General features: G+C 36.7%; 6 protein-coding genes across 8 annotated transcripts in view; 3 read left to right on the top strand and 3 right to left on the bottom strand.

The window, feature by feature from the left end:
- Positions 1-11,770: 11,770 nt before the first annotated feature.
- On the top strand, positions 11,771-60,919 carry LOC137400102 (dimethylglycine dehydrogenase, mitochondrial-like). The gene is made up of 17 exons (XM_068086410.1): positions 11,771-11,924; positions 17,974-18,127; positions 18,614-18,712; positions 19,921-20,085; positions 23,553-23,757; positions 30,622-30,762; positions 32,232-32,339; positions 35,179-35,377; positions 35,706-35,828; positions 36,702-36,856; positions 40,188-40,405; positions 42,890-43,020; positions 53,109-53,326; positions 55,060-55,217; positions 55,812-55,871; positions 57,120-57,254; positions 60,400-60,919. The coding sequence occupies exons 1-17, from the start codon at positions 11,803-11,805 to the stop codon at positions 60,577-60,579; spliced, it is 2,571 nt and encodes an 856-aa protein (XP_067942511.1). The 5' UTR covers positions 11,771-11,802; the 3' UTR covers positions 60,580-60,919.
- A 6,688-nt stretch (positions 60,920-67,607) lies between these two features.
- On the top strand, positions 67,608-80,715 carry LOC137401150 (AP-3 complex subunit sigma-1-like). 2 transcript variants are annotated; one of them, XM_068087525.1, is made up of 6 exons: positions 67,608-67,773; positions 69,651-69,854; positions 75,932-76,003; positions 76,611-76,718; positions 80,016-80,089; positions 80,415-80,715. In XM_068087525.1, the coding sequence occupies exons 1-6, from the start codon at positions 67,705-67,707 to the stop codon at positions 80,422-80,424; spliced, it is 537 nt and encodes a 178-aa protein (XP_067943626.1). In that variant the 5' UTR covers positions 67,608-67,704; the 3' UTR covers positions 80,425-80,715. The 2 variants fall into 2 exon arrangements, with proteins under 2 accessions (XP_067943626.1, XP_067943625.1); XM_068087524.1 differs by lacking the exon at positions 80,016-80,089.
- Positions 70,823-73,133, bottom strand: LOC137400160 (uncharacterized). The gene is made up of 2 exons (XM_068086476.1): positions 73,003-73,133; positions 70,823-72,794 (listed from the first exon to the last, which is right to left on the bottom strand). The coding sequence occupies exons 1-2, from the start codon at positions 73,119-73,121 to the stop codon at positions 71,273-71,275; spliced, it is 1,641 nt and encodes a 546-aa protein (XP_067942577.1). The 5' UTR covers positions 73,122-73,133; the 3' UTR covers positions 70,823-71,272.
- A 123-nt stretch (positions 80,716-80,838) lies between the features above and the next one.
- On the bottom strand, positions 80,839-107,156 carry LOC137401152 (hydroxyacyl-thioester dehydratase type 2, mitochondrial-like). Of its 2 annotated transcripts, none has more exons than XM_068087526.1 (4): positions 107,025-107,156; positions 87,685-87,885; positions 87,415-87,491; positions 80,839-81,031 (listed from the first exon to the last, which is right to left on the bottom strand). In XM_068087526.1, exons 1-4 carry the CDS (start codon positions 107,078-107,080, stop codon positions 80,847-80,849), a joined length of 519 nt encoding a protein of 172 aa, XP_067943627.1. In that variant the 5' UTR covers positions 107,081-107,156; the 3' UTR covers positions 80,839-80,846. The 2 variants fall into 2 exon arrangements, with proteins under 2 accessions (XP_067943627.1, XP_067943628.1); XM_068087527.1 differs by lacking the exon at positions 80,839-81,031 and adding an exon at positions 82,137-82,515.
- A 65-nt stretch (positions 107,157-107,221) lies between these two features.
- Positions 107,222-118,316, top strand: LOC137401215 (SNW domain-containing protein 1-like). The gene is made up of 11 exons (XM_068087614.1): positions 107,222-107,252; positions 109,389-109,464; positions 109,585-109,656; positions 110,791-111,042; positions 112,094-112,200; positions 112,681-112,855; positions 114,875-115,057; positions 115,381-115,516; positions 116,266-116,492; positions 117,375-117,529; positions 117,836-118,316. Exons 1-11 carry the CDS (start codon positions 107,233-107,235, stop codon positions 118,029-118,031), a joined length of 1,599 nt encoding a protein of 532 aa, XP_067943715.1. The 5' UTR covers positions 107,222-107,232; the 3' UTR covers positions 118,032-118,316.
- Positions 118,317-128,308: 9,992 nt separating this feature from the next.
- Positions 128,309-128,435, bottom strand: part of LOC137400763 (organic cation transporter-like protein) — a 9,091-nt gene continuing 8,964 nt past the window's right edge. The window contains exon 7 of the mRNA XM_068087100.1: positions 128,309-128,435. This exon is cut by the window's right edge and continues 54 nt beyond it. Within this exon, the coding sequence (XP_067943201.1) occupies positions 128,309-128,435 (127 nt within the window).

Below are 128,435 nucleotides of genomic sequence, written 5' to 3'. Positions count from 1 at the left end.
CAAACTTGTCAGAAATGTGCAGCAGCTAACCGTTAAGCTAAAAATATCTCAATTCACTGCACCATTAACAACATACAGTCGATATCTGGCTACATTCATAATTTACTTAGGGCTGAACCAGAGAAGTAAAATCATGAACTAGCTTACAATTTAGGAAAATATTGATTACTTACGTAGTTTTCAAATATCGTAGTGTATCGATAAATTATCGTAGTAGATGTATTGTGAATCGCCAGAATATTGTGGCGAATTGGTTTTTTTTCTTTACGTTATATCGTTTTCGTGTTTCAATCGAATATAATTTCTTATGTTTACTATAAGTAGTTTTTATGCAATGTATACAAAAATGATGCTACCCGATATTAAATTGTCACACTTGAAGAAAATTCATTGAATTGGTGGGGAGACAACTCTGACTTTTGGCGCATCTATGATACATTCTAGAGACCAACTCACTTGTGCTCCGCTGAAACCAACAGAGTGCGCTAAACATAACGCTTGTAAAATACAACCGGCTGGAACCAACAGGAGGGAGCTGAAACAAACTCACTTGTGCTCTGCTAAAACCAATGATATACAGCCCAAAAGGATAGCCGACGGCTATCATATGGGCGGGGTTTAATGATGGAGCTCTATTAGGATTGTGCTAGCCTGGGTTTCAAAGCAAACACAACTCTCGCGGGGCGGTCGCGTTGCCTTGTTAGGTTTTAGAAAACACAAATCGCTGTTATCGTTTCATTAGCTTATTCAGCCAGTAGACCCCGCGGGTCACAATAGCAAACATTGAATTTCTGCAATGTAGGGGTAATACCTAACCAAAATAATGTATCTATTCAAAATAAAACATTTCAAATTACCTACTTTTAGTAATTTTAAAATTAGTAAAGGTAGTATATGCCTAAAGTTGAATATAATTACCCGAACAACGGCATTTTTTTTCTAGTTTTTGATTAATATTTTGCCACCCCTAATATAAAATGACAGTCTTTCATCGGTTTCACATTGTTTTACCTTGCCAATAAGATGGGACAGCAGGCAAAGCTGTGCAGTGTAGTTTTCATACTCAAAATCTAAATGCAAAACCGAATTTGAGCTATTTTACGATTGTGACTATTAATATCACGAATGCTTGTGAATGGCAACTGACTGATCATAACGGTGACAATATTGGGATACTATATTTATTTGACAACAAAATGAATTCAACAGATAAGTAAAATAACCACTATAGTTTATAATATTCGTAAATTTACAAGGTGCTTTATTCAGCATATTTGTTTGTTCGGGTGCCGTGTTCGGGTTAATCCCAACAGAGCTTCATCATTAAACCCCGCCCATATGAGCGCCGTCGGCTATCCTTTGGGGCTGTATATCATTGCTAAAACCAACAGGGTGTGCTGAAACCAACGCTTCCTAAAATAAAACCTGCTGAAACCAACAGGAGGGAGATTAAACCAACTCACGCGTGCTCTGCTGAACCCAACGCCTCCTAAAATACAACCCGCTGTACCCAACAGGAGAGAGCTGAATCCTACCCACTTGTGCTCTACTGAAACAAACAGAATGCGCTGAAGATAATGCTTAAAATACAACCTGCTGAAACCAGAAAAGTGCGCTGAACCCAATGCTTCCTAAAATACAAACTTCTGGAACCAACAAGAGGAAGCTAGAAGCAACTCTCTTGCGCTCTGCTGAAATAAACAGAGTGTGCTGAAACAGAGTGCGCTGAAACCGACGCCTCCTAAAATACAACTTGCTGAAACCAACAGGAGCGAGCTGAAACCAACTCACTTGTGCTCTGCTGAAATCAACGCGTCCTAAAATACAACCTACTGAAAGCAACAGCAACTGAAAGCAACTCATCTCTTTGTAAAAGCAATAATTATTTAGCTATTTATTTATTGTTGCAACCGTCTCAACTTGGTGCTCGTCTTTTATCCAAAAAATAAATGTTTTATTATAGTTATAATATCATGTGTCAAAAGCTAAACACAAGCTGCCTTTCCTACCAATTTACGACAGTATTTGTACTGCATAAGGGGTCGGGCTAGAGCTTAACGTCCCATTTTAGCCGTGTTGCAAAGATATTCCAAATGGCGTTTGGAATATCTTTCCAACACGCTGTTTATCTTGGAATATCTTTCCAACGAATAAGCCATTTCACGGCGTTTTCGTGATGGCTGCGATTAATTATTCGTTTTTGAGCTTATAAAGCTTGTAATCACACTTCCACATATTTTGTACCTACAACAGAGCAGAGTAAGACATAGTGAACCTTTTGATATCAAATAGCTGTAATGTGAATTTTGTTGCCAGTAAGTCTTTAAAGAAACTCTAGCAACTAGTAATGAATCGGAACACATGCTTATGATATTCCGGCAGCCAATCACAAACATTAATTAATTTTACGAACATGCAAATAGAACGAATGAATTTGTTAAAGATTGTCAATTTTGTAAAAACTTATGTAAATTTCGGTGAGAGGTATCTCTAGTCTTTTTTAAGTCAACTGCTGTCCCAGAAGTCCTTAGTTTATATGTAACAGCTTGGTTTCCTCTTTCAGTCTTGCCTCTACGGAGTTGCTCATCCATGGCCCTTTTCATCTTTGGTAATTTTTAAGTTTACTACAAAGTCTTCTCATAGATGCACAATGTTGTCAGATTAATTAACAGATACGTGTAGGTTGAATCTCTTGACATTTATTAAACCCTCACATACTGATTACTCATGCTAACCCTAGGACCCCCATCATAGCTAACTTTGTTAGCTACCTAAACATACCACATTGACAACTAACCAGCAGGAGTAGAGCAAAACATGTCAGAGCCTTGTATATCAACAATTTTGTGGGGCTCTAGATCAAAAGTGGTATCCAGTTTGCCTCTGGCATCCTGTTTGATCAAAACAGAGTCACCTGTTCTGATAAATGACTCTTTTAGCACCTCTGTCTCTGTCAACATATTCCATCATCCTCTGCTTGTACGGAGCGTCAGACTCTCATGCTTCTTCAGTTGTTCCTTTAGCACTACAACTCCGCATAGTTAACTTTGTGATCAACTCTCTTTCAAACATCAAAGCAGAGTGTAACACCTGTCGCAGAGAGGGGTGTAGATTTATTTGCCATGGAAAACTCTAATAAAGCTGTCTCTAAGTTAATACCTTCAGACTGAGCGATATGTAAAGTCTTGAAAATAGTACAATTGGCTCGTTTTACTTCCCTGTTGGGATAAAGGAGTTTTGGACAGCCATCTAGTGCCACATGTCCTTAGGTATTTCTGAAACTCTTCAGAGAGAAATTGTAGCCCATTATTCGACAACGTCTGTGACCATAGGCTACTACTCTAAGAACTCTTTCCGAGTCTGGTAAAGAACACAGCCGAAACCTACCGGAGAAGCATCCGCTACCACTGTGCTAGAAACCTCTTTGTCATAATAAGCTATTGTATGCATTTCCCCTGTGAGCTTCATAACCCTATCAAAAGACTGCCGATAAACCCTAGACCATTGCAACTTGTTAGACTGCATAGTTAAATTTCATAATGGTGCTACAGCAGTTGCACCATTATGAACTCCTTGGTATGACGACCCAAGGATGCCAGGATCCTTAGGTCCTGGCATAACTTGCCATAACATTATGACAAGTTATACCAGGACGTCCTTGACATCCTGGCGTAACGATGTCCTGGATCGTTATGCCAGGATGTCAAGGACATGACTTCCAAGCCAGTGACATCCAAGCCAGGATGTCAAGGACATCCTGGCATAACTATCCAGGATGTCAAGGACATCCTGGATAGTTATGCCAAGACCTTGACTTAACTTCCTTGACATAACGGCCTACAAACTGCTCTAAGTCTGAGAATCAAGTTACTGGCATGACCATACACAAATGTAGCAATGGTAAAAAGGTTATTAACAGTTATCTTGGTTTGAAATTGCCCTAGAAATGGCCATGAAGTTGATTGTCCAAAATCATAGTTTCTTACAGGCAAGTTGTAATTCCAAAGAATTCTCCGACTGACTTTTGCTGCGTTTGTTGTTAACATTGTTGATGGGTCAAGAGTCTTTAAAAAATGGTACAACCTTGCTTTCGATCACACTTAGGTGTTTGTTTTTATTACTGTCAAAGTAGCTGGCTGCAAACTCATTGTTGAGGTTGTTTTTACAGCTGATGATAGCTCAGGTTTCTCGTTGATAGCATTTGTATATGAGGTCGGTTTATGACTACCCCTCTTGCAGCAAAACTGGAAGCCTACATAATGTCCTTCCTTGTTGCAAATACTACACGTTTTACCTAGTGCAGAAAAACTCTCGTCATCAGCTTTATGACCAGATTTTTGCAACAAAAACAAACTGTCTTACTGTTATTGTTTGTATGATTATATCTAGAAGTATTGTTATAGTTACTCTTTCATGAGGAAGCGCCTCTAATGACAGCATCAATACTAACAGGCTTTATAGCAGCTCTCTCCCTTCCCTCTAGTAATAAAACAGTTCCAGTCACTTGCATCATGCCATCCAAAGTTGTTACAATAGTACTTTCTACTAGCTTACATGAGAGAGATTCGTGATTTGTTCCATAAATAAATTGTTCCAAACAAATTTTCCTCTAGCTTGTCAGGGAAACCAGTGTCTAGCCGTATTTTTAACATGTACTTGAAAATCTGTGAATGAATCGTCATCACGTCTCAAGGCGCCAAAATGAACTTCTTTCCAAACGTTCATTTTTTGGTTTGCCATAGTGGTTTGTTAAAACTGCACAAATGAGCAAAAGTCTTGTCCTTCGGTACTATTTGTAACACTAAATCTTTCAAAGTCTGATATTGCCTAGCAGATAGGTTCATCAATAGAACTGGTACCTTTGTAACATTCTGTGTGCCTGCCACGCAAAATAACAGTCAAGCTTCTCAAAATAAGAGTCTACTTCAGTTTGTTCAGAAAAACTAGGAATAGTTAACCCTGCAGCCATCATCGTATACGCAGCTATTTACTTAAATAAGGACCTCCTTGTCCCCAATATCAAGTATGTCACTACTGCTCATGGATGTACAGTGTTGTCAGATTAATTAATAACATATAAGTATGGATTAAATGTTGTGGCATATGTTAAACACTCGCGCTCCAACTCAAACCCCACAGTGGGCATACGTGAATGCATAGCCTCAAACAAATACACATACAATAATCCCTATGCCAACACTACGCTCATGAGTCCACTAATGTAGATATCAATTTGTGCAGAGTTTGCATGAGTAATATGCACAGTTGTCTCACACAAAACTTACAGAAAGAATATACCTAGATGAATATCACGCACCAATCGGTGATACAAAGTTATTCATTTTACTGATAGCTACCATTAGTAAACGATGCTTACAAACGTTCAAAGTAAAGATTCTATCAAAATGACCTAACATGAGCATATACTAATATGTATAGTCCTTATGAATACACACAGAAGTCCAGTTATCGGCTGATGCAAGAAAATGTGATTTGACCTAATAAATAAAAGTGCTACTAAAAAGTATGGGGTGAGTTTTAGTAGTCTAATGAGAACCTCTCAATCTAAAAGATTGGTCAAGAGCACCTTAAATTCCAAGATACTGTTGTTTTCAGGTCTACAATTGCTAAAGGGTTGATTTTGACATACTAGCTACCAAACTATTTTTAAGTAATTGAAGTAAAATTTACCTGGAGTCTATTCTTTGTTTGGCTCTACCTATGACCTCCGTTTATGAATTGATGCTTTGATATTTGGTGAGAATTGACTTTGTTTCTCCACTTTTTTTAAATGGTGAACATGGTTACACAAATGATGCATAGTATAAGAACCTACTTCACCTAAGAGACGACAATATATATTAAAAGGATAAGATAGAAAGTTTTCTGTAGCATTGCTGATTGCCCTCAATGAAAGTTGCAAGACAACACAAATCCATAGAATGTGTCTGGTTGCGTTTACATTCTATGGTTGGTATACAGGTTAACACAAAATCGAATAATGGTTAAATATTAATCAACTGAGAGAACTGCTAATTCAGTATAATGAAAGTAAATTCAGTCACAAGTATTTGGTGGGATAGAATTAATTTTTAAGTATACACGCATTATTTATCGTAGATCGTTTGCTTGTAAAATGATCTTAAATGCAGGCATCTGTTGAAACTTTAAAGTTTTTATATGAAGCAAGACTGGTAGATAAAGTTAATGCTCAAGAGGTATATGGAAGAAAAGAGCATTCCGATAATACTTCAAAGCCAGCAATAAAAATATATTGAATACTAAAATAATATTTACTTTTTCTGTGATGTAATAGGTAGTAAACAAATATGGTATGCTTCAGCATTATGCAAATATGCGATCACAAGTATTTAATATTTTATTGCATGTATATAACATTCTAAATAAGAGAATTATAAAACAGCCACACTACATATTTTTGGTTTGACACTTTATGCTGCAATAAGTGTTAATTTTGCTTATTTTTTGTTACAGAGTTGATTATATTAGTATAAAGTTGAGACGAAGAGACCTATAAGCTTTTAGATTTTCACAAACTCGCTTTTGGTTATTATATAAATCTGAAGCATCACCATAGTTATCCTTGGACAGTTTTATAGCTACCAGTTTTTTTGACACCTACCAACAATCATTTCGCTATTTCCCCAGTGTGATTTGTATGTATATATATACACACACTGCCTGTAATCCCATGCCCACATGTATAATAGTACTTAGGTTCTGGTATTTCTTCTGTAATAGGCGGCAAAAATAATCCTGTGTATTGCTTCACATAAAAGTCAGAGCAAGAATACAAACTAGTTGAATGAAAAAACCTCAAAACCCATCCCGCATTGTGCGTCATGTAAACATGAGAGGTCCATCTGCCTTTAAAACAAGGTTAGGAAAACCATTCACTGGAAATCATTTTATTCGAGATAAGCTGCTTGAAAAAAGCTTATTGTATTAGAATACTATGTGTTAGAATGTATGTGTTAGAATACTGGTACGTGTTAGAATATTGGTATGTCGAGGTATAACTGTATAGTACAAGCAGCGTCTGTTTACATACAGACACAGGACAAAACGGGAACCTATGTGTGTCCGTTTGCCTGAAGCCATGATTAGAGGTTAAGATAACAGATTGCTTTCAACAAGACTCCAACTCGTACACCAATTGACTGCCTTTAGGTATTTTCGAATAAGTGTGCAGCTACTTATTCTGTGTTCTTCATCAGCACACCTGACAATCTCTCACAGCCATTAAACTGTGAGGGTACTAGTATGCATAATATAAATACCCATATAAGTCTTTTTTTCCAAGCGCGGCAGGAAAGAAAACAATATTTTTAATGGTAACCGTGGGACTTTTGATATTCAATTTGTGTTTGAGAACTAGCCTGCTTTGCGTTAAACAGATATTATTACGTAATATGAAGCAAAAACTTAACATAGATTTGTTATGTTAAGCAGAATTTAAATAAAAGATTTGTTTTAGAAGCATTTTCTGCATAGTTGGATGATGTCATTTCTTAGTTTAGTTCACCTGTTCATCAGAAGTATAGGGTAAGGGAAGGCTTTTTCGGAATAATTAACTTAATGGAAACAACTACAAAAACAATTGATAGAAACAAATTTCATGATAGCACTCCATCAAATCAAAATATTAAATAAATCAAAAGTTTTGATATAGCCAAAAGCGCTTTAGTCTATTGCATTATTTTTTATTGATTTAAAATATTTTTACCATTTATTGACATTTGCTGATATAGTCCATGCGTTTACCTGCATTTAATATCAAACCAAATTCTGTGGTAAGTTTTGTTAATTTATCGGTAACTAAATCTGTAACCTAGCACAACAGGTTTTAATACAAACACTACTTATGTCAATTAGTGTATGTTGCTACAGAGAAATTAATTTTTTTAGTTTTATCGGAGTAAAAAAGAAAACCTCACTTTTCATAAATGTTATTGAAAGTTTTCCATTAAGGTTTCTATTTCTCTTTGTTGGTTTATTCTTCTATTTAATAACTCAAGTTGTACTTCTCTGTCTAGAAGTGAATTGTTCCAGTATGAAGTTGATTTTTTACAGCAATTACATCATGAATGTTAGATTGCTAATGTGATATGTTGGTGTTCATGTTATGCATGTATGCACTAAGTATGCATTCAAACTCTCTCTATGTAGAGGATACGCAATTGGGTATAAGAAAGGCATTTGGATTCCAGTTGTGCGCCCTTCACACTTTTAGGAATAATACAGTATTGTTTGCCATGATTGCAGTACATATTAAGTGAATCTGGGAGGGTCATTGACAGTGGATAGCCATGCATAGCGAGGCAACATTTATGGTGTATAGTATAGATTTAGAATATTCTGAGGGTACAAGGACTGAAGGCTTTCCTTGTAAAAACATATTCGGTGTACTTTATGTATGCTGAAAGTGTTATGTTGGATTCATTCCCGGGTCAGTGATACAGTATTTTCAATGCACGTAAAATATGAGCCAGCATGTAAATTGTAGCTGCAAGTTTGTAGATGTGTTTAACCGAATGAATCCTTATTGTGTACCCATTTCATGGTAGGTTTTTCTGCGTACCCGTATGCATACCCGTCTCTGGTATACATCTACCCGAGAATCAATGTTGGAAAAAATCACGGTTTTTATGAAAAAACCAGGTTTTTTTGGTTTAAAATGGTTCTTATGGTTTAAACCGGTTTTTATAACCAAGGTTTTTGCAATTTTAAGTCTAATTAACATCACTTACTATAGCTGCATGATTGAGTATTGAACATACATATGTGGAATCATCTGTTAAAGATGATACTGTAGGAGTTGTTATGGGAAAAAAGAGAGCAAACATGGAAATTTCGGGATGAGTCTTTAATCAACATGATTGATGAAATAATGAGCAGAAATCTTATCACATAAAGTGAATATTTTACATACAGCTCTATGTATAAGTATAAATTTTAATCCAAGTGATTAGTCGTGTGGTAGTGCAGAGCATTATGCAGATGCATTGCTAGTGTTTGGAGCTGTGGCAGATGACTCAACTTCTATCACCTGAATACTAGCATCACTGTCTAAATTGGTGTTGTCAGCTTAACATTTTGCTACGTGAGCTTTAACCCTATCTGTGTGACCTGGCGTTACGACAGCACGCCTGTTATATTTTGCCTTAAAACCTTTGCCTTTTGCAGTTCGAGTGAAAAACTGCTAAACAGGATCCTGTTTGCGAGGCATGTTGGAAACTTGAGACACAACTTTAACTTTTCAAAACACAAAAAACTTGATAAACTGAATTCTAACAATCCAACTACTTTGGCTTGTGCCCAATAAATAAAATATTAGTTTGCAAACTTGAAGCTTTTGCCCAAAAGGATTTTATTGTTTTAATTTCTAATTATAAGTAATCCTTTCTCACTGGCCAGACTTGAGAAAGTATTCATTCATTATTAGAGACGATGATTGGATTAGTATATTTCACATGGTTTTTATATTTCATCATTAAAGAGATCGTTATATCACTTGATAAAAGCAATTAAAAATGAAATTCACTAATTCATTGTTGCGCTAGGATTTCATGTAGTTTCAACTTGAGCTCTGCCATCAATTTACTACTGTGTCCTAAATAAACTTCCATATTTAAATATTATGTTTTTCACAAAAAATAATGAAAAACCCATAAAAACCGGTTTTTTTCTGCTGGTTGTAACCGAGTTTAAACCGCTTGGTTTAAATCGAGATAAACCCTGCCGAAAATCTAGTAATTGCAGTTAATAATTTCATACAATTATACTTGTTTTGTCATTATTTTCTGGCTTTATGAATAAGCAAACTGAATTTATTTTTAAAATGGCCTTAGTGTCCAACTAGTGTTGGGCATGTAAATATAGTTAGTGCAGTTACAATAATTACTGTAAGAATCACTATCAGGTCGACACTAGCCCCAAGCCTACTAGCTGAAATCACTTTCCACAAACTAGGTCAGATTTCTTAAAACTATATTTTTGATACATTAAAGCAACAAGCAAGGTCTTGTTTGCACCGCTATGGATTTGTCCAATGTGCTACTCTAGGCAAACTCTGGATATGCTGGTTTGCGCTGATGGAGTCTACATTTAAAGGTTGACTTGCAACAAAATTCACATTACAGTTATTTGGTATCAAAAGATTCACCATGTCTTACTCTGTTGTGTTGTAAGTGCCAAATATGTGGAAATGTGATTACAAGCTATTGAAAGTTCAAAAACGAAGAGCCGCTGTAGATTGGAATCCGTTTATTTCTCTGACGTAGTCATGATAGTTTGGTTATCGTCTTGTCACGTGATGCTCTTACGTGAATTGAAAGGCCAATAAAAAGCTCAATATAAAACTTATCGTAGCACTAGTTTATGACAAACACTTCGGGTTTTACCGAAGACCCCGTATCAAATATAGATGCTCCGCTACTTTACAGTTTTGTTTCGGCATGGACTAATCGTCAAGTCGTAATGTGATCATGTGACCCAATACTTTGAAAATAATTTTTGCAGCACTTTTCGATTCTCACAGGTAACCAACAGGCTCGTCACGATTATCAGACAATGATATGTACTCCTTCAAGCTAAGGTTAAAAAGTTTAACGATTTTTTACGGTAAGTTATAAGATATCAGTGCTAAAAGTGACAGCATTACAATGACGATAAAATAGACGCGTAAGAACAATAGACATGGTTTTATTGAATGCGTGAAGTATATTTGTGAAAATATTTCTACAAATGAGATTGCATGAAAGTGTAAACAGAAACCATCCTGTAACAACTACGTCCCAATTGAGCCGTTATGGAAAGGGAATCCAAACTACGGCGGTCTCGTGTGGCTGCGATTTTCTGTTCGTTTTTGAGCTACTAAGAGCTTGTCATCACATTCCCATATATTTTGCACCTGCAACACAACAGTGTAAAACATGGTGAATCTTTTCATATCAAATAACGGTAATGTAAATTTTGTTGCAAGTCAACCTTTAAAATTATATTTTAGGCTGTGGCCCAGACTTGTAACTTTTATCTTCTTTTCATTAGTCAAGCTAAACATAATATGAGGTAACCTGAAGCGAAGGTAAACTAGCATTATTTTACTAGCTCATTAATCGTAGCAAGTACCAAACACTTGCTGATTCTACTACCTGACCAGAGAAATATATTGCATTTATTGTATTTTTAAATAAAATTTTTATTATCAATCATGTCCATTTTAATGCAAAAGAGTAACAAAACTGATGTCAAACCAATCTATCTTTTATTAGTTTTGCTTTGAAAAAAATTGCTTGTTTTGAACAGCTCCATATGTTCTCACGATGTGCTCAAATTCTTTATCTTAAATGTTCTCAGCAGTCACCATATCAATGCAAAAATTGTAGCAAAATGATTAGTTACTTTCAATTTTGATTTTACTATCATGCAGTGGAACTTGTAAAAATTAATCACTGGTACCTTGTAATATTTATCCTTAGTTGTATGAGGCACTGGTTCTTAACAATGCCATCATCCCAAAGTTAACAAAAAGTGCCATAAAGATCTGAAAAAACCAAAATTTCTCAGTCACACCAGAACACAATGTCAAGGTCATGCCTAGTCATTTTGTACTGCGACAGTTACATAGTGGCTATGACGACTCAATTAGGAAAATTAGCTTTAAATCTCACTGGAAACTTTGTTTCTAATATGATGTTCAATCGTCATGTATTTCAATTTATGTCAGTTGTTCAGCTCTTGATTGTAGTCGTGGTGGGTTCCTGATAAGCATACAAGAGAATGAAGCGAGCAGTTGTGACCAAGTTAGCTAGAAATCTATTACATGTGAACCGGAGATATGCAACAGAGCTGCCACGTCGTGCTCTTACATCTACCAGCTGTCTGTATGACACAAACCAAAGGTATTGCTTTAATTTGCGAGTTGACGCGCGAGGCTGTTTTCATTAACCTTACGCCAAGTTTTCAATCTTTATATTCTAAAGCTTAGGTTGGTGTTGTCTTGACAAAAATCAATTATCTAAAAAATCCCACGCCCTGCTGTCTCTGTCTGCTATATCAGAATGTACCGTACAGGATTAATTTATTCGCGGAGTTATATTTCGCGAAAATTGTCTTTTCATGCATATTCGCGGATGAATTTATTCGCGGCTGAAAACTGCCACTCTCTAGGAAAAGTTAACTCTATTGCCGCTAATAATAGAGTTATTCCTACGCATGCGCACACTGCGTGTTCCGGTTTATACTTAGCTTACAACTGCGAGGCGATCATGCTAAGCTACGGTAAAAATTTTTTGCTGCGTCCAGAGGTTTTCACGAATATTCATCGTTTTTGAGGCCTTTGATAAGCCAACAACTTGTGGTGAGTAATGGGTTTTTTTAAACCATTTACTAAATTAATAATTGAATTTTACTTCAGTGAAAGGCAATGTTTATTTTTCCATCCTTACCGCTTCGTTATTCATTTTAGTGTGAGAGAGGAGCCCAATAATCTGCACGATCTATTTGCAGTAAAGCTAATAAACGCAGACTGCGCAACGGTTGGTCATCTACCCCGTGAAATAAGTAGAGTAAGCAGCTTTTTTATCATATCCGGAGGTACAAGACTGCAAGGGTGGTGGATGTTATTCCTAGAAGATCACCAATCATTCAGGGATGTCTTGAAATTGAAGTGACCGCAGCTGCTAACGAGGAAAATATATCTGTTTTAAAAAAGGAACAAGAACGCCTTTACGATCACAAACTTTTGGCCAACCAGCAGAACGTTGCAATAGTAAGCCATGAGGAGATTTCTGATGATAACTGACTTACCAGCCACGTAGTAGTGAGAGAATTGCCTTTAACATCTACCCAAGGCAGTGACAGCGATATACCGCTGCTAGCCTGCTATTACCAAAATGACTAGTCAGAGAGCACCATTCCACACCAGTATTTACTTATCAAATGTATCAGTTTAATTTTATTGCAAGACAACCACCATATGGGCGAAACTTTTTATTCACTCCATTCATTGTTTGTAAAATTTTATTTGTATTTGAAATACATTAGTTGTACACTCAAGTTTGTAATTAATTATAATATATTTATACATAAAAATATCTCTAAAAATCCTTGAGAAATATCTATATATATGAATTTATTTCAAGTACATGTATATATATAATATATTTAATGTTCTATAAAATATGTAATTATAGTGAGTGGTCAGGCCTACTGCTAACAGCACTCTACGCTCTAAAAAGTGTGGAGTGTTATAACTAACTAAAGTGTTGGAATAAGTTAATGTTACTTATCTTTCTTCCAAATTGATGTTTTACTCTGGGGTCACGACAGGTCTGCTTCGTGCTAGTGCACTCTTCAGGTGACTTGTGTTAAATTCTGGATTTTAACACGTTTTACCTTAATAGAGCATTAGCGCGAAACAGACCTGTCGTGACCCCAGAGTAAAACATCAATCTGGAAAAAAGATACCCTAGGACACTTATGTATTCGCGGCATCTAACTTTCGCATTTTCGCGGCAACATACTCTCGCGAAAATTTCATGAGCGAAACTAAACTATCATAACGAACGAGCGAAAACGCGAAATTAAATGGCTTTGTTCATTGATATTCACAATAAAATCGTCATATTAAAAATGCAGGCAAGTTTCGTGTGTGGTTGGCTCATTGGGTAATTTTTGCTAAACTCATTATAGCTAATACACCGACTGAGCAGCATGGCAAAACAAATTAAGATAATAAGTTTTTTTGGAAAAGCCTAGACAAATTAGGAAGATGATGATATTAGTTTAGTTATTGAATTTGTAACTGATGAGGATGACAGTCTAATAGGGAAAGTCATAAAATTGAATAATAATTATTGTGGTGATGAATTTTATTACCAGCCAAAAGCAATAACAACCTGGAGCCATGGCCACCGCGTGCTATAAATACTTGAATTCTAATATCGGTACCACATAGGTCACTACGACAGGGACCTTGATGTCATTGATAGTCCAGGAAACAAATGGCAGCAAGCGATCAAATTGTATTATTGATATCGCCTACACATTTCTACCTGTGGTTCACAAATAAAAACTACCGTACTTTTCGGACTATTAGCGGCTAATTTTTTCTGATGATTTGAGCTATGCGGCTTATATAAGGGTGCGGCTAATCTGTGGCTGTTTCTTTAACCGCTAGGGCGCACTAACGGGAATCTCCAATTAGTGGCTTCTAGCGGTGAAAGAAAATACGAAACAATGCCTCACGGTACTGTCCCGTTAGGCACTAAGTTAAAAAGCGTCGGATAATACGAAACGGTGCCGTTCTCCACTGTTCCGTTTTATACAGGAAAGTTGCTGCCACGTTAAAAAGCATAGTCCTTAGTTCTGCGGCCTCTTCAAAGGTGTGGCTTATGTATTGTTTTATTATCGTTTATTGGAAAATAAAGCAGATGCAGCTTATATAGAGGTGCGTTTTATAGTCTGAAAAGTACTGTAGTCCCAAATTGAAAAATATTTCGTACCAGTGACCTGGACCTGAGGAATCTAATGATGTTTGTTCCACTGCATTTATTTTCACATTACTATATTTTCGCACTCATCAGAGCTGCGAAATTAAGTTGCAGCGAAATTTTACTCTGTATGCTACTCACGAAACTAAATACTAGCGAAATATAAGTGTCCTAGGGTAAGTAACATTAACCTATTCCAACACTCTAGTTAGGGTAGTAAAATATGTATTTATACATTTTAACTATCTCTACATTCTACACATTTCTGAATAATGCAATCATGGTTCCAATATCCCTGCCTTGGTGAATCCATTTCGTATGGTCACCCTCTGCGATGGTAATGAAAAGTGCCTGTATGATTCACACAACCATTTGGCATGTATCTCTCTGAACTGGGTTACGTTTTTCATCAGTGATGCAACCTTCTCATACTGATGGCCGACCTCCATGATTTGTTCTGTGTACCTGTGAATCAAAAAATTATGCTTAGATCAAACATTCTGCCATTTTATAGACAGTTACAATTGATGCAAAACAGGTTTTCCAAGCAAATTCTTTTTGCATCCAATGCTTCAACATTGCAAAGAGCGTTTGCAGAGGCTTTAAAATGTCTTCGTTTACACAATTTTTTTATGGCTTCGCAGTCAGGCTCATTTTAAATTTATATGCTTACCATTGGGAGAATTGTGATTTGATGAAGTCTTTAAACGGTTGATTGACTGAGAGGTCTAATGGCTGCAGGATGTCAGTCATGTTTTTCAGTCAATATTTAACTGCATTTTCTATAAAACAAAATGCAGTTAAATATTGATTGGCCTGAACTAAGTTGTATGGCCTAATTTGAACAACATTTCTATTTGTGAAATGAAATTATTGCCAATACAGTACTATATATATACATAACTATGCCTTACAAACAATGAAACGAAGAACAGGATTTGGCTATGTTATAAAACTGATACACAAATTTAAGAAAGTATCAATTTAAAATCTAGGCTTACCTGCACGCAGATCACATTCATGGAGCTGAGTTTGCTTTTGAAATTATCAGTATTGTGTGCTCGAAAAGCGTCATAAAGAAGAAGAGCTGGCGTATCTGGTTTGCCAAGTCGAGTCCTCGTTTCATCTAAGTATGGCCGAATGACATTCTCCACATATTTGATCATTGTCTCCTCGTTGGCCCAGTGGCTAGGGTTTGCTTGTAAATCAAAGCCTGCAGGCATTTTGTGCTGCGGCAAACTTTTGGCAGTTTTACCCAGGTAAATAACCTGATAGGGAAGCATCGTACCGTCCATAGACACTGCTAATACAACAGTAACCCCTCTTTTGTCGCTAAGGCCGTTAATGGTTACCTTTTTCGAGCCCTTGGGGGCCATGGTTTTATCTGAGACTGGCACATACTTGAGTGGTGTTTGGTCCCAATTAAGGATCAGACACAAAGGAATGTTTTTTGCCATCACATGCTGGGATATCTCACTTGTAAAAGTTAGCGACATTTCCTCTATGTAATCTGTAGGGAGCTTAAGTTTTCTAGTAGTGGCCTTCCTTTGTGTGTGTCCCATTCTCTTGAACAGCGACTTCGCCCAGCCCTCAGTCAGCTCAATGCTACCTCCATTTTCCTTAAGAAGACCTGGGTTTCCTTTGCTAATAACTGCTCTTGTCACGCACTGAGCAATCCGCCGATTAACCACGCCACCAGCTGTGCGAATTTGTTCAAGATTTTTGATAACAAGATTGTCCATTTTGTTTCCTAATTTCTTAGGGCGTCCACGCTTATCATCAAACTTGTCATATAAACATGACACCACATGGATTTTGGGATCATATTCTTCCTTGAATTTATTTTTTAATGTGTCAACTTTCTCCTTGTAGATTTTCAGCCACGTTCGTACAGTCGATTCGTTTTTAATATTTGGAAATTTATGTGTAGGTATAGGTACCATAGGTGCCATAGGTACACGCATGTTGGCAAATGGTAAGGCGTTCACTATCGGTGTAGTTGGAATATTTGTCTCTAGTTTTCGTGACAGGAAGAGATGCTGTTTCATTCTTAATCTGCAGTAAACACAAAAAAGAAAAATATTAACAATTGTACAAGAAGTACAAAAACAATAGCTGAAGTATCGAATAAAAGCGATCGGTTTTAAACAAGATAATGAACTAATGCAGTTAGGTAATTATGGAAAAAAACGATTCTAAAAATCAAATACATACCATGATATCCAGATCAGAATCACTAGAGTCATCAACAACAGTTTTAGAAGTTGATGCAGTCGATTTTAATGTAAAAAACTAATATAGATTTTTGCGAAGCCATTCTGCATAACACGTGGCAACATTGAATAATTCTGTAAAGAAGTGTGATGCATTAGCAATGGGGTTAACTCGAAGCCCCGGCGATGCTTTTAAAAAAAATTTGGAACTCGGCTACGTTTAGTACTTCTGCTTAACGGCTATTTTTGCGATGATGCCATTATGCATACGGTAACTTGTAAAAACCTTGAATAATTTTGTAAAGAAGTGTGATGCATTAGCAATGGGGTTATCTCGAAGCTCCGGCGATAATTTTAAAAAAGTTTTAGAACTCGGCTACGTTTAGTACTTCTGCCTAGCGACTAGTTTTTAATTTGAGGCAGTAGTTGTTCTTGTGTTTAAAAATAGAACAAATTATTCACGACATTTAATAATTCGCGGAATTGTCTGCCCGCGAATTCGCAAATTTTTATATCCATCGGATATTTTCATCCTGTACGGTACTAAACTGTAAACACCAGAATAGCCTACTTGCAGACTTCAACATATCTGTTCGTAATTTTTGTGTTTATATACACACTCATATATACACATACATAAGTGTGAACGCAGACACATGTATGCACACCTGCTTGTATATATGTATAAAGAAGAAGTTTTTCCTCATCACTGTTAACCCATATGGGTGGTAATGTCTAGTCAAGCTCGGGTCTCCTACCAGAGACCTGGGAGTTTTGGCACCTGACCAGAGATTGTAGCCGTTCCCAATAGCTAACTTTTCTACGACTCGCTTGCGTTGATTGTTGTGGGTATTTGGGTGAGCTACATCTGATATGCAGATGTTATTATGTCCGATGCTTCAACAAATACTGGTATTACAGTTGTTCTTATGTGTCAGCACTTTTCACTCTAAGTGGTACTCAGATCAGTGGACTTAAATCTGACATTGACAATATCTCTTACTCTCCGAGTGGGAGATAATTCTACACTTTCTGCTTTACTTTGTGGCTACATCTTAGTCATTGGATGCTGTTATATTATAGAATTATCTATTATACTAGCCCTCTTGCTCTCCTTATTCTTCACCACTATATCAGCCTGGTTTGCAAAGATGTACTTGTCAGTCCTGATGTAGAAGTCCCAGAGGAGTTTAGCGCAGTGATTCTCATCAACTTCATTGACCTTGTGAACTGCTCTGTTGTAGAAATGCAGCAGAGTGGAAAGATCAGGCTAAAGTAGTAGTAGCGGGAGGTGGGTGTGTGGGCACCGCACTTGCATATATTTTGGCAAAGAAAGGTGTGAGTGATGTCATACTCCTAGAGAAGAGCGAGCTGACTGCAGGCTCCACATGGCATGCTGTAAGTGAATGTTAGAATTAGCGACCCTTATAGAAAATGGCTATGTATCAGTTTATGGATTGTACAGTTGAGTCTATCAGTATAAGTCATTGTACAGTTGAGACTATCAGTATAAGAGATTGTACAGTGGAGACTATCAGTATGTTTGGGATTGTACAGTTGAAACTATTAGCATAGGTATTGTACAGTTGGGACTATCAGTATGAGGGATTGTACAGTTGAGACTCTCAGTATATTCGGGATTGTACAGTTGAGACTCTCAGTATATTTGGGATTGTACAGTTGAGACTCTCAGTATATTCGGGATTGTACAGTTGAGACTCTCAGTATATTTGGGATTGTACAGTTGAGACTCTCAGTATGTTTGGGATTGTACAGTTGAGACTCTCAGTATGTTTGGGATTGTACAGTTGAACCAGTGCATAAGTTGTTTCACATTTAGAACAGTAGCACGAGTAGATCAGCAAATGGCCGGTTACTTTGCAGGCTGGCCTGGTTACGTACTTCAATGGTGCCATAAACTTAAAGAAGGCTCATTACTTCGCCATCAACACTCTTGATACCATTGAAAAAGAAACTGGCCAGGCAAGTGACAATATTTGAACACTTTCGTAGATGTCTATGGTTTAGCCAACTGCATATTTGAGATTTGGAAAAGGGCGATTAATTTAGGACTAATTTGGCAATGTAAAGATTGACTCGTATGATGTGAATGTGCTCAACTAAAGCCCCAAAATAATGTGTTAATTCATCAGCGGATAAATCTGTTCCAATTTCAGCTAGATGTTCAGTTCTTAAAGTTATAGGAAGGATCTTTGATTATTCTAAAAATACATAATTAGAATTTTAGAATCACTTTATTTTCTGTCTCGTTTCAATGATAGTAATAAATGTTTGTCTTTAATTCTGTCAGAATTTCATAAAATTGTAATGTCATTTTTTAGCCAACTCAATCCACCACACCGCAACTACACCGCTAGTATTCCTTTAACACCAACTTTTGTTAGCATGTGTTCCAAGTAGCCAACTCAATCTACCACACCGCAACTACACCGCTAGTATTCCTTTAAAATATTTTAAAATTTCAGGCATCCTAATGAATCTAGACTCTTTTGTTTGGTTCAATCATAAATCTTTGGCATAAAAAAATTAAGTTTACTTTTGAAGGTCATCGCAAGGCAACCCAGTCATAATCCAAAATGATGGTGTTTATATGTTTATTTTTCGATTTCAATTTCGAAAATTTGTGAAAATATCTGCTTACGGCAAATTCTCTTAATAATTTGCAAAATACACCTATCGAATATAATATGTTCAATGATTCCCTGAAAATCATTCCTCGCGATGTCAACCTTTTATTGGTTTTAATTCCTTTCAATATTTTGAAGCAGACTATGATGTCATTGCTAAGAGTGTATTTGTTATTTGGCAGGCCTTGCAGGTGATCTGCTATGAGATAAGCGATCTACAAATATAGTGAATTTGTTTTATTCATCATTGCTAAAAATCAAGTAAATATTTTATTCGAGTGGTCAGACCTACAGTAAGTACATTATAACCAGCCAATCCTTTTGCTACTGCATATTTTGCTGGCCAGGCTGGCTTTCTCGGCACTACCGGCTCTCTCGGCACTACCGGCTCTCTCGGCCCAGTAGTCTACTGCCATCATACAATCTCAGCCTCTGGAAAGCTTTTTGTTGATAAAAACTTCATAGACTGAATTATGTATTGTTGAATCTATAAATGATATGTACTCTCGAGTTTGTGCCATATGCAATGATGTCTTTTACCAGGCCATTGGCTTTCACAAGCCCGGAAGTTTAAGGCTCGCTGAGACTCCAACACGTATGGATGAGATGAAGTACCAGCTGTCCAGGTCACAGTGGCACCCAGCACCTATTGAACTCATTGGCCCAGAGAGAATTCACGAGCTCCACCCGCTGCTCAACATGGACAAGGTAAAACATTTTTTTGGTTGTTTATAAACTTGAAAAAGGTCTAACATGAGAATTTCGCATACATGTATGTTATGCAGTAATAACTTGTTCACATATTGGTGTGTCAAAACCAACTTTAAGTTTACTCCCTTGGTCTGCTGAAAATGGGCTCATATTCACTACTGCTGACTGTACATTCTTATTGCTGCTCGCATCACTTTATGTAAGCATTAATAATTTATTATTTATTGTTTTTTGCTAGCAACTGTTATTCATGTATTACTGTTTGCCGCATGCTTGTGGCTAGATATTAGTATTTGCTTGAAGGTTGACTTGCAACAAAATTCACATTACAGTTATTTCGTATCAAAAGATTCACCATGTCTTACTCTTCTGTGTTGCAGGTGCAAAATATGTGGAAATGTGATTACAAGCTCTTAATAGCTAAAAAATGAACAGTTAATAAACAGTTGTTTTAAGTGATGTGACTGACGAGACGCTTTTAAATTAAAATAGGCAAAACATGACCGCAGTTAAAACGCTCAAAAGAAAAAGACATCTTTTTCTTTTGAGCGTTTTAACAAAGATCAATTTTGCGGATTTTATTTTAAGTTCATTCGGAGGCTTTTACGCTTTCGATGGGACATGACCAAGTGGGTGTTTGATAAAACTTAATCTTCTGCAAATCTTTATAAAAGTCGTTAACAAAAATATTTTGCCTCTGATGATGATAATAATGATGCCTAAGAACTACTAGAAGTTGATGTTTGTCTCTATGGCTTGGAATGAAGTGATATTCTACAGCGATAAAAACCGTGTCCATGGCTGTTGGGCAAATAACTTTTCGAATAAATGATGTTGAGGTCGAGTTATCTGAAGGAATTTATCATTGCGTTGGAACTGACCAAACAAATCCGTTTGAGTTAACCTTGTGTTTGAGATGAAATGTTACATTTTATCTGAGGGCGAGTTATCCGAGTTGGACTGTACTTACCGTAAAAAATTCCCAAAAAGTTGGGCGGCTCAGCCGGCCAGCTGCCCCAGTGAAAACGGGCCTGTTGATAGTCCAAGAAACAAATGGCAGCAAGCGATCAAATTGCATTATCGACCTTGCCCACACCATTCTACCTGCGGTTCACAATTACAAACTAGTCGCAAATTGAAATTTTTTTTTATCGGTGAACTGAACCTGAAGAATCTAATTATGTTTGTTCCACTGCATTTATTTTCACATCACTATATTTTCGCACTCATCAGAGCTGCGAAATTAAGTTGCTTCGAAATTTTACTCTGTGAGCTACTCACGAAACTAAATACTAGCGAAATATAAGTGTCCTGGGATACTTCACAGTTTCGTTTCAGCCTGGTCTAATCATCTAGTCATAACCTGATTATGTGGCCTATGCTTCCTGCCTTATGGCTCAAATGATTTCTGCAGCATTTTTCAACCATCACAGGTGACCAACAGGCTCCTCATGTTTATCAGAGGATGATATGCACTCTTTCAATCTAAGGGTAGAAAATTAAACGAATTTTTAGGCTAGGTTTTGAGATATCACTGCTCAAAGTGACAGTGTTACAATGATGATGAAACAGACGTGTAAGGACAATAGAGGACATAGTCGAAATAGACGACAAATATCTCGACGGATCAGGTTTTATGAAAGTGTAAACAGAAGCACATCGTGTTCAATTACATCCCATTTGAACATTTTTGGAGAGGGATTCCAATCTATGGCGGTTTCCTGATGGCTTGATTAACTGTTCGTTTTTTAGCTTTAAGAGCTGTAATCACATTTCCACATATTTTGCACTTACAACACAGCAGAGTAAGACATGGTGAATCTTTTGATTATAAATAACTGTAACAGGAACTTTGTTGCAAGTCAACCTTTAATGCCGGTCTTTTACCGTTTGCTTATTGCTCGCCTTTTGTCATTGTCATTCCTAGTATTCTGTAATTTCCTTATTCCTAGTTTTTTGTCATTTGCGTAGTATTAAGCATTTTTCTTTTTCATATTACTAGTCATACGTTATGAGCATTCTGTTATTGCCAGGTAGTTTTTGGTTGTTGCTAAACAAACGGCTACTCCCCACTTACCACAGTGGTTTAGCAGCCAAAACAGATACAGGACAGAAATGGCTTGCAGCATCTTTTACCAAGTACTATAAAAATGCCCCGCATTGCCACGGTAATAAAAACGTTTTTGCATAGAAGACGTATTTTTTTATTTAACATGTACCAACATATAATATTTAACATAATAACAACATTCTCACTTTCAAACTTCATATCACGAGAAAAGTGTTTGTGCAGTAAACCCTGTGAAGGTTTCAAACTTTCTAACATCTGTAGCTTTTAAATTTTATATTATGAAAAAAGTTTTTTGCCGAAATACATTAAGAGAAAAAATAAAACAAATGTAAAGGTGTTTAAATGTAAATGTGAAATAATTAGCAAGTAATGGCTAAATAAAGTTTGTTTTGCTATGACTTCAATGAAAAATTATTTGTTTTACAAATATATGATTTCAATTAGTTTCAATGTTGCAGCGAAAATATCGTATAGAGGGGTATATATAGAAACCAATAGTAACTATCTAATGCAAACACCACCTGATAAAAATCATTTGGTTTTATCAAAGTTTTATATACAAACAGTACATATTAAAAATTAGTAACAAAACAATATGTTAGCCTTAGTAACTATAGTTACCTACAGTAACTTTAGTGTATTTAGTTGTTATGATCTGTAATAAAAATGTAACAATGTACTACGTGCAGTATGTACCATGGGGAGTTCTTACCTTTGATACAGACTAAACTAACTTTACTAAACTTCAACTTTGTCATAGGCTAAAATTTTATAAATTATCTGTTGTCGAATTCATTTTTATTATAACTTTTAACAAATGGCGCTAAACTGAGATAGCGAGCATCGTATATCTCTTTCAGGCGTTGTGGGAGGGATTTCGGCGACTAGCATATCGAAATTTTGGTTATTTCTTTGTAATCGGAATACCGACTGCCAAGTTTTAATTTCGAGAAAACCTTTTGTTGATCTTGTCTGGCAGAAAAAAAGTAAAATAAAATTTGTCCTCGTCTTAGCCTCATGGGAAAAAATGGGTCAAACGAAACATTGTAATCCATATAGCAAAGCAAAAAAAATTTTATAACAGGGTCATCGTGTCCCGATAGTACACTGTTTTAATTAATATTAAAAAGTACACATTCAGTGTGTGCAATCGTGAAAAAGGATATACAGTACATGTATATGATAAGAGTGATGCATGTGATAAGAACAGATTTGCCTTGTGGTTGCACGCGCTTGTTATTAGACTTGCGATATAAATGTCGTGAGTTCTAATCCAGGACGAAGGTGGTTTTCCGAAGGTAATTTACCACTGCTAAACCTTTACCAACTGTAGCTGGACAGAGGAACGACAGACCAACTTTGAGATTTCTGTATATAGATTAGACATTTTTAGATACTCGGTGGCCTCTGGAACCCAGATGATGGACATGTAGACCCTTATTCTTTGACTATGGCGTACGCTGCTGGAGCTAAGGCTAAGGGTGCCCGTATTTTACAACACTGTGAAGTGACTGCGACCAACTTGAAGGAGGATGGTAGGTGGGAGGTGGAGACGAATCATGGCAGAATCATGACAGATCACTTTGTCAATGCTGGAGGTGAGTTTATTAGTTTTGAGGCCGTAACAGTTACCTTTGTCTATTTGTCTTCCATTCAGAGCTCGCTATTGTTATAGAGCAGGTTTTAACATTGAGAGCTAAATATGATCTGTATCATTGATACTGGTATGCTTGGCAGTGCCGTGTACTGTGAGAGATCGTAATGAATAATCAGTATGTGCATAATTATATCGTGAATTGGCAAGATGGCTGAGAGGTGTAATGTAAGGGTTAGTGCGCCGGTCAGTAGACTGGAGTATATGAGTTCAATTATGATAATATGAGTTCCCAACGCTCTTAGCATAACTTAAGACAGATGGATGGATGCTGCTCTCATTATAGTCAAGACAAAATGAATGCCCGGTGTTGCACGGGTATTGGAAACAGCATATAAAAAGTGGCAGGTAATGCGGTTGCCATTGGCTAAATTGAGTTAGCTACTATCCGTACGGCTAAACGTACTAATAAGAACTGAAGAAGGAGCAAGCTTTAGTGACGTTGCGCGTAACCCAAAGTCGTTATGCGTATTTTAACCAGGAAAATGACTCATCGCCTCATAAAACCGTTGTATCCCTTGTATCGTAATGGGTTAGCCTGTTGCCTTGTGAATGGGAGGTACTGAGATCAAATCTTCTGCGATTTGGATTTTCCATTGCTAGATTTTGTATGTATACTAGCTGCATTACTCGCCTATGGGAACAGATTCACATACAGCATAAGGTTTATTGAGAGTTGTCTTTCATACTGTAAAACAACTCCAAATAACAGCATACGGTTTATTGAGAGTTTTCTTTCATACTGTAAAATAATGTAAGATAGAGGTCAAATACAATTTAATAGCACTTTATTTTCTCTATCTTACGACATTCATATCGTTCACATAAACTACATATTTGACTCATTAGACTCATTTCGAAAATCCTGTTAGTTATTACCACACAATGGATATGTTAGAAACATCTCATTAGACTGTCACCACCAAAATGTTGCAATGAAGACAATGACCAACAGGTAACGCAATGTTTATGAAATAATCGCCAGAAGTCAACAAAGGATTTCCTCTCCATAATCTTTACGATCGAATCTGTTATATTAATATGTTAATTATAGTCTGGCATGGTCATCCTTCCAATCCGTTCAAGTGTCTTTGTATCTTGCTTCCTGTATGAACAAAGGTTTTCTAATTAATTGATATCGTAACCATTCGGTTCTGGGACTCTATTGTTATTGTGAATAGTATATAAGGCTGTGTATGAGAATCATTAGCGTGCGTAAATTAGTAAGCGAGCTGTGAGAGCAATATATAATAAAGTTTGATAATAACCCACAAGCACATATCTTATTCGATACGAAGATAGTTGGTAGTCTAACAACTACACATCGCACCCAACTATTACACTGGTGTCAGAAGAAAAAAACGAAGGAATAAAATACAAACATTAAACTATGTCGAGCAACCGATCAAGTGTTAACGGAGCAGGAGTAGAGCCAGATGTGGATGCAGGATATATAGAGATGTCGGAGGTAGTCCAGGCAACAAACCAAAGAATGGCTCGCCTGGAGATGATGATGGAGCGGATGATGGAGCATAATGACAGCAGAGCGAACAGGAGGGATCGCGACGACGAAAGGGTAAGTGGTGACATAATGCCTGGTAGGGACAATTTTGTGCAGAGTAGTAGAGGCTCACAAAAGGATTGGGTACGATTTGGCCTTTCCTTTGAAGGTAAATCAGGAGAAGATTTTGAATCTTTCATATCAAAATTTCAGACATGCTGTTTGCTAAATGAAGTGCCAGAGACTTCATGGGTGCTAGTGTTAGGTTTGTACCTAAAGGGGCTAGCAGCAGCATATTTAAGAGAAGCTAGGGAGACGCTTGGAAATGAGGCGTCATTTTATTCAGTCAGGCGCTTGTTACGCGAAAAATTAACAGCAGTGAAGGGAGAGGAGCAAATTGCCATGGAAATCTCCTCTATTAGGCAAAAACAGGGGGAGTCAGTAAAAGAATATTATGAGCGATTTAGGATGATTGTGGCAAATAGCAGTAGTGGGGAAGAAAACCCTTTCATCCTTTTGCACTTTAGAATGGGATTCAAACCCAAGATTAGGGAAAGCATAATGGCTTTGCAAGGAAAAACGCTTGCCGAATTATTGAAAGCAGCTGTTAGCGTAGAAACAGGCTTGCAAGCAGAGCAAGCAGTGGTGCCTGCTAAAGTAGTAGCAGCTAGTTGCGTGGGAGGTAAAAACCCACCACAAAATAAACGTTTTGAGGTTAGAGAGAAGAAATGCTTTAGGTGTGGTAGCAATTTGCATTTAATAGGCCAGTGCAATAAAAGACAATTTGAGAGTTTTAGGGGTGGATACAATAGCTCAAACAGGGGTGGATTTGGTAGTGGTCGTGAGAGCCGACCAAATCGTGATGAGTATAGCACCAATAGAAGGGATTTGAACCAGAATTACCGGCCAGTGCAAAATGAGAGTAGGTTCCAAAGAAACAATTATAGGAGAGATAATTATATGCCCAGACAAACATTTGAGGAGGAAATGCCTCAATGGTTTAAACAATTTTTGGCATCAGCACCCGTTGCTAATCCGGCCTGGGGAAATAGGATGGCCAGTAACCGCCCTGTAGCATCAAATGCTATTTCTGCGCAGCTACCCCCACCTGCGTCAAATATGAGGGAAGGAGATAGCAATGTAATTGAAAATAGTATGCCTTTTGATATCATTGCTAGTGAAGCAGTAGATACTGAACCTAGTTTGGCAGGCATAGACTTTGTTGACTTTGTTTTTGTAAATGAAGAGGAGCAGGCAACTGTAGCTAGGGAAGCAGCTGCAGTTCCTAGCGCAGCTATGCATTCCAAAGAGGAAAATGTTGTGATTAATTATGCAGTTGAGGCTGATAGGGAAGCTGTAGCCGCAGTAGAGCTTGAGATGGCTAAGCCAGAAGGATTTTCTATAGGGTGTACTACAAAAGCTTGTGACAATGAGCTCATTAGCGAGCAGGACTTTATTGGTATGACAACTGACTTGGACTGTACGGATGACTGCACACTTGTAGCACGCCATGATTTACCGTTGATGGAAAATAACTATAGCAGACTGACAAAGAAATTAAACATTACCATTTGGCCTGTTTTGCTGATATTGCTTGTACTCTGCTCTACGGCTAGAGCGCAAGCACCGATGCTTTGTAAGACAGTTCATGCTATGGCACAATTTAAAATCCCAGACTTGCCACCTTGCATTTTACCTGACACTGAGACTGCGCATGAACCAATTCCTTTACTATTGACGATTTTCAAGCCAAATTTTATTCAATATCGCAGCACTGCATACCATTGCAAAATAGTGAGAACACTGACTACTACACAAGCTGGCTTCTTTGGTGAAAACAAAAAACGGACAGACGATTACATTGACCAGACAGTGACTAAAGACTCATGCTATAGTATGGTGACATGGAACACGAGTCCTCATGGTGACCTAGTGAAAGTGGGGACTATTTATCAGACTGACAATTTAGTTGAACCGACTTACCATACTGGCTTCAAGTGCTGCACTGACTATCAATTTGAAGTGACGAATTCATACATGTACGAGACGACCATATTTAAAAGACACGGAAAATCGGAGCAGATAGAAAGTCCTGTAGGCGTAGTTAGTCATTGCGAATACTTGTCAGGTTTCTGCGCATTGCGTGATGGTTCAGCGATCCTGTGGCAGCCGGAAGGGCGAGAGGAGTGTCAGTATCTCCCTCATCGCACCTTTCCCGGTAAAGTGCAAGATAGCACTTGGTTAAGTGATAGTGGGGAGCTTGTACTAACTTTTACAAAGTGTAGGGTAGTACGGCAAGATACAATATGTGGTGGGACAGTAGAGCTTTCAGATCAGGGTATGGCATGTAGCCGCGCAAATGTTTCTACAAGTAGAGAAAAGCGAGAGTTAGATGGCAGGGTCACTGATTCAGAAGTAAATGCTAAATTGCAAGCTTTAGAACTGCGTATCCAAACAAATTACAATCATCTTTTTCAAAGCTCAGTTAAAATCAATTGTCAGGCAATGCAATCATTAGTTCAATTAGTAGTTACAGCGCTTGAACGCCAGCCCACCTTAGCAGCCCGACATTTACTAAATCACACATACCTTTATGCTAAATTGACGCATAACATAATATCTGTCTACCCTTGTGAAGAAATACGGCAATATAGTATAGCTACAAGTGAAACTTGTTCAACGCGCATTCCTTTGAAGGCAATGATAGCTGGCAACTATGAATCCGTTTGGTTAGACACACACACTAATATCATTACGCATATGCCTAGTGTAGATGAATGCTCAGTGAACCAAGAAGTCCCAGTGTCATTGAATGGCAAGTTTTACTATTATCATCATTCCAGTGGTAACATGACTCTAATTACTGGTTTGCATGACATCAATTTGATTTATTTGAACTACTCAGCTAGCATACTGACAAATGACACAGTAATTCATGAACTTTTGCTTTACGGATGGAACGAGTTTCGTGATAAATTTTCATTGAATGACATGACTGGAACTTTAAGCCACCAGACCAAGATCCTTGAGCATTTAGGAGTGACATCAGGTTTCAGTTCTGATCCTTTAAAACAAGCAGGAACTTTAGCAAATAAACGTTTAATAAATCAAAATTAACCATAGCAGTTAGATTTCTATTAGAACAGTCAATCTTAAAAATTATTGGTAAGCACAAACAGAAGGCTATGACACAGGCCATTGTAGATGTTGTGGATATAAGCGCGACAGTTTAACCTGTGAATTATTTCTGCTAAAAGACGACTTTGGGAAGGCACCAAAATATATATTGCGAACTCATCATTTTATTTTTAAATTTTGGCATATTACAAAAAGAAAAGTAAATGAATAAATAAATCAATAACTGTTAGAAAAATTCAATTAAACTCATTTAGCTAGTTGTGAGTTGTGAGGGGCATATAGATGCAAAGACAGCCAGGTCTCGGCGTTCTCAGTTTTCTTGTAGTTCATCAGGAGTTGTCTTATATGAGCTGAAATACCTATTTTAACGTCCCCATGGCGACGGATGCTCAATATGCTGAATGCCGTGCCACACAATGCCACGAATGCCTTCTGCCTGCATCACACAACAGATCCACTGATCAAGAAGCCAACCAACCAAACATTCTATTAGTTAAGTTATCCTTCATTAATACTATAAAAAAAAAAAGGATTGTGCCTCTTTCTTACACGAGCGCAATCGTAATTCAGTGATCCCAACAACCTTTGCAAATTTGTATAATAGTAAATTGGGCTTGTATTAGACGCAGGGTTTTCCCAATTTTTTTTTATGGGGAAAGGTATATGGCAGGAAAGCTAAAACAAAACAAAAAAAAAAAAGAACTAGTTTAGGTTTTAACTTCTGTAGTTTTTCTTTTTGCTTTCTGTAATTAGTTTGAGACCTGATCAGTAGTTAGGGTCTCTGTTTTTTAGTTTTCATTTTATACTTTTTGTCTTTTATTTTATGTATTATTTCCTTGTTAGTTATATCAGATTACCAAGCATTATTATTTTAATTTCAGATAATGAAGCCTCTCAATTATCAACCTAATGCTGTTCAACAAGTCCCAGAAACGAATTGCTACACAGTACAATAAATGAAATTATGCGCGAGTTTAGACATTGTGCGAAGCAAGACACAAAGGCACGAATTATCGATACAAAACATGGCAGAACATTACTTCATCCAAGATGACCAAAGATCAAATTCACCACCGCCAGACATCTCGTTTCCTTACAGAATTAACATCACTTCAAGCAATCACACGATTTTACCTGGAAACCTTCTTAATCGGGGAGGTGTAAGATAGAGGTCAAATACAATTTAATAGCACTTTATTTTCTCTATCTTACGACATTCATATCGTTCACATAAACTACATATTTGACTCATTAGACTCATTTCGAAAATCCTGTTAGTTATTACCACACAATGGATATGTTAGAAACATCTCATTAGACTGTCACCACCAAAATGTTGCAATGAAGACAATGACCAACAGGTAACGCAATGTTTATGAAATAATCGCCAGAAGTCAACAAAGGATTTCCTCTCCATAATCTTTACGATCGAATCTGTTATATTAATATGTTAATTATAGTCTGGCATGGTCATCCTTCCAATCCGTTCAAGTGTCTTTGTATCTTGCTTCCTGTATGAACAAAGGTTTTCTAATTAATTGATATCGTAACCATTCGGTTCTGGGACTCTATTGTTATTGTGAATAGTATATAAGGCTGTGTATGAGAATCATTAGCGTGCGTAAATTAGTAAGCGAGCTGTGAGAGCAATATATAATAAAGTTTGATAATAACCCACAAGCACATATCTTATTCGATACGAAGATAGTTGGTAGTCTAACAACTACACATCGCACCCAACTATTACAATAACTCCAAATATGCAGTCTACTGAAGTTGTTGCCCTGATCAGAGTATGCATACACATATATATGTCAATAATGTTGGGGAGAACAATGGAAATCTGCAATGTGTTTTACAGCTAGATGCGTGTAAAATCTAGTAAATATTCTAGATTCATCCGTCTAGATTCATGCATCCATTCATACCCGTCCATATTTTAGTCAGTGTATAGCCCATAATTTTATGCTTATTTTATCGTTTTGTCGTTTTTCAAATACCTATTAGAAATGAGGAAGTCAGCTTTGGCTATATTAGAACCCCTTCCTTTTCATTCTGATAAAGAACTATTAATTTGGTTAAATCACTCGGGCAGAGTATTGGATCTCACCTCTGAATGGTGTTTAGCACTGAAAATTGAGTTGCTCTGAAAGATTCTTTGTATTGCAGGTCTTTGGGCAAGGGAGCTCGGAAAACTAGCTGGACTCACATTGCCCATAATTCCTGCTCACCACCAGTTTGTCATTACAACGAGTCTGCCTGAAGTACAGGCCTTGGATAAGGAAGTGCCAGTTGTAAGAGATTTAGATGGTAAGTTGCTGAGAGCTAGTGTTTTCCTAACCACTCGTGGAAGTCTCCTAGATAGTGTACAAAGTGTACTGAATTGTATACAAAGCTGTGTAATAAGATTGTAGAAATGCTGCAACTTCTGGTATAAACAACTATAAGTATAGTTTTTTATACCAGAAGTTGCAACTTATATATTCCTGGCATAAATATATGAGTTGCAACCTTATTGCAACTCAGCAATAAGGTTGCAAGTTTTTACAGCCTTATTGCTGAGCAATATGGCTGTAGAAACGTTGAGTATTTCTTCTCCATACAGACTTGACACAAGAGTGTCTAGTCAATACAGACCTGACACAAGAGTGTCTAGTCAATACAGACCTGACACAAGAGTGTCTAGTCAATACAGACCTGACACAAGAGTGTCTAGTCAATACAGACCTGACACAAGAGTGTCTAGTCAATACAGACCTGACACAAGAGTGTCTAGTCAGCTAGTTTCCTTGCACGTTATTCGCAATAGATGTGCATTTCTATGGTGTTCCTTTGCTATTGTGGATCCACACCCTGTCACATCTAATAACTGTGTGAATGTAATATTCAACAATTTTCAAAAATTTGTAAATTTAAAAAAAATGTAATTTGTAAAAAAATAGTTGTAAATTTTAATATATTTAAAAATAATCTTCATTAGCCTTAGATCCTATGCACTCATTTTAGAAAACTCATCTTGCAATCACTTGTATAGATAAACTTTCTGTTCAGGGCTCCTTACCCTACTCTTTGCTTCATCAATACTTTATGATCACAAAAACAGTCATTTGTACGAGTCCAGCATAATAAGCTTAAAGCAAGGAAACTAATATAATGTTCCGACGATTGCCTGATGCAGGCTATGGAGTCAGCGTGCGGGTTGTCTCACATGATCTGTATGAAGTGCTGCCAAACTGTGAGGTAGTTTTAAACAGTTTTAAAGATCAACTTACACAAATTTTTAGTAGATTTTTTCGAAAATTATTGGTATTTTTTATCACATCATGTGCAATTGTTTTTGATGTTTGAGGTGATCTGACTACTGGGATGTTTCAAAATTAAAATTGATAGAACTTGATCACCGTTAAAACGTTCAGAAGAAAAATACTTGCAAAATGATGTCACTAGTTAATATCTGCTATTGCATTCAAGTTGCCCCATTACCCATCTCTGTTCTGCCAGTCTCTGTGCAACTGTAGGCATCATAATCACAACTTCGCTGGATCAGCGCGTTTTGACCTCGATCAAGTTTTGTCAATTTTAATGTTGAAACATCCTGGCAGTCAGACCACCTTAAACTTGGAGAACAATCGCAAATGCTAGAAAAACACTGATATCTTACGGTTAAAATGAACTAATTTTGTGTGAATTCATCTTCAACTCTGTTCGCTGCCAGAATTGCTCAGATCAAAGGCATCAAATCTGTCCTGTTCATAAGTGCAGCGGCTATTCTTCTGCAGGCTCTTATTATCTGCGTCAAGAGCGGGATGGTCTTCTCTATGGACCATATGAACCTCCAGAAAAAATGCAGCTCTGTGATGACTGGTACGACAATGGACCACCAGAAGGTATGTTATGTTGTCTATTGCATAGCTGACACCCAGATACATTGGCCTGCCTGTGGTTTACATGTTATAAATGGCGCTGGTTCCTTGTTGTCTGTCGGTGTAATATACAGTACTGTAATCCCTTGCTACTTTGTGGTTCACCTTTCATGGTTTCAGTACTTGGCGGTTAAAAATTGTTCGTTAAACAATTGAAAATTAAAAAAAATTGAAAAATGAAAAAAAAATTAAAATGTATAAATATACATACATAAAATACATTTACAAACATATGACTTCCTTTTCACAACGAATCCAGTTAATCACAAGTACAAATATTCAGACCAGATGAAGTCCAAACTACGCTTGTACTATGTAAGTGCGTTGTCCGGCTTACAATACTGAGACTCAAGTTGAAATGTAAACAAAGAATTAATCAAGATATTTTCAATTTATTTACCTATTTTATAGTAAATGAATAAAATATGTTTAGAAAGCGGTTTAAGTGTTCTGGTGTTAAAACTTGGTTCATACGTATACTTCCAAAAATTAGTTTCCATTTTGAGGATTTTCATGTATCATAGGGGACACCTGGTCCTCATTAACTTCGAAAAGTTGCTTCAGTTGTTGTACAGTCATGGATCCACCAAGCAGGTCTACTATTCTATAGATTGGTATTTACATTGTGTATGCAGTATAGTGTGAACTTCTGAAAGCACATTGAGATAATATAATACATGGTGTGAAATACATGGTGTGAAAGCCATCATGCTGATAACTTGGCAGTTGGGTACCTTAGAGCATAGTCAGATTCATGCCTGACCTTAAGGGACAAGCTGAAGCCCCTGCTTGCCATTTTATTCTTGTAAATTTAGCTATCACGCATATTGGGGTCATGTTGCAGGCTTCTTGTTGTAGCGGTATGCGCTAATATGGGATTTAGAAATCGATAAAGGTTGACTTGCAACAAAATTCACATTACAGTTATTTGGTATAAAAAGGTTCACCATATTTTACTCTGCTGGGTTGTAGGTGCAAAATATGTGGAAATGTGATTACAAGCTCTTAAAAGCTCATAAACGAACAGTTAATTGCAGCAATCACGAAAGCGTCGTAGGTTAGAATCCCTCTCCAAAACAGCTCAAATGGGACGTAGTTGAACACGACGTGCTTCTGTTTACACTTTTATGCAACCTCATTTGTTGAAATATTTTCACAAATATACCTCACGCATTCAATAAAACAATGTCTATTGTTCTTGCGTGTCTATTTCATCATCATTGTAACGCTGTCACTTTGAGCACTGATATCTCAAAGCCTAGCCTAAAAATTTGTTTAATTTTTTACTTTAGTCCGAAGGAGTGCATACTATCATCTGATAAACATGAGGAGCATGTTGGTCACTTGTGATAATCAACAAATGCTGCGGAATTTGTTCGTGCTATTCCGCAGGAAGTATGGGTCACATAATCAGATTATGACTAGAGGATTAGACCAAGCTGAAACGAAACTGTAAAGTAGCGAGCATCTATTATTAGTTGATAAGGGCTTTCTGGTAAAACCCTAAGTGTTTGTCATAGACTAGTGCTACGAGACGTTTTATATCGAGCCTTTTATTGGCTTTTCAGTTCCTCTGATAACATCATGTGCCAAAATAATAACCACGCCGAGTTGAGTACGCAATGGAAATAAATGGATTCTAACCTACGGCGCTTTTGTGATGGTTGCAATTAACTGTTCGCATTTAAAGGTTGACTTGCAACAAAATTCACATTACAGTTGTTTGATATCAAAAGATGCACTATGTCTTACTTTGCTGTGTTGTAGGTGCAGAATATGTGGAAATGTGCTTACAAGCTTTTAAAAGCTAAAAACGAACAGTTAATCGCAGCCACACAAGACCGTCGTAGTTTGGAATCTCTTTCCAAAACGGCTCAAATGGGAAGTAGTTGTACAAGATGGCTTCTGTTTCATTTTCACGCAACCTCATTCGTCAAAATATTTTCACAAATATACTTCACGCATTCAATAAAACCATGTCTATTGTTCTTACACGTCTATTTTATCGTCATCGTAATGCTGTCACTTTCAGCACTGATATACTATAACCTACCGTAAAAATTCGTTTAAATTTGCAACCTTAGCTCGAAGGAGTACATATCATTGTCTGATAAACATGACGAGCCTGTTGGTCACCTGTGATAATCGAAAAATGCTGCAGAAATTAATCAGAAAGTATGGGTCACATGATCTGATTACGTCTAGACGATTAGACCAAGCCGAAACAAAACTGTAAAGTAGCAGATATCAATACATGATATGGGCTTTTCGGTAAAACCAGAAGTGCTTGTCGTAAACTAGTGCTACGAGAAGTTTTATATTGAGCCATTTATTGGCCTTTCAATTCACGTGAGAACATAAGGTGACAAAACAATAACCAAATGTAATGACTACGTCAGAGAAATTAACAGATTCCAATGTACGACGGCTTTTCGTTTTTGAGCTTTTAAGAGCTTGTCATCACATTTCCACATATTTTGCACATACAACACAGCAGAGTAAGACATGGTGAATCTTTTGATACCAAATAACTGTAATGTGAATTTTGTTGCAAGTCAACCTTTAAGTTTAAACTAAGAGAGATATGCCCATCTTACACATGATATGTCTTGTGAATCTACATACATAGTGATTTCTCATGTATTTGAGACCAAATTGTACGATGTACTTCTGCTGTAGCTGTGAAGATGGTATGGAAAATAGGCCATGTTTTGTGTGGGATTAAATTTGTACAAGTATATCTGATTGTACAGTTGGATATGACAGATGGGGGCGTGGACTCCTCAGTAAAAGTTTACTGCAGGTTTTGGCAGAGAGCTTTTCCAACCTGACCTGGATAGAATATCAGCGAGTTCGGAGAAGGCCATGGAATTGACACCTTGTCTCGAGACTGCCAATATTCAGACAGTCGTATCTGGTCCCATCACCTATGGACCTGATGTACTGCCACAAGTTGGACCCTACCCAGGACTGCGCAATTACTGGGTTTCAGTTGCACACACGTTAGTAGACTTACTTTTCTCATCTGATTAGTAGTTGTCTTCCTTGTCTCGGTTGGTTAGTAGTTGTCTTCCCTGTGTCCTTTGGTTAGTCGTTGTTTTAATTACTAATAAGGAATCCAAAGGTTCTGTTTTGGGTTATCCATTGCTTGTAGTTACTAAAAATGTTGTCATTTTCATGTTCTCGCATTTGACCGGGAGTGTTTGTAACCGGACTGTTTTTTTAGGCTCGTTGTAAGTTCTATTGTTATCAACTCTTGTTTACACACAAGAGAAAAGTTTGGGTATGGATATGAGTACTTAGCTTAAGCTGTGATTTTTGTACTTATAGGTATGGAATTGTCCACTCTTCCGGGCTGGCAGATTATCTTTCAGACTGGATGCTGACTGGAGAACCTCCTTATGAGTGCATAGACACTGACCCTGCTAGGTTTTGTCAGTCATGGGTGACGGAGTGAGTCTATGATACATTGAGTCTTTTATAGGCATCAATATTCTATTCAAATGATTTTACGATGATAGCTGATGTTCAATTACATGGTCGCTTTCCATTAGAATTTGCAGTGTTTTCTTTTGCCCAGCTCTTGCTGATAAGCAAGTTGGCTACCTTACATTTCTGTAAATCTGTGTTTGGTTAGGCCATTTCTCTATACATATATCTAAGGTTTGTCTCACCATGCATACGCAACTCGGTGTACATTTTTAAATGCGCGTTATTTAGTAGTTTGAAGGAATGAGGGTTTACTACCAGTCACTCATAGCCTTGTTCATATTAAACCCATTGTTGATGTGTTAATTTACAAGTACGATGAGTTCATCTGCCTCCTTTGCGCTCTGTTATCTTGACTAAGTTTCCATGCAGTGGTAGCGTAGTGACACCTGGTTGCGTCACTGCTGAAGTGCTACGCTGGCCGATGAGCAGATAATGTTCGAGTGGGATGTTGTGGTAGAGCGATGGTTGGGCGACGCCTTGTGCCAAGGTTGTATGTATCTTTAACCTATGCGTATGCACAAGTGCGATTTCATTGGTAGCTAAATTCGTTTTCATAGCACAAATTGGCGCATCGCTCGGATATTTCGCTTTCAAACAGCAACACTTAATCCTGGCAGAACGAGAGCGCAGGCACGGCTAATACCATGATGGAATTGCAGCTCTAAATGGGGCTGTGTCGCTAGGATATCATTGCATGGAAACTTAATACTTGCCTAATTTGTAAACTTGGTGCATGCTGAGCAATATCTTTCAAACTGGCAGCATTATCTTTAACTAACTGTAAACTCTCGTGGTTTAAGCTGTTAATTATTTTGTCTAATTGATGCTCTGTAGAAAGTTTCACCTAGCCAAGGCCAGAGAAACATATGGTATGAATAACCAGCCACCATTCCCAAAGGAGGTGAGATTTGCTGGTCGGCCAACCAGTCGGGTCACTCCCATATATGAGAGACAGAAGGCTGCTGGTGCCCAGTTCTCAATATCGGCAGGCAAGTTGATAAAAGCTTGTTTCCTTCTTGGTTCTGCTAGGGTCTTTATAGGTGTTTTGCTAAAAGTTTGTTTTATGCCTCTCATAGAAATGTATATGATGCATTTATATCATGCGAGGAGTCAATTGTTCAGAGAGCAATTAGGCATTAGAACAAGCAGCAGCCAGTCAGCATTACAAATGTCTGTTAATACTGTTCTATTGGCAGTGATAAAGTATTATCTGGAAAGAGCACCTGTTAACTGCACGTCTGTCAAAACCATGTTCAGATGAAACAATCTGTTAACACCGTGTTCAGATGAAACAATCTGTTAACACAATGTTCATGTAGAACAAGCTGTTAACACCATGTTCATGTAGAACAAGCTGTTAACACCGTGTTCAGATGAAACAATCTGTTAACACAATGTTCATGTAGAACAATCTGTTAACACCGTGTTCAGATGAAACAATATGTTAACACCATGCTCAGATGAAACAATATGTTAACACAATGTTCATGTAGAACAATCTGTTAACACCATGTTCAGATGAAACAATATGTTAACACCATGTTCAGATAAAACAACCTGTTAATACCATGTTTAGGTAAAAAAATCTGTTAAGACCATGTTGTTAAACACAGTCTTTCATGAAGCACCAATATTCTTGTACACGCGTATCTGGCCATTAGGCCTACTTGAAAAACAACTACAATCTGGAGCAGTCATTTGATGATATGAAAACGGCTAGTCTCGACCAGCTATTTGATGACATATAACAAGAATTGTGTGTTATTGTTTAGAGTAATTGACCAATGAACTGTTGGCTGTCAAACCTTCCATAAGCAAAGATCACCTGAAAGCTATGTCTCAATTATCCATTTGAATAAAGCTATCTCAATATTTAGGCAGAAAAAGTACTGCCTTCACTTGCATCTCCGTTGATCATTGCTAATGATATCACTCCAACAGTGAATTTTTAGGCTTCTAAAAATGACAATATTCTGTTGTTTGGGTGGAGGTTGTTGTACAATATCAAATCTCTAAATTTCATTTTATTGCTGCCTGCACGAATGTACCACTGAGATTAGAGATGCCCCGATTCTAATTTCACTAGCCGATTCAGATACCGATTTGATATACCCATTCTTATTGAAAAATAATCCGATTCAGATTCTTTTGTGTTGCATATATTATTGGTAATTTTATTATGCAAATATAAATATAATGCAAAAAAATATAAATATTGATGTATTTATTTGTTTGTATTTATGAAAAAAGATATACATGTATATATATTCACATACTGACATACCGTGCATCTAATAACAAAACAGTCCATGTTTCTTGAAATATGTTATTAATAATGGTAATTACTGTTATTGGTACAGCTTTCTCTGTGATAATAAAGTCTCTCTTCTACTGCTGAACGAACTGCTGCGCCTGTACAAGTCTAGAGCAAATAAATGCGTCTTTTAATTACCGTTAGTGATTCAATTATCTCAGTGAGACGTCTATATCTTCTATCACTATCGATGTAGCCAGTCGTACTGAAGAAGGACTCGCTTGCCACAGATGATGGAGGACAGGCTAAACACCGATAAGCCACTGAGGTTATTTTATGCAATACAAACGATACATCATATCGTCAGGATCAAGAGAGAGATAGATAACTTTATGCATCGACTGCTCAAATTACCTTCACAATGCTAGTAAATGGAAACATTACACCGCATTCTTGTTTCTCATTTCTCTGCTGTAATTGGGAAATACCGCACTTTGTGATTACGTCCTGACTAAAACCAAAATATTGCTCAGCTGTTTGGATGTTTATTAGGCTATAGACATGAAATAGATTGTGTGACATTCCCAGAATTCATTAGGTAAAAGCAAGGAACTTGCAGCTGATGGTTTTCTATTAAATTAGCAGGCTAAAATACAGGTTTCTGCTAAATAGTTGATATGTAAAAAGTATCTCAAGTTTCCGATTTTTTACGAAAAGATCGGCCGACACCGATTCAGATACTTAACACCTATATCGGCACCGATACCGATTCCGACATCAAAATCGGGGCAACTCTAACTGAGATGTTCCGCACATCCTGTTAGCAAAAGATCTTTTCTCCAGAAATAGATCATGATTGGTTGAATTATTGAAGAACTCGGACTAGCATTTTGTAAACAATAGCGGGCAGTCCTTTGTATACATCTTCAAATGGCTGGCCATGACATTTTAGGCAGTTAGAAAAAACTGATGCTTCAGTGACTTGAAGTTTGCTGATTCTACGTGATTGGTCGTGTTTACTAACATGGTGTTAACAAATTGTTTCACATGAACATGGTGCATCGAAGCCTTTAAATCTGAACATGGTGCAATAAGGCCTTTAATCCTGAACATGGTGCAATAAGGCCTTTAAACCTGAACATGGTGCAATAAGGCCTTTAAATCTGAACATGATGCAATAAGGTCTTCAAACCTGAACATGGTGCAATAAGGCCTTTAATCCTGAACATGGTGCATTGAAGCCTTTAAACCTGAACATGGTGCAATAAGACCTTTAATCCTGAACATGGTGCAATAAGGCCTTCAAACCTGAACATGGTGAAATAAGGCCCTTAAACCTGAACATGATGCAATAAGACCTTGAAAAGAAAATTTTGGTAGTCGACTTGTGATTGCTGCTCAGTTTAAACCCTGACAGAGCTTTATCCTTCTCACCTTTGCCCTCTGAGGCAGCCCCATAGAGTTGTTAGTTTTCTCTCACAACCAGCTGAACAAAAGTGCTGTCACATTGGTTTTTTAATTGGTGCTGATAGCAAGCTCACACCAACCTCATACAGCAGTACAAACTGCTATGAGGAAGAAAATCAAGAACAAGCAGTCATTGGAAATAGTGCACACGTTTCCTTTTGATAGCGATTAACAAATCTAATTTTGGTGTTCATTAAAGGTAAGATTGTTTTATAGTTGGACATGGTTTCAAGACTCCCACAACCTTATGTTGTCTCCAAATACTTTAGATTTTTTATCAACAATACTTGTTATTTCAAGCATGATTATTAGTTCAGCACAGTTTTTAAATAAATGACCACAACAAAACGAATCAATTGATGTTTCTGACTGCAGTTTCCTTTCATACGCTTTGTTCTTTTTTTGCTTGGCAGTTATTAAAGATTTTTTGACTGAAACTCCTTGTGAACGTGAAAGAGCATCTCTTGTTTTCTGCTTGTTGATTGGAAGTTGTGGCTTGTCAACGAATGAACGCAACCAAAATAACTCACAAAGTTTTCTGAATTCTTGTAAATGTCTACCCACAATTCTGTTTAATTGAGTGTTGGTTCTTCTTGCAGGCTGGGAGACAGCTGACTGGTATGCTCTGTCAGGAGATGAAGCTGGGTACAAGCCAAGTTTCAGGCGCACCAACTGGTTTGAGCCGGTTGGGCGGGAGTGCAGGGGTGTCATAGAGAACTGTGGAGTGATCGACCTGACATCGTTTGGCAAGTTTGAGGTGTCAGGGCCAGACAGTGAAAGATTTATAGATCATATCTACGCTAATGATGTTCCCAAGGTATGTGTTTAAGAGTGAGAATTATGAGTTGTTCGCTCTTGGTTATAATATGTTGGGTTTTTATCATTGTCATGAAATCTGGATTAATTAAGTCATTATGGTAGTATTTGTAGTTGATTTATTGTTATTACAGTGTCTGTAATTGCCCTTTCATCAGTTTCCAGATTTGTTTCATGCACATATTTGTATGTATATTTGGACCTGTATATTGGTAGTTCAAGTTGCCTGTCCATGGACAGCATGACAGTACAGTACAGTCATACTTCAACTTACGAGCTTAATGCGTTCCGAGACTGAGCTCGTATGTCAATTTACTCGCATGTTGGTGCAATTCATTTATATATAGAACAATTAAATATATATTGATTGGTTTCCATACTCTAAAAAAAGCAAATAAAACACTCAAAACAAGATATTGTAACAGAAAGAACATGTTGGTTATTGTCCTTACGTACTACATACTTTCAAAAAGCAACAAATAAAAAATAATGCAAGGAAATGTGATTAATTAAAATGTAAAATTAAATACACACAATAGCAGTTAACACTCGCATTTGCCAGGGAGGGATATATAAGTTATCCTTCGTTACAACAGTTGTCCTTGATAAGTTTGGATTTTGTCAAAGTGTTAAAAGACAAACTTAGAAGCAAACCTAAAAGCAAACTTTCATTTTCAACTAAACGTAATTAAAATTTCTTCGGCGTTCATAGTTTGAAATTTCTCGCCTAGTTAGCGAGAAATTTTTCCTTTTTTTTCGCTTTCACGACTAGCCGGCCGTTTTAAGATAAACCTATCTAAGGACGTTTGCCTTTGTCGCCCTTGCAACATGTTGTGATTAGGACGAACACAGGTGTCGTCACAAATGGTTAACGCACGACCACTAGCCAACTTGTCCGAATGTCTATTAAACAGTTTGGATAGATAGCGCCGGCCTTTTCACATAACATCGTTTCAGTTACGCTGTCACCGGCCAATTGTTTGTCCAATGCCATCAGCAGTCGTGAAGATCGCTGCACCATTTAGAAACTATGGTTAGTCCTTTTGCGAACTAAATGCCCTGAATATAATCCTTCTGTTTGATAATTATGAATGTATTTCTGTCATATTGCCGAGCTAGCTAAATCACGCATACACATTTCGCATATTTTTCAATATTTTTCCGTTTAATATCGACTGTTATCATTTGCTTTTTCTTTGTATTATCTTTCATTTTACTAGCAAACTTTCGGTCTACGCACAGTACTTTTAATTCACATAATTCTTCACAGAAAATCGTGCACAAAAAATACGGTACAACAGTATAACCTGAGCAGTTGAAAAATACAGAGTGATGCTGTTCTCATAAAACACCTCCGGCATACTTGGCAACTGACTCAAGTGCTCGTATCTCAAACATGGCTCGTATGTTAGTGCTAAAACTTGCTTGAAAGCTGGCTCGTATCTCAAGTTTCTCGTACGTTGGAGCACTCGTAAGTTGAAGTATTACTGTATGTACAGACAGACAGTACAGTATGACTTTTTGCAAACTCAATTGCAGTTTAAAGATATTTTAATGTTAACGCTTTTATCTTATTTTTTTCTACATGAATTTTGGGACTAAATCCGTTATGATTACCAATGGAGCGACCGACATAACATCGCAGCCAAGCCGCATAGACAGAAGAGAACAACTCCCTTTCAGGGCAGCTGATGCATCAGGTGCAGTGCGTATTGTGGCAAGGTGTTGTTTTGCTCGCTCCGCTCGATGGGGGACAACTCCGCAACAACAACAGTTTGTCAAGACCGGTTACTTTTACTGTAACAACTGCTGTTTTGTGAGACTTTCACTAAACAAGTGCTTTTGGGAGACTTTCACTGTAACGAGAGCTGTATGTAAGACTTTCATTGTAACAAACCCTTTTTGTGAGACTTTCATTGTAACAAGTGCTGCCTGCGAGACTTCCACTGTAACAAGTGCTGTCCGTGAGACCTTCACTGTAAGAAATGCTTTTTGTGAGACTTCACTGTAACAAAAGCTGTTCATACGACTCTCACTCTAACAAGTACTGTCTGTGAGACTTTCACTGTAACAAGTACTGTCTGTGAGATTTTCACTAACAAGTACTGTCTGCGAGACTTTCATTGTAACAAGTGCTGTCTGTGAGACTCACTGTAACAAATGTTGTTTGTAAGGCGTTCCCTTTGTCAAATTTTTGCCACATCTGGCTGATTGGCTAGAAAAGAAACTGAATTTTTAGAACAACTGTCTAGCAGTCCATTGTAATGACTAAACTTGTAGAATGGGTACCTTGGGTATGTTGAGAGACACAATAGCGGGTTTCTTGTTAACCCGTACTAGTGTTTGCACTTTGGTAACAGATCAAATGCTGCTAGAATATTGCATCTAACACGTGTTAGGTTTTTTCGCATGCACCATTTGCAGTAATTGTCGAAAATTATGTTGCGAGTTTTAGACGTTTAAACGAACCAATGTGTTTCTATAGCTAGGGGAGACGAAGGTGTCGCACATGCTGACTTCTCGTGGGACGATACACGCTGAGCACACCGTTACTCGTATGCCTTCTGGTAACTTCTGGTGCATCACTGGTGGCGGCTCTGAAATACATGACTTGAGGTAGGATGAGTTTAACTTTGATTCTATTGGTCAACTCCACCATATTTGCTCTAAGGAATACAACCATATTAGCCTGTATCGTTAACTCTACTGTATTTGCTCTACGGAATACAACCATATTAGCCTGTATCGTTAACTCTACTGTATTTGCTCCAAGGAATACAACCATGTTAGCCTGTATCGTTAACTCTGCTGTATTTGCTCTACGGAATACAACCATATTAGCCTGTATCGTTAACTCTACTGTATTTGCTCTAAGGAATACAACCATGTTAGTCTGCATCCTTAACTCTGCTGTATTTGCTCTAAGGAATACAACCATGTTAGCCTGTATCGTTAACTCTACTGTATTTGCTCTAAGGAATACAACCATGTTAGTCTGCATCCTTAACTCTGCTGTATTTGCTCTAAGGAATACAACCATATTAGCCTGCATCATTAACTCTACTGTATTTGCTCCAAGGAATACAACCATGTTAGTCTGCATCCTTAACTCTGCTGTATTTGCTCCAAGGAATACAACCATATTAGCCTGTATCATTAACTCTACTGTATTTGCTCCAAGGAATACAACCATGTTAGCCTGCATCATTACAGTTGGGAACAGATCTACCTATCTGCATGAATTAAAAGGAAATATCATGATCATTAAGGTCTCTACCAAATTTAGTTTTTGATGCAGGAGATGTAAGAATTGTTTTTCATCAGATGGTTTTTGTAATGGGATATCACATAATTTTAAGTATTACGGCTATATACTCATGGTATAGCTTGCATAAAATACATTTAGGGTGTGGGTGTCAGGGTGGCCTAGTGGGTAGCGTCTTTGACTGTCAACCATGGGGTTGGTAGTTGGAGGCCTGACAAAAAAGTCTAACTGACAAAAAGCTCTCAGCAAGCTTTCAACCCTAAATTGCTGGGTCTTTCGGCTCTAGACTGTAACTTAGAGGCCCTGTGTACCACACTGACAATGTGGGCACGTTAAAGATCCACCTCTGTCCTTCACACATTGGGCAAGTGAAATGGCTACCTGGCTCTGTGAGACTGGACGTGTTGGAAAATGCATCCATTCGGGTTAATCTGTCAGTTCCGGAAGAAGCCCTTGATAAGTGTTAGGACCACCCAAGGTAGCTTATAAAAAACTAGTCCTGGTGTGTGTTTCTCTGCTAGAGAACATGAGAACACTACCAAACATTGTCATATAGGCACTTATAAATTGTGCCTGGTAATCAAAAGATGTTCATGTACAGTGGAACCTCGGTTCTCGAACACAATCCGTTCCAGAAGTTGGTTCGAAAACTGAGTTGATCGAGATCCGAAACAATTTTTCCCATTAGAATTAATGTATGTAAGTTTTAATCCGTTCCAAGTCGATTTAAAAACTTGGGTAGTTTTTTTTAACAGTGAATTTTTTAACATTTTACACCGTAAACTGTACTGTATACTGCATACTATAAACAAAGCGGGTAAATGTAGATCGTGTTTAATTTTAATAAAAGATTTTCTATCTATGATGATGAAAAAAAGAAATCAAAAAGTCAAAATTTTGTATGCTTTGCTCTTAAAACATCAAAAACATTAAAGGTTATGATACAATACCGAAAATCGCAGAAATTGATAATGAAACAGCAAAAAAATGCCACGGATCGGTTACTTAAAAAATCATGTGAAAAAAAATAGAAACAGCGATGGCATGTTTACTTTACATCTTTGAAGAAGACTCCTCCTCCAAAAACTATTTAGGGTAACTCGACTGAAGGAGTTGTCTCCCTAGCAAATCTCTTCAGTAGAGGGACGTCATCCCAGATGGCTCCTTTTTGTAAAAAATTTATGACGTGAAACTTCTCCTTTTGTTTGAGAACCTCTTGAAAGTGGCTCATAACAACGTCGTTAAACGTATAAACATGTTGTTTCCGAAGCTGTTCCGAACGTTTAATTCAAATGCGCATGCTCCAGTTTGGTCGAGATCCGAGACGAGTGAATATCAATTTTTTTGATCGAAAACTGAGTTAGTTGAGCGCTCGAGAACCAAAGTTCCACTGTATAGGTAATAGTGTGCTTTAATTTCGCTGTAGTTCAGAGTTGTTCTGAGGGCTATATTTTATATGCATTACTATTCGTGTCTATCTGTTCTGAAGTGTCAATCAGAATCAGGTCATTTCATATATGCATTACTATTCCTGTCTACTTGTTCTGAGGTGTCAATCAGAATCAGGTCATTTCATGCGCACTATTATTCCTGTCTACCTGTTCTAAGGTGGTGATAAGAGTCTAGCAATTCATCTAGCATGCAGCAGTTCCTCGGTAAAATTATCAATTTCAGTATAATGATGTATTAATTCTCTATTTCAGCTGAATCCACGTATGTATTTGACGGTGTTTTTGGTTCTGAATGTTTGTTTTCCATCTGCACCTTATATTTTCAGCTTTCAGCATAATGCAGCAGACGCTTGTGACTAACATATATTACATAGTAACTGGCCATGGGTCAGTCTATCCGTTATGAGTAGGCATGTTATATGCCAGGGTTTCTGTCCGTGAATGGGCACATATTGTATGGTGTCTGCTATGAATTGTTATATACAACAGGTTTCCTTTGTGAATTCGTGTATATATTAGAGAAGATTTGTCCTATCATGGCAGGGTATTATTCAGTCAAGTATGCCTTGTATATATATACAGTCAAACATGGATAACTCGTCCACGGATAGCTCGAAAAAATGGTTAATTCGAACATTTCCTTTGGTCCGTTCCCACGTAATGATAAATTGCTATAGATAACTCGAATTCAACACTGTTAATTCGAACTGTTTTTTTGCCCAACAGCTACCGAAACGGTTGTTTTCGCTTTAGAAAATCACTTTATTCAAAGCCATAGAGGTAAACTTCATCTTTTCGTAATTCATAAGCGTCGTTATTACCACCATCGGCAAAATATTTTTGTCAACGACTTTTCTAAAAGTTTGGTGAAATTTGATTTATACAGCGATACGATGAATAGCATGGGCTAACCGGGTCACGCGCGCAAGAATTTTCGCCACGCACATACAAAACAAAAATCGCATGTTGTTTTGTATGTGCGTGGCGAAAATCCTTGAGTGCATGACTTGGCTAGCCCGTGATGAATAGTTTTCCGACGTTGATTACGTGTTGAATCAACGTCGGAATGTTGAATGTTTAAAACGTCTTAAAAAATGTTGTAATTAAACGTATACGTTGTCTGAGCTACAAAAAACTATTCATCGTTTGACCTAAACACAGAATACGTGTGTACATTCAATAAGTATCTATTAAAAAAGCGTGAGTAATATAGAATGTACCGTAAAACCTCGTAAAACTTCTAATTGAACTGCCTCGGAGTGTTGCTCTTAACGAATCCCAAGTAAAGTAAAGTAATCTGCATAAACTTCAAGAAAAAACGGCAAAATTGATCGTGGGTAAAACCCCAAAAGAAAAAAATGTCTTTTCTTTTGAGCATTTCAACAACGATCAAGTTTTGCCAATGTCAATCTGAAAAACGTCCTGGCAATAACATCACCTCAAACAACAAACCAATCTCAAGTGATAGAAAAATCTCTATACTTTTTCATGAAAACGTTTTAAACTTTACATTAGAAGCATTTAATTTGAAACAAGCCATTTGTGCTTTTGATTTATATTATAGTTTGTATATGTACATGTATCTACTAATAAATAAGTAAATATATGGACTTGTGACAGTGCTCTGATAACTTGAATGCTCTGATAATTCGAACACTTGCTCGGTCCCTTGAAGTTCGAGTTATCCATGTTTGACTGTATATATATATGTATATATATACATATATATATGCATATATATATATGTATATATATATGCATATATATATGTATATATATATGCATATATATATATGCATATATATATGCATATATATGCATATATATTAGAGCTGCACAACGATTAAAAAAATTAATCGCGATTAATAACTGGTCTAAACCAGTTAATCTTCGATTAATCTTAGAATTAATCTCGCAAAAACCTGCATATTCGAAAACAAATAATACAGCTACATACAAGTTAATTATATTTGAGACAATTATTGTTAACAGAAGTACATGTTATGTACAATGTATATAAGTTACAATGTGTTAGTTATGAATATGAAAATAGTCCATGAAAGTCTATAATTAAGCCAGCCAAAATTTAAGGCAGCATAGTTTATTTACATTATCAAAATGAAGAAATGCCCTCTGCCTACATACAATATTGCCAGCTTTAAAGAATAGCCGCTCACAGGGGACAGTAGTGGCTGTAGTCAATAGTAGTAGTTATTGTCTGCGACAGCCGGTGATAAATTCTGAGCGGTATGATTAAAGTTAGTTAACCATTTCAGTCATACAAGCCTCTGTGGAGGCTTGGAGTTGTCTGCACACAGTCCTCCTAGCCTCTGTAGAGGCTTTAGTGTAACTCTATTTGGCATAGACTAATTTCAGCCTTTGTCTAATCCAAATGAAGTCTTAGAGTAGCCAACCAATAAGAAGAGATGCTAAGCTTCCCTTATTGGCTAATATTGAACCATGTTACAATGAAAGTTTTCTGAGTAAAGGCCAATGAAAATATACGGAAGAAAACTCACAACTACGCGGCCATTTTTGATTGTTGAAAGTTGTAACATTTTGAAGTGCTGGCTTATTTATGGATTTTTCTAGTGATTTTGAGTATGATTCAGATAATTTTGTGGACAATGCTACTGGAGCTCATCCTAGAACAAGGGACATTGTTTTTGATGCTGATACTGGTGATGATGACTCACAATTAGGTGCTGATTTCGACTGGGATTCAGATTTTGATCAGCTGGACTCAAATTCTACTAGTACTGCTACTACTAGTAGACCTACTAGTACAACTGATACTGGAGCTGCTAGTACTAGTACTGCTACCAACATTCCTACTGGAGCCTCTGGTGATGACGGTAGTTCAGGAAATCTGGCAGCACCAGGTTATCTGGGATTCATCCTGTCTGACTTGGATAATACCCCAACACCCACGTTCGACTGGCAGCCTACTGAGAAAGTAATGTGCAGCCCTAACTTTGACCCAGCTGCACCACATGGACCAACAAGAGTAATGCCTGCTGATTCAAAGCCAGCTGACTTCTTCATGCTGTTCTACGATGAGAAACTTTTACAATCAGTATGTGATTTCACGAACGAGAATGCTGCCAGACGAAAGATAAGCGAGAGTACCATCCACAGCGGTTATGGAAAGTGGACTAAACTCGAGACAGACGAACTCTGAGCGTTCTACACGCTCCGAGCATTTATAGAAATGTTCTGCAAGGATAGGCAGCGAAGTATCTGGAGACCGCAGTACGAGCTTCTCCAGATGCCTAAAGCTTCAACTGTCATGTCATTACGACGGCATGACCAGATAAAACGTTACCTGCATTACTGTAATGAAGAGACGTCAATTCAGGATCGTAGCCATCCTGAATACGACAGACTTTACAATATCAGGTTCCTCATCAACCACATGAAAGAGCGATTCACAGCAGAGTACTCTCCCTCCCAGGATCTGTCAGTAGACGAGTGCATGATTCCTTTTCGGGGTCGCTGGAGTGGGAAATGTTACGACTCCTCAAAGCCAATCAAATGGGGAGTGAAAGTCTGGATGGCGTGTTGTGCTTGCAGCGGATATGCGCTAAACCTAGATGTCTATTCTGGGAAGGACAGAGACTTTGAGGACTTGACCACAGTGAAAAGCTCTGCCGCAGTAGTACTGAAACTAGTTCAAAGTTACTGGGGTCGAGGCTACCATGTAGTTACTGATCGCTACTACACGTCACCTTATCTTCTCCACTGGCTACGTGAGCTTCAGATGTCTGGTACTGGTACATGTATGACCAACCGAAAGGAGTACCCGAAACAGCTAATAGCCACCAAAGCGGAAGCTCGGAGGTTGGAGCAAGGGGATTCTAAGTGGCTCCAGTGTGCGAAAACAGGAATTGTAGCAACCCGCTGGAATGACAAGAAACCGATCTACTTCTTGTCAAACTATGTCAGAGCTGAGCTGTCTGAGCAACCAACTGTAATCCGTAGAAATAAGAAAGGTGAGAAGCTGACAGTGAAGGCCACACCATCCGTCATCGTATACAATCAGATGATGGGTGGTGTGGACCTCAATGATAAAATGGCAAGACTCGATCGCTCTCGAAAGTCATATAAGTGGTACGCGCGAATCGACCGCAAATGCTTTCACTGGTCCCTGTACTACGCTTATGTGCTCTATAAGCATGGCCAGGAAAAGCCGATGGAATTCAGAGACTTTGTCCTGCAGATACTGACGACATGGATAGGTGAAAAGTCATTCTCTCGACAGTCAACTAGGACAAACACACCAGCTGCCACTCCCAACAATCCGGAGATACGTCTAGACATGAGCAAACTACACTGTCCCGAGTGGCCTACTGATGGGTCAAAAGATCACCGCTGTGCAGTCTGCCAGAAAAAGTACCTGATAGAATCGCAGCAAAATCCAGAGAAGGCTTACAAAGACTTACAACACAAATCAGTCAAGAGTTCAATTCGGTGTGAAACCTGCAACGTGTACTTGTGCATCAAACGCGGTTCAGACTGCTGGAAAGCGTACCATACCAGAGTTCAGTATTGGAAGTAAAAATAGCGAACATTTCCTCTTTTTTTGCAACTTCGTCAATCCTCTGTTATGTTTTCAGTCATGTCATAATAATAAAAATAATGTCTTTGAAATCATGTACCATTGTGTTTTTGTCAAATTTTTATATTCACCAAGTTTGACATTCTATACATTCTTCAGTAAATGAGCTACAATTTTGCTATTTATACCATTAGAAAGCCCAAAGATTTCTTATTTGAATGAATATAGGTGTTCTTATAAGAAAAGTTACTCCCAGATGGTCTAAATGACAATATTGTAAAATGAGACATAAACCTTCACTCTAACAACGAGAATGGAGAATAATTAGATAATTGCTTAATGGCTTGGGGACTGAAATGGTTAAATGATATTTAATGATGATATGCTGTGGTGGTAGGCAAATTCTTCTTGGCATATATTGCACTTCACATTCTTGTTTATGCTTCCAACATCGTCTGAAAATGCGTCAGCTAGTACGGAGGAAATTTTTCTGCTTTTATGTTCCAATAAAGTGTCGATCTTATACTACTATTATTCTTAAGCTGAAATATGATTGTGATTTTTAAAAAAATCAAATTACTTGTATAGTTTACATAGAAATGTTTTTAAAATATAAACAAAAAGTAGACTGTAAAATATTAAATAATACTAAAATCGCTTTTGCTGCTATTATCTAGAAACATGTTCAAATAACTAGCGACACGGCTGCTTACAACTAGATAGCTAGATCGACACCGCGCTTATTTTGTTGCATAAACAAGTTTTATGTTAGTGACTCACTTAGTGTTTTTATAGTTGAGTGCAAAATAATTGTGGTTGTATTTAATTGGTGAGAAAGTGTTGCTTGTCATAAATTAAATGGTAGTAACCTGCTATGCTAATGTTATATTTTGGCGGACGCTAGGCCACCAATTTATTTCTGATGAATTTGTGGCCATACGAATTTATCAGAAATAAATTCTAATAAATTTGTATAGTTCATACTCGCATATAATTACTCTTATATATATTCTGAATATTGTGTCTGTTTTTATTATGTGTTTTATTTGCATATAATTACTCTATATATTTTACATATTGTGCCTGTCTTTATTATGTGTATTATCGCTAATACTTCGGCTAATACTTCGTTAGTTTGGCCGTAATTAAGCCAACGTGTTAGTGAATCTATCAATCATTTACTCTTATACGGTTTCCTACCTGGTTCCATTAAACGGTCCAGGGAAAATATATGTACTGTATATGGGAGCGCTCTCCCTAAGAGAGCAGAGTAGTCGCAGTTCCACAACTAATTTCCTTCGGAATAAAACAAACGAAAAACCATACTCATTTCTCTTACAATTTATGCAACATTTATTACTATCTAGATCGTGCCTGAGGAAAGACCTGCAAAATCCTTTACAATATATTAAACAATACCAAAGAACCACATTATGATCATCACCTCGGTTGCATTTTATCGGAAGATTAATTGGCTCAACGCAGTTAATCGTGTATTTGTAGTGTATTTGTATTGATTGCGTTAATCGTTTAATTAACGCGATCATTGTGCAGCTCTATTATATATATATATATATATATGCATATATATATGCATATATATATACATGTACATGTATATATGCATACATATATATATATATGCATACATATATATATATATATGCATACATATATATATGCATATATATATATATATATATATATATATATATATATATATATATATATATATGCATATATATATATGCATATATATATATGCATATATATATATGCATATATATATATATATGCATATATATATATGCATATATATATATATATATGCATATATATATATGCATATATATATATATATGCATATATATATATATATACAGTCAAACATGGATAACTCAAACTTCAAGGGACCGAGCAAAAGTGTTCGAATTATCAGAGCATTCAAGTTATCAGAGCACTGTCACAAGTCCATATATTTACTTATTTATTAGTAAATACATGTACATATACAAACTATAATATAAATCAAAAGCACAAATGGCTTGTTTCAAATTAAATGCTTCTAATGTAAAGTTTAAAACGTTTTCATGAAAAAGTATAGAGATTTTTCTATCACTTGAGATTGGTTTGTTGTTTGAGGTGATGTTATTGCCAGGACGTTTTTCAGATTGACATTGGCAAAACTTGATCGTTGTTGAAATGCTCAAAAGAAAAGACATTTTTTTCTTTTGGGGTTTTACCCACGATCAATTTTGCCGTTTTTTCTTGAAGTTTATGCAGATTACCTTACTTTACCTGGGATTCGTTAAGAGCAACACTCCGAGGCAGTTCAATTAGAAGTTTTACGAGGTTTTACGGTACATTCTATATCACTCACGCTTTTTTAATAGATACTTATTGAATGTACACACGTATTCTGTGTTTAGGTCAAACGATGAATAGTTTTTTGTAGCTCAGACAACGTATACGTTTAATTACAACATTTTTAAGACGTTTTAAACATTCAACATTCCGACGTTGATTCAACACGTAATCAACGTCGGAAAACTATTCATCACGGGCTAGCCGAGTCACGCACTCAAGGATTTTCGCCACGCACATACAAAACAACATGCGATTTTTGTTTTGTATGTGCGTGGCGAAAATTCTTGCGCGCGTGACCCGGCTAGCCCGTGCTATTCATCGTATCGCAGTATAAATCAAATTTCACCAAACTTTTAGAAAAGTCGTTGACAAAAATATTTTGCCGATGGTGGTAATAACGACGCTTATGAATTACGAAAAGATGAAGTTTACCTCTATGGCTTTGAATAAAGTGATTTTCTAAAGCGAAAACAACCGTTTCGGTAGCTGTTGGGCAAAAAACAGTTCGAATTAACAGTGTTGAGTTCGAGTTATCTATAGCAACTTATCATTACGTGGGAACGGACCAAATGATATGTTCGAATTAACCATGTGTTCGAGCTATCCGTGGACGAGTTATCCATGTTTGACTGTATATGCATATATATATATATGCATATATATATATATATATATATATATATATATATGCATATATATATATATATGCATATATATATATATATATGCATATATATATATATATATATGCATATATATATATATGCATATATATATATATATGCATATATATATATATATATGCATATATATATATATATGCATATATATATATATGCATATACATGTATATGCATATATATATATATGCATATATATATATATATGCATATACATGTATATGCATATATGGCAGTCAAGTTTTAGTACCTCAAGTTGGTTCGCTTTATTTCGTTGTCATGTTGTTTGTTTTTTATATGTTCTTGGAATTTGGTGTTGTTGTTCCTTCACGTTGTCTCAATCACCAGCTACTAAGGTAGTCATTTGAAAAAGACTCTTGTAGATGGATGCAGACTGTGGCGGATAAAGAAGGAATGAATGTGTCTTTTACGAACATGTCAGATGACTATGGGGTGGTGAGCGTCGCTGGGCCCAAGGCTAGGGATGTGTTGAGTCGACTGACGAATGAAGATGTAAGCGCTCAAGGTTGGCCATTCATGACGGAGAAGGATATAGAACTAGGTGGAGTGAAAACTCATGCCTTTAGACTCTCTTATACAGGTAAGTCGTGTTCATAGCTGTTTATCCCATCTATTCGTAAGACTTCCCCATGCAGGTGCTTGTTGCTCCCCATACGGGTGCTTGTTGCTCTCCATACGGGTGCTTGTTGCTCCCCATACAAGTGCTTGTTGCTTCCCATACGGGTGCTTGTTGCTCCCCATACAGGTGCTTGTTGCTCCCCATACAGGTGCTTGTTGCTCCCCATACGGGTGCTTGGTGCTCCCCATACAGGTGCTTGTTGCTCCCCATACAGGTGCTTGTTGCTCTCCATACAGGTGCTTGTTGCTCCCCATACAGGTGCTTGTTGCTCCCCATACAGGTGCTTGTTGCCTGTACAAGTGGCTGTGCTGCGCAGCATCATAGGCTGCAGAGGAATGTCAGGTGCAAATAGCATGTCAGACTTCCATCGGTAGATGAATTCTTAACACTCTGTACAACATGAAATGCCTCCCAAAGTTGTCTGATTCTGAGTAAGGATTAAATATTGATTGCTGAGGTGAAGAGTAAAAACTTACAGCGATAGGTGTCTTGTTGATCCGTGATAGAGAGTTAATGAGTGCAGTGCTAGTGAATCATCTCCCACTTATCTAGGATGCTTTTGGGTTTTTGGCACGATGGGGACAAGCAGGGCATTCAGAATCCTATCGCGTATCCTTCAAAATTATAGGAGAATCGGGTAGTTTTCATTCGGAATGGGTCATCGGAGGATAACCGAGTCCGGTAAGGTTTATTGATAGTGGTTACAGACACGCGTCTCAATGCATCATTGAAGGCTTTAGTCAGATCCTTATAACATATGTCTAGGTCACCATAATCATAAGCTTATGACAGACCATATAATAACAGCATTTAATGTATACTAAAATGCTTTTACTTTGTTTACTCACCGAGTAATTACAATGTAGGTTGTAGATCACTAAAAGTGGCATGAAGGAGGTAACTCCAAACTTATGGATACTGGTAGGGCTAAATAAATGCTCACCTCATCTCCATTCAATTATAAATATGTATAGTTTTATATTAATGATGTGTAGGCAATCCAATCATGATACAATCCTATAGCGTACAGATCCTAATGTTAAGTAGGTGGAAGCAACTTGCTTCATGTGATTTAGTCATTAATACCGTTTTATGTGCAACTCTCTCAACTTATGTCCATCTACATGTGAGTCATGGTAATGTACAACCATCAGAATATCACATAGGAACATGGTGGGTACAATTATATCTGTAGTAGCAATGGCAAGCGTGTCAGTTTTGTGAATGCTGATTCATGCAGGAAAGGAAGACTCCTCAAGTTTGTCACGTGTGTTTTTCACACAAAGTTTGCCATTTGTGCGACCGTCTAACTTGTATGCAGTGAAGAGCCTTTTCAGAAACTTAAAGACAAAATTGATACGATTCATTTATGTTCCAGGAAATGGGTTTTCATTCATCACTTAGTAATAGAAATAGTACTGGGCAGATGACAATAACAAAGTGCTTCTCAGCGCGTTCAATGAAATGGTTTATTTAAAAACCGGAAATGTTTCAACAGAAAGTTTATTTGGTAATAGTATTGTTTTACTAACTTTCTTTCCAACATTCTGTGTAAAGAGAACATCTTCTATATAGTCTTTCAGTTTCCTAAACATCATTGGTGGTCTGTCTACCCGGACTAAATGCTTAATAGATCCACGCCGCAGTCTGATGCGTGTCTCGTCAGCCTCTCTCATGAGTAGTTCTATTAACAGGAGAACTAGGCTGGGAACTGTTTGTCAAACGTGATGAGATGGCAACTTTATATGATGCTGTTGTGGAGGCTGGCAAGGGTTCTAACATGGTCAAGTTTGGGAAATTTGCGCTTGACTCTCTAAGACAAGAGAAAGGCATGCGAGGATGGGGTGGTGAGGTAAGTTTTACATGAGGAAACCACATGCAAAACCTAGCCTATCTATTTCAGTTCGATCTTATGAGGATGCATCTATCACGTGCACTGGTAAAACTATCAAGTGAGTAATGAGTGAACCAACATTGGTCTTTATGTCATAATATAAAGACACCAACATAACATATACTAATAACATAAAGTCCAGCACTAATAACATTAGTGCTGGACTTTATATTACATACTGATAATTCATAATTTATGGATTCGTAAGTTCATGCCAGTCTGCACAGTGCAAACCGCAACTTGAGAAGTTCTTAAATGGTGCTTTGCGCTGTTCCGGCAGCCTGCCCAGCATTGTAGGGCTCCCAAATTTTTTATCGTTAAATCGACTCCTGGTCCATCTCAAGTGCGGCTTGTACTCCTTGTCTAGAGCTGTATTCACTCCTTGTCTAGAGCTGTATTCACTCCTTGTCTAGAGCTGTATTCACTTCTCCATGTCTAGAGCTGTATTCACTCATACTCCAGGTTAAAGCTGTATTCCTCGCTGCTGTGTGTCTAATGCTGTGTTCTCTCCTACTACATGTCAAGTTCTGTATTCACTGTTATTCTTCGCAGATGACGCGAGACTTGAATGCTCTTGAAGCTGGACTAGGCATGTTTCTAAAGATGAACAAGGTACGAGCTTGTTTCCTTTTCCAACAGTCGCAACAAAGGAGAAGGCAAATGATTTTTCAATTCTTTCGTTATCTTTGTTGTTAGAGCTGATCTAATCAGAGTGTAATAACGAGCTTGCTTTTTACTCGCTGGACCAATACTCTGTAATCAATCTATGGTCAATAATCTATAGTCAATATTCTACAGTCAATGAGCTATACCGATTTCCAGTCTCATATCAAATCTATCATGTGGTACAATATACTACCTTCGGTATCTTTGTGGTACAATTTGCTCATTAAATATAGAAATCTACGATTAAAGCTTTGAGGTAACATCGTTTATGTATTTCAATAATGAACATAAACTAACAGCTTTTAGCATAAATATTTCTAGTTAAATGGATTTGGGGGCATCTTTACAATAAAATTCAATATGAGTTTCCACTAGTATCTTTTCAAGAGTCAGTTAGTGTCATGGGAGAATTAACAGCATAACTCCAAATTACAGTGTTGTTTAGTAGGTTAGTTACATATCTTTGAGTTTGAAAATTAATTACATGACTCTATGAGTGTCTATTCTTATGTAATACGGTCTCCCGAGTGTCATCCTTTAATCTGTAAAGAGGGTTAAACTGCCACATAACTGGAACCCCTATGAGTAGTTGTTAATCTGGAATTTGCTTCACTATCTTTTCATTTTTGGAATCTTCTCCTTGACAACATGGGATTACTTGTAATCACAATCAGACGAGCATGTGTTCTCAACAAAAGATCTTGCCATTTTGAGCCAAGTTTTGATTTTTCAACTTCCGTACTTTTCGGACTATTAGTCGCTACTTTTTTCGATGTTTTGAGTCATGCTGCTTATTTAGAGGCTGCGGATATTCTGTAGTTTTTTCTTTCACCGCTAGGGCGCATTAACCAAATTCTTCGGTTAGTGCACCTTTAGCGGTGAATGAAAAAACGAAACAATGCCTAACGGTATTGTTCCGTTAGTCACTGGGTTAAAAAGCGTCGGTTAATACCTTGCCGTTCCGTTTTAACCAGCAAAGTTGTTGCTGTGTTAAAAAGCACCGTCAGGAGTTCCGCAGCCTATTTATTATCATTTTTTTGAAAATAAAGCAGATGCAGCTTATATAGGGGGCAGCTTATAGTCTGAAAAGTACTGTAGTTGTTGTCTATAACTAAACTAGCTGTTTCTAGGTACAAAGTACTTTATATCTAGTTTTGTTTTGTTTACTGGTCAAAGCTTTTGTCTCATCTTCAGTCTGCAGACTTCGTTGGAAAAGCCGCATTACACAAACTGAAGGCGGAAGGTTTGAAAAGGAAGCTAGTCTTTATGACGGTGGATACAACAGATGTTGATCCAGAGGGAAATGAGACAATCTGGTCTGATGGAAAGGTACATTCAACTGACATCAAGCGTTGTATTGCACTACATAAGAGGCAGTTTTTACTGCTGAATGTTGCTTTAGTTATACAAAAGGCAATCGAAAGATCTGTAAAGTATACACAGTATAGTATGTGTTGGTGGGTCCAACAATTTTGGGGCAAGCCACGTGATATAAAACACCTCTTTTGTCTCACAAGTTATATTGTGTTGAATTAGCAGATAATTTTCTTGAAGAAAGGTTCAGCAAAGCTCTTAGCTAAAAGTTCGCAGATGTGTAGATAGGTTTATAGGGGCATGATGAGCCGCAAAAATGTCATTTTTGGTCCAAATTAAGATGTCAGTACGCTGAGGTTGGCTTTCTGGAAACCTAAAGGTGCAAACACACTAAATGATTTTATCACGTGCATCTTGAGAAGCACAGAGATATTGCTGGCGTGTGCCTAAACACACACTTGAGCAATTCACCAGCAGACCACGCTCACAAACTGCCACTAAAATTCCGTATCATCAGTTTCTTCGGAGTTGTTAACCCTTTTGCAGGCATTGCGACGATATTGTCGTTTAGCGATAAAGATGATTAATGGGCAGAGCGACTGTTATGTCGCCACACGAACATTTTATAGAAAGTGATTTTTTGCCTGCTTATTGCCATTCTTTTTTGTGTAGTTTTTTACCAATAGTAAACTACAGTAAAATATTTTCTGTTAGCAACAAAAATAAACCATTTTGTGAAAAAACGATCGTTTTTACAATACTAAATGGACGAAAAATCTGAAAAAAAATTATGAATAAATTTTGGAATTTTGTTTGTAGCTTGTTTCTGCTTTTGTTTCTGCTTTCTGAATGTTTTCCCGCAGTGCAACAATTTTTTTTACTGTCATGGCAACCTCCAAACGAAATTACCATCATTTCTTTAATGCTGCAAGTAGTAGTACTAGCGTTGTAGTGCTACTACTAGTAGTAGTTAATACTAGCGTTAGTACTGCAGTACATTGTATTGAAGTACCATAGTTAGGGAAACAGTTATTTGAAGCATTGATTTGAAACATGTTTATTTTTATTTGCCTGTATCATAAAAATATAATACAAGTAAACAATATCATAAGTAAGAGTGTATCAATGATTTTTTTTAAATCGATTTGTGGAATATTAATTCGCCCAGAGGGCCTGAAAGAGCCCCAAAAATTTACCTGTGAAAGGGTTAATAAATTTATGTCAGTATGGCACCTAGACAACAACGTAAACAGCTTCTCTTTTTGTTATTAGGCCTATCTCATGAATTGTACTCTACAAGAAGACATAAGAAAAAAGACTATTGTATTTTTAGCAGTAATATTTTATGAATTTATATATAGTTTACTTTATAGTATTTTTTTATTTTTAATATAACAAATTTTTACAATTCTCAAGATAGTTAGCTTTTGAAATGATTACTTCCCAAATATTTATTTTAAACTGGGTTTCTTGGTAATTTTTGTGTATAGAGTCTTATAGGACTGGGCTCTTATTTAATCTATGAACAATTCAGTGTTGATTTTGATGATGTTTTAATCGTAACAAAATAGCAAAATGTTGCTGCTGTATGTTAGTGAATATTGACACGAAAAAATTCACAGCCTGAGCTTTGCATTCTGGGGAAAACCAACCAATCGAAATGCATCTTTTGCGCGATAAAGTTCCGATAGAGAAAGTCTAGCGTTATCGCTCAGCATCAACTTGCTGGGCGATTTCTAGCGCAGATTGGCGCCACGCGGTATCACGCTACATATCGCCTAGTGTGTTTGAGTCTTTGGTATATCGAATTGAGCTTCGCTGAACCCTTATTGTAGCCTGACTGGTGATTATCATTATTAGTACAAGCAGATCATCGTTGATACGAACAGCTAACTTATAATGTTCAGCTGTTTCCTTTGCATTTATTTGTACCAGTCTTGCACAGGTAGCACAATTTCTGCTTTTTTGCTCTTGCATTTTGCGTAGACAAGGATAATGAACACATCATTGTAGTTATTCTGATTCATGTTGCAGTGCTGCCCGGTCTATCGAATGTATCTCATCTAGTTATAAGTTGTGTCATCCCATTCTAAGTCCATTTTTGTGTTCCAAGATGTAATGACGGTCCTGCAGAAAATGTGTAGTCCCTACACTGCAGGCCGCTGGGTTATAATATCGCATTGGACAGGACAAATAGCTACAGTCAAAACTGTAGCTATTTGTTGGTCTGAAAGGTCTTATTTGGCACATTGAGTTGAATACAAAAATAACTCAACAATATATTAGGAGAGTTATTTTAGCTATTATTCCTGCTCGCTCACTTTCTTATTGTCAGTAAAATAGTTTTATCTTAGTTAATTTCAATTGTGACTCAAAGTAGTCTGCCTGTCCCAGTGATAAGCTATGATGAGCAGTATGAAGAATGATATACATCCCTAAATAGAGCATGATCTCAGAAGCATCAATATTGCTCTCTCAATACCGGAAAACATGTTGTTGACAAAAGTATGTAAAGCAAATGGTGGCTATCATTGTTACAATATAATTATGTTAACATGCGCGTTAATAGGCAAACACAAATATACTGGTGTGTTAATAATCAATCTGATGTAGAGGAAGGGCATTTTTATATACATAAATTTTACGTAGGCACCATGACCTGGAAGGCTGTGCATACTAGCATGCTCTGCTATTCATAGTTTACATATAGAAGATGTTATATTGATAATTGCTAAGCACCGAGTTACCTCACTCGGTGGTACCATTTTACCTCACCTGAGGGAGTACTGCGTTACCTCACCTCAGGGTGTACTGCGTTACCTCACCAGTGCGAGTACTGCGTTACCTTACCTCAGGGTGTACTGCGTTACCTCACCAGTGGAAGTACTGCGTTACCTCACCAGTGGGAGTACCACTATAAAGAATAATGGTTGTGTATTTACAATACAATGTGTGTTTACAATACACAGCTTTTGCTGATACATAATGTATATAAACATAATAAATATGCTAACAGTTTTACAGGCAAGTCCGTTGTCAGAAACATAAAAAGATGTCTTCGAAAAGCTCGATGGTACCAAATATTGCAGATTAGACGGTCATGGAAAGCTTGTGGATGTGAGTCTATTTCACTGGTTTGAGTATTTTGTTATCTGTTCAGGTGGTTGGATTCACGACATCTGGCTCATACGGCTGGCAAGTTGGGGCAAGTGTCTGCATGGGGTACTTACCCGTCGATTTGGTCAATAGTAAGGATAAGGTGCAAGTGGAGCTACTCGGCAAAAGATGTGAGGCTAAGGTCTACCACCAACCCCTCATCAAGCATGAGACTCGTCGCTAACTCAAGATGGGCGTGCTCCGCTACAATCATTTTTTTCGTTGTCATGTAACAGTTTTATTCATATAACAATTTTATGTTGCTTTTTGTTAGCTATCTTGCTATTGCACGACTACAATGGCTGCCGTATTTCATCTCAGCTTTGCTACTTAATACCTATCATACTTATTCATGTCTTTAGATATTTACTTTGAAAGTTCAAGGCAACTACTTCAAGGCAGCTACTTTCGTAACTACAATGGTTGATATCTGATTTAGTTGTGATGTATTATTTTCAGCTTGTCTGTTATCAATGGCAATCCATACTGACCAATATAATACAAATATAACAGTGCAATAAAGTCACCATAGCCTGTTGCATGGGTATGTTGCATAAAAAGATAAAGGAACACACAATATAAGCAGCAGCAGGAGATTTATGCTGATAACATACTGTAAGTAGCAGTTAATTGCCCTTTGACTTTCTCTTCTAATCTGGACGTAATGCCCTTCTGATAGATATTTCAAAAATTAGAATGAGAAGTCATTGCAAGCGCACACCTTGTTTAGCTTTATTGCTTACCACATTATTGAGGACCTTTCTTAGGTAACTCCAACCTTTCTTATGTAATAGTGTAGTAACACTTATAATGTGAGAGGCAGCAATGTAGTAACACTTATATGGTAGCGTAATAATATTATAGTGTGCGCGCGTGTTTGTGTAAAAAGGTTACTATTGCAGTAAAATGTTTCATTAAAACTTTGAATACAACGATACTGGTACCTTTTGATACTGGTATCTCCCGATATTGGTGCAAACGTTTAGCGATGAAACGCATGAGGGTGCTTTGTCTGACTGAATTGAGAGGGAATGTAGAGGCAATTCCCACTAGAGATAGTAGAACACAAATCTGTTCACATGAAAAGTTATTAGCTTTTACAGTTTTAGCGAATGCTTTAGAAAGAACCAGAAAGTGATGACGTTGTGAAATTTAAAATTGGAAAACACATTTCAAAATTAAAAAAACAATAGATTCTAAAACGGCTTCTTAAATACTTTCAAACAAACGCAAAAGGTAATACAATGTATTAATCAATGATAAAGAGTACATATTTAGCCTGTATAACCGTTAAAAAGATAGAAAGGATAGTTGAGAATGAAAAGAACGGTGGTTGATTGCGCTTGTTTGTAAACTTGTAGCGAGTTCAAGTCCAGTGTCATGCAGATTTTTCATTGGAATGGACAAATAAATCGACAGACCGACAAAAGATAAGCATTGAGATTTATATATATATAGATGGATGACAATACTATTTGCTCAATGCAGGATATGAAAAGGTACAAGCTCGTGCGACTGCAATATCAATATTTTCTCTCTAGTACCTGGGCCATAAACTCATTTAGTTGTATTTGAAAATTCGTTGTTCATTGCTAAAATTTTGGAATGAGGAATCCGTATCGTGAGTGATTTGATCTCGGAACCCTCCATTCTACAGGCAGTATGCTAAACCACTGAGCTATTGGGATGAAAATACACTACCGTTCTCTGTTATGGCACAATGTCATTCTATGTATTGTAAGAGCTGCAGATAACTACCTTACTTAAATTAGCCATTGGCAATGTGCCAGGCTAATGGCAAGTGGTATTGTTTATAAGTTGAGTTTATACGTGTGGCATTGCTATCGTTGCTTATAAGCTGAGGATGTACTGATCAAAGACATCATCATATACCATATAGCCTATGCACAATTTAAATGACGTATTATTAGAAACTCTATGAATTTTATTAACTCTATGAAACACTATGATTTTTTGTGAACTTCCATTTCCAGTTGTTCGTAAGGCTCAATTGCTAAATTGTGGTAAAGGTCAATACTTTTGATGCGGACCATTGTATTATTTTGAGTAAGAATGGCCTCTGCCGTTTTCACACCCAAATGAAATAATTATTTCTTGAAAGTCGATTAAATTTATAAAACTCGATGATTTTTCGCGGTTTTTTATGTCATAGCGCTTATATATGTTCTTCTACTCTACTTTGTAGAACATCCGTTAATCGGGTGGAAATGATTACAGTCAGTAGAAAGCTACATGGACGCTACAGTCAGTAGGAAGCTAAATGATGAAGTGTTATTGAACGTACAAATGCTACCATTTCAAGATGTACCATTGACATGATGGTGCTAATATATGATGAATGAAAAAGATGAACAAATCAATCTGTACTGGATGTTTGTATTTTTTTGCAAAATAAATCTCAAAACTAGTAATATATTTGCCAATTCAATTGATGAAGTAGGAAAACTTCAGTAAGTGGAAACACTACAAGAATGTGTATTTAGCATATGAATTGTAGTGAGTATAAAATTAGTGTAACTCCTTTAAATTATACATCGAAAATCTACGCTAAAACAGTTGGCTTATGATATATCCTTATTACAGTTCTCTGCTTCTGGCGCTTTTTCTCCTTGTGGACTCAAATCTATCAATGTTTTTGTCAGCATCTTGGTAAATGACCAAATAATATATTCATTAGCATACTTAAGTTGGCTTACTGCAATAAAACTGATATATTTGAGGTATGAACTGCAGTTGAAAGCTTTTTATCTTTTTACACATTTAATTTACCAGGTTTTGGCTATTGATGAAACAACTCTGCAAAATTAGTCACCAAAACTCTTTTACATATTACTTGTGAGTGTAAATGGTAAACAATTCATCATAATTAGGTATATTTGGCTCTATATTAAAAAATATGTATAGAAACATAGCATATAATTGAGCAAACCATCCTTTTTAGAAACAATTTAGTTGCCAAACAGCACAACTCATAGCCTGAGAACCAGGGCTTACTGTGGCAGAGACTTATTAAAAAGTAAAGGTCTCTCCAACTTTGGCCTCCTATTGGCAACATGCGCACACACTAGCCACAGGCCTAATATAACTTGATCACATGAGAGTTGTTTTAATAACGAGTTGACAACTCCTTAATACGAACAACAAATTGTTCTATTCAGTTATGATAAGTTACATGTATGTTATATAACTTTGTAGTGAATTTATGATGTAGAAACATTCAAGGGCTTTCCCTGAAAATGTATGAACAATGATATCAGCCAGTTGCGACGGAGGCTCCGTGTAAAAGTGGGACATAATGATAGGCAATAGAAGATATGGCAAAAACTTCCAAAGTTATGCCATGATATCTTGACTGACAATTGAGTATCACTTTTTGCGATAGGCTGTTCATAGTACATAGAAATACTCAACTATCAACATGTGTCTGTATGCATGAGACTAAAAACTTCAAAAATCCATGCACCTATTTTTTTGCTTTATGACTCAGTAAAATATGATTTTAACTTTAGAAAACAGTTTCTGCTCTGTTGCAAATGAGCAGCTGTTAAAATTACCATGATCTCCAATAATCTACTTAAAGTAATTTTGGATATTTTGCTTGATGGTCATAAAAATGAGAACACTGCTTTGCATCCTCATCATTAGATGTACATGTAATGCAATTTCATAATTTTTTGGCATTATTGATATGTGTGTTTTATTTCTTAGTTAAAAGCGTGCGTGCATCTGTAAACATATATACATATACCTATAGCATATATATATACATTATATGGTGTATAATAAGTATATATGTATATATACACTGTATATATACTGTATACATACTTATAAACCAAACATGTACATTTATATATAATTTTATATATACACTTTGTAGCTGTACTGTACTTTACTTATTGCTGTATTGTACTTATTGAAGTATCTTCGTGTAGAAGGGATAACAGGATCTGATCTAAGGATTCTTTATTTACATGTACAATATCTTCAGACACATGCAAACATACATTTATTGTGTCGTTCCTTATTTTATACATCACAGAGTTAGTGTTGGCCTAATATCTTAGATTGTAGGCATAATCTCTCAGCTTGTAGGCTGTTATGTGTAGTTGTGGAAAAATTATGTTATGCATAACTAATCCGAATTCACACACAACATGAGTGTTGAATTGCTTGTCCAATTAATCTATTTTGACTATGTTCAGTTTGTGCACTTTTGCTTAGCTTGTGGGAACTAATTTGATTATTACTGGTTCAGGTACAAGTGAAGGTGTTAAGCTATTGTAAGCATTACTAATATCTACCAGTCAAACTTACTTCTTTACTCTATAAGTCAAACAATGAAATACACAGCTAACAAAATTCTAAAACAATAATATCAATGACAAACAATTAGAAAAGCTAATAAAAATTACATCCTTACTCGAACGGTCGTCTATGCTTGTTGATCACTCTTGTACATCTGTGAGTTTCGACAGACTAACGAGAGTCGTGAGAGGCCATATGTAGAGAGTGTCAGCAGTTGAGATAGTGGTGTAGAAGAGGCTCAGCTGATGAAGGAGAAGGAGGCTCCATCGGTAGAGAAGAGAGAGAGAGAGAGGCTCCTCAGCAAGCAGATGGGAAAGCGTTCAAGGAGGCCTTCGAGAAGAGAGAGAGAGCCAGAGCTTAAGCTAGAGCCGCTGAGTCATTGGAGCTGTTCCCTTTTATAGATGTCTGGCATGTAAGATGGCTAGCCTGTGGATGTAGGTTGAGTGTTAAGGTTCAATGTTTTATGTCAGGCGTGTGAAGATATCTTGCCTGCGTAAGTCTTCAGCTGGTGCGCTTGATGTAGATATGGAGGGTGGAGCTCGTGATTTACTCCTGGTATCTAGATCATGTTTGACAGGAGTGGCAGATCTGTATGTGACTTATTTGATTTGTCTCTAATGTTTCTCTGGTGGCTTTTTGATGATGGTGGTTGATAGGTTTAATTGCTTCAACTTCCCTTTGGCATGTTCTCTATCTGGTGTTGACGCAGTTTCTATGATTGATTTCTTCCAATTCTGAAGTTTCTATTTTTTTTTTGACGTTGCCAATTGTCGAATCATTTTATTTCTTTTAGGCGTCTTGCTGCTTGTACATGTAGGTATTATATGCTTATTCTGTGGTCTGGCACTCTGGCTACATTCCCTGTTGGTATCTTGTTTTCACAGTATCTCCATACAACAAAGCGTAATCTCCTGTAAGCAAAATCACTTGTAGACGTGATATCTAGTAGGAAAAATCACTTGTAGGCGTAACCTCTCATAGGCGCAATGTTTTGTAGGTGTAATCTCTGAACACATTTATTATATATACATATTATGTATTTATATAAAACGTTACTATATATACATTCGTTTTAAAATCAAAATCTATACACGTATAATAGTTTTATGTATAGTCATTTTATTAAATATCAAGTTAAAATATCAAATAAAAAAAATAAAAAAATCAATTAAAAACATAATTAACCCACTGCAGATATACCATAAAAGTAAACATTGATGATACTCACATAGACATATGATACAGACCATGTTATAGTCATCCAGTTATTAATTAAAAATCGATCTTGCCACAATCAATACTCATGGAGAATCTAGTTTTCAGACATTAACACTTGTATGCAGGGCTGTATTGTGCAAAGAAAAAGTGGTCAGGAGACTGTCAATTAGTAGTTGCCAGAGGGCCGAAGGCCCGACTCGCCCGTGTGGGGAGGGTCTGGAAGTGGAACTGAAACGCCCTCCCAGAGAAGGAGGGTTCGGGGGCCCTCAACCGAGAAAATTTTGAGAATTAAGAGCAAAATTAGAGCATTTTAAAGTGTATTTTATATTATTTAAGGTGGATATTCAGGTTCTGCCAAGGTAAGTCATTTTGAGTCTTGCAAAGAGAGCTAGCTACAGAGTTACATGGGTTTGAATTGTAACCATATATATATATGTATATTTACATTTATAGTCATAAATATACATGCATGTACATGTGTACATAGAAGATTGATTGTTATAGCTTGACATTTGTCTTTTAAAAACTAAATTTAAGAGCACCTGTTTCAGTTACAAAAATAAGTTTAAATAATATATTACATGCACCAGGAAAAGACAACAAATAGATTACTTGGCCTGCTTAAAACTTACTATGTTTACATTATGGCCACCTAGGAATACAATGAGCAACAAAATTGGCCTGCAAACACAAATATACATGTACATGTGTACATAGAAGATTGATTGTTATAGCTTGACACTTGTCTTTTAAAAAGCTCTTCTTCTGCCAATGTGTCCATGGCAGAAATCTTTCACAACTGATTTTGTATCTATTTCAACATCTTTATATATGTGTAATATTAGAAGATTATTTAGACAACCTGCCCCATAGTGTTCCTCATCGATGTTTGGATTGTTTGAAAAGTATCTCTCGCCCACTGCATTGGTGGCAGACAAAACCAATACTAGATAATTATTGAGCCTCTCCACTTCATCGCTCGTAGCGCTAGAGCGCTAGGTAATTAATTAGTTGTTGGAAATTCCAAGTGAATGAGCTTAGACTGAAATTCTTTCTAATTAGCCGCCGAAGATCACTAAAAAGCTGGGGCGACTCAACTGCCCAGCCGCCTCAGAGAATACGGGTCTGTGAATTTTAGTGCCACGTAATGACTTCCACTATGTACACTGCCGATTTCGCAATTTCCGAGACTTTGACAGAAGAAAAGTGCTCCGGATGGTTTCGGAGTCTCTCAATAGGGCAATACAGTACTGCTTGTATGTAGTATCATTATTATGTAGTATTATTATGTAGTATATTATTATTATTATTATGTAGTATTATTTATTTCTGTATAAGTTATCCGTATAACGTGTTTGAAGTCATCCTCTCACGTGAATTTTCTTTAGGTGTTTAGCAAGTAATCTCAAACTGAACATAAATTGCTCACTGCTATCTTGTATGCAGAATACTTTTACAAGTCTTATTTTATTTAATAATATGTTTGCAAACAAAATTTTTTGTTATTTTGTTACCAACAAAATAAAAAAATGCTAACTAACTAAATATCAAGTTTTAAGGGTCGTTAAAGCTCTCAAGAGCAGCGAGGGTAAATTCCATGTACGTCCCGCATCGCTATATTTGATAAAAACGCTAGGTCAATGCAAATTTGAGTTTAAATTTCCGGTTTAATACGTCTGTTCTCATTAGCTTGTACATGTACTAGCGTTTTGCCTTTCTCAACTTTCTGTAATTGCATGTCTCTTACCCGTTCAATGCAAAGATGATAAAAGCTATACTTGTTTTTAATAATCATGGAAAGCCAAGATTGTCGAAATTCTATCAACATTATGTAAGTTTGTGTCTATTAAATGCTAACTAATAAATACTGTTGACATACCTGCCAACTCTCACGCATTGGGCGTGAGACTCACGCAATCACCCCAAAGAAAAAATGACAATGCGTGAGATTTTTGCCCCAATTTCCACAATTTTATATATGCTATCATTGATACATCAATTGCCTCAAAACCAAATCTCACGCATTGCCCCACTCTTGGGTTGGCAGGCCTGACTGCTGACGACTCACTTCACACATTTATATTGCTTGTGCATTATCAATATTTATTCCAGGATTGGAAAAAAACATGGTTTTTATAAAAAAAAAACGAATAAACCAGGTTTTTGGTATAAACTGGTTTTTTATGGTTTATATAATTTGACCAAGGTTTTTCCAATTAACATCACTTACTATAGTTGCATGATTGAGTATTGAACATGTATATGTGAAATTATCTGTTTAAGATGGCACTGTGGGAGTTATAAGAAAAAGGAGAGCAAACATGGAAATTTCAGAATAAACCTTTAATAAAACGTGAATGAAGAAATACAGAGCAAAAATCTTATCACTTAAAGTGAATATATACTGTATATATTACAACATTACAACTGTATTATATTAAACTGTATATATTACATACATTTCTATGTACTAGTAGGAATTTTAATCCCAGTGATTAATTGTGTGGTAGTGAAGAGCAGAGCACAATGATCTACTATTGCTAAAATTAAAGCAAAAATTTTGTAAATCCGGAAGGGTAGTAGTAGTGACTGAATATGTACTTAGGTATTGGTCATATGATAAATAGATACAAGTTTTCTAGCTTTTACTGGACCCAGTCTATTTCTGAATTTTGAATGGACAAACCCAAATGGTCACAATATCTGCTCAATGCTAGCATTTTGATTTTTCGAAACATGAAAAACTTTATAAACTGAATTCTAACAATCCAAATACTTTGGCTTGCACCCACCGAAAGAAATTTATTAGTTTTCAAACCTGAAGCTTTTGTCTAAAAGGATTTTATTGTTTTAATTTCTAATTATAAGCAATATTCTCTCACTGGCCAGACTTGAGAAAGTTTTCATTCATTATTAGAGAGGATGATTTCACATGGTTTTCATATTTTACTAGTTAGTAAAGGGATCATCATATGACTTGATAAAAACAATTGAGAATGAAATTCACTAATTCATTGTTGTGCTAGGAGTTGCTGTAGTTGCCATTTGAGGTCTACCACCACCTTACTACTATGTCCTAAATGAACTTCCATAGCTGACAATTACATAGAATTGCTATTTCTAACACACAGCAACCCCTAGGAGCTTAAAATATTAGTTTTCACAAAAAAAAATGAAAAAACCAAAAACATAATTTTTCCCGGCTGGTTTAAACCGATTGGTGTAAACCCTGGGTTTAAACTGAGCCAACTCTGATAGATTCATTATTTATTTATTTTTTGGCTGTTTTAAGATTTTGTCAAGTGAATGAAACTCTTGATATCTGAATTATCTGATAGCAAATATTTGGTTTTAATAGCATTCACATTCCTATTCATCAGTGGTTATTTGAGTGATATTTAACAAACAATGTCTGTAGACTGAGGTTGTGACCGCAAACATTGTTTATTAAATGTTGAGAACATACATGGTCATTATTGTGTATAAGTGTGATGTTTGTCATAGCTCCTCGTTTGTTTATAAACATAATATAAGTTTGTAAATATGGGGGCTAGATAGCAATAGCGATAATAGTGTTGTTCACAACAAACTTACTAAAGATGCAATAGAGAATAGTTAAAACAATAGTTAAGACGCGAAGTGAAAGGATTATCAGATAAGTAATTTGATTTTTATTCTGTAATAACACTGTTGATCTCATATTTTTAGCCTGAAGATGAGCAACAAAGTATCGTAACAGAGACATTTCAGCTTGTTAGTAGACGAGATGACAACATCTGTAACTTCCTTGAAGGCGGGTCACTAATCGGCGGTTCAGACTTTAAACTTATATATAGGCATTACGCGACACTCTATTTTGTCTTCTGCGTCGACTCGTCAGAAAGTGAACTTGGAATTCTCGACCTTATCCAGGTAACATATGCGCCTTTACTGCTGTTTTAAATTCAATCATTTTTATTTTCAGTGTAATAATGCCGTTTATAAGAACAAATTTTTTTCTCATTGTAATTGTTAGTTTTTGGTATTGCAAACTGGGTTGTCTTCATATGCTACTGTATACGCTATTTTAAATGCTACTGGTTATGCTACTGTATATGCTACTTTATATGCTACTGTATATGGGTCTATCCATAATCACCATTGTTACAATTACAGCAGAAATTTATTTATAAAATATTGGTATTGCATTTAAAATGATTTTAAAACAGATATTCTTATAGAGCTCAACAAGCTCTTTTGAATGATGTATAATATGTCACACTAAAGTTAATTTTTACTGAGAAATCTTTTAGTTAGTGTGTCACTCGCGTTACATCAGAGAAATATGCATTTTGAAGAGCTAGTTGCTTATCTTTAAAACTCTCTGATTTGGTGGGAAGCACAATTATAAAAACTTATTTGCCTTATTTTAAAGAAGCTTGCTGACATATGCACTAAAATTTATCCAGATGTTAGATGGTAGTTGTGAACTACATGCTTGTAAACATGTCACCGCTGTTACATTCGATTGTCACCATCATTACGCTTCTTATATTCTGTAAACTTAAAAGTATTTAAGTTCACTGCAATGAGATCAATAATGGTATTAAAGCTAATGATTACAATATATATAGACAAGCCTTAACTTGAAATGTTTTTTATTGGTTTCAAAGCATAAAATGTAATAATACAATAGTAATAATACATGACAAACATGGTTAAGCTTAAATAACGTAAGATGAAAAAATGAATATTGATCATGTAATTGGGAGAATGTACTAACAAAATGTTTTAGATCATTCTGCCTGCTCTAAATCTTCTGTAAAACAGTAGGGGAGAGCGGGGTAGGTTGGACCCCTTTTTAGGTTTCTTGCTATTGCTGCTGTGTTTTTTATCACATTTTCATGGAATTTTGTGTGACACTACATTCACTTGTTGACACCACTGTGGTCCTTTGTTAAATTTCTGGGAATTTTTTTGAAAGAGTTATTCTTGCTCTTGCACAACAAGTTCAAAAGTCCAACCTGCCCCGCATGCGGGGTAGGTTGGACCCCATAGTGGGGCAGGTTGGACTATCCATTATTAAGCTCAGGTTATGCGCAAAATAAGATGTGATATGAAAGTTTTATTTAACACAGCCAAGGTGAATAAGATAAAGTTGAATTATGGTAGAAGACAGAATTATTAAAACAGTGAAATAAAATGTTCTATACCATAAAGTTGGTACCAGAACCAGAAAAAGTCCCAGCAAAGAAGTGCTTTTAAAACAGAAATACATAAAATCTTGCTCAATCTTTGTATCCAATACAGAGAAATAAAATTTTACTCAAAATTGGTATCTAATAATCAAGTCATCTCAGATCGTCATAGAACTTGCTCAAATCTACGTTGAACATGATGCGTCTTATTGCTCTTAAAGTTCCCCCTGTAGATACTGGGTCGCCCAAATTTAACACAATATCATCTTTAGGTATGCAGTCACGGTCCTCCTTATCTGGATACTGAAAGGCACATTGTCTACTGCTGCTGACCTTGTGTAGAAAGTTAACTTCAAATCTGTCATCCTCTTTAACATCTAATACAGACCCGGCATAAAATATTGTCTTCCTGCCAGCAGGATATTTTACTAGCACATAGCAGCCTTTGGTAATTTCCCCCAGATCTTCCTGTTGCTGTTCAGGATCGAACGGATCTTCTCCAGACTCCGAGTCCGTTAATGCTATTGGCAAGATATCATCGTCATCTGAGGATTCAGGAATGGGTGCCGTTTTTCTCCTCTTTGCAGGTTGTTTGGATACTTTTGCTGCAGCATGCTCTGCAATTCTGTTTTTTTCCGGTGTATCAGTTAGAATAGCAGATGCTACTTTCCTTCTTTTGGTGTTCTTTTTTTGGCGAATGCCAGCTTTAGGCAATGGCATAAGCTGCTCTGGAGTTATATGCGAGGTTGATACTCGCCTCTGCTCTATTGGTGTTTGTGCAGATGTTGATGGTATTGGTTCACCTACATGTATATTACTGGAAGAAGGTGAGGGATGAGTAGATGTAGAAGCCTGTGGCTCTACATGTGGCTCTGGATCAGACTGTGGCTCATTATCTGGTTGATGTCTAGCATCCGGTTGTGGCTCTGCATCCGGTTGTGGTTGATGTCTTTCAGGATCTGGTTGGTCGGTCACATCAGCAGGGAGAAACTCACTGTCATCGAATATGTCTGCATTGTAGGGATATATGCCTGTTGCGCGAAACCCAGCTATAATGTTAGCATTTGTGACACTCTTTGTAAAAGCTACACCTGATAGCTGTGCCATTTCATATATGGTTATAGCACGCCCAGGATTACTTCGCTGCCATTCATCCATAGTTGAGTTAAGGTAACGCTTCAGAGGACCATATACACTACGATCTAGGGGCTGAAGTCTGTGGGAAGTGTGAGGAGGGAGAGTTAATAAGATGATATGCTTCTCTTTGCATAATTCGATTGACTGAAGAGATATGTGTGAACTGTGATTGTCAAGAATTAGCAGAGTTGGTTCGCTGCTGCATGGCTTTGCATGACTAATGAAGAATGGTAAGTATTCATTTGTAAATATATCGCTGTTCATATACCCAGTTTTACAAGCCACTCCCTTTGCACTTGCAGGAGCCCCATTTAGAAAGTGTTGTTTCATATTCACCCTTGGGAAAATGTAGAACGGTGGTAGAGAATTACCGATAGCGTTTACAGCACAACACATTGTAACCAGTTCACCACGCTCCTGAGATGCAGTAGCTCCTACTTGCTTTTTTCCCATCACACTTATCACTTTTCCAGGGTTCTGAACCGTGGTCACACCAGTCTCGTCTAGGTTGTAGATATTCTGTGGTAATATTTGGAATCTGAAACAAATAGTTCTTATTTGAAAACCAGAAACATCATAATTTAATTCACTAAATGTTAGGCTACTTATAATTTGTAGTAGAAGTCTACAAGATCTATAGCTGGCCTGCAGTATTATAATGTGAGTATTTAGTATTGATGAACTTGCCGCGGCTAAAAACTAATTATATGCTGTAGGCTCATAATAATTTGTTACATTTTGCTTACCTAGCAGTTACTTCTTTGAGCTTGTCGAAGAACAGGTTAACTGCTGGCCTATTAAATGCTGACTGTCTGGCTAACGAAGTGGCCTCTGGTGTTCTTATTGATAACTTGTGTCTCTTCATAAAAGCAGCAAGCCAATCTTTGCCAGCTGACTTATTTGTGTGCCAGCTCTCAGGTACTTTTACTTCGGTTCTGTTGTTGATAGCATATTCATATGCTAACTCACGACACTTAACAGGTGTTAAGCCATGGAATCGCGAGTCTAGGTCTTTAAGATGTGTAGCTAATGTTTGTTCCATGGCTTTGCTAAACACCATCTTCACTGTTTTACAACGGACATAGCCCTCACCAGCATTCTTTCGATGTCTTTTAAGTGTGGTAGGTGAAATTTTATAAGTATCTACTGTTTGGTCTAAAGTAGCCCCTTCACTCCAAAACTTGAGCGCAGCATCAATGTTCTCTTTGCTGGCCCCTCTCTCTGTCTTGCGTTTATAATTCCTAACCATGGTTGCCTACAATGGTATTAGTATGCATATATTAATTGTACTAATTGTCACTAAACTGAAGTAGGAGTCAAACAGGCAAAGATTATTATCATTTTCCATTATAACATTGTTGAAGGGGCAGGTTGGCCTACAGGCCAACTTGCCCCTTTCTCAAAAGGCCAACCTGCCCCTTCTGACCTTTGCTAGCAAGATTGTATTTTTTTTTAATTCAATATTGTTTAGCTGTAAAATTTTATCTGAATTTTGCTGAATACATGGTAAACATCCCTCAAACAGAGTTTGGGGGCAAAATAACAATTCAATCTAGAATAAATTGCTAAAAGTTTTTATTTCTTATAGTTACTTTTTAGGCAGAAAATATAGATTTGAAACTTATTTACTTACAATTGCACATGTCTTGTTCAGTCATTGACAGGAAGTGATGAATTGACCTTGACCTACATATAATGTGGAAAGATAACTCTGAAAATGCACATATTGCTCAAAATTTACAAAGTCCAACCTGCCCCAGGGGTCCAACCTACCCCGCTCTCCCCTACTGACCTCTTTTAGAGAGAGTAGGACGAGACAGTGACTTGGCTATGTGATGAAATTCTACCCATGCTATATTTTTGTATTAACAACAAAAGTGTTTTTTGGCTTCACTCTTTTAAAAAAAACCTGCACTTCAGCTTCGAGGGCATCTACACTTTTTACCACTCCTACATAATGCCTAGAAGTTTTTTTCCAGGCAGCAATGTTAGCACAAAATCACCTTCTTTCAATGTGCTTGCTAGTTGTTTGATGGGTTCGGAAGTGCACTCTTTTTCTGGATCACTAATTGCATGGTCATCATGATCAAAAGTAAAAAGTTGAAACTTTTCAATGGAATACTTTTACTTTTCTATTTCTTTGCTTTATTTTATCTTTTCTCATCTCTAATGCCATCTTCCGACAATGATAGTCCAACTGTCATTGCCAGTTTATGGACAGTCTGGCGACCTTTGCTTGAGCTGTTTAGAAGTGCTCGATCAATCTTTTTACAGCTTTATTTTCAGATTGTGGGCTGCCAAATCTGGAAGTGGTTGCTACAAAAAATGTATTTAAACTTTAATATTTTTTTTTTACAAAATACATGAAACATTAACTTGAAACATCCATAATGTACGCATATGTAGTAAAGCATTAAGTTTTTTGAAGAAAAAAAAATGAATGTACATACCTGGTAATTTTACGTTCAAAAGTTTTTCCCGATCTCTGTATTGCTAAACTCTAATTCTTGCTTTTTCTTGAGTTTCTTCCAATTGATCTTCTGTAAGTTGAGCTCTTCTTTTTGTTTTACTCTTTTGATTCTGACTAGCTTGGGCAGTCAAATATTGAGTCTATTGTTTTGAACATTGACGTATTTTGTTACGGTATTTACGCATCTGCTCTGCTGATGTTGTCTTACCCATGTTGAAAGCAGAAATGACCTGCAGACTTTCCACCTAACAATATTCTGTTTCAAGCACTTGTTACAAGTTACTCCCATGAGTAGATTTGATTAAATGTTGAACCATTTTCAGTATCGGAGTCGCAAGTCTTAGTAATACATTTGTAAGGTAGCAACCGTTTGCTAACTTGCTAGAAGCTTGTTAAGTTCCCACAATGGCTTAAATTTATAATATAATGAGTAACTCATACATGAGAACATCAACAACTCCACAAATTACTGTTAAATGTGAAATTCACTCAAATTAATCCTATAATTATATGAGTTGATGGGTGTAACAATGGTGACAGCGTAACAGCGGTGACGCAAATTTCGGAAATATGTGCAACTTTGAGCAAAACTGAAATTGGTTAAAGGTACAGCGTATAAAGTTAGCGTTGAAAACAAATTAGTACTAATTTTGAACTAATAATACAAGTCTAGCAGAAACTTATTGATGTTTCCTGTCACCATTGTTACTCAAAACAGGCCAACTGATAAAAGAGCCCCACACCAATAGATCAGTGCACACAATATTAATTTATGCATTAACGGGCAGCAAAGCCATTGTGAACTCCATTACAATTAGATATTTGTGTTCAGAGTAATATGTATGCCATGTACAAGCATCTCTATCTTGCCATTATGACTATAAAGTATTTTGTGCATATACACTAACTTTAGCAAACTATTCAAACACGATAGAGGAGCACTACCCCCACAATTATTTTCTATTTTAGGGTTTGGTATGTATACTTCATATGTGAAGCATTATTTTAATGAAATTACTGTTTTGAAATTTTGCCAAAAAATCCATTTTTTTATGGATAGACCCATATGCTACTTTATATGCTACTGTATATGTGCTACTTTATATGCTACTTTATATGTTATTTCATATGCTACTTCATATGCTAATGTATATGCTACTTTATATGCTACTGTATATACTACTTTATATGCTTTGTTATTTCAGGTATTTGTGGAAACTCTAGACAAATGTTTTGAAAATGTCTGTGAGTTGGACATCATCTTCCATGTTGATAAGGTACCATTTTATTATTACCATCATCATTATTGTTATTACTAGCTCATTACTACTCTTAATATTATCATTTAAACATTCTGGCTTTGGTCCTTTTATACTACAAAGAGGAAAATTATATACAACATGTAGATATAAACTTACTTACTTAAAGAGGAAAGTTATATACAACATGTAGATATAAACTTACTTCAAAAATTCAAAGACATTACGCTGTCTGACATTCTCAACTTCATATTTGAGGTTATTCAATCTTTTTTGCAGATGCTACAGAAAAAATTTACAATTACTTGAAATTGTTCCAAAGCTTTCGTTGTAGCACATCTTGGTTTGCAATTTCACTTAAGTATTGTGACAATCACTGAGTGCAATAGAATTGGTTATGTTTGACCACCTTAACCTCTACATAGAGCATTGAGATGTTCAGGTTTATTTAGACTATGGCTAAATAACACGATTCCCTTGAATGCAGCCCTGCAGCATATTGAAATGTTACTAAAATGCAACATGCTTCCTTATGTGGTCATCTATCCTATTCCTTGTACCAACATTGCAATCATTACACTGACCAGGGATTTTGTTCTCTGAATACGCCTAATAATGTTGTTAGGTTCACCACATTCTTAATGAGATAGTCATGGGTGGCATGGTGCTTGAGACAAACACCTCTGAGATCATGACTAGAATAGAAGAACAGACCAAATTGGAGAAATCAGAAGTGAGTATGTCCTGTATGGGTATCATTCTAGCCTCAAGGTCTAAGGGCGTTCATATATAAATACATAAACCTCTGAATTGTATCCAATCCAAGTACATAAAGATTGCTCCAATATATGTGCGGTTGACCTATCAGGCAGATCAGTTATAATTACATACAACCTTTAAGGCTCCAATATAATTGGACTAGTTTCTAAGGGGGACGAGATATATATATATATAGATATATATATATATATGTACATCTGCCTCTTAAGTTGTTTAGAATTATATATGCGTCAACCTCTGGTAGATAAGCTCTACAGTCGGCCAGGTACATCCAGCATAAATTAAGCAAATGTTTAAAGTAGATGAAATATAAAGAAACATTAAAGATGGGTCCGATATAAATACTATAACCCCAAGGCAGGTCAGCCATAAAATGCAACCAATTTTCATTCAGTAATGCGCAGAACAAACTTCGACTCACGATGACCTCAACATACTAATTGTTCGATATACCTATAGGTCGTAAAATTTGAGCTAATATTTGCCTCAACAAAGGGTCTAATTTTCAACATTTACAATTTCTAAATCCCGGATACCAAGAAAACTATACAGCCTGGTATTATTGGTGAAAAAGTTAATGTTATTTCTTAGAATTGAAGCAAGACCTTGTATTATATATTTCTCAAAATTGGTTGTATGCGTATTCGACATTTTGATTGTCCAGCTATAGCTATTATTTTAGCATTACGCCTACACGTTACGATGCCCCTGTTAGGAAATTTCGATCCAAAGCGTTATTATATTCGATATATCGTAACCACACGCTAATTATTTTAGCAATGCGCCCACATGTTACAATGGCCCTGCTAAGAAATTTTTTTCGTAAGGTTCCATTACTATATATGGGGTCAAGGCCAGTTCTTCTTACACGACGTGAAAATTTGTGGGAAGCGCTTCGACATTTTCTCTCCGTTCAGTCCGACAAAGACAGTACGATATCTCATTTTTACATTTGCGCCAGTATCGATTGTGTAGTTGTTTTTGTAGTGTTTTGTGTAGTTGAAATAAATTGAGAGAAAAAATAAAAACAACTGTGAAGGTTTTCAAACTTTGTCAAACAACTGTAACTTTCAAACTTCATATCATGAGGAAAATGTTTTAGCAGGTCAAATTAGTTAAAAAAAATCAAACAACTATAAAAGGGTTTAGATATAAATGTGAAATAATTAGCAAGTAATAGCTAAATTAAGTCGGTTTCACTACGATTACAATGAAAGATAATTCGGTAATGATACAATTAATACAAACTGAGAAAATGAAATAAAAGTCCTGAATATGTTGAATTAATAATAACAATTCTTGCATAGAAATGTGTGTATAAAAAATGTTACTGTTCCATCAGAAGCTATCCATCAAAACTTTTTTCATGATATGCAGTTTGAAACTTAGAATGGCAAATGTTGTTAAATGTTAAATACATATCAATTTTCTGACCAAAGGCTTTTTTATTACCTGGGCAACGCCGGGTAGCACAGCTAGTAAAGCTACAAAACTGGCTGGTGAAAAGAGTGCAAATCAAAATGCTTGAAATAGGGGAATTGTGAGGCTGGCCAGGATAGTTCAGGGTTGGAAAAAACCACGGTTTTTATAATTTTACCAAGGTTTTTGCAATTTTAAGTCTAATTAACATCACTTACTATAGCTGCATGATTGAGTATTGAAGATACATATGTGGAATCATCTGTTAAAGATGGTACTGTGGGAGTTGTTATGGGAAAAAAGAGAGAAAACATAAGGAAATTTCAGAATGAGTCTTAAATCAAACATGATCGTTGAAATACAGAGCAGAAATCTTATCACATAAAATGAATATTTTACATACAGCTCTATGTATAAGTAGGAACTTTAATCCCAGTGATTAGTCATGTGGTAGTGTAGAGCAGAGCAATAATGCAGATGCATTGCTAGTGTTTGGAGCAGTGGCAGATGACTCAACTTCTGTCACCTGAATACTAGCATCACTGTCTAAATTGGTGTTTTCAGCTTGACATTTTGCTACGTGAGCTTTAACCCTATCTGCGTGACCTCGCGTTACGACAGCACACCTATTACGTTTTGCCTTAAAACCTTTGCCTTTCAAAACACAAAAAACTTGATGAACTGAATTCTAACAATCCAACGACTTTGGCTTGTGCCCAATAAATGATATATTAGTTTGCAAACTTAAAGCTTTTGCCCAAAAGGATTTTATTGTTTTAATTTCTAATGATAAGTATTCCTTTCTCACTGACTAGACTTGAGAAAGTATTCATTCATTATTAGAGACGATGATTGGATTAGTATATTTCACATGGTCTTTATATTTCATCAGTAAAGAGATCATCATATCACTTGATAAAACCAATTAAAAATGAAATTCACTAATTCATTGTTGTGCTAGGATTTCATGTAGTTTCAAATTGAGCTCTGCCATCAATTTACTACTGTGTCCTAAACAAACTTCCACAGCTGATAATTACATTTAATTGCATTTCTACCGCACATGAACCACTAGGAGCTTAAAATATTATATTTTTCACAAAAATTAATGAAAAAACCGGTTTTTTCGGGCTGGTTTAAACCAAGCCAACCCTGGGATAGTTAGAAACAAAATGTTCCAAATCTCAAATATAAAAACAAAAATAGAACGATGATATGTTAATTTAAAGTTGACATGGTCTATGTTAGACTAGCTCAATATCTTTATTACTACCTCTATCTTCACAGTCAGTCTCCGAGATCACTAAGGCTACATCTCCATTCACGTCTTCAATTTAAAGGAGTGACAATAAAAAATTTTCTATTGGTTAATATGTTACTAGTTTATTTTTTTTACATATAATTCAGTTGTTTTTGCATTTACCAGTAGTTTTTTACATAGTTCTATTTGATGTGTTCATTGTAATGCTATATATGATCACCTGAAATATTTATCATTATGATTTGGAGCTTTGGAACCAATTAAACAAAAGACAATAAGGAAATTTGGCTGTTTGTGGCATTGGCTTGGTCTCATAACTTTTGCAAGCACGTGTTCCTTGCACATCACCAATTACACCTGCTGTCTCTCATTTTTCATAGTGCTAGGTTTGCCAAATTCCACCACAAAAAATTGATAAAACCAAAGGACTTCATATTTTATAAGTTTATTTGAAATATATCATATATAAAAAACTCGTACGCATTATTTCTTGTGTCTCCCAATGATTAACATGTCGGTGTTAACATTCATTCTATCCACTGACCATCAACCTTCATTGTCTTTCTTTAGAAATTGGTGGATCCTGGCCTGTTTTTCCAACGTTATAACACCCTCGATCATATGGATGATATAGAATCTAACAGGTCATACTTCCTGCTGCTTGCCAACGCTTGATTGATCTTTTTAAAAACTAAAACATGTTTTACGATCCCTCGATTCACTTGATCATTCAGGTTTGGGGTTGTAATGCCAGCTTTCAGTAATAACCCGTCATTACCCACATCTCTATGCCTTAACTCCCACCACTCTGTATAACACTATTGAATGAGCTAATTCTCATGTAGGGTATGAGAAGAGGGTGAAACTGATTTGCTTCCAGTTCTTCCTGAAGGCATTGCACTTATTTTATTACCAGCTATTATCGTCCAATTACGGTTGCCTGTTTATCCTACTGTATTCCATTTGTAGGCTGGTATAGGAGCAGCTCCGCAGAGAGCCGCTGCCGCGATTAAAGATATGAACTTACCTCAGAAATTCAAAGACATTAAGTTGCCTGACATTCCTAACTTCAAGTTTTAAGTTATTCCATATTTTTTACTGATGTCATGGAAATTTTTGAGATTGCACACATACAGCAATGTCATGTCGTCAAGCAGTGACTGAAATAATAGCAATGTTTTTTTCCATCCCACTTAGTTTTTTATATTACAGATAGTCATGTTAACTATAATAAACTTACCACATCTGTAATAAATAGTATCAAACTGGGTTTGGCCAAGGTATTTCTGGCAGCTAAGATCAGGCCTATCGGAACAGCCCATTATATTCACTCAGCCAAAACGGAATGGGATTTGTGTGCAGAACTAAAGCAAGCCAAAACAAAAAATGTTTCAGATGGGATTAAACTTTTAGCAGCTCAGGATTTTCCAGTTTCAGCTTTTTGAGCAAACTTTTGGTGAGTCCAATATCAACACTTCCACTAAATATGTCTTTTTCATTAGCAACTCCTTTAATATCCATATGTAGTGTCGCTTGGGCAATCTTTACTGGTGACACTGCGATGACTAGCTCTTCGTTTACACATACTAAAACATGAACAGACAACCTTGATTAGCGCATGGTAACTAATCACATGAAGTAACTTGTATTGGTAGACAAGAGTGAAGCATTATGCAGGGCCGTAGTAGTGGCTGACCCAGTAGAAGTTGAAGGTGATATTTTACTAGACTGGGGGTTGCTGGAAATGATGAGAATAACGTTGAATTTTCCTATAGAGTTGGGATACAGCGCATGGGTTCACCATATAGATTATAGAATAATCATTAAATGCAAAGTTGTCCATGCTATAGCAATAACGTGAGTTTGGAGTAAAAGGCAAATACAATATCAGAAAATGCAACATCCATAGAAGAGTCATTAAATTATAGCAGACTGTGATTATGTAAACTATAACCTGTAGGAAACAGGTTATTTAGCCTGCAGTCCTTGGCTTGCCATAATAATGGGTCAAAACTAATTCATGTTCAAAACTGGGCTTCTGGTGTAATTCATATGACATCTAATGTTTTAATGTTTCAGCTGTGTGTGCGTGTGTGTGTGTTCGTTTGTGTGTGTGTTCGTGTGCCCATGTGTGTTCGTTTGTGTGTTTGTGTGTTCGTGTGCGCATGTGTGTGGTGTGTGTATACCGGAGTGCTAGGTGTACTGTAGACTTGAAAATTGTGCTGAATATTGGGGTTTGTTCGAAGTTATTCCAGTTGTCTTATGACCCCATGGTTTACAGTGTTAAAGAGCTTACTTGCTACGCCTCCAATAACCTAAGAAGCCTAGCGACCTGGATAAACCAACTATTACCTTGTTAATAAGTAAAAATCATATTTCCAGCTGAGTAGAAAGAGGTTCTCATACACATGCAATGATCCATAGATTACTCAGCAATGCATTCAAGTAGAGCAAAGGGGTGACTACACACACTGAAGAAATGCAGTGTTGCTGTAGCAAACACGTTGTTAACAAATTGTGCACAAATGAGTACATACATCTTTAATAATTAACATAAAACCGATGCGTCTGAGATCGGTTGAGATACTTGATTTCAACGAACATAATTTCAATTCCGATTTATTTGTTTGTCGCACAAACTAATTTCACTTGATATTCATTTTCAAACAATAAGAATGGCAGGACTTTACACAAACAACTAGTTGTATTTGAACAATTATATTCTCGTGTATAACAGTTAAATGAAAGCCACTAATATCAATTGTAACTGCTCGTGAAAACTTAGAAGTAACTTGTTACGTAATTAGATGTGTTAAAATCGAAAGTTGTGTTTATTGACTCTATTTTTTGTGTATGTAAAGCAAACCAAAAAGCTGCACAAATGTTATTGTTATCACAAATTGTCAACAATCCGTTTTAGATATTAGGTATGCTGTGAATAACTAAACAGTAATGGAAAATCTAGCAAGGACATCATGGTCTTTGGAGGAATAAGGCCAATTCTTATTGGTCAGTCTAATTGGTGACATGGAGCATCATTTAGCAGTATCAGTGTGGCAGCAACATATCCCTACAATACCATCAAACTGATAGTATGTCACCTACACACCATCACATTCATAGTTTGTCCCCTACACTACACATCACATTCATAATGTGTCCCCTACACTACGCATCACATTCATAGTGTGTCCCCTTTGTAATGGAGCAATCCTCAAAGGCGTAGGGAAATTTCACCTCTGGAAACATTCAGATTGATACCAACGTATTTTGACATGATATCAAAAGACCCACGGCTAACAAACCACTAAAATTGTATGTTTATCAAGGGCGGTTTACTTCCTTCCGTCGCTACTAGTAATCACTCCTAATAATATCCTGGTCATATTTTTAATAATTTATTGATTAAATTATTTAGTAATCGCTCAAATATCACAATTAATATTTAAGCGATTAATATATTTAATATAATACGCTCTGCTTGCCCATTCGGCTGAAGACATGCAACTGCTTATAGATTGATTTGTTAGAGCAGCATCAAAATTCAACCTAAAGATGAATGTAAAGAAAAGATAATGTCAATATCAACTTGTACAGTCATGTGCAAATTTATAGAACAGCTTACTATAATCTGATATTTCTAAAATATATATACCCTATAGGATGAAAATATTCGATGGATATAATAATTCGCGATTTTGCAAACAGTCAATTCTGCAAATTATTAAATTCCGCGAATAATTAGTTTTATTTTTAAACACAAGGGAGAATAACTACTGCCTCAAATTAAAAACTAGCCGCTAGGCAGAAGTACTAATCGTAGCCGAGTTCCAAAACTTTTTAAAATCATTGCCGGGGCTTCGAGTTAACCCCATTGCTAATGCATCACACTTCTTTACAAAATTATTCAAGGTTCTCACAAGTTATTCGGCATGGCGTCGTCATCGCAAAAATCTCTCCTGCAGTCTTTTTACATTGAAATCAACTCCATCAACCGCTAATACCGAAGTTGATGACGATAATGTTTCTGATCTGGACATTATGGTATGTATTTGATTTGCAGATACGTTTTTCCATAATTAACCACGTTAGTTCATTATCTTGTTTAAAAACTGATCGCTTTCATTCAATACTTCAGCTATTGTTTTTGTACTTGCTTTACACTTATTAATATTTTTCTTTTTTGTGTCCACTGCAGATTGAGAATGAAACAGAATCTATTCCGATTACGAAAACTAGAGACAAGTAGTAATATTCACCAAGGCAGGAATTTTGGCAGAGAAGCAACCAGTCATCCTAGACCCTTCATCAACAACAACTCCTTGATATCGATGCAACAAACATGATTATATTATATATATTCTGTTTCATGTATAGATATATTATAACTTATTACAAACTTGAGTGTACAAATAAAATATTTTAAATACAAATAAAATTTTACAAACGATGAATAGAGTAAATAAAAACAGTTTAGCCCATATGGTGGATGTCTGGCAATAAAATTAAACTGATACTCTTTATAAGTAAATACTAGCATTTAATGGTGCTCTCTGGCTAGTTATTTTGGTAATAGCAGCTCTATATCACTGTCACTGCCTTGGGTAGATGTTAAAGGCGATTCTCTCGCTACTACATGGCTAGTAAGGGAGTTATCATCAGAGCTCCCCTCGTGGCTTACTATTGCAAAGTTCTGCCAGTTGGCCAAAAATTTGTGCTCGTTAAAGCATTCTTGTTCCTTTTTTAAAACAGATATATTCTCCTCATTAGCAATGGCGGTCACTTCTACCTCAATTTCAAGACCTCTCTGAATGATTGGTGATCTTCTAGGAATGACATCTACCACCCTTGCAGTCATTGTGCCTCCGTGTATGATGAAAGAGTTGCTTACTCTACTTATTTCACGGGGTAGATGACCAACCGTTGCGCAGTCTGCGTTTATTAGCTCTAGTGCAAATAGGTCGTGCAGATTATTGGGCTCACTCTCACATTAAAACAAATAATGAAGCGGTAGGGATGGAAAAAATAAATATTGTGTTTTACAAAAGAACCAAAGTAAAATTCAAGTATTAATTTTAGAGATGCCCCGATTCTAAATTCACCAGCCGATTCAGATACCGATCCGATATACCGATCCTAATTGAAAAATAATCCGATTCAGATCTTTTGTGTTGCATAGATAGTAGCTCATTTTATTATGCAAATACAAACATAATGCAAAGAAAACATGAATATTATTGTATTTATTTGTTTGCATTTATAGAAAAAATATATACATATTCACATACCGACATACCGTGCATGTAGTAACAAAACTGTTCATGTTTCTTGTAATTTGTAAATAAAGGTAATTACTGTTAGTGGTACAATTCTATCTGTGATAACGAAGTCCCTCTTCTATTGTTGAATGAACTGCTGTGTCTGTACAAGTTTAGAGCAAATCAATGTTTCTTTTAAAAACCGTTAGTGATTCGATTATCTCAGTAAGACGTCTCTTTTCTTCCATCATTATCAATGTAGCCGAGCGTACTGAAGGGGGATTCCCTTGCAACAGATGTTGGAGGACAGGCTACATACCGATACGCCACTGGGGTTACCGTTTTTTGTACAATACAAACGATCCATTGTATCGTCAGGATCAAGAGAGTGATGGATAACTTTATGCGTCGACTGTTTAAATTACTTTCGTAATGCTAGTAAATAGAAATATTACACTGCGTTCTTGTTTCCCACTTTTGTTATCTTGTTCGTGATTGTTTACGTTCTGGCTAAAAAGTTTCCTTCGCTGTGTTGATCAGGCTATAGACATGAAATAAACTGTGTGGCAGGCCTGAAGTTCATTAAGTAAAAGTAAGAAGCTTACAGCTGATGATTTTTTATTAGTATAGCAGGCTAAAATACAGTTTTCTGTTAAATGGTTGATCTGTAAAAAGTATCGGAAGGTTCAGATTTTTTAAGAAAAGATCGGCCGATACCGATTCAGATACTTGACACTCATATCGGCACCGATACCGATTCCGATACCAAAATCGGGGCAACTCTAATTAATTTAGTAAATGGTTATGAAAAAACTCATTACCAACCACAAGTTGTTGGTTCATTAAATGCCTCCAAATCGATGAATATTCATGAAAACCTCTGGACGCAGCAAGAAATTTATAGCTTAGCATGATCGACTCGTAGTTGTCAGCTAAATAGACACCTAAACGCGTGGTGTACGCATGTGCGGCTAGCAACACACATTGCTTTATTGCTAGCGGCAATAGAGTTAACTCTTAATAAAGAGTGATTGTGTTCATCCGCGAATAAATTGTTCGCGAATATGCATAAAAGAGGAAATTTGCGCGAAACTAAACTCCGCGAATATTTTCATCCTGTAGGGCAATAGTTGTAATTTGTCTTAAAAAGGACAAGAATATAGAAACTTTGTATCATTTTAATGCTCAGAATCTCCTCAATCAGTTTTTCTCATTTGCTAGTCTTTAAAACCAGTACACTGGATGTTACAATGCTAAGCAGTGTTAAATGTAAATATTTTATTTACTAAATGATATTTTGAGAAACAAGTGGTTAAACTGTCAAGAATGACTGAATCTATAATTTTAGTCAAATAGAATGGAAAACCTTTGAGAAAACTTCAAAAAATTTAACGCAATGGCCTGGAAGAATTACAACCTATTAACTTCGCTAACGTTTCATAAGAAGCGGATCTCATCACGTGGCAGTGTTATGTTATTAGGAGTAAAAAACTTCAATTTGCAAACAATACAATGACATCACAGAATAGTGCACTTTTTTAAGATTAAAATGGTAAATAAATTCCTTTTATTTATGTTGACTATAATGGGCTTATTAAGCCCTACAGTTCAAATCTATGAAAATTATTGGGTGGTCTTATACTGTTACACATGACTGTAAAGCTTCGGCACCGACCACCTGATGTGCTGTGGGATGTCTGTGGTATCTAGTCTATAGGATCCCACAGACATCCTAATAAACAACTAGCCACTCCACTCTGTACAGATGCCACAGACCTGGGTAGTACCATATCCAGTAATGTCAAAATTGTTAACGAACTTAGTCACAAAAGTGCAACTGCCAGTGCCTCCTTTGGAAAACTTCAGAATTGTTTGTGGATGAACAAGCATGTAATCATCCGGGTAAGTGTAAGGTATACAGAGCTGTAATACTAACAGCCCTATTATAAAGAGCTGAGACCTGTGTCACAGTATTTCTAGATGTGACAGGGTTGTTATTCACTGCTGTTGCAGTCAAAGCAAAGCCAATGCTATTACTGCTGTTTATTTAGTATTTTGCAATATTATTACATACTCATTATATACGCATTATGTGGCTCTCAGCATGAAGAGCCAGGCTTGTAAGCAGAGCTAGCTAGAGAGTGGTAGAATACACATGTGAATAATAAAACTTGCTCTGAAGCACTTACTAGAACCAACATCTACATACAAACATAAAACAACCTGAACAGTGTAACAAACGCGAGTAAAGAGAGTGCACGCTGTCATGATGAGACAACTACACAATATAATGAATCTCATCTAGAAAGTTAAAGCCAAGAACACGGAAATCCTAAAACAGGCTGACCTCCCATCTATGGCAGAAATTTTGATAAAAAAAGGCCTAAAATGGCTAAGCAACGTGCACGGGATAGGTCACGAGCGATTTTCAAAACGATTATTATATTTACAACTTTAAATAGGAAAGAGGAAACAGGGCAGACCCTGGTTGAAATAAAAAGATGCAGCTAAGCATAACATGAACTTGAACATATTGAACCATAAAAGATGCCGGGAAAGCAGAGCTGCATGAAAGTCTGTGATGAAGCCTAAACCATGAGAAAGCCATTGTCGAAACAACTGACTGCAAGAAAAAGAGAGAATGTGACAAATCAAGCTGTAGATTATTCGTTTCTTACGAGTGCGCAGAGCATCAAGGAAGGAATACTTACGATGATGGTGAAAAGATGTCTCTATATGAAGAAGCAAGGCTCCTGGAAGAGTTGATGCTACCATCCCCGATACATGGCTAAAAGGAGAGAATTGATGACTCTGGAGTCAGCAATAAAATATGTCAAGGTAGTAAATTGTCTCAAGACAGTTATCATTGCACAACCATGGGTTTGTGCTCACCATAAAGGCATGTCCGTTAGACGATGGAAAAAATAAGTATTTAATGATAACAAGTGCACCAGCCACAGCTAATGAGATCATAAGCTCACCCTAACATCAGTGTGCCATGTACAATTGGACCACCATATTTCTCACTTGCTTTTTCATTGATGTGTATTATGTTTTTGTCTCCCGAAAGTTCCGCGAACAAATTGACTTCATTCTGACTGAATATGCGGTGAGAAGAGAGGGTTGTGAGGGAGCGGAATGAAACTGGTATTTTACCGATAGAGCAGAGGAGCGTTAACATCCTGCAATGAATAAGGTGATAGAAAGGAACACATCGAGTACTGTCACTCAGATTTTTATCAACTCTTTGAAGAAAGCATCAACATACAAAGATGTGCAAGAATTATGTGGCCATAGCGTATGACTCGTATCATGCGGATTTGGAGTTGTGTTACCGTGCGATTTAATTGTTTCTTTGGACATTCGCATGATGTAGATTGACTCCAGCGTCTTTTTGAAAAAAGGTAAGGAATTGTACGCTATAAGTTAGTAATTAGCAACGCATATTTCAGCGACACAAACGCGGGAAACTCGATTGAGAAAGGACAACGAATGTATTGAAAATGTTTAAAATTGAATAGCTAGCGCAGCATTTTAATGCGCATCAATCGCAAGTGCTGTTTCCACTATTCACAAGCATGATGGATTCGATAAAGTTTTGTGAATCGCAAAACTCACTTAGCTTGCCGATTTATGCCGTTTCCATGATGCGATTACCTTGCGGATTGGCTACAATTTGTGAATCATGCGCTTCATAGAAACACAGTGATATACAGAATTACAACAATCCATCGTTTTTTTTTACTTCATCACCCTATTTGCACATGCACTCGTCTACGAAAAAGCCGCCATCTTTGTAGAAAACGATCGCCATTCTCTCGATTGATAGTATTTTTCGGTGTTGTTCCGATACTAAAATAAAAAATTTGCTAAAAAAAGCATTGTTTGCAATGCTTTTTTGATTTGCAGAAGCTTGTTTTGATTGCAGAAGCTTCGTGTTTTTAACGATAAAAGTTGTCCATAAAGATGGCAGACAACGATAGAATGACGTCACGAAAAAACAAAGGATTCTCAAGTTTGGTTGAGATTCAGGAGAGCGTAGCAGATCGGCTTTTCTTCAATCACCAGGTGAAGTAGAATCTCCTAGCTCTAAATCGTCTGTACACCACTTCTAGCAAAATGTATTGCAAATGCAATTTGTTCTTATAAAAATTAAACGTGCAATGCCAAACTATCGACAAATTACATGTACACAATATTTGTCTTTACTATGGCAGCTGATATAAAAAAGAGAGTACTGCATGTTGCACAGAGCATCATTATATTCAAATATAGTTGTGACTACTCCATAATCGACGCAACTTTAGTACACAATACTGTAAGCCAAATTACGCGTGTCTTGAGAAAGTTAATTGTATTAACTCCGTGGTACTCAGACTGAAAAGTAATTGGGATATTTAATATTTCAATTCAACTTACCTCAATTTGCACCTATATTTATAATATAAAAACAATACTTGTATTTCTTCTTTAGTACATTAGTTTACATTATAGCATCATTAAACTACCTATTATGATGTTTCTAGCTTGATAGTTCTGATGTGCTTTACAAGTTACTTCAAATTGGGAGCCAACTAGATAAAAAAATGGCCTCAGGTAACATTACTTGTTGTGAACCAATTTTTATATCATTGCGTAGCTAAAAGATTACTATTTTTGGTTCCAGTGAACTTATTCTACTTACAAGCATATTTGTGGCAGAGCAACTCTACAAAACTGTTGCAACCATTTTTTGTCACTCAGGGTCTTTGTACTAGTTTGGATTGCCATGGTCTTACAGATCATACAACTGTCAGGTGACTGCCTAGCCATGTACCTTGCTTTACTATCCTTGTTTTTTTGTGGCGTCATTTTATCGTTGTCAGCCATCTTTATAGACAACTTTTATCGTTAAAAAACGAAGCTTTTGCAATGAATTTTAGAAAACGGTGCTTTTGATTGCAATTTTTTTATTATAGTATTAAAACAACACCAAAAATACTATTAAATAAAGGAATGACAAACGTTTTCTACAAATATGGCGGCTTTTTCGTTAACGAGCGCATGTGCAAACGGCTTGATGACGTGAAAAAAACACCGATGGATTGGCATGTTTGTGGAATATTCATCCTATAAATGTCAAGAACAAATGCATAAGTATTGAAAACTCGCATTAAAGTTAATTATCTTTTCCACCCAATGCCAGTAGAGATTAACCATGTGTTCTCTGCATGCTCCCGAAAGGTCTCTTTTCATACAAACTAAAAAGTATTAGATGATAGAACCTGACAGTGATAACAGTCCGCTCACCATAAGTTCACAAAACTTGCTACTGTCATCAGCCTGATGATAACAACTGCCAATGTTGTTTGTTATAATAGTGACTTGGCCTAACGGTACCAAAATACAGGTAGGAAATGTGCAACAATTCAGGTTCGGCTATTCTGGCCAATGTAATTCAAGTTTAGGCTGCAGGATTTTTCACAAGAACTATTTGTACATCTTGGACATATTACGAACTAGCCCAATGCCCAGCATTGCAAGGGTTTTATAAACCAGCTTATAAATAGCGATAGGTAATTTAGTTGACTGCCACTTGCCATTAGCCTGGCACATTGCCAATGGCTAATTTGAGTAAGCTAGTAAACTTACTAATAATAAAAACCGTGAAAGCAAGCTTTTGTGGCGTTGCGCAACAAAAAGTGCTACGCGTATTTTAACCCAGATAACAATTCGTATCACCCAATAAATCCGTTGCATCTCCCATAGCTTAATTGATTAGTTTATTGCCTGGTGAACAGGAGGCTACGAGATCAAATCGAGCAGGAAGTTGATCTTACATTCCTAGATTGTATTAGCTATAGCTAAAAAGACTGAACGACGGACTTAGAGATTTATATAGATTCTAATAAACTATGACTATAAACAGGCTTCAACCCATTCAGGACTGTTCCCGGTTACTACGGGAAGAGTTGTGCTCTCCAGGGCCCGTTCCCGGAGTCTCCGGGTTAAACTTTGATTTGCTCTATTGCTTAGCTGTTTAGGTACATCGGTTTTATTCATTCACCAAACGAAGTTTAAGAGTCTGGGCATCATTTTGATACCAAATATGTGATTGGACAAGAGAGTTTTAACTAACAAATTACGTGATAGATATCAATTGTTTTGAAAATTTGTTGATCGCCATTTTGGAAAAAGTTTATCCGAACGATGGCAAAATCTTAAAGTGAATTAGATGTGGTAATCAGCTCAGGGGAAGAAAATAGCAACGAAAGTAATGTTCAAGAAGAAAATGAGAATTTTCTGATGGAAGAAGGTAAGTTTTATGTGGCTATTTATAGAATTTTACCGAAAAAAAAACGATAAAAGGCCGAAATTTTTCTTGTGAATTTCTAACAAACTTTATTCTAGCAGTGTAAGATATGGATTTATTCATGATACACATGATTATAACATTTTCAATCTAACAAAATTTAGATCTTTTTGCAGCATGTACTCATCACTCTATTACCCCATAATAAATAATAATTTTATGATTTCCTTGTAGAACTACAAGATAATAAAAACTTCTTATTTCATTTATATCCAATTGTTCAACCCACAGTTAGTCAAGCATATAGTTCTCAACCTCAATATCTACTATAAACTAGCCCCAACTACTTGGCCCTAATATTGGTTGATAGGGGACACTTACCACAGTAATCATCTTCATGACTTTCTGTGTTTATATCTACAGTATCAAAAAATATTTGCAATTTGTATTACCAATTGTTAGCTGCAGCAGACTACTTATTTTCAATTTTTTATCAGGTATTTACCCTGAAAAGCTACTAGAGCACAATTTTTTCTAGGCTGTACGAGAAGTTTGAAAGCAAATATGTTGCTTACTACCGATCATATTTGCTACATGTAGGTGAAGACAGTCAAGGGCTTGTGAGTGATGATGCCATTGATGATGAGCCTAGGGCTTCAACACCAATATCTGATGAATACTGCATCAACTAACTTATAATGGGAGCAAATATGCATGTGTAGTTGGCATCAAATAACTCTCACTGTGTCATCATTTTTTTTATGAACACACCCATATTATACATGTATATATTGTTTGGTTTTCATGCATATTCATTTTTACTGTATTTTTTACAATATATTTTACTGTATTTTTACACATATTTTCTTTGCTGGTGATTGATTGTCTGTTAGCTGTTAACTTGAGTATCTTTTTTTATGCATAATATATTCATAATAACCTCTGCAATGCATTTCAATATAAATTAACAAATTGTTTGATTATATAATTGATAAAACTGTCAGTGACGTATTGTTGGTTAGAAGCTAGTAACACCTGTTCTATTGCTTGGAATTGAGAAATCTTTTTTTATTTGCTGCTGATAAAGTTTGCTATCAATCTAACATAGGTCCAACAATGTCAGTACCAAAAAACTGTTTGTGAGCTGCTATTAAACATAAAAAATAATTTTGATAAAAAAAAGTTCACAGAAGTATTAGCAATTGTGGTTAGTAGAATTTGTAAAGGTGCACAGAAATTTATAACAAATTGTAGCCTGGAATGTCTTTGTTAAGCTGCAAAAAACAAATCAAGATTATTTTGAAAAGAACTCTAGTTATACTCAATTTTGTGTAGCTCTATTTTAATTGTCAGGCTACTGAAAAATTAATTAGGCTGGGGGAGCAGTCAACCAATAACTAATTAGTTCTGAATGGGTTAAGCGCTATTTGCTATTTTATCATTTTCTGTTTTCAATGCTAAAAGATCTACACACAAATTTAAAAACTAATAATCTTCAACAGAATGCACATTTACCAAAACAAAAGGAACTCAAACTAAAGTGGAACGCTCAAAGCAAATGGAACACTTTTGACGTGACGGAATTGACCTTGGGTGTTGAAAATATAAAAGACAACCTAGTTGTTTTAATCACAACGCAGTACTATTTTTTATCAATAAAAAACGTCTGTTTACAAGACTAACATAAACAGAACAGGAAGACATACTGATAATTTACTAAAGCATTGCTAGTGTTATGATGTACTAATAGCCTGGCAGTCTCGTGTGCCATAAGAGATCATCATGTGTAATAACTATGTGCACAATTATTCCACAATGCAGCGAGGTGGTCTAGTGGTGCAGTTGGTAGTGTGCTTGGCTGCAAAGCCGAATATCTGAGTTCGATTTGCATGTGATGCTGTTATATGTGTACTAAGTATGTGTGACCTTGAAGCAATGTTATGGGTGGTCTAGCTGATGTTATCTTTATGACTCATCAGTACTGATCACGCAGCCTAGCTAAGCAGTCGTCTTGAATTATCCTTGTCAACATTCATACAATAAAACCACCTTGAGGAAACTCCACATTATAATATGGTGTCAGGACGTCTATAGACTATAGTGTGGATTATCGCTTCTGGATAGTAATGGCAGAGGGTGGTTTGCGAGCTCCAGGTTGCTTTATATCTAATGCTGGCAACCCCAGTGAGACTAGCAGAAGCTGGCACAAATGGCTTGAACAATTTAACTTTTATATGCTAGCAACAGAAAAGTCAACAAAAGGGGGAGAAATCCAAGTAGCCATACTGTTAACCCTACTTGGACCACAGGGTCAGGAGATATTCCGAACTTTCAATCTTCCTGAAGAAGACCGCAAGGATATTGAAAAGGTTAAGGAGGCATTCACCCGGCACTTTACACCACAAGTGAAAATTATCTATGAACGGTACAAGTTTCATAACAGAACACAGCTTCCAGGTGAATCATTCGACAATTTTTTAACTGCACTACGCGGACTCTTGTCTACTTGCAATATACATGCTGATGAACAAAATAGTGCTCTGATAGACAGAATTGTATGTGGCATTAACTCGCCAGAAGTCAGAGAGGACATATTCAATTTAGATGGCAATCCGGATTTGAACAAAATTATACAGCTGTGTCGTCGGGCGGAAGCCACCAAACATTATCTTACAGATATGAAGATCGACAAAGAGAATGCTAATATTAATACAGTACAACAACCGAACCATCTAGCTCACAAGAATAAGAACGGCGCCAGAGTAAATAACTGTAAATACTGTAAGTCGAGTCACCCTAAAGGAGCATGCCCTGCATACGGCAAAGGGTGCCGAAATTGCCACAAGATGAATCATTTCAGCATAGCTTGTATGGCACCACAGCGTAAGTCTGCTGCCAAAGCTGCATATGAGCTAGTAGAGACCAGTGGAGAACAGAATGACATAACTTTTACTGTGAACAACGACAAGAGCCGAAGAGAATGGTGCATCACCACAAGGTGCAATGAAAAGCCGCTACATCTCAAAGTTGACACTGGAGCTTCATGCAATGTCATGCCTAAAGGGATATTTGACTCTTTATCGGTGCATACACCTCTACAAAAGTATGGCAAGTCATTAGTTTCATTTAGCAACCATGAACTAGATGTACTAGGTAAAGTAACATTGTTGGTGGATGTTAGCGCTCGTTTTGTACCACTAGATTTTGTAATAGTGTCATCAAGTGCAGGTCAGAAGACCTTGTTAGGATTACCAAGTGCAATGGAATTGGGTTTGGTCAATGTCTCAAATACAGTCAGCGATGACCTTGCTAAAGCTTACCCAGATGTGTTCAGTGGTTTGGGGTGCCTCCCATGCAAACATGCTCTGCAACTGAAAGAAAATGCTAAACCAGTAATTCAAAGTGCCAGAAGGGTTCCCTTTAGATTGCGCAATAAGTTGAAGGACACTCTTCAAAAAATGGAATCTCAGGGCACTATAGCCAAAGTGAAACAGGCCACAGATTGGGTTCACCCTATTGTAAATGTATTAAAACCAAATGGCTCACTTAGAATTTGTCTAGATCCTACTCAGTTGAATAAATGTTTACGGCGTGAACATTTTGCACTACCCACGGCATCAGAAATATTTGCTAAACTATCTAAATCGCGGGTATTCACAACGTTAGACGCTACATCTGGCTTCTTACAGTTGGAGCTAGACGAAGATAGTAGCCTACTCACCACATTTGCCACTCCCTTCGGTAGATACAGGTTTTTAAGGTTGCCATATGGTATTTCTTCAAGCCCAGAGATATTTTGTCGCACAGTTTCTGAACTATTTGAGGATATAAAAGGCGTTGAGTGCTATGTCGATGACCTCTTGATTCATGCACCCACAATGGCTGAACATGACGCAATCCTCAAATCAGTGCTAGAGAGGTGCCGAGAAAAGAACCTCCGGTTAAATGAGTCAAAGTGTACATTCAGACAAAAGCACATCAAATATCTAGGTCACATAATTGGGGATGGGGTCATCAAGCCTGATCCAGCTAAGATCAAAGCAGTCATTGACATGCCTCAACCACAAAATGTGGAAGATGTTCGTAGATTGCTTGGAATGGCAACTTATCTCTCAAAGTTTTGCCCTAATTTGTCAGACATAACCACCCCGCTGAGAGAACTAACAAAAAAAAATGCGACTTGGTCGTGGTCAGGCACACATGATGAGTCCTTGGCACAACTGAAGGCTGTGGTGACATCCACTCCAGCATTGCGAATGTTTGATCCAGACCTGCCTATTGTATTATCTGTGGACTCCAGTCAGTTTGGCATGGGTGCAGTGATAATGCATAACGGGCAGCCAATTGAGTTTGCTAGCTGCACACTGACAGACACTCAAAAAAAGTATGCTCAAATCGAAAAAGAATATCTAGCAGTTCAGTTTGGCTTACGAAGATTCCATCAATATATATATGGTCAACATGTAGTGGTAGAAACGGATCATCTTCCACTCATAGGAATCATGAATAAGGGTCTTAATGATATCAGTCCCAGGCTATTGAGAATGAGACTATGCAACCAATTATATGATTACACACTTGTGCATAAACCAGGTAAAGCTCTAGTTCTTGCAGACACACTATCGCGTGCCTTTTTGGCAGATTTATGTGAAGATGCAGAAGCTCTAAGCTCACTAGATACAGAACAAATCCATTCAGTCACTAGCGGTGTCCTTAGAAACCCAACCTTCAAAGACCGGCTCCTTAGCACAGTGCAATCAGACAGCACTCTACAAATCCTTAGCAGCTACATACGAAATGGCTGGCCAGCTAAGAGGAGAATGTGCACTGAACCACTGAAACCATTTTGGGCAGCGAGATATGATTTGACGACACACGATGGTCTGATACTTAAAAACAGTCAAATAGTTATCCCAGTGTCTATGCGCAAGCAGGTAATAGATATCATTCACATAGGACATTTAGGGGTTAGTAAGTGCATAGAGAAAGCCAAAAATTCCGTGTACTGGCCAGGTTATCAGGGGCAGATACAGGATGTGGTGTTGAGTTGTGCAACATGCCAGGAGAATGTGAGGGCAAATGCACAATGTGCTTACGAACCATATGACATACCGCAGTATTCAATGCAATCAGTAAGCATAGATGTTTTTCACTTAGCTGGCAAGGAGTATCTAGTCACGGTAGACAGATATTCCAAATGGCCTACCTGCTGTGAGCTGAAGAATGCAAACTCAAGTAGCATTGTCGAGATACTGCTTAGGCAGTTCCTTGACTTTGGTAGACCTGAGATTCTAGTTTCTGATAATGCTTCGTATTTCACATCATTTGAATTTGAACAGTTTCTAAAAGAACTTGAGATACAGCATATCACATCTAGTCCGTACTATTCTCGTTCTAACGGCCTTGCTGAAAGGATGAATCAAACTATCAAAAGCAGCCTGAAAAAGGCCCATGAGTCAAATCAAACATTGTTTGATGTCTTAGCCTCCCTTCGATCTACACCACTGGGGGGTAAATTACCATCACCTTCAGTTCTATTACAGTCAAGAAATCTAAGAAACAATCTTCAGCTCATGCCTCAACAGCTCAAACTTCAAAAAGTAGACATTAACCTGATTGAGAAAGCTTTCAGAGAGCGCCAGTCGCAAGATATGTTCAACACAAGCCCAGCTAGGCGACCTATTGAGATGTGTGTGGGCATGAGAGTTTGGTGCCAACTAGGCCATCGGCGTTGGGTAGATGGTGTGATCATCCGGAGAGCAGAGACACCCAGGAGTTTTTATGTGAATATCGGCAAGGGTAGAGTTTTTAGAAGGAACATAAAATTCTTGAGGCCATACAAGGAAGCCCCAACAACCCTGCAATCTTTGCAATTAGAGAATATAACCATGCGTAATTTTATGGCAGTGGAACATAGACCGGCACAAGGTGTAGACCACAATGACACAAGGTCAGAGGCCACACAGCCTTTAACCTCATCAGATACCTCACAGTCTTCACACACCACCCACCAGCCTAGTAGTAATTATCAGTCACTTCCATCTGCGCAAACGCACACAACTAGGTCAGGGCGCATATCCAAACCACCAGTGAGGTACCCCCAGCCAGAAAACTAATTTTAAAAATTGAGCATGTAACATTAACCTCGCTTAGTAAGCTGCATCCACCGACATACATTTTAGTTAACTCAGCTCCAAACTCTATTATAAACATTTTCTATTTTTATGCTTTTGTATTCACTGACATTTTAAGTTTTGTTTTACTGTCCTCCCAAAAAGGAGCGTGTTGTATGTGTACTAAGTATGTGTGACCTTGAAGCAATGTTATGGGTGGTCTAGCTGATGTTATCTTTATGACTCATCAGTACTGATCAAGCAGCCTAGCTAAGCAGTCGTCTTGAATTATCCTTGTCAACATTCATACAATAAAACCACCTTGAGGAAACTCCACATTATAATAGATGCACAGGACAGACCTGGCTCTTATTATAGTAAAAATAGCCATGTTTTCGAACTAACTATTGACTCAGCTGTATAGTACTGTCTGAAGCTGAATAACGTCTGAAATCAGTTGCAAAATGATCTGTCTACTGCTAGAAAGATATTACATCATGTGTAGAGCTAAAACTAGCAATATGATTATTAGACCAACCATACGAGCTAACGGTATAAAGTAATTAAACTTTACTGGCCATATTTGAATCAGCAAAACTTGATGCTTAGTGTAAGCTATGCAGAAAGACGGTTAACAAAAATAAAAATGCCTCTATCAATAATTCCATCAGCAAAAACTCAGAGTCGGGACAAACCTCGATTTAAATTCAGTTCCAGTAAGAGAGGTAATTCAATTGCAATGAAGAAAATGAACAAATGCGGCGAGCAAAATGGCTCAACTAAAACAAAAAATGTTGCAAACCTTCTTAAATAATTATTCTCCATTTAACTTCTAACATTATTTAACCTTTTTTATTATTGATAATGGGATCAGGTTATCAAATCGTCAGCCTAACTTTCTTCATAATGATATTGTTATAATACCTCTTGGTATAATTAACTAGCTGAAAGGATTGAACCCGAGTAAGAGCATCAATTCTGACAAACTTCCTGTTGGATTGTTAAAACTCCTTGTACCGCATGAGTACTATACCTTCTCAAATGTATTCCAATACTTGCCAGACACAGGCGCTGTTACTGATGCCTGCTGTCAGACACATATAGTACAACTTTTTCAAGATAGAAAGTCAAACTACCCTTCAATTACGAATATATCTCACTTAAATGAAGTTTCTAAGGTCATACAACACACATGTCTCAACAGTGGAAGAATTATTCTACAATGGAAGGATTCATCTTCAACCAGTTTGCACCTAGTCAGCTTCAGACCCTGAATGTTTTCATTACCAGCAGACGGGTGTGTGAATTCATTAGCATCAGGATCCAACCTCAATCAGCCAAGCTGAGTCAGCTCGCACCATTAAGGAGACCTTCAACTCACCATGCAACCCTGCATGAATATGACTTAAGTCATAAAATGTCCTGACACAGATGTAGCAGTGATCACTCAGAGCTGGTCAAATGAAATACCTGTCTAGCTTGGCTCAGCAATTGGAGTAGGGTCAAAGGCGTGTTGGATAGTTGATATCAACGAGATGGCTGCACATTTTGTCTGTGAATTCAACAGTGCCTCACCATATCTATACGCAATAATAAGTTTTGACAGTGTCAGTAGTTTCAATGGCGAAAGCCAGAAAAATGTACCAGCTCCGTTCAAACCACAGGTTAGCTGACTCACAAAATATCTGGTGATCATTTTAATATTTCTAAAGAGAAACTTGCTGAGACGCAGATGTTTTTGCAAACCTTAGGAAGCCTCCACAGCATTGGTCAATGATACACGATAGGATCCCGTCAATGGAGGGGCTGCATAGAATGCTATTCCACCAAACAACGACTGCTTAATGAAGCATTGTATGATACAAATATATCAGGCTTTACCTGGAGGCGACACCTGACATTCCAGCCCAAATGATCGTAAATGGAACCAAAACCAGGAGAAGATGAAGTTTGTGTGGTGGACTAACTGTTTTATCTAGGACAATTTTAAGGTAAAGTCAGAGATTTGGCTTACATTCTTTCTTCATTCACTTGTACAGTACTGAACCAAATGCATCTGATGAGGTAGAAAAACTTGATATTGGATTATACTTTACAGATGACACTTTACTTCCATAAAGCTGTAATCTGAACATTGATTCACATTACTGCAAGTTCCATCTCCATTTCTGTTTTAAATTGTATATCGCAAATGTACTAAGCCAGACTGTCTAAAAGGAATGTGTTCTTACAGCTCAAAAAAGCTCTCACATGCACATCTCACATGTCTGTACTCATTCCCCGAATGGGTACAGATCTGAATGGGTACTAAGATCCGGCTGGTTATAATGAAGATTGAGAAAATGATTAGAGTTAAGTGCAGTTAATCTCCTTTTGTAAATCTTGACATGAAAACCAAAAGAAAGTGTAAACTCTGCTTAATATATGCAAGGTCATTCATTTACCCTAATGACAATCTTTTCTAATTGATAATTTAGAAACGATCCTTACAGTATGGGTGTGTAATGTTAGGTTCCTGTGCATACAGTAAGAAATTTCTTACAGTATTTTCTATTATTTTAGAAATTTACACTGTATTTGTACATCGATGCAGTTGCAGCAGTGCTTAATTGGAGTTTTGTATCTAATAGTAGCCTCCCCTCTCTGTGGCGCAAATATGATATCACCAACTTTGTTTAATTACATTATCTAAAAAAACCAAATTTAGTAGTCTCTGAGTTTCAAATAATGTCATTGCCATACTTTTAGTCTTGAAATTCTCCACACAACAGGCGATAACTACAGCCAAATCTGTGTGCTGAGCTGTGCACCAAAGTGTTGCCGGCTGTTGGAAATGAAAAAAGTTGTCAGCATACATATTTGACCATACAGTTGACCCAGAGCTGTCAACTCTCCCGGATTTTGCGGGACCCTCCCGGAATTGAGATTACCCTCCCACAAAAATAAAACCTCCCGTTAAACTCCCGGATTTATGTTTTGTGCTCTAGAACAAAATACCAAGCCATTTATTTACCAGTCGCTATAGCATTAACGCGATGCGCGTAATCTAATGATAACGAAAGACTCGCTGTATCGCCAAAGACACATTTTTATGGCTTCGTGCATAGAATTATCGTTCGGTAATTTTATGGCCTTTGAACTAGACTACAGGTGTCAAACACATGGCACGCGGGTCACATGTGGCCCGGCACGTCTAACTACTCGGAGTTAACTCCCATATTTATGACGTTGCTAGGCACCCAACATGAGTTATCTTGCCTCTGAAATTTATCTATTCCTTGCATCGTTATTTTTAAATTACATAAAAATAATTTTGACTAGTCAGAAATCAAATTTTCTGGCTAATCAAACAAACGCACAAATATGCCTCTATGATTTCTCTGGCAAAAGCTATATCTAAAATACGACACCCGTTGCGGCATCTAGCTAAACTGAAAATCATCGCAGTCACTTTAAAATGTATCGTTCGCGATGAACTTTTTTCAACTCCAGAAGTGAATATGCAGATTCAGATGGGATAAGACAGTGAAAGACTGCATAAATCAAATCGAAGCATTATTTTTAATGTTTCAAAGTTCTTACTAACTTTTAATTTTGTCAATTTGAATCGTTATGCTCGAATAAAAATGCTCTTTTTAGGCTGTCAGCCGTAGTCAGACTAAAATTATCATTCAATCTCGATAGGATCATATTGATTCTTAGAGCTGCCCCTGAAGTCTGAAAAGTCAAGAACAGAGTTACTCAACATATTTTTATTATTTGAAACATGTTTATGACAGTTTGAGTTATATTGGGATGTAGATTTGCTATGCTTTGAAGGATAATACTCGCGAGGAAAAATTCGAAATAACAGTTTCGTGATTTTCATGTTCATGACTAACTGTACATGTATAAATAATATTCATAACTTTGTATTGTATGCAATAAATACCGGTAAGTAATTTTAGTCAAAATTTTAGTATATTTTGCAATTTCCTTGGTGCAAATCTAACTTTGTTTCAGCAAATAACAAATAATTTTTTGTTTTTTGCTGCTTACATATTGATTTTGTGTTGCTGCTATTGCAATCATTTAGTGTTTGCAAGTTTAATGTGTGTATGCAAACAAATTCATGTTCTTAGCAGCTCATAATTTTTTGATTTTACTGAAAGTATGACCATGTTAATGGGTATTGTCTAATTTTTCTGATTTTTATTCGAAAACAAGTGTTCTGCATGTTTTGCTGTGCAACTGTTCTGTTTGCAACTTTATGTAATAAAGTGAGAGTTATTTAATATCAAAGACTAGTTAAAGTTATTTTGCATTATTCGATTACATTTCGTTACAATCATAAGTCACATCTGGCCCTTTGAGGACAGCCATTACACTGATGTGGCCCTCGGTGAAAATGACTTTGACACCCCTGAACTAGACACTCGACCATTTCAAAACATTTGTTTGTCGTAGGCTTCCACGCCACCAAGGTCCAAGCAGATTTATATATATAGCCCTTTGGGTGAGCATTTCATATGGCCCTAACAATTTCTTGTTTTTAAGTTGCGAGATTCTATCCACCATTCAGTCATGTCCAAAAAAGTCAAGTGCGCATAAGAATTAAAACCCGAATGGACCAAAGAATGGCCCTTCATAATCAGGGCCGTATCCTCTTATATTGCAGCTATTGCCATGGCAGTACCATTTTTTGAGGCTCAAAATCCCGGAATTCACGCCCTTTTTGCTTGATTTTAACCCTTTGGCTGGCAAAACGACCAAAATGTCGTTTATCGGTTGCGTGGAGAAACGACATTTATGTCGCTTTCGGTAGACGTTTATAAAGCTGTCGTCTAGTAACGTTAAACAAAAGATATGAATGCTAGAAAGTTTTAAATATCATCAACGAGATATTAGTCGATGAATTACAATATGAAACGATTATCTGAGAGGTGTTGCTTTGTGCTAAAAGCTAAAGAAATCGCGCCTCCTTGGAAAGGAATAAAAGTTAGAAAACCCAGTCAAAATCGGCTTGACTTTCAAAACGGTAAAATAAAAAATTATTTGATCCTGCGATCGTTAGGGATTTTTTGTCTGGTCAGAATAAAAATAATTCAGATGATAGAAGTGATGTCAACTTTTTAGACTTTTAGTATACTTGGAATATACAGAGAAAAATGATCGTTATGGTAGCTCGCACAGTAACGTTATAGCGTTGGACTCTACCGAAAGAAATGCTTCCAAGCATTTCATACAGAGACAATTGTGCATGGTTGAATTTTTTTAGTAGTAGAAGATATGCAAATTAATGCTTATGTACTAAAAATTTTGTTCATAGAAATGAATTTAAGTTTGAGCTATGCATGTAACATGCATAGCTCAAACTTAAATCTACTACTTGCTCAATATTAAAGAATATAGTATAAGGAAATTATTTTTAACATGGTGCTCTATTAATTTTACTTTTTAATTTCACAATATTATTTAATTAAATTATTTCATAGTAGACTATTGGTCTCCTACACCATTCAGCATTGTACCTGGTGATAATTCTACCTCATGCTAGCTGTGGCCAACCCCTTTAGCAGCTTTTATTCACATTATATTTTGGATAAGCGTTGTTAAAGACAATTTCAATAAACAGTTTTATATTTAGAAAAGATGTTTATAATGTCAAATTTGCTGTTAGAACATGTGCCCCATCAGGAGCCAAGTGTGCTAGATTTGCACCATTTTGACTAGTTACACTAAAAAATTTCCCGAGGAAGAATCCCCGAATTTTGCAGTCATAACACAAAACTAGTATCAATTTAAATATGTATGGCGCCTTACAGTGCCTCGCGTTGCGTGTTCGCAACTCGAGTTGTACAACTAGAGTTGCTGTTTAAAGAACTCGGCCTGGGCGTTTGATGAACTCGAGTTGTGTTACGCAAAACTAACACGGTTTGTAAAAAAAGCAAAGTGAGTAATTGGGGTGTCTCATTTACAGAACATTTGCAGAAATTTAATAATAATATTTTAAATATATATACATATTTAAATTATATATATTGGCGATACTTGCGCATATTTATTTCTATAAATATAAAGAGACAAAAACAATTGTAGAATGTAAAAAGCAATCTAAAAAACGATCCAAGAGGGAGCTGGGCCACTTCTTTTTCAAATGAAAAAAAGAGTTATCTTTCTAGAACATGACAAGAAACTAAATGAACACCAAAAATGAACAAACATAAAAATTATATCAACGGTGTTTAATGATGCACAAAAAAAAATTCCGTATAGAAATTATAGCTAGAGAAAATGAAATGATGAATTGTTTAGTACAATGCCCCCAAAGTGCTTCGCGTTCCATGTTTTCAAACCGAGTTGTTAAACTCGAGTTGCTGTTGAGAGAACTGGGCTTGGATTTTTGATGAACTCGAGTTGTGTAACTCGAGTTGTACAACTCGAGTTGCAAACTTGTGACACTATAATTTGCCATTGGCTCTGGTTTTACAGTACATCCATACATAGTTTAATTTCTATTAGCTAACGGGTGCCTATTGATATACCATTGTTAATATAACCAGATCTACGGTTATGCTACCGTAATGTCAATATATTGCACCTTACTTTTACAAACTCGCGTTGCATGTTCACAACTCGAGTTGTGCAGCTCGAATTGTACAACTCAAGTTGTGAACACAGAACGCAAGGCACTGTAAGGCGCCATAGATATGCAAATTTTGTCAAACATACCTGCGCCTAGTACCAATGAATTTTTAAGACATGGCATGAAAATCAATCTAAAAACTTTTCAAGTTGCAATTGTGTTCCCAACATTTTATTAACGCGCAATGCGCGTTGAAAAATCTAATCTTGATGTATGGCAGCGTACACGATGTGATGAATAGCCTAGGAGTGTTTTGGCAGGCGCATTAACTCTGAAGCCCAAAACTCCTTTAAGCACCGTGTTCAAGAGTGCTTAGTTTAACCAAATAATGATCCTAGTCAATCAGGTTCTAGTTCTACACTACTGGTGCTAGAATAATACCAATGATATACAGCCACCACCAGGGCCGCATTGTTCTATGAGGCAGCCTCTGCTGTGCAGAGGCAAAATTTCAGCACCCAGAACGGCCAAATGGTGATTTTCTTGTTGTTTAGTGTCGACAATGTTCGGACGAAAGGTGCGAACGTATCGTGCAGAGCCCGTTTTCAGAATATTACTAGTGGTTGCAAATCCAACGAATCCAATTTTTACTGCTGAGAAGGAAACGGAAAACAGACGTTTCGGTTTTGTCTGTTCTTGATTCACATATTTAATAATAACGATTAAGTTTAAATATGCTATACGCTGTTGAACTGACGAAGAGTTTTGATTTTGACCATACATTCTGGTCTTCAAAGCATTTACTTCCACTTAAGATGAATATTTTGATAGTTATGGGAAGCCAATTACTTACGGGATCATGTAGAGTAATTCTTGGTTGGCTTTACTAGCCTTATTGCAGTTTTACGAAATATTCTGACTATAGTGGATAGTCACTGGACTGATTACAATTTGCAAATGATATTTGAAATGTTTTCTTTATTATTATTGTTATATCGACGCTGCGTGAAGCAGACGTATTTAGAACTGTCTTGAAACTTTCAAGAAAAAAATGAATTTGCCGCGAGCTTTCTTCTTATTGCTCATATATCGAGTATGCTCGCTAATTCTTTTTACACTATCTTTACGTGAAAACATCTACTTCATTGCAAAGAAATCTATTCAGGATTTTCTGAGACTGCATACACGTAACAGCTGATTTAAACTTTTCGTAATTTTGTGTTTTTTTAATATCTGCTTGACAAGCTCTAGTCACGTATTATATGTCTATAATTTGTTTGTTTAGTGAGCTATGTTATTATCTATATTTGCATGGAAATATTTATTGCATAGTTTTTATTTTATGCCCACTCGTTGAACATGTTTATCCATGGGTTAGGGTAGTACCATCAGCACCAAACCTGATCACCCAGGGCGTGAGAAGAATCTCTAACTTTGTTAAATTCCAAGTCTACCGTCTTCAAATTTAAATATTCTTTAGGAAAGAACTCTGATATCACATTGAACTTTGAGTCACTCAGTGACTGGTGCTCTTATTATAGATCTAGATAGCTTAAAGGTTGACTTGCAACAAAATTCACATTACAGTTATTTGGTATCAAAATATTCACCATGTCTTACTCTGTTGTGTTGTAGGTGCCAAATACGTAGAAATGTGATTACAAGCTCTTAAAAGCTCAAAAACGAAAAGCCGCTGTACATTGGAATTTCTTTATTTATCTGACGTATTCATTACAGTTTGGTTATCGTCTTGTCACGCATGTTCTCACGTGAATTGAAAGGCCAATAAAAAGTTCAATATAAACTTATCGTAGCACTAGTTTATGACAAACACTTCGGGTTTTACCGAAGACCCCGTATCAAATATAAATGCTCACTACTTTACAGTTTCGTTTCGGCTTGGACTAATCATGAAGTTGTAATGTGATCATGTGACCCACTACTTCGAAAATAATTTTTGCAGCACTTTTCGATTATCACAGGTAACCAACAGGCCCGTCATGATTATCAGACAATGATATGTACTTCTTCAAGCTAAGGTTAAAAAGTTTAACGATTTTTTACGGTAAGTTATAAGATATCAGTGCTAAAAGTGACCGCATTACAATGACGATAAAAGAGACGCGTAAGAACAATAGACATGGTTTTATTGAATGCGTGAAGTATATTTGTGAAAATATTTCGACGAATGAAATTGCATGAAAGTGTAAACGGAAACCATCCTGTAACAACTACGTCCCATTTGAGCCGTTTTGGAAAGCGAATCCAAACTATGGCGGTCTCGTGTGGCTGCGATTAACTGTTCGTTTTTTAGCTTTTAACAGCTTTTAACCACATTCCCATATATTGTGCACTTACAACACAACAGAGTAAGACATGGTGAATCTTTTGATACCAAACAACTGTAATGTGAATTTTGTTGCAAGTCAACCTTTAAGTTAGTTTCATTGTTCTACCATTATTTCTTCTCAGCAGAATCACAAACCTTCTAATATTCAATTTTAAATAATCTTTAGTATTTTATTTATAGATTTGCTGTTTAGAGTTTATTATCAAATCTTAATCAATAGTCATAATATTTTTCTTTTTTTACCCCTGGCACCAGTTTACATACCACATGACATGTATTCAACAATTCGTATGGAAGGCGATACACAGCAATCTTCATGATTTTTGAGAAATCTTTTTAGTATTATGCTTGCTTGTATAAGTTGCAATAATACAATTAAAACTGCTTTCAAGTAGGGTTTCTGTGTGTGTTCTGTAAAATTTGTTCGATATTCGGGAGGGCGTTGCACACCTCTCAAACCCACCCCGCCAGCCGCTCGGGCCTACAGCCCTCACAAGTTGCCTAAGGGGCTACTCAAGATATTGGCAGAGGCACCCTAAAAATGAACAATACAGCCCTGGCCCCCACATGGGGGCTGTATATCATTAGTAATACATAGTTATATATTTAACAGAGACTTTGTTACTAATTATAAATTCAACCAATTCTATACTTTACTACAGCTTTTATACATCACCTACGACGCTTGACATCATGTCACCAATGATATACAGCCTGGGGGCTGTATATCATTGATGTCACGGTAATGACGGTTCATGTAATATACCTATAATGCAATTTAAAAATGAAAAAGTAAACTAAGAATAATTGTTAGTAAAACCAATGATATACAGCCCCCTGTATATCATTGGCATATCAGCCCCCACCCTGGGGGCTGTATATCATTGGTAAAACCGTAGACAACGCTAGAAGGGCTTTATACCGGTGCTTCGCTCTACAATATCTCGGTTGAGTTTTTGAAGCTCTTATGCCCTTTAAAACTAAGTAGAGTTTTAGCGTACTTGTTGCAAAGAATAGAATTATGTTGCAGCTGGTAGCGCTGGTTATTCACTCTCATACGCTTACATCAGATCTACGCTGAATAGAGGGCCGCATATCGAACGTTACAAAGCGCCGTAGACAAGCGTGTGCAATAAAGCACTGTAGCGAAACGCCTCCACGATGTTTCCTGTAACATGCGCGCATGCGTGATCTGAGATCCGTTCAAATATGTCTATCTCGTTATCCAGGTAAACTAAAACACAGCTTAAACATTATATTTTTTTGTTTGTTATTGAAAACAAATTTTAAGTGTTTATTATTTAAATATATGCTTTGCTAGTTGAGTGTTTGAATAAAACTTTCTCATAAGTTTAGATGGTCACTAGCAGTCATCATCCAGTCACAGCCACTGGCATGTTCATCCATTTAGCTAATACCTACAGCATAGCTAAATGTATCGTAAATAGTAGCTTGTATGGTAAGATAAACCTCGTGTTCTTATTTTGCATTGTTAAAACAAGACAACAATGGCATTTAAAGCTAAGCCATCGATATAATAGTCAAACTGTTTAGCTGGTGAATTAGTGAAGCCTGTTTAGCCCAGACTGTTTTTTCAATCGAATATTTTGGGTAACTTTTAAACTTGTTTTCAACGTTTAAACACTTTACCTTGCTCCAAATTCATTATTGTTATAGTCATAAACTATTCAGCCATGGCTTGTTGCTAGCTAATTTGACAGGTTTGAACACTTGAATGGAGCCCCTAAACTTTACTACAAAAATAACTGCCAAATATACGTCAGCGGTTTTAGTTAGCGTGAATTTTAAAATTTGACAACGTGAGTGTACAGCAAATGTTTCGCTCAGATCTGCATTACTTTTCTTCTGGTTACTGCTTGATTATCTACTTTCTCCCAACTCATTTATCTAAACATCAATTTTATGAATGTACGTTACAAGAGTATCTTATCACTGTGATCAATAATATACAGCCCCCAAGGATAGCTGACGGCTCTCATATGGGCTGGGTTTAATGATGGAGCTCTGTTGGGATGAACCCAAACACGGCACCCGAACAAACAAATATGCTGAATAAAGCCCCTTGTAAATTTACAAATATTATGAACTATAGTGGTTATTTTACTTATATGTTAAATTCATTTTGTTGTCAAATAAATATAGTATCCCAATATTGTCACCATTATAATCAGACAGTTGCCATTCGCAAGCATTCGGGATATTAATAGCCACAATCATAAAATAGCCCAAATTCGGTTTTGTATTTAAATTTTGAGTATAAAAACTACACTGCACAGCTTTGCCTGTTGTTCCATCCTATTAGCCAGGTAAAACAATGTGACAACGATGAAAGACTTTGTCATTTTATATTAGGGGTGGCAAAATATTAATCAAAAACTAGAAAAATAAGGCCGTTCTTCGGGTAATTTCGGGTAAATTATATTCAACTTAAAGCATATGCTACGACCTTTACCAATTTTAAAATTAGTAAAAGTAAGTAATTTGAAATGTTTTATTTTGCATGGATCCATTATTTTGGTTAGGTATCACCTCTACATTGTAGAAATTCAAGGTTTGCTATTGTGAACCACGGGGTCTACTGACTGAATGAGCTAATGAAACGATAACAGCGAGTCGTGTTTTCCAAAACCTAACAAGGCAACGTGACCGCCCCACGAGAGTTGTGTTTGCTCCGAAACTCAGGCTAGCACAATCCTAACAGAGCTCCATCATTAAACCCCGCCCATATATTAGCCGTCGGCTATCCTTGGGGGGGGGGGGCTGTATATCATTGCTGTGCAGTTCTGGCACAACAATTCTGGCACAAACATTTTGATTTGTTTCAAATCCCAAAAATTACAAGAAATACTTCAAGTAGCCTAGTTACCCATTGCATTAAAATAAATTCATTTTTAAATTTGAACATAGGTTCTGCGCAAAAACTTGTAAATGTGTATTAAAAAAAAGATACGAAATTGTAACAGTTTAGTTCAATATTTAATAATAGTAATTCCAAAAACTGATCCTATTATCAAAACCCAACAATGATATCAGTACCATGATTATCTCCTTGGTGTACTATACTATTGTTTGCTGCCATTCAATCAAGCCTTTGAGCTTGATGTATTCATATATAGTAACACTGTCATCTAGCCTCCTACCTGCTGAAGTCTATTCTCATAAGACTCTTCTTATGTGGGTTTCACATATTTCTGTATGTGTGCTCTCTAGTTTCATGCTACCATGCATCCTTTAATTTTTACATTTCAGTCTGTCTTAAAGTTTATTAATTCTTACCTGATTAGTAGTAGCTAGCTTTCAATGGAATCTAAAACATACTAATATGTTATGTTATTTTTTGGCAGTTTTCTGCCAGCACCCACCCAGTATGTTTACGATCGCGAGGAGGAAGAGAAAGCCGCCAATAAGACCTCTACACAGGTTAGTGTCACGATTGAGCTCAATTCATATGAGTCAGCATAACGAGATCCATGTCGCTTGCAAACATTTTAGAACAATATTTCTTCGTTGATTTGTTTTCAACTAGTCATCTTGTTACAGGTAGCACTCACACAAGCGTCCTCAGCTCCGCCATATGGCCATAGGAGGGGCTGGGTTCCTCGCACCCAACAGGTAAACATTGTTAGATTTCTTACACATGATTTTACCAAATTATTCTTCAACACCCCAGTTCAGTTTCATCGGTTGATGTCATCATCTTCTATGTTAATTATTATATTAATCAGCCTCTTTATCAATACAATTATCACGAGTCTTCGTGGATAAGGCGACCTTAGAAAAACAGCCGTAAAATCAAGGGGTTTATAAGAATATATGTATAAATGCCAACCCTATAAATCGTAACACGCCGAATGTATCTATCAAAGCAAAGGGCTGCGGCAATGGAGTGGCTTTTGTAGGCTTAGTATAAAACGTTTCTGATTGGTGTTGTGTCTCCTCTTATTTGAAAAGAGGTGATCATCTGTTTGCATTAAGCCAATGGAAAGCGTGTTTGCGTCTCACGCTGACCTTACTTTCTCTTTGCAAAAACACTTTTTATAGCTATTTCTTCTTAGTGTCCATTGCATTACAGCTGTGTAGGTTTCACAAACTGTAGATCAATGGACTTCTGATGATTATCTATTGGGCAATAGTAGTAGTGACAGCATTTATTATTAAACTAGATGAATACCCGGTGACATTGCAAGTGTGTTGCACAGTGAGTTGCAAGTGACATTGTGATTGACCAACCACAGACCGCTATTGCTGTCATAATGTACTATTATCGAGTGAGAGCTGCTTTGTGTGGATGTGCACGCTCTTACTGTGAGAACCAAAACTGGACAGAAAAAGCTTGAATGCACCGTTTCCATTGCAGTTTTTTTAAATGAATCGTTACACGTGGCTTTTCTTCAAGTGCAAGCCATGGCTCTGTATAAAACAAACTGGGTAAAATGATACCTGCTCCATGAGTTGTAGCTGTTAAAATTAAGTTAGAATGATGTCCTTTCGTTTACTTTCAATCAGAGTTACTCTCGTATTAGACAGACCCCTTAGTTTGGTCACTTTTTTTGCGCATGCTCAATTCCGCTAATATGCCGGAATATACTGTATATTTATTTGTTGAATATATACCAATTGTAAATTATTTCAGCGGTGTATATAAATTGAGTGTCCCATTTTGTTCCAAGTCGTGTTCACTTTTGGAGTGGCTTTTTGAAAAGTATGACAATAAAGGGCAATATGTATGGTTTTGTCTGCGCTTAGGATTACGGTGATGGAGGGGCGTATCCTGAAATACATGTGGCCCAGTATCCACTCATGATGGGAAAAGCCAAGGCAACATCCAATGCACTTGCCAAGTCTCTTGATGCTGATGGAAAGGTTCGCTACGACCTTATTGCGAAGCAAGGTCATTCGAAAGACAAGGTGGTGCACAGCAAGTTTCAAGATCTTGTAGCAAAACCGATGGAAGATGAGGAAAAGCTTCAACGACCCGATGAGGACAACATTGCCGAGGTACAGCTTATCAGTTTTATCTCTGTTCTGCCTGTTGAGTTGCCATGGTATTGCTTATCAGTTTCATCTCTGTTCTGCCTGTTGATTTGCCATGGTATTGCAGAAATGCATCTCTTATTTCCTAGTCATAGAACTGATGGAACTGATATGGTATCGCAGAGGTACAACTCTGCTCTTCATTGGTTTTAAACCTTAAATGGCTTGTAAAATACTTCCTCAAAATTGATTGTTGTCTATTAGCCCCTGGCTTGCCACATGCAACCTTCCTTAAAATTCAGATTTATCTGCCTTTTGTTACATGCGGCTATACTCAAGTATAGGTAAATACACATTAATTAGTTCAGTTATCTACTCCAACTATGCAGTGTAGTTTTGGCTTTGCGGACTTACAATCTACATGTAGATACTCTAACCTTTTGGAAATTGATGATACATTTGAATTCTATTGACAAAACTTACATGTTAAACTTCTTCTTGAAACAACCATGGAGCGGCCGTATTAGTTACAATCAATCATATAGGTGCGTTTAAATGATTGGTTAGTTTAAAATAGAATTGTATTGCGATATATATAATATATATTTATATATATATATATATATGATTAAAAAGGTAAGAAGCACTTCTGTATTGTAGTCATTTTTACACAACCTTTCGTAAGGTGAAATACATTCTTTTATTGGGTTTTTTGTGTGTTCTTTGATTTCCTTGATGAAAAATTATAATTTACATGTACATGAATATAATCTAGAAATATTTTATGAAGTTACAAAATACATTTCAATTAGTTTGAAGGAGTAAATTGTTTGATAATCAGAATAGCAACATTTGATGTGTGAGCAACTACCAACAACTACCCGTAGCAAAAGGGCTGAGCAATGATGGATGATACTTGCATTCAGCAGGGAGATTGTACTTGTCCTCCATCACAGTCCATCACTAAGCATTCTTAAACAGTTACTCCGCCACATGTAATACTTCACAGTAGCTCTTTGTAAATTTCAGAAAGAGTTTGATAGACGAAGCATCCATGTTGACATTCTTTTTATAGACGACAGAAAAGACAAGATTAGCTCTGGAGAAATTAGTGCAAGGTAAAATATCTGCGGCCATGCCTGTCAAAGCAGCGGAGAAGAAAGCACCCGCTCAATATATCAGGTTTGTTTACATCATTTCAGTGTTATTTATTAAACCAAGTTTCTATTTTGTAGTGAAGTTCCTAGTGTCTAGGTTGTATCTGCAACAGGGGCCAAAAAATCGAATGGTTTAATTTCTGCTTTTAATCTTCAAAAAAAATCAGGATTAAAATGTTTAAATTAAGATTATTTTTGGGGAAAAATCATGGCATTTTAGGTTTTTTCACGATTCTCCGAAAATCAATGTTTCTTGAAAAACAATCTTGTTTTGACTCGTGTGTAACAAATCTGTAAACACTCCTGTTTCATGACTTAGCAAGTGTTATGAAGATAATTGACTGTATGTGTAGTGCAATGTTACAGAAGGACCTTTGATGTTAGAACCTGTGAGTTTATTTAGTAAACCTCCAATCAGGATTACTTGCGAGGTAGCAACTGTAGCTGGTACAGTTTATATAGTGGTATGGTGGTGTTAAATTCTTGAGGTATGTTGCTATTACAGATACACCCCTTCACAGCAAGGCCAGGCCTTCAACTCGGGGGCTAAGCAGAGGATTATTAGAATGGTCGATGTACAAAAGGATCCAATGGAACCTCCCAAGTTTAAGACAAATAAAAAAATACCACGGGGCCCGCCTTCACCCCCCGCACCAGTGATGCATTCTCCTAACAGAAAGGTATAGGATTTGCTTTTGCTGATTTTATGCAGCAGGGACTCCCTTGAGGTGTCTATTGCAATATCTGAGGCAACTCAATGTATTTCTTTGCGGACTCGTTGGACCTTTAGTGGTTGGCATCTTTATGGGTAATAAAATATGAGAGTGTTCAGAATTGCTCATGAATGCATCACATTCGCTTCAAATGACCGGTTGAGATAGTAATGTTTGCAAGTAGCGACCAAATACATAGGTACACTTTAGCTGGCCACAGGGAAGACTAATGCTTCGAATGGCGTGAAATTTTGTGATTATATACAGGAGATGTTGCTACATAACATGTTGAATGTCACTTATGTCCACATGGGAGCAATTGGGGCTGAGAGTCAAATAATAACAAAACATTTGCAGCAAATTAGCTAACGTCTAGCATTAAAATTTTGCTATATTCTTTCACATTCAATATCTGTCTAGCCCAGTTGGTAGAAATATACTATTAGAAAGCATTAGCTATCCAATAATCATAGTCGAATAAATGTTGTTGAACACAGATTCGCAGTCGCATGCTCATTTTATTATCATAATTAATAATTGGCTCAGAATATTGGCGTTTGATAAAATTTCAACAAGCTCAACAGAATATAGTCAAACTTTGACTTACGGTCCCCTCATCAACTGAGTTTTTCAACCAGTGATGCGAAAATTAAAATTTGAGCAAATATTTGACAATAACATCAGAAGTAGTTTACAACATACAATATTCCAAGTTTTTCGAAACATCACAGTTTGTATAAGTCTGGTAATTGAAGTCTGGTGAAATTAAAAATAAACCATCGAAAAATATAAAAATTAAAAATCATCCGTTAAATGGCTTTAGGCTTCACCCAGTCTTAGCCACAGCAAGAATCTACAATACTACCTCTACCTGTGACCATATGCATTGCTAAGTCTACACTGCTGTTCGTATGTATCCGAGACACAATAACGATAGAAACCTCTTTTTATTGCCTATTACTAAATCATTGTGCTCCTTTACATCTAGTTTTGTGCATGATTTTATATAATATATCTATTTTTTTTGCCAAGTATTTCTTCTGCAGCATTTGTTAAGAGGCTATCGTAGGTTTTGTGGATGTGGGACGAATTGAACAAGTTATTGTGTAGATTTCTATTATACTTTGCTCCATTATTAAACAAGTTTGACTAAGGAAGCATATCTCAGAATTAACTAACTTCCAATAAACAGGCCTGATTTTTTAGGGAACCGTTTTAATATCTTTTATGGAAGATTTGCAGGAAATATCTTGAACGTTTTCGACATACGAGCTTAATGGGTTAGGGAACTGAGCTTGTCAATTTTCCCATATCTCAAAGCATTATGTTCTATATAAAATAACTAAATACAAATTAATCCTTTCTCAACTTCTGAAAACCTTCTAAAACAAAATACTCCGATGGACAAACCCTTTTTAATTGCTCTAATTCACTTACACTTGCAAAATAACAAATACATATCTAGTGGCTATGATCTGCAATAAGATGTAACATTATTATGTACAGTTTGGAGTTCTTACCTCCGAGACAGATGTAGTGAGATGGTGTGAGAAAGACTCGATTGCAGCACGTTGCAATCAAGTCGGTTGAAATCCAATTAGAAAGGCTGAGCGATCCTGTTCTTGAAAGCAGCCTCTCGTGCTCTTGACCACCTAGCAGCCGCATCGAGAACTGTCTTGTATGCTCGTATCTCAAATTTTCAGGCAAAGGCAAAAGCTTTCTTGGAATTTTGCTCATATCTCGAATTTCTTGCGCGTTGGAGCACTCGTATCTTCAACAGTTTTGGGAAGATTAGATGGAATGCATGGAACGGAAAATATATCATTGTGTAATCAATGCCAAGTGTTTCTGAAGTCTGCCAGCAAGCATTGTGCGATATAAGCATTTCTTTTATGTACATGTTTTTGGGGAACATTAGACAATTGTTAGTGCATTTTAATGCCATTTTGCCCTTGTTTAACTTCTCAATTGTGACCTACTTGGCAGGTAACAGTCAAAGAACAAGCCGAGTGGAAAATCCCTCCTAGCATATCAAATTGGAAAAACGCCAAGGGCTTCACAATACCATTGGACAAGCGACTGGCAGCTGATGGGCGTGGCCTTCAGGGAGTTCACATCAATGAAAACTTTGCAAAGCTAGCCAGCGCTCTCTATATAGCAGATAGAAAGGTGTGCAGTTGCCTACCCTGACATCTCACTGCATTAATGTAGATAGTAATAATAGATGTATTTTCTGTATCATTGCTTTTGAGGCAGTTTTTTCATCCTTGATCTTTTGTTGGTTTAGATGTCATAGTGTAAAGATAAACCATAATGATGACAGTTTGTCTGGCGCAAAAACATGCAAACTATTTGTAACTCTGTAATTATCTTGTGATCCTATGAGTACGGCTTGCTGAAGTGTCTTAGCATTGAGGAGCTACATGTAGGCTGCTTCCTGGTGCTGCTCAACTATGCGTAGGCATTCATGCTATTTCACCTTTGTTGCTCAGGCTCGTGAAGCTGTGGAGACTCGGGCTAAAGTAGAAAAGCAGTTAGCTTCTAAGAAAAAAGAGGAAAAGGAAGAGAAGTTGCGAGAACTTGCGCAAAAGGCAAGAGATGAAAGAGCTGGAATACGGACTGTTGCTGGTGAGCAGCATCTCTCCTTTATTTAGTCTCCTTCTTTTGCTTAGCTTCGAACTCTGGATGATGTGTTCAGTGACTCATCTCAAACTGTCACCCGTCCTATATAAAAGGACTGTTCATTTTTGAACTTTTAAGAGCTTGTAATCACCTTTCCACATATTTTGCACCTACAACACAGCAGAGTAAGACATGGTGAATCTTTTGATACCAAATAACAGTAATGTGAATTTTGTTGCAAGTCGACCTTTAAAGGATGGTTTACATTATATCGCAGTATGTCCGTGTTAATCACCCAATACTTCGGTGATCGTCTGTAATAACATTGTTCACACCATCACAAACCCATCTGATTTTACATCAGCGAGTAGTCTATGACAGCATTCTCATTATACAATGTAGTCATAGAAACAATGGAATACTAGTCCCGCAGCAACTGTAATAGAATAAAATATAGATCAAGCAATCCGCTATGGCCAATCATCATAGCCAGTGGTGCACATTGCACAGGCTGTCATGGATGCTCGGCGAACTGTCTAGAAAGTTTGACGGCTTCAACCTTTTAACCGCATTGCCTCGACGATTCCATCAGTTTACGGTGTACACATAGTCGACGAATAATTGCAAAAAGAACAACCCTGACACACGACTAGATAGTGTGAACCAACCTTTGTGTCCTTACCACCTTTCTTCTCTCAACTAGACTCACTAAAATATAGTGCCCTTATGACAGTTATTCTCTCGCTTGTTTGTAGAGCCTGATGAGGAGGCTCGAGACAGAGAAGAAATCAGACGTGATCGTCATAAGGAGAGACAGAGAGATAGAAACTTGGCCAGAGCCGGTGCTGATAAACGTAATCGTATTCAGAGAGAAAGAGAGCGAGACATCTCAGAAAAGATAGCCTTAGGCTTGCCGAATACGGCTGGTAACAGGGGTGATTCAGAGGCTATGTTTGACCAGCGACTTTTCAACAAGGAGAGGGTAAGGGAGCTGCAAGCTCTAAATGCTTCTATTTGGTTATTACAGTGTATGTATATTGTGAGTGAGAGGCTCACATAACTCAGGGTTAGAATCTGCAGAAAAAAATGCTACATTTTGGTGAAAAATTTAGATTTTAGTTAAATCACCGTGTAGTTTTGAAGTCATTTTGTCAGTCCAGTTTATGCCAATCTAACTCAGGCTTTACCTTATTAACTGATTGCTATATATTTGCAAATTAACTCATTGCAGTCTCATCCTTAATTGATGATCACGCTCTCTATGGCCGGCAGCAATCTCTCTATGCACGACATTCAAAAGTTTTGGATCTCAGCTTTAAATTGGTCTGAAACAAGACTAGCTCGCTACTGTGTAAACATCCTGAACCCTTGTATCTAGCATATTTCAGCTAAAATTCTATTAATTTCCGAAAGCAGAATCCTTAGTAGATGTAATACATCGTAGAGATATAACTTGAGATTTATTTATAACTGCATAAATTATATAACTCAAATAAGTCCAATAAGCAATGGCTTGTTTCTAAGACTTAAATAAGTTTAATTAGCAAGTCACAGGGTAGACCTAGGATACAGTTATACAGTAAGTTATAAAGTAAGTTATACAGTAAGTTATTCAGTAAGTTATAAATTAAGTTATTCAGTAAGTTATATGAAGGAACTCTTAGTGATAGACAGTGACCTTTATACCTTAACTCTGCAGTTGTTAATATCAAAGCATATGATGTTATCTGCGTTCACTATTCTCATTACACTTATAAAGACTACTTGTAGAATATCATGATTGGTTGATGATTTTATTGCATAGACACAGGCTCTGCGGCAGCAATGAGCTTGATAGTATTAACTGCTACCGTTTCTGCTGCAGGGCATGACCTCAGGTTTCAAGGACGATGAAGCGTATGACGTGTATGATCAGCCATGGCGAAAAGATCAGACGATCGGCTCCAACATATACAGGCCTGGGAAGAATATCGACAAAGATTATACTGATGATTATGAGTCGCTAGTCAAGAGTAACAGGTTAGTTGAGTAGCCTCTTCTTCTTTGATCATCTGAATGCTACGCGAGGATGTTTCTAGCGATTTTTCATGTTGTGTTTCACTTTGGAGCTCAAGATACATTCGGATTTTTGTTGTTGTGGACAAGCAACTCTTGACAAGTGTGTATCCTTTGGTGGGTTTACTGACAGAAAGAGAAGAAGATACTCATGGTCTGAAATTGCGACTGATTATTACTTGCATATGTTTTCATTATAAAGAATGCTTTAGGAATATTATAAACTTTTTCATAGTTAGTAACTTACTCTCTATCTTATTAATTTGGCAGATTTGTACCCGACAAGCAGTTCGCTGGTACAGATCGCTCTCAAAGGAGGGATGGGCCTGTACAATTTGAAAAGGATGATGACGATATTTTTGGTCTCACCAAATTTTTGGAAGATGCTAAAAAGGGAGCTAAACGGCCCGCAGCAGACGAGAGAACCAGCAGTCGGTATGAAAGGAAAAGAGAGCGCAGGGAATGACCAACCTTCCCTCATCAGTCATGTATAAAACCTGTCTACTCATATGATATGTTTACCCAACTGCATTACCATCTAATTATCAGCATGTAAAAGAAGGCCTTTTATGAATAGAAATTCATGGTAGAGCTGCAGTCTACTATATGAAGAGCAGTTTTGTACATATTTATACCAGACATTTCGTTAGCTGTTGACTATGTATTTCTCCATTCTAAAGAAAGGATGTTGCACATCAACTGTCTTTTTGACACGAGTTCCTTGTACAGTGTAAAGAAAACTCTTCAACTTATACAATAGAATAAATTTGAGGATTTCAAACAATTATCCTTGTCCTCTGTGAGACGCACATATTCGCTAACAGAGGTTAAGTTTTAGCTTTGGTCCATCAATTCCAAGTCAGAGGCTATATTTTCTGTAATTTAGTATCAAACTCTGGTTACATATTCACGGGATATCCTATCATTGGACAGCTGGTGGCCACCATTAAATTTACACACACATCCCACGCCCAACGGGCCGCAGTAATGTTGGCATGGGAGAGGGCATTGCTTCACATCGCTTCTATCTTTGTCCAGACACCTGCAAGAGACATATCTATAAGTGACATGTTGGAGCAGTTTATTATGTAAAGATGAGCGTAGCAGTGTTGATCTAATAACAGATGTGATGTTAGACTGTTTTCTGTTGAGGATAGGGAATGCTTATACATTGGGTGCTGTCATAGACATTCCCGCATCTACATGTCAGTTTGCAGTATAGTCGTACCTTGACATGAGTGCCCCAACATACAGGAAAATTGTGATATGAGCAGCCTTTTGACCAAGTTTGTTCTTTGAGATATGAGCTGGTTTTTATTGCTCACTATCTGGCCAAGTATACGAGAGACCGCTTTCAAAAACGGCATCGCTTGGTCTTTTTCCTCGAATCAGTTTGAAAAATGTTTTTAAAAGGTTGGCTAAAAGTTAAAATAAAGGCGAGGAAATATGCACCAAACCAGAAAGGAATAACAACAAATTTAAAGTAAGTTGAGTAAATGATTAGAATTTAGCTTCAAGTGTATATTTAGTAAGCTAAATTAACCTAAGTTAAATTCAAAGTTTCTGTTACGAAGCGTCACAAAAGTCTCTGTCTCGAAGGTAAATGCTCACAGTAGTGTTTATAGTACTGTTACATTTTATTGCAGATTTTGATAACTAAATTGGTATTTGTTTTTTTATCATTGGTACTAAACTCCAACAGTTAAAGACACGTATTTCTACCGTGATATCCTTTCTTATGAGTTTTTTTCCATAGTATGGTAACGGATTAATTTGTATGTAGTTATTTTATAAGGGAAATAATGCCTTGAGACACGAGTAAATTAACATACGAGCCTATCCCAAACACATTAGGCTTGTAGCCTAAGTCGAGGTGTTACTGTATATCGAATGCCACTTGCCAAACATGATTTACAAGGAAACAAATCAGTAGATATTGAGCTCAAACCTGCTTTTATTAACTAAATATCAACACTCCTATTTATCAGTACTATTTGGTCATGTCTGATGCATCATGAACTAAGGCATATCATTGGAATCAGGATGGTTTATTCAAGAAGTTATTGGAATATTCAATTCTATAGACTACTATGAAATGAGGTTCGGAGTTAATTTGTTCTGCGCCTGAGACTACAAGCATGCTAACCGTCTCAATATAATAAAGTTGTACAACTCGGAGTATGATTGATAGCATAATTATAACTGATGAGATTAACAGTGCCCAACAAGATAGTGTGCTGTGCAAAATAACAAGGAAAACAAACAGCTAACAACAGCTACAACCTACAACAACATGAATAGGATATAGTTCAAGAATATCTATGAGTGAAGTAGACATAGACATGACAGGTGTTGTAAATCTGACTGGACATAAAGACATGGTATGTTATGGGTAATGTTTGTATAGATAACTGATATGGCTAAATTAGCAAAATTGGAAGAAATAATGTTAATGTTTGTTAACAGTATGGTATTAATGTTAACTTATGCTGTGTGTACCTGTCATCACCCTTGCAGCTTAAATTGTGTATAATTCTGACTAATTTTGTGCATATTGTTCGAGTCTCCCTTCAAGTACACTTTGCAAACATACTTTCCAACATCATCTTCGTTTACATAGCTTAGCTCAAAAAGAACAGCACCTGTTATAATTAGTTTTTTTGTTATAGATAACGGTAATGTGGTAACATGGTTGTAATGCATGTAGAAGGACATGTAATTATTTGCTGTTTTAACAACATTTCCTAATTTTTTTACCTATTATGGCTGTCCACACATGTTGTTGTATATCGTGGCCTCTGTTCTTGCTCAGCTTCGTATCATTAACATGGATCACTACAAATCTTTTTGGAGTAACATAGAGTGTAAGTCAGTCGGTTGATCTGTAGACAGTGTCGAACCCCACAGGAAAGCCAAAGTGCTTCATCGAAGGGGTTCAATCTCTGTTCGATGCAATCTTTTTTCTAACACTTTAAGCGTGGCTTTGGATGGCAAATAGGCAAACTAACACGGCTTTTACCATAGTAAATACTAGATGAATGTCCGACATTACGCAGGTAATAAAATAACTACCCAATGAATTTGAGCAAGTTACCTGCTAAGCTAGTAACTTAAGCTAGTCTAAACCTTTACTATAGTAAGAGCTGTGTTAGAAGCCAGCATGTTACATTGCGGGTAATGATCAAGCATGCTAGTATTTTCCCAAGCCTTTAATCGTGTGTATTTTAACCAATGTAATGAATATTTGCGCTATTATTAATCTAGTAGTCTCATGGGTTGACTTGCCTGTCTGCAGACCTGGGGATTCCGAATTCAAATCATCTGCGAAACGGATTTTTCGAACCTAAAACTATCGCTATAGCTAAGCTGCTGCAGACAAATGACAAACACTAGATTTATATATATAAATTATATAAATATATGTGTTTATATATATAAATTATACTAGAAATTCTTTTTGGGAGAATGAATTCAAAATATTTCATAGCTGTGATCACTGGTCATGCTGAGCTTCACTGGTATAACTAACTATTTCTGACAATCTGGTTCTAGGACAGCAACCACTGTAAAGGTGAGTTTAGATCAATCAACCGTTAGCCAACATCTCCACTTTCTGCAAGCCATAAGTTTTTGTCAAAGGATTTTCATTACTTTCACCCTCCGTCACTCTCTTAAAACAATCATTTTACAACAATTCATTTGTTTTATAATTCAAACAATATTTGAAGTTACGGTCATATCAAGGTCGGTTACTGGCAAGGGTTCCGCAGCCATTTCACTGGTTCAGTATTACATTGCGTTGTAGCAATTATCTTCTCGGTGTTTATAGCGATGCTACAAATCTCTGCCATAGCTTACAGATAAGTTTACTAGTTTGTGTTTTGCTTTGTATGACCTCCCATTTACACTGCTCCGTTTTCAAGGAGGAAAGCAGTAAACAAAATATATACATGTAGATTGAAGATTGATTGGTGTGAACATGCTTTAAATTTTTATTTCTGTATGATTTCTAAACCCATACTACATGAAATAATATATATATATATACTTTATGGATCCATGTGAATGTGCCAAATAATGCCAAGCCTTGTTTAGCAACAGAATAACTCAGAATGGAATGGAATTGCTAGCCAATTTTCTTAGAAACAACAAAGCTATAACTAACTTTGAATTGAGCAGCAACTGGCTGGATTACTTGAGAATCAAGTTTTTAGCTTATGCTTTTGCACACACCAATGATATACAGCCTCCTGGGGGGGGGGGGGGGCTGTACATCATTGCACACACCAAGAATCAGGAATCCAATGTCACTAAAACTTTAAAAACAAGAGTTGTCAGCTTTTTATTTGAGAAGAGGCAACTCCTATATATTTGGTGATCTGGCTTATACTTGCAGTAATGTTCACAGCGATACCTTCTTAATCACAATCAACAAAGTCCAGCGCTGATCATAAAAAAGCCCATCCACAAAGTAAAGTTTGTCCTTCATTATGTGCAAAAATTAGACCAACTGTAGGTTAAATTTAGTAGGGAAGTGGAGGAAAGAAGGGAGTAGAGAGGATGGGGGATGGTGAGAAGGGATAGGAAAAGGGAAGAGAGCCGGGAGGGAAAAAAGGGAAATGAAAAGAGAAAGGAAGAAAGAGGGACAAAGAAGGTGAGGAGAGAAAAGGGAGGTAGAGGGCAACAGAGAGGCAGAGAAAATAGGGCAAGGAAAAGAAGAAGTAAAGTTAGATGTCATGACAAATTATCTTAGTGAACTCCATCTAAGACTGATTACCTTTAGCTCCTAGTAATGCTAAACTAAAAGCTAAAAGTAATCAACTTATTTCTGTACGATCCATGTTACCCTTTTTGAAAGTGCTGTTCTGCAACTTTTTTTGACAGTTCAGAAAGTGCATGTAGGTTGATAAAATAAATTAGTAGAAAAGCTATCACAAAGAGTAAGGCCTAAATAAAATCTAAACTGTTTATATATGCTATTTAAAACAGGTGTTTTTCTCTTAAAATACTCTTCTTTACATTAAAGTAATCTGAGGGGTTGGTGGGCCACCCTCAACAAGGCAATGTTTAAGAGGTGAATTGGCAATAAGGTCATGTGCAATGCAGATGTAACAGAAAAGCAACTGCAGGGAACTTTCTCTAAGCATTCTCACATGCAGGTTTTCTCCAGAGAATATTCATCTTTGCGAGTACTCTTCTCTCTCTTCTTCTGTTCTCTTTTAGAGCAGTTGTGTAAACTGAGTAGGTTCTCTGTCTTGACCTCTGCAAGCAATTAGCAGACCTAGAAAATCACAAATGATGGCAGAATTGAAGGCTAATACGAGTATTAACGTAACTAATATAGATATATCAAGTCTTTTAATTTTAGATAGGCTGGCATAGCTCTGAAGCTACTCATATTAACGGAATAGTCATAGCTAGCCTATTTACACAAACATGAGTAGGACAGTAAATATGGCTATTTATTAGAACCAACAGAACCAACTTCTGCTTTTCTCTGATATACAAACTCCAATGAAACTGATTAACTCAGCTTTTCTCCCCTATTGGCTTAATGCATTGAAGTCTAGGCCGGGATAATTCAAAAAGTTGTCTTTTCATCAGACCCTGTGCTTGAGAAAACTTGGCTGTGTAGTGTCACTTTGTTTTTCTAGACTTCTAGTTTAGATAGCGTTCTGACATCTTGGTCACTGTGATTGACATGTTTCTAGTATAGGTAGTTCTAAAATTTCCAGTTGATTGAAGTGCTAATTCTCGAAATATCGTCTACAAAGTGAGTGTATTTCAAACTCACCGAGAAGGGAAATGTGGCTGCAAACAGGACATTAATTTTTTAATGACACACTGATTGAAGTTCTTGGGAATGAAGGCTCAGAAACAGACAAAGCTAGAAAACTCTTGATTATTAGCAAGAAGGGCTACGTTATTTGTTTTTTTTTAAACCTTCTGTTTTTTTTTCATAAAAAACATACTCCATCAATCAGACTTGGTGTACTGTAGTAATGATGTTTCTTCAATTACCTCCAACACATCACTTTTTTGAGAGAGTGTGAAATAAAAACTATTCACTCTATGTAATTCCCGTTTGTTTCATTGTTTTGTACCAGCTTAGAGCTTCAAAATGGTATTTACTTTAAAAGGATATGTGCTATTATAAGTGCTTTTAGAGTTGCCGGAAAGTTTTTCATACATTCTAGAATCAAGAGACCTGCTCTTATATACTAAACTAGCTGTGCTACCCGGCGTTGCCCGGGTAATAAAAAAGTCTTTGGTCAGAAAATTGATTTGTATTTAACATATAACAACATCTTTCATGGTAACTTTCAAACTAAATATCATCAGAAAATCGTTTTGTCTTATAAACAATGAGAAGTAGTGAGAGTTGCTCACTATTAGCCTGCGCGCTATTAGCTAGTACGTTTAATAATGTGAGCGAACAGCTTCTCGTGATGTTATGCTATGACCCACGTCGTACGCAAATCTGTTGGGTATTTGCTCTCATATAATAACTTATATTGGCATGCTAGGAACTCAGTCTCTGCAGTCTACTAGGTAGGGTGTTGCACTAGCGATCGGCAGAAATGGAAGATGCGATTGCATCTTTTTCGGTACGGAATCTTTTATTCCAAGATTTTAAGATCTATAGCCAGAGAATCAAACCTACGAATACACATGCGATGACCAACATTGAAAAAAAAATGTAGATTAGGCTTCAAAGTTTTAAAAAGCGCAAATCTTTCTTCAGTCTTAGTAAGCTTTATCACAATAAAATTCTAGCACATCTGAGGGAAGTTCCTTATAAGTGATGGAGTCAAGTGCTTACGATTTATGTTATCAGGTAGTGCCTTTCCCCTGGTCTCTGGCAGTGTCACAGCACAAAGACCAGCTATGAGAGACAATCCTCCAAATATTACATATGGTAGGTTTGGCCACCAGTTGTTCTGCAACGAGAAAGACTCATAAGAAATACGGAATACAAGGAATCACCTGCCTGCTATTAGCTGTTCAACCATAATTTATAGAGATATGAACTTTATTTACAGGGGTCAATGGCGGTCTAGAACAAATCAGCCCATAAGACAAAAAAAGGCCTAAATTATGTGTATTAATGTGCATAACTCTTTGTGCATAACTCTGTTCTATAATGTAAATTGGCAAGGTGTTGGTACCTTGGTATAAGGTGTGGTGTTTTTTGGGGGAAATAGAAATGTAATGAATGGTCAGACAGATTCGAGATACAACTTCAGTATTTTAAACAGTAAATATCTAAAAAACACTGCTCCTCAGCATTAAAGGCATTGAGACGCCTGTTGTAACTGTTCATATCAAGTTGTATAACCCTAAAGCATAACCTTTGAAATCGTTCTAACGTTTCTTTCTCAGTTTTTGATTAAAAAAGCAAGACATACGTAAGCCAAAGAATATCACGCAACTAAACGTATAAGGAAATTATTTTTACCAATCGAGAAGAATGAATGCAGTTTGAATTTTAAATAAAGCAGCCATTTGCATTTCGGCTGCCTCTCATTTTGTAGCTAATGTTTTTGTAATTTAAAGAGAACCAAATTTCACCAACTAACATTTTTTATGAGGTGAATATGATGCGCTCACAAGTATACTTCATTTTCTCACAAGATTTACTGGAACCTGTAAATGCTACATTACCATTACCTCTGCAGTCAACAACATTTCTCTGTTGAGTAAAATTTTAGGGAAATTGATAAATTGGAATTGCTAATATATAATGAAAACTAAATAAACAATTATCCATATAGCGGTATCTAAACAAATAAAAAGAGATTTGCTTTCCTCATGTGCTAAACATTCTACACTCAATTGTATTGTATTTTAAGGTGAAGCTAAGCAACCAAAGAAGTAAAATTAGAACTTGAACGCTTTCTCAGCTAGTAAACTTAAAAAACTAACAATAATATAAATATAATAATTAGGGCCAAGAACATGTCCTATGGAGTGGTTGTCAAAGGTTAACACGACTATTGATATGCTAGAAACCTACGCTATAGACAATAAGAGGGGCCACTGCAGCACCCGCCCGAGCTAGACTCGATCCAAGTCCGATTGCAGTCACTCTCTCCTACAAACATCATGCATGAATTTAATGATAAGCTTGATGCATTTACAACACTCACCAAACAGATGGATCTAGAACTTGGAGTTGTAAACCCTTGCTCAACAGTTAGAATTCGAGCTTGGAGTTGTAAACCCTTGCTCAATAGCTGGGTCCTTCACTCAATTATTAAACTTACAACTTGGAGTTGTAAACTCTCGCTCAATAGTTTGATTTTGAATTTTGAGTTGTAAACCCTCACCGAACGGTTAGATTTATAACTTGAAGTTGTAAATAAAATTAGTGTTGCAAACTAGATGTTTGTGTGATCAGCTGTTAACCTTTGTGCTAATCATGAGCTATTTATAAATGCAATGCACTAAGAGTTCATGGATAATGACAGTCTGAATAAACAAGTAAACTGAACTCACTGTAGTTGGGTAGGTCTCAGCTGTTATTATATAAATCATTTGGAAGCTCATGTCAATGAGCAGCTTGCCAATCATGCTCATTGCAGTTACTGCTACATTTATCTCTGAAATAGGTGAATTAAACAAACAGATAAATTTCTCTTTGTCTTTTTTTGCGCAAAAATATAGTAAAACATGCTATTTATTTTACTGTTCAATTTTCTCTATACGAACATCTCAAAAAGTCCATTATTTGCTCATTTTATGTTGAATTGAGCCTTTCAGGCACCACTGAAGTTTTTTTTAACAAGATTTATTAAGACAGAATTTAAATGGCAGACTGATTTATACCAAAAATTTGAACTGGATGAAATATAGTTAAGAAAAGCAACCATAGATACTAAGAAATCAGTCATTGAGTATATATTTTCTTATTTTATCATAAAAGAGCAGATAACTCCTAAAATAATAGTTACTTGTAACATCTCTCCTGTATGTATTTAAATTAGGAATATTGAGTATATTGAGTAAAATTGAGTATATATTTTATCATTATATCATAAAAGAGCAGATAACTCCTAAAATACTAATTATTTGTAACATCTCTCTTGTATGTATTTAAATTAGGCATGCATAAATAATAACCGTAAACAGTGTGAAGTCGACTGGTACTTACCAAATGCAGCAAGAACTGGTATGATGGCAGAAACAATAGATGCTATGATAAAAGAGCTGGATATAGCCGGCCTTCGACCCAGTTGCAAGTACCAAATTCCAACAAACTGTGATATGCTCACCGCTTGTAACAGGTAGTTGTTGGTAAAGATATTGCCTGTCAGGTTGGCTGTAACACATCATTAGTACAAAAGAATAGCTTTAACATATTGATAACCAAAAAAAGTTGCTTATTGAAAGCATATTACTGTTCCTCAAACACTCAGACAGCACAAGAAAAATGACTATTACTTACACACTGCACATAAACAGAGTGATAGGACAACAACAGTACATAAGAGAAACTGCATCGCACTGAGAGCATAAGAATGGATATAACATGCTGAAAAAATTCAAGAATATCTATAGCAGACCTACAAAACAAAAAATTTAACTTGCATAGGGCAGCACTTCAGGGCAGTTTTTCAAAATGGAATGTTCTAACAACATTTCAACCAAAAATAGATAAACCAAGTGAGCTTATTATTAGTAAAATAGTACTAGATGAGTATTATTATTATTCTTATTAACAGTTATTAGTTGTATATTTAATACTTACAGACATTAAAAGTCATACCAAAGAAGACGATAGACACCCCAAACCATTGTATACATATGATTATAGTCTTTTTTTTAACATTAGCACCTTTGAACAGTGTGAACAGGTTGCCCTTCTTCTTCTGCTGTAACCAAAAAGCCAAGTTATGCAGATAATTATACTTAGCTGATAGCTTTTTGCTCATGCAAGCAAGCACCTGCCATGCTCTTGCCAGCAAGCAGCTGCTTTGCTGTTGTCAGCAAGTACCTAGTTTACTTTTTCCAGCAAGTACCAGCTTTGCTCTTGCCAGCAAGTACCTGCTTTGCTCTTGCCAGCAAGTACCTGTTTTTGCAAACAGCAGCTACCCTGCACCAAAACTAAAACCGTTATATTTAACGGTTTTAGCATTTTATATTAGCTGCAACACTCAAATCTGTGGCTGTACAACTTGACACGTTTTCAAAAAATCAATAGTTGTGTGCAATGGCGAGTGGAAGCCTAGATGAGAAAGAATTGAGAATCAAGTGGTAAGAGATGAATGATCCATGTGCAATTCTTGTTATATGTCACCCAATAGATAGTTAAAACAAGTTTTTCGAACCATGTCAAAGTACGCAAAAACATTTTGACCAATTAAAACCAACTAGAGGTTTCAAGTGGCCCGAAAAAATTGATGATTCCACTTGATTCTATTGGCGATTCTATGATACTCTATAGTTTGTATCTATAGAAGACTCAGGATAACAGCATGCTTGCAACAGTTCGTATCTTCTGACCTTGACTCACAAGGATCTTGAATAACAACCATTTTGTTTTTTGACATTTTGGTATTCTCACACATGTCCTTGCATATGAATATAAAGAACACACTCTATGAAGAATTGTGAAGGTTGCTTAGTAACATACAAACAACAAGGATGAACTTTGACAAGACTAGCAAGTAGTCAAACTAGTAACTACACTACACAAATGAATACCAACTACCTGCTACCTGCTACCTGGTACTAAACATGCTAAAAACCTCCAGAAATAGACACACAAGAGGAGACAAGCCTACAAACCTGGTGTTCAATGCTTATCTCCAAATTTTTAGGAATGGGAACTTTATTAATTCTTGCAGACATACGAAAGAAGTCAATA

This window comes from Watersipora subatra, chromosome 7 (genome assembly GCF_963576615.1).
Source record: "Watersipora subatra chromosome 7, tzWatSuba1.1, whole genome shotgun sequence".
In the NCBI taxonomy this organism is placed as follows: Eukaryota; Metazoa; Bryozoa; class Gymnolaemata; order Cheilostomatida; family Watersiporidae; genus Watersipora; species Watersipora subatra.
The sequence above is the reverse complement of the archived record's forward strand: the minus strand, read 5'-3'. Positions and strand labels throughout refer to the sequence as shown.

What these genes read in the sequence shown, in the direction of transcription:
- LOC137400102 (XM_068086410.1), top strand. Translation starts at nt 11,803, where the DNA reads ATGAAGCGAGCAGTTGTGACCAAGTTAGCTAGAAATCTATTACATGTG. An exon ending in TGGGTTTCAGTTGCACACAC is followed by an intron (nt 35,378 to 35,705) that starts GTTAGTAGACTT and finishes TTGTACTTATAG; the next exon opens with GTATGGAATTGTCCACTCTT. An exon ending in CCAGTTCTCAATATCGGCAG is followed by an intron (nt 36,857 to 40,187) that starts GCAAGTTGATAA and finishes TTCTTCTTGCAG; the next exon opens with GCTGGGAGACAGCTGACTGG.
- LOC137401150 (XM_068087524.1), top strand. Translation starts at nt 67,705, where the DNA reads ATGATAAAAGCTATACTTGTTTTTAATAATCATGGAAAGCCAAGATTG. An exon ending in CGAAATTCTATCAACATTAT is followed by an intron (nt 67,774 to 69,650) that starts GTAAGTTTGTGT and finishes TCATATTTTTAG; the next exon opens with CCTGAAGATGAGCAACAAAG. An exon ending in TCATCTTCCATGTTGATAAG is followed by an intron (nt 76,004 to 76,610) that starts GTACCATTTTAT and finishes TAATGTTGTTAG; the next exon opens with GTTCACCACATTCTTAATGA.
- LOC137400160 (XM_068086476.1), bottom strand. Translation starts at nt 73,121, where the DNA reads ATGAAGAGACACAAGTTATCAATAAGAACACCAGAGGCCACTTCGTTA. An exon ending in CTCAAAGAAGTAACTGCTAG is followed by an intron (nt 72,795 to 73,002) that starts GTAAGCAAAATG and finishes TATTTGTTTCAG; the next exon opens with ATTCCAAATATTACCACAGA.
- LOC137401152 (XM_068087526.1), bottom strand. Translation starts at nt 107,080, where the DNA reads ATGAGAGTGAATAACCAGCGCTACCAGCTGCAACATAATTCTATTCTT. An exon ending in AATTCTATTCTTTGCAACAA is followed by an intron (nt 87,886 to 107,024) that starts GTACGCTAAAAC and finishes TATTCATTGCAG; the next exon opens with GATGTTAACGCTCCTCTGCT. An exon ending in CATGGCACACTGATGTTAGG is followed by an intron (nt 87,492 to 87,684) that starts GTGAGCTTATGA and finishes CTCTCCTTTTAG; the next exon opens with CCATGTATCGGGGATGGTAG.
- LOC137401215 (XM_068087614.1), top strand. Translation starts at nt 107,233, where the DNA reads ATGTCTATCTCGTTATCCAG. An exon ending in GGGTTCCTCGCACCCAACAG is followed by an intron (nt 109,657 to 110,790) that starts GTAAACATTGTT and finishes GTCTGCGCTTAG; the next exon opens with GATTACGGTGATGGAGGGGC. An exon ending in TGGAATACGGACTGTTGCTG is followed by an intron (nt 115,517 to 116,265) that starts GTGAGCAGCATC and finishes GCTTGTTTGTAG; the next exon opens with AGCCTGATGAGGAGGCTCGA.